This window comes from Opisthocomus hoazin, chromosome 10 (assembly GCF_030867145.1).
Source record: "Opisthocomus hoazin isolate bOpiHoa1 chromosome 10, bOpiHoa1.hap1, whole genome shotgun sequence".
Taxonomy (NCBI): Eukaryota; Metazoa; Chordata; class Aves; order Opisthocomiformes; family Opisthocomidae; genus Opisthocomus; species Opisthocomus hoazin.
The window spans coordinates 31,562,109-31,701,681 of record NC_134423.1 but is presented as its reverse complement, the minus strand read 5'-3'; the positions used below and the strand labels follow the sequence as shown (position 1 = coordinate 31,701,681).

The following is a 139,573-nucleotide window of genomic DNA, read 5'->3' as shown; positions in this document are numbered from 1 at the left end:
CAGCTCTACCCCAAAGAGCATGACGCAGACGACGCAGACGGAGCCCATACTGGAAACCCCAGGGGTGGCTTCTTCCACCAGCGACACCCCAAAACGAGCCCAGTGGGAGCGGTTTTGGGAAGTGGAGAAGGTGTGGGTGCAGGGAAGGGGCTGGTGCTGTGGGCTCGCCTTGCAGGATTCGTTGGGGTGGCGGATCCTCCTGTGGAGGGCAAGCCAGAAGCGAAGTGATGCGTGGGACTTTGCTGCAGGATTCAGGTGGAGTTCCACGGGCCATTTAGCAGGTAACTGTCACCCCAAACAGCACGGATTATTCAGACAACAGACGACAAGCCAGGGTAACGCTGCTCATAATCCCGTGTGTGTTCAAACACTTTGACGGCTAGATAAATAGACTATTTAATTAAACCAACAAGTCATCGTTTATTTTCACATCACAATAGGTTAAATGACTTTTTATTCCCATTTTCCATATCAACAGAGCAGACTTTTTGGTAATAAAAGCTAAACTCTAATTAACAGCTGGTGTGGTTGTACTTGGCAGCGTCGTGAGTAATTCAGCACAAAACAAACACATTTACCGTAAATGGCTTTTGATTGCAGAGACCAAGGCGATGGATGCTGTGCCAGTGGGCGCCAGCGACCGCCCGGTTACTGCTTTGGAGGCCTTGCGGCGGGACCGGGGGCGAGGTGAGAGCGGGCACCCGCCTGTCTGGGGACGGGGAAATTGGGAAATTATGTTATGTTCGCCAGGTTGGATGGAGCTCTGAGCACCCTGGGCTGGGGGAAGATGTCCCTGCTCATGGCAGGGGGGTTGGAACCAGATGAGCTTTAAGGTCCCTTCCAACCCAAACCATTCTATGATTTATTGTCTCAATGATTTATGGACAGAGCCCGGGATGGGGGCAGCACCCATGGGTGCTGCTGCAACGCTGCTGAAGGAAGGCAGCCAGGGCCCCCCCGACCACAGCGGGGTTACGGGAGGAGCACCATGGCAGAGGGGGGTCCTCCTGAGCAATGACAACACACAGGCAAGCGATCAGCCCTACCTGCCCACCGCCCAGCAGACAGGACCACAGCCCCCTGCCCCGGGATGCTCCCACCGCCGATGCACGGCCACGCCTGCTGCTGCAACCACCAAACGCTGCTCAGGGGTGGGAGATCAAGAATAGTGTGGCCAGCAGGATGAGGGAGGTTCTCCTTCCCCTCTACACTGCCCTGGTGAGGCCTCATCTGGAGTACTGTGTCCAGTTCTGGGCTCCCCAGTTCAAGAAAGAAGAGGAGCTACTGGAGAGAGTCCAGAGAGGGCTACGAGGATGGTGAGGGGACTGGAGCATCTCTCCTATGAGGAGAGGCTGAGGGAACTGGGCTTGTTCAGCCTGAAGAAGAGAAGGCTGTGAGGGGACCTTATAAATGCCTACAAATATCTGAAGGGTGGGTGTCAGGAGGATGGGGCCAAGCTCTTTTCAGTGGTGCCCAGTGACAGGACAAGGGGCAATGGGCACAAACTGAGGCACAGGAAGTTCCAGCTGAACCCGAGGAAGAACTTCTTCCCTCTGAGGGTGCCGGAGCACTGGCCCAGGCTGCCCAGGGAGGTTGTGGAGTCTCCTTCTCTGGAGATATTCAAGACCCGCCTGGACAAGATCCTGTGCAGCCTGCTGTAGGTGACCCTGCTTCGGCACAGGGTTGGACTAGATGACCCACAGAGGTCCCTTCCAACCCCTACTATTCTGTGATTCTGTGATTCTGTGAGATAAAATCTGCCCAGCTCATCATTTCCTATCATAACTTCTTTTTTTTTTGGTTCCCCCCCCTCCTTTTAAATCATCGCCGCTTCAATAAGCGCCTCGCTGCGGTCGTGCTGGCGAGGAAGGGGCTGATGCTGTCAACGTGGGGAAATAAATGGCAATTCCGTGGCTTGACGTGCCAGCAGCATGGCTTGCACGGCTCCCCACACCTCGCAGCCCCCCAGCCCCGAGGGCTGCCTCGGCACGCTGCCGGTCACGCCTGCCCCCTTCGCATCTTTTGCATTATTCATGCAGAAATATTGACAACAGCTTGAAGTCCCCGGCCACGAAAATTATTTAAAATCAGTCTCTCCTGCTTCACTTACTGATTTCCCATTTGAAGAGTTTCTCCGGTGATTTAAATCCCGCGTCCTCACCCAGGGCTCCGCATCGATCCGCTGCTGGGCTGGAGCGATCCCCGCGCCGGGCAGCGCGTGCCCCGGCAGACGCCGGCTGGCAGCAGAGGCACCGGGACCCCCGTGATTTGTCCCCCCCAAGCAGGCAGCTTCCCTATAATATGCGAGAGGATTTTTTCAAGTTAAAACAGAGGGAAGGTTTATTCGGAGATGCTCGAGCGGGGCTTTTTGCTCCGAACTGAGGTGTGGGTGCAGAGGAGAGAGGGGTGCTCCCCATGGACCCACTCGTGCTCTGCTGAGCGGGGCTTGGGTGCCCCCGGAGCAGCTGCTGCAGCCTTCAGGCTGGGGAACCGGTCTGGGAGCAGATTTACGACAGCGCTGGGGAGTCAGCGCCCGTGATTTCCCATCCCGCTTGCCCGAAAGCCCCTGCTCCGGTGCTGCCAGTGCGCTTGGCCAGCTCCCGTTGCCAGAAGGAAACTGGGAGCTGAGAAAACCGACAGCACCGGGTTAGCAGCTGGCTGGACGCAGAATTACGACCCAGCGGGAAGAGCCAGATGCTGCTTCCAAGCTGGTGGCCCCGTTCGCCTGGGAGAGGGGACGTGGGGACACGAAGCCCCTCCAGAACACAGCAGCAACCCCATGGAAGCAGCTCCCGAGGGGGTGAGAGGGATGTTCTCTATCTCCAGCAACGTTTCAGCACTGCACAAGGAGCAGGAGGGCTCAGACTGGAGCAGGGTCTCCCCCAGGGTCCGAGCCTGGGCCTGACCCCTCCTTGCCCGACTGCACCATGCTCATGCCACCATCGGCAGCCCGTCACCCCGGACCCCGACCACGGGCACCGAGGGGCTCAGGCAGCATCGCTCAGGACCTCCTGCCTGACAGGCTGCCATAGCTGGACGGCACCCAGCGTGCAGGGACGCTGCGTGTTCAGCAACTTCAGCATGAGCAAATCCTTTCCGTGAAAGCAAGAATACGTGCAGCATTTTCCCTTGTTTTTAAAGGGAAGGCAAAATCTCGTTATTTGGAGCGAAGCTGGTCACAGCAACCACGTAGAGCAAAACCCGCAGTCTCTAAACCCCAAAAATGCTCCCTCGTGCCATCGTGCCTACCCAAGCAAGCAGCCCAGACCCCCGAGGAACCCCCCCTTTCCCGCGCCAAGAGCCTCCGGTGTGTTCTGACCAGCGCTGGTTTTCCCGGAGGAAACCAGAAGGCTGAGCCCGCCTGCAGCAGCGGAGGGGCCGCATTCGGCTGGGATGCTGCGGCGCAACCCGACGGAAGCCCAGACCCCGTTCCCAGCGGCAGGAACGCTTTCCAGCCCCCACCACCCGCGCTGGCTTTGCTGAAGGCTGGAGGAGCAGCCAGGCAGGAGGGCAGCAAGAACCCTGCCGCAGACCCAGGCGCTCCTAGGGCTCGGCTGAGACCCCTCGCCTTACTCTCAAGCTCTTTCTCGCTGTTGGTGGTGCCTTAGGGACGTGTCCCACCCGCACCCTTCACCGTGGGCATCTCCCACCCGTGGCTTGGCTCGCTGCAGGGCTGCGGAGGGCCAGGGTGCCGTGTCCAGCTCCGGCTCCCAAGCGCTGCCTTCCCCAAAGCACTCCCTCCGCTCCCGCATCTCCGGCGAGACCCTCCCGGGCAGCCACCGCAGCCGGACAGCCCTGGCTGGGACCAGGGAGAGCCTGGGAGACGCAGCCCCCCGCTGAGAACCGAAAATTCACCTTGAAGTTAAACAGAAGCCCCGGGGGACTGCGGCACGGGGAAGCAGCTGCCTCGCATGCTCTCAGGTCACCTTTACAGGGAAAAAGGACAAAGAAGGCAAAACAAGCAAGCGTGCGACGCCGGCATTACCAGCCCCTCTTCCATGGAAAGCACAGGAATTGCAGGATCCTCACCTTGGTCTTCCTGGTGTTTAGGATGAACCTGGACAGCTTCATTAGGGTTATTTTAATTCCTGGCGTAGATCTGAGGGGAGAAGGGGGGCAGTTCCCCTGCACACGCAGTAATTACGGACATTGGCAGCCCTGGTACTCGCTCGTTTCGCGGTGGCAGGGGGTGCCCCTCGCCCAGCCACCCCCTCCCCACGCCAGCAGGACGCGGGGCCGGGCAGGGGGATTCACCTCTGCCGTCCCCCGCTATCGGCAGTGGTCAATCTGGACGCTGCCTTTGACCCCTTCCTGAACTCCTCCTGCACGTCTCCTACAGCCAAGGCGCTTCCGAGCGGAGCGTCTCCCACCCTGGAGTACTGTGTCCAGTTCTGGGCTCCCCAGTTCAAGAAAGATGAGGAGCTACTGGAGAGAGTCCAGCGGAGGGCTACAAGGATGGTGAGGGGACTGGAGCATCTCCCCTACGAGGAGAGGCTGAGGGAGCTGGGCTTGTTCAGCCTGAAGAAGAGAAGGCTGTGAGGGGACCTTAGAAATGCCTCTAAATATCTGCAGGGTGGGGGTCAGGAGGATGGGGCCAGACTCTTTCCAGTGGTGCCCAGCGACAGGACAAGGGGTATTGGGCACAAACTGAGCCACAGGAAGTTCCGTCTGAACATGAGGAAGAACTTCTTCCCTCTGAGGGTGACGGAGCCCTGGCCCAGGCTGCCCAGGGAGGTTGTGGAGTCTCCTTCTCTGGAGATATTCCAGCCCCGCCTGGACGCGGTGCTGTGCAGCCTGCTCTGGGTGACCCTGCTTGGGCAGGGGGTTGGGCTGGGGGACCCACAGAGGTCCCTTCCAACCCCTACTATTCTGTGATTCTGTGATTCTGTGATCCCCACCCCAGCAAGAGGTCAGCTCAGCAAAATAACCATTTGTGTGAATTTTGGGCCATGCACCCAGGCTGACAAGCCTGGCTCTGCGAGGGAGAACACCCGCCGGGCTCCAGGGCGATGGCAAGAGTCACGCTCCCGTGCTGACCACTTCTCCAGCTCACACAGGCTGCTTTCTATTGCCACCCCCGGCAAAACACGAGCTACGGGCGCACAGCACGACGTGGGACAGATTTTAGTCAAACCCCACGAGCTGCAAAGCCAGAGGAGATGTTACTTGACCAAAACCCCCAGTTTCCAACGCCGGCGCGGAAGCCGCTGGGCGCAGCGCAGAGCACGCAGGGGGATGCACAGCCGCCCGGCCCAGAATGCTTTTCCAGGGATGCAGCTCTATAATGGAGGTGTCCCCCCAGTCCAGGAATGCAGCTCAATAATGGAGGTGTCCCCCCAGTTCAGGGATGCAGCTCTATAACGGAGGTGTCCCCCCAATCCAGGGATGCAGCTCTAACGGAGGTGTCCCCCCAATCCAGGGATGCAGCTCAGTAACGGAGGTGTCCCCCCAATCCAGGGATGCAGCTCTAACGGAGGTGTGTCCCCCCCAGTCCAGGGATACAGTTCTAGAACAGAGGTGTGCCCCCCAATCCAGGGATGCAGCTCAATAATGGAGGTGTCCCCCCAGTTCAGGGATGCAGCTCTATAACGGAGGTGTCCCCCCAATCCAGGGATGCAGCTCTAACGGAGGTGTCCCCCCAATCCAGGGATGCAGCTCAATAACGGAGGTGTCCCCCCAATCCAGGGATGCAGCTCAGTAACGGAGGTGTCCCCCCAATCCAGGGATGCAGCTCTAACGGAGGTGTGTCCCCCCCAGTCCAGGGATACAGTTCTAGAACAGAGGTGTGCCCCCCAATCCAGGGATGCAGCTCAATAATGGAGGTGTCCCCCCAATCCAGGGATGCAGATCTACAACAGAGGTGTGCCCCCCAATCCAGAGATGCAGCTCAATAATGGAGGTGTCCCCCCAATCCAGGGATGCAGCTCTAACGGAGGTGTCCCCCCAATCCAGGGATGCAGCTCTGTAACAGAGGTGTCCCCCCAATCCAGGGATGCAGCTCTATAATGGAGGTGTCCCCCCAGTTCAGGGATGCAGCTCTAGAACAGAGGTGTGCCCCCCAAATCAGGGATGCAGCTCTAGAACAGAGGTGTGCCCCCCAAATCAGGGATGCAGCTCTACAACAGAGGGGTGCCCCCAATCCAGGGATGCAGCTCTATAACGGAGGTGTCCCCCCCATCCAGGGATGCAGCTCTAACGGAGGTGTCCCCCCAATCCAGGGATGCAGTTCTATAATGGAGATGTATCCCCCCAGTCCAGGGATGCAGCTCTAGAATAGAGGTGTGCCCCCCAATCCAGGGATGCAGCTCAATAATGGTGTCCCCCAAATCCAGGGATGCAGCTCTGTAATGGAGGTGTCCCCCCAATCCAGGGATGCAGCTCTAACGGAGGTGTCCCCCCAATCCAGGGATGCAGCTCTAACGGAGGTGTCCCCCCAATCCAGGGATGCAACTCTATAATGGAGATGTATCCCCCCAGTCCAGGGATGCAGCTCTAGAACAGAGGTGTGCCCCCCAATCCAGGGATGCATCTCAATAATGGAGGTGTCCCCCCAATCGAGGGATGCAGCTCTACAACAGAGGTGTGCCCCCAAATCAGGAATGCAGCTCTAATGGAGGTGTGCCCCCCCAGTCCAGGGAGGCAGCTCTAGAACAGAGGTGTGCCCCCCAATCCAGGGATGCATCTCAGTAATGGAGGTGTCCCCCCAATCCAGGGATGCAGATCTACAATAGAGGTGTCCCCCCCAATCCAGGGATGCAGCTCAATAATGGAGGTGTCCCCCCAGTCCAGGGATGCAGCTCTGTAACAGAGGTGTTCCCCCCAATCCAGGGATGCAGCTCTACAACAGAGGTGTGCCCCCTAAACCCAGGATGCAGCTCTAACGGAGGTGTCCCCCCAATCCAGGGATGCAGCTCTAACGGAGGTGCCCCCCCAATCCAGGGATGCAGCTCTAACGGAGGTGTCCCCCCAATCCAGGGATGCAGCTCTGTAACAGAGGTGTCCCCCAGATCCAGAGCAGTCACCAGAGAAGGGGGCCGTGCTCCCGTGAGGATAACTCACCCACTGCAGCTCTCCTACAGCCGTCCCTGTGGAACGGCCACGGCACGGCCGCAGCCCCGAAGGCGCAGGCTGCAGACACGTGGAGGTCAGAGAGCGGCTTCCAGCGAAGCGAGAAACCAACAGGCAGCAGCATCAACCCCCGGCTTCCCTGGGAAGAGACGGGGGGCCACGAAGGAAAGCTGCTGCCCCGGGCTGGGGCAGGGACGAGCATCCACCTGGTTCTTCTGTTTCACTCCCCAGCTTCTCACAAGCTACCGCTCCCAGCTTCTGCTGACGCTGGGGGCTGTAATTTGGTGTGGATTCCCCCTCTTCCTGCTAAAGAAGCTCTTCTTTCTCCTACCGCCCTTCATTTGCTCCGTTCGGTTTGGAGAACCTGCCAGGAGGGAAGGAGGAGCCACGTCCAGGGCGGATTACCCAAGCTCAGAAAACACGGCGACGCTTTCGGAGCCGCATCCACTCCGCCACCGGAGAAAGGCAAACTCAACCCCAAGAGTCAACCCTGGGAAAGAGGAAAAAAAAAAACCAAAAAACCAACCAACCCCACCACCTGCATTTACTTTGCGTGACCTCCAGCTCCGACCGTCGCTGGCGTAGAATTAATACGGAGGGGAGGGAAAAACACCGCGTCCTAAAGCAAACAGCAAGGACAAGCTCGGGGTGAGTATTTAAGCGGTTATTAGCGAGCGCTTGATTGCAAACCTTGCCGGAGCCCCGCGGAGCACGCGATGCTTGTTTTCCCAGCACTTAGCAACTGTCCTGTTAGGGAACGGAGCGTAGGTGTTGTAAAGTCAATATTGTTCCAAGGAGGCGTGTGACGAAGGGCTGGCGGGCTGCGGCGCGGCGGAATCGCTGCCTCGCTGGGGTTGGACAGCTTGGCTGCAGCGCGCGTGATTGCCCCTGAATTACTTTTCCAGATGGGTGTGACATAAAAGATGAAGATCGTAGACCCAACGTGATTATTTCCACTGAGGAGATGAGCGCGTGGGTTTGGGGTTGGTTTTGATTGAACCAAAAATGTATTTTCAAGTGGTTCCACGTCCCCGCTGCCCATTCACCCCCTCCCTCCCCTTTTTTCCCCAATTCTAAGAAACCATCCTTCAATCTGAAATTTATCCTGGTTGTCGTTGCCAAGAGGTGCGTTGGAAAGAAAGGCCACAAATCCCCTTAGCATCTTCTTCAACGGCCGGACTTCAAATAGCAACCCTCAGAAAAAGAATTAGAAAAGAAAAAAATCATACTTTGTTTGCACCTAGATCATCAGAGCGTGAAAGCTTTTAATTGCCGACGTACCCACCCCTGGGGCAGCCGCCTCTGAGCTGCCGGCCCATGGAGCGCTCGATCGGAACGCTTGCTTTTTGATGGCCAAATCTGCCAGAAATGTTGAATTGCAGTTAAAAAAAAAAATAAAAGCCATATCCACAGAAACACCCATGCAGATAAAATGGATATTTTCCATTATGGCAATAATTCCTTGCAGAATTGTGACCCAAATCACGTGGGAGACGCCTGTCCCCCCAGCTCAGATGTGTCCCCCCCGGGCAGGGCTCCTGCTCCGCACCCCCAGCCCTGTCAGGTCTCCCTGCCTTTGACCTGGAACCATCACCCAGCACCCCGAAAGCGAAGAGCCCGGGCCCCGGTCCCTGCTGCCCCACCGCGTTCGATGCGCTGGAGCTGCAATGGCTGCGATGCCGCAGCCCCAGAGCGGGGAGCCATTAACCTCTGCCCGCGAGGCCACCGGGGGGAAATCAGTAACTTCACTTCTTGAGTGACAAGAAAATAGACAACACTGTCGCCAGCGCAACCTGAGAAGCCATTTTCTTCCCACATGTGACAGAAAACACTTTTTTTTTTTCTAAATACACTGGATTATTTTTTTTTTTTTTTTTTAAAGGATCTTCCCAGTTTGCAAATCTTTCACATTTTTACTGGGCACGCACCTCCGCTCCAGATCCAGAGCTGCGTTTTTCTAATCCATCGCTTTTTTTTTCCTCTTTATAAAAGCGGAGGCGTCCAGCCCGGACCTTAAGAGGAAGGTGGAAGCCCAGGGGCGTCAAGCCCAGACCTTGAGGGGAAGGTGGAAACCCAGAGGCATCAAGCCCAGACCTTGAGAGGAAGGTGGAAACCCAGAAGCGTCCAGCCCGGACCTTGAGAGGAAGGTGGAAACCCAGAAGCGTCCAGCCAGGACCTTGAGAGGAAGGTGGAAACCCAGAGGCGTCCAGCCCGGACCTTGAGAGGAAGGTGGAAACCCAGAGGCGTCGAGCCCAGACCTTGAGAGGCAGGTGGAAGCCCAGAGGCATCAAACCCGGACCTTGAGAGGCAGGTGGAAGCCCAGAGGCATCAAGCCCAGACCTTGAGAGGAAGGTGGAAACCCAGAGGCGTCAAGCCCAGACCTTGAGAGGAAGGTGGAGCTCCAGGCTCAGATCCTAACGCCGCTGCTCGACCTCTTCATGCCTCTGGAATTACCATCAGCTAAACCCCTCTTTTCCGCTGAAACGTTGTCCAAAGACGAAACTGTCCGTAAGCGTCGCCCGGAATAAGACGAAGGCTTCTGCTCTACGGGAAGCATCCCACCCCTAGCCCCTCCGGCCGGCAGCGGGCGAGGAGCAGCCCCAGCCCCAGCCCCGGATCCTTCGCTCCCCTCCGGGTCTCGCTGCCTTTTCCTCCCGCGCCGGCCTCCCCCCGGCTCCGCAAAGAGCGGCGCTGCCTTGTTTGCAAAGGCGGCGTTGACATTTTATTATAAACGGTCATGTCAATTTGATAACGTTAATTACTTCTTATTTTGGAATCTGATTTGCGTGGGAGGTTGAGTTGGTTAAAGAGCAGGATCGGTGCTCGAAGGGGAGGCGGCGGGGGGAGCGGGCTGGGGGGGCGAGGGGCAGCTCCCCACCCTGCCGGGCTCCAGCCCCGCGGTCGGAGGGTTCATCAACCCAACAGCTGAGAGCATTAACGTACCAGAGCTCAGAATTCCCAAAGCAATAACGCATTCGGATAGCCCGAGCTCAAGTAAATATTTACTTTGTCTTATTTATCCACTGAATTTCTGGAAGCGGCGGCGGAGTTCTGCTTCCCAGCGCTGCTCCAGTTCCAAGTCCACGGCAGAACACCCTTCCTGCTCATACTAACTTTAATATCAGTGTTATGTTTAAAATACTTGCATTATTGCAGATTTATTTTTTCTTCCTTGCATTGCTTCATTCCAACGTCTAAACCTCGGCAACCCCGACCCTTGCAGAGGGCCCACCCTGCCAGCCACCTACCACCCCTCCACCCAACAGCCCCAAACATACTCACACCAGCTTGTTTTAGCACATCACATGCAGAAGAAGAAATGCCCAGCCCTGCCAGAGGAAGTTCCGTCTGAAGATGAGGAAGGAAAAAGAACTTCTTCCCTCTGAGGGTGACGGAGCCCTGGCCCAGGCTGCCCAGGGAGGCTGTGGAGTCTCCTTCTCTGGAGATATTCCAGCCCTGCCTGGCCACGGTGCTGTGCAGCCTGCTGTGGGTGACCCTGCTTGGGCAGGGGGTTGGGCTGGGTGACCCACAGCCGATGCCCGTCACCCTGGCCACCTTTGCTGTCACAGCTCTCACCAGGCGTGGGCATCAACCTGCAAGAGCTGTGCCCTTCCAGAAGCACCAGAAGACCCTTCCCGTGCCTGTCCTGGGGAATTCGTGTGTCGGGAGGACTGCCAGTAAGTGATGAAGCACAGCATGGGAGGTCTTCCTCCCTTCATCTCTCCCAGGCAGGGTGCTCCAGGCAGCTGCCCTTCTCCAGAGCGTCTCCAACGCCCTCGCTAGCCGCTCCCACTGTATTTATACCCCCGGGCACAGGGGTCCCGGAGGCGTTTGGGGGTCCTGCGCTCCCGACGCTGCACAAACACTGCCAGGACTCGGAGCAGACCAAGGGCAAGGTTCAGCCAAGCCCAAGAGGCTGACGGAGGGGTCAGAAACCCTCCCCAGGGCAGCAGCAGGGCTAGCTCACGTCGAAACGCAGCAGGACAGAAGATTTACTAGGCAGAGCTGAGCTTACTTACTCTGTGTGTTCTCCGTAAAGGTTAAAGCTCTGCGAGCCAACACGGGTTCGGGGGCTTCGCCGTGACCCGCTGCTCCACATGCTCATTTAATTTAATTTCTCTGGCTTTTGTCTGCAGAACACCTTCTACCCCTTTCAACAGTCAAGAGCCAAAAGCCCAGAGCTAATATTTATGCCTTAGATCTCCTTGATGATGCAATCTCGTAACAAATCACTACTTAAATAATCCAGCCATTTAATCATCCAGAAATGTGTAGAAATAAAAGGATTAGCCTCCTATCCTGGGGAATTCTATTTTACAGGCTCTAGTTTTTTCCCTAATAAAACAACAAGAGCAGCTCACGGTATCTGAAAAATAAACCCAGGTATCCAAAGCTCCAGAGCAGCCGAGCTGTGGGGCAGGAGGCAGCTTCTCCACTACCAGCTGCAACTCCTTGCTCACCAGTTCAGGAGTTCTCATCCCAGCCCTAGGTTAAATGAGGTGTTTAACTCTTGCCCGCCCAGTCTCGGGGAGCTCACGTGAATTCTTTGCTGGGGCAAACTGGGAATCAGCCCGCTGCCTTTCCCCGGCAGCTGACTCGGGGCGATCCAACCACGCCAACGCTGTCCCCCGACTGGTGGCTCTGGCCAAGGCAAAGGACAAACTTCTTCCCTACCACAAACAACTGTTGTTCCCCATCACCGCCCAGGCACCCTTTCACTCCCCCTTTTTACAGGCTTCATCCACGAAGCTGACTATAATCAGAGACAATATAATTTTAGCACGCGGGGGGATTATTTTTAACAGAGTCTGAACTCAACATCAATCAGGACAGACACTGGAGACAAACGCTATTTCTGGGAAGCACAGAGCAGCTCGTTGGGAGAGATCCTTAATTCTACGCTGTGGAGGCTGCCGGGGCAGGTCCTGCCCGAAGGAGGATGGCCACCAGCGCTGATGGGGACGTCTACACATAAACATCTGCCCTGTTTCTAGGGAAGGATGAAGCCCCGTCCTTGGGACGCGGACGCTGCCGAGCTGTCACAGACACCGGCCGTTCTTCACATCCCCTGCCCTCCCCAGCAAGGTGAACGCTTTTGCCTGAAGCAGAAAGGTTCAGGGTGGTTTTTGTCACCCTCAAAGCCCTCAGACGCTGCTCCCAGCCTTGTCCCCACGCACCAACCCCCCCTGCTCCGCCAGCACAGGCTTTGCCACGTGCCAGCGGTCCACCCGCTGCCATGGCGTCGTGAGGGATGCTCCTGCCTGCCAGGACTAGTGCTTGGAATTGCTCACACTGTGCCATGAATGCAGCCTCTCCAAGCACCAAAGACTCCTGTTTTAATTCCTTTGGGCAAGCTAAAGCTTATTTCTGCAAACTCTCAAGAGTCAGCCAGCCCCTCAGCACCACTCGCAGGCCGTCACCGCGGGCACGGCTGGGGGGGATGGAGCCATCGTGGACCACCCCCGGCCAGCACTGCCCACGCCACGCTGCCACAGAACATCCCATACACTCTGCAGTCACCAGGGTTGGCAGGAGAGAGGAGACCACGAAAGGGAGCGGGAAATAGAGAAGAGCTCCCTGTGAGAAAGGCCATTAGAAGCAAAAATAAGCACTAAAGCTGAGCCTATCCCAGGGATCCGGCAGCAGCCGTTCTCCGCTCCCAGCCCCATTTGTGGGCTGAATTCCCACCTCCCCGTTACACACTCAGCACCATCCGACGGGGACAGGGCAGCACCAGAACCCCAGGTTTGTCCATCCCAGGTCAGCGCCTGCCCCTGCAGCCCGTTCTGCCCCCCCATCGTACAGCCAGGACAGGGCAGCAGCACCGAGCCCCGCGCTCTGCCCTCGGCACCATTGCTTGGCAGAGATGTTCTGCCACAGCTTTGAAGCAGAAGCTGACCCCCACCTCAGCCAGCCTGCGCTGGCCCCCCGATAGCCAGGTTTTCTGGCCGGGCCTTTGATTCCTCTCTGCAAACGGCTTCCACCGGGCAGCACAGGGGGGTCTGGAGACTGACAGGCCCCAGCCGAGAAGCCGGGCTGAGAACAGCTGTAGCAGGTCGGAGCGTGTCAGCACGCAAGGGTGAAGCACGCACGGGAGCTGCCAGGTCCAAAAGCAAACAGGCTGCTCCGAACTGGCTTTTTCCTCCCCTGCTCCCTGGCAGCCTGCCCGGCGCGCAGCCTGGGGTCAGCCAGAACACTTCTCACAGCAGCAGAGTGCAGGCACCTTCGTGTTTTCTTTTTTTTGCAAAGCACTTGGCAAGCAGAGCGAGGCAGGCAGTAAAACCCCACTAACTTCACCAGGAAGAGTTCAGCTAATCCTGCAGGCTTCTGGTACTTATATCCTTAACAGTGATTGACTGCCGCAGGCACGGAGGGGCAGAACACGACCCGGGAGAAGATTGGGGTCCTGAACTTCTGCGCCTTATCTCGACCCACTTCAGACTGCTGGCTTTGGAACAGCCCCAGTTCAAGAACAGCTCTACTCCAGCTCGCTGTGTCTACGATTTCAGGGTTGAGCCTGCATATTATTCTTCTGCTTTTCATTACTCAGCAGAGGCTGCAGCCAATTAATGCCAAGAACATCCAAGCAACACAGGCAACAGAGTCCAGAGCCTTCACCTTTTGCCAGTAGGAAACTCTGACGATTCAGAGCTGGCAGGAAGATCGGGCAGCGTTAACTGCAGACTTCAGCCCACTGTGGTAGGAATTTGTTACCTCAAAAGGTAAACATGAATTTAGTTTGGTATTCCTGACAAATGCTGGCTTGCTACGGCACTAAGGGACACGCATGCTGACTGAGAGCCTCCCCTGACGCCAGGCTTGCTCACGGAGCGGGGCATCCACTGCTCACCAGCTCTTTTCCAGGGAGCAGCTGCTGACTGGAAGCGTTGAAATCCTGCCGGCTTCCAGCTCCGTGAACCAGAACTGGCAGAGACGAGCCTCAGAACGGAAGGACTGAAGAGCTGCTCTCACCAGCGGGCGACAAGCCCTCACAGAACAGCGTGATGCATCATGCTGGAGCAGGGTTTGATCCTGCCAGCCGACAGAAGGACTGGCAGGAACGAGAAGGACCTGAACCCTGTTTAAATGAAGAAAAGCCTTAATCACGCGAATTATCATGCCTTTGGTTACTTTGTTTCTGTGTATAACCGAGCTCTCCTCAGCACCAGGTTTGAGCATCCCAACCGTGAGGCGAGTGGGCAGCTCTGAGCACAGAGCAAACACTCCTGCTGCCGACAGCAAGAGCGAGACCTCGAGATGCCCTGGGGTTTAGAGCCCCTGCTTTCTAAATTGCTCTAGCTCAGTAAATTGCTCTATTACTGGGCAATAAAAAAAATTCAGGGCTAACCTCCCCCAAAAGCTTGCCTGCTAGAAGCTTGGAGTTACGCCACAGGGCTATTTCCTTACCCGCTCTCGGGAAACGTTAGCTGCAATCAGTGCAAAGCTCAAGGGAGACATAACACAAGTCATACATGCACGGCAAAGGAAAAAAAGCTGAATTTCCAAAGATGAAAATTTTTCCCCAAAGCCCACTTCCTTCAGAAAGGCTCCTCCATCCTCGCTGACAGCAGTCGGGTGGGAGCCGGCTCCGGCCGACATCGAGCAGGCGGCCTCGCTCAGCTTTCACGGAGGAGCCTTGGTTCAGGCGACTGCCTGCTGCTGTTTGCTTTAACGCTTCCCACAGAATGTCAGCGGAGACTGAAGAACGACAAGCACACAGAGATACCCACAATAAATGCCAGCCCTTGTTAGCCGAGTAAATTGCGTCCTTAGCTGAGTCTTAGGGGAATCTTTGCAGAGTAAACACTGCCGGTACTCTGTGCGAGAGTAAATATGTGAAGAAGACGCAGAGACCTGCAGAACAACTTCAGAGGAATGCGATTGAGTGGCACCCAGTGCAGCTCTGCGGGTGGAGAAGCACTGCTAGGCCTGGGCTGGGAAACGGAGCTGGACGGGCACGCTGAGCTGCTCCGCGGGCCCCCACGCTGCCCCCCCACCAAGCGAAGAGGCTGCAGGAGGTCAGCCCCAGCCCGCAGCCAGGCTCGCTTTCCTTCCAAGCGTGAACCCAGGGCAGCTCGCAGAGCTCATTCTCGCTCATTAGGTTTCAATCTTCAAAGCTATCTGTGGCGCCCATCAAAGGAGGTAATAATAGCATTTGAGTAATTAAAGATGTAGCTAATTAACACCGGAGAAGGTGCAGTACGGTTGTGTTGGCTGCACAGGGGTGATGACTAGTCAAGACTTCAAGCCAGGAGGAGCAGCACAGCCTTCACCCTGCCCTTGAATTCTGCTGGGAGGCACAAGGCAGCAGTCAGCTCAGCCAGCGACCTCGAGGGCAGCCAAGCCACACAAAAAAAACAAGTCACAGACTGGGGACGAGTCGTTACCACCCTGCCACCTTCCCACAGCACCGGCAAGGACAGATATCCTCCCTCGCAAAGTCTTTCTGCCCTTTTGATTGACCTTTGTAACAGGACAACGTGGCTGCAGCAACGGTTTTCTTTGTGCTTAACAGCTTTCTCCTCCAAAACAAGAAATTTCCGAGCAAAGCTCCCGCAAAATATTGTGTGTCAAAATACAGACCTTGGCAAGGACTGTGATAGAGGGGATTGTAAGAAATGTGAAACTATAATAAAAAGCCTTAATATTTTCTAGTTTTTAGTAGTCTTTAGTACTGTAACTTGTATTTCTGCATGCATAGTGATCTAACAATATAACTGTTACACTAATCCCTGTTTTCTCATTAAGGAATGTAGTGGAAGGACATGGGCACAAGCTATCACTTAGTCGTTAGACAAAATAATTAAGTGAAACAAAAGTGGTCTTGATTTTCAGCAAATAATTGGGATAATTGTGGGATAAAAGAGACTCCTAAATAACTCTACTCCAGACAGCTCAGCCTTGGGAGGGCAAATGCGCCAAGCTCCAGAGATCAGGAGGCACCAAGAGAGCAACAAGACTGGAGCAAAACAACCTGAAGGACATGATATACGTGATGCTAGAACTGAGTTTGCGCAGAAACAAATGTCAATCAGTGAACAGCGTGATGAAGAGGATGGGCCTTCATCTTGGGACCCCCGAAGACCACCCAAAGATACTAACAGACATGCGTGAAAGATATTTACATATGCTAATTAGTTCCTAGAAATATAATGAATAATTACCTGTGTGATTGTATTTAACCTGAAGCAACAGGGTGTCTGGCGCGCACGTTTGGAGGAGAGATCCCCTGTGTGCCCGGCGCCGCAATAAAGAATCCCTGCTGAGCAGTGTACATTGTACTGTTAGGTTTTTCTTACCGGATCTTCGAATCAACTGAGAAATAAAGTTTGGCCGTGCATCCTTTGCCACCAGCAGTATAAAACTCAGCGTTCCAAGAGCTGCTTCGGAACGCCTTTCGCATCGCTTTTGGAGCGACCCGAAAGCAGCCACGTTCCGTAGCTGAGAAGATTTCCCCGCACAAAGCTCCGAGCATCAGCCTCGCGCATCTCCCTCCCAGGTTTCCCCAGTAACACTTTCAACACCCCTTACGCTGCTGACAGGATGATTGAATCCAAATCGAACAGATCACGCATTTGACAGCTTGCTCGTTATTAATAGTAGATTAATTATTTTAGTGCATGCGAAGGAGCTAATGTCAACGCCAGAAATAGGAGTGTGGGCTGTATTTTAAGTTTCTTTCATCATTATCTCAGCTGGCCACCCCTCCTACCCCCATCTCCCACAGGGCAGCAGCAGGTAAGGCAGGAAGAAGGGACCCACTGCACAGGTGAGGGGTACCCCAAGACTCGGAGCGTGGAAGGGAGGGATCCCCCGCCCCACGGCCACGCAGGACCAGCCCCGGGCGGTCATTCCACCCCATCTAGTGGCATCTGCTCACCGTGCAGCCGTCCCCGGGCTGTGCCTGTCCAGCGCAAGGTGACAGCAGCCTCCTGCACCAGCCCACGCGTTCCTTCAGCTGGCACCTTGGTTTTCCTTCCATTTGCCACTTCGGAGCTTCCGAAACCAGTCAGCAGCAGCGCCTGCTCGAGACACCACCATAACAACGCTCTGCCTCCTGCTTGCCCAGGGCGGTTACAACCGAGCCTGCTCTGAACGTTCAGACTGCTGCAGAGGACAGCGTCAGCGTGAGCCGTTACTGCCGCTGCACGGCTCTCTGCGCCAGCCGCCGGCCTCGGAGACCTCTGGAAAAGATGGTGTTTCCTTAAAATACAAGCCTTTTCGTGGATCTTCGTGGATCCTGGGGTGCATCAAGAAGAGTGTGGTCAGCAGGACGAGGGAGGTTCTCCTGCCCCTCTGCTCTGCCCTGGTGAGGCCTCATCTGGAGTCCTGTGTCCAGTTCTGGGCTCCCCAGTTCAAGAAAGATGAAGAGCTACTGGAGAGAGTCCAGCGGAGGGTTATGAGGATGAGGAGGGGACTGGATCATCTGTCCTATGAGGAGAGGCTGAGGGAGCTGGGCTTGTTCAGCCTGGAGAAGAGAAGGCTGAGAGGGGACCTTAGAAATGCCTCTAAATATCTGCAGGTGGGGGTCAGGAGGACGGGGCCAGACTCTTTCCAGTGGTGCCCAGCGACAGGACAAGGGGCAACGGGTACAAACTGAAGCAGAAGAAGCTCCAGCTGAAGCCGAGGAAGAACTTCTTCCCTCTGAAGGTGCCGGAGCCCTGGCCCAGGCTGCCCAGGGAGGCTGTGGAGTCTCCTTCTCTGGAGATATTCCAGACCCACCTGGACAAGGTCCTGTGCAGCCTGCTGTAGGTGACCCTGCTTCGGCAGGAGGGTTGGACTAGATGACCCACAGAGGTCCCTTGCAACCCCTACTATTCTGTGATTCTGTGACCATCTGAAAAATAAATTTGTTTATACCAGCAACGAACAGGCACTCATCTTGGTCACTCCCTTAAAAAAAAAAAATTAAAAATACCCTAGTTTTTTAAACTGCTTAGTAACAAAAACTGTTTCTTACGCTGGAAAAAGCTTAAAGCTTCAATATCTTTTAACGAGGCAGGCAGTCACTCAAAACGTAACCAGCTGCCCTCAGCAGCTATCTGCAGACACGAAGATAAGCTTGGCCAAGGTGTATCTCGGGATCCAAGCAGGTTTAAATTTCAGAAGCATCCCAAAAGGTCCACTCATTCACAGCTCTTCGCACAAGACGCCGTCAAGACGCTGCAATGCTTACCTTCGTTTCCATAACTTCCCATACCCCTAAGCAAGAACAAGGTTTGTAAGAGTCATTGAATAAAAGTATTTATTTTAACATATTTGCAGAGCCATACATAGAAAGTTCTCACCATATCCGTGAGCAAATTACCCTTTTACCCCATATCTACAGATGTAAAACATTTAATTGTTTACTTGCACTACAAAATAAAGTAGGTCTGATGTCAAGTCACCACCACTCATCATCTCGATATTCTTGCTTCGTTACTATGAAGGTCTGAGCATTGAAATTGTTTTCACAAGCTAATTTGCATATTAAATAATCAAAGGTATTCTTCCAAGAAGAAATCCATATTGCCAAGCTGTTGTTAGTTATAATAAAATATGAAATGGCATAGAAACACTCTTAAAGTGCGTTACTGCATCTAAATAAAATAGCAGCATTTAAGCCTCTTCACAACAGAGGACCTGATGAGGAAGGGACAGTGACCAGAACAGAAGTACTTTGCACTATAAAAAGAAAAAGCTGAAAAAAAAGAAAAAAGCAAGGCAAAAGCCTTGTGTCATCAGTCTATAAAGATACAGCTTAACAACAAGGGCTTCATACATACAAGACGAAGGCGTTCTCCGGAAGTCCAGAGGACACAAGGACAGAACCCCCCTACACCTACAGAAAATCTACACCCCCCCACACACACTTCTTTGGGATCGAAAACAGCATCTCCCAGGTAACCGCTGCCTTGCACAGGCAGCTACAAAGGTACAAGCCTGGCGCGATAACGAAGCAGTTCAAGTTTATCACTGGCAGTGGATGTTACATCAGCCTGATAAAATCAAGGATTCCAGCACAGCAGTACATGAAGTTCATGGCTTTCTTCGCCTAAAAAAAAGAAAAGAAAAAAGCCACAGGCAACTGTCAGATTTCACAGAGCGTTTTCCCTAACAGAAGTCAAAAGCCTCTTTACCTGTTCTGCTATATGCATGTTTCTCATATGTCCTATGCTAAGAAACACTACAAGTAACACAAGAAAACTAAAGAGCTCATTTATCAAGAAACAGTTGGATTTTGCTCTTTTTTAAGCCACCATGAGCTTAAACCAAAGTTTTATTCTAATTAATAAGTTTAAAAAAATACAAGCTCCGACTCAACGCACGGGCAAACTAGCAGATTTACTACAATATTACAAGGCTGTAGCAAGGCTGCAAGTAGCAGCAGCCACCTTGAGCAGGTCCCAGTTTCTATTAAAAGATGTAATAAAGTGTATGGAAGGCACATATTTGTCACCTTATCTGAAAGAGGGGTTACTGATTTGAGATACTCTCCTAAATACCCTTCCACCAAGTTCTGAACGGTTTGGATTCCAAACACATTCAGTTTAGTTGATGTGGGCTTCACAGAAGCCTCTTTACCTCTCCAGCCCTCTCTCCTGCCTGCAAACGTCTTTCAGAACTGCAAGTTGTCCTCCCCTGAGCTGAACAGGTGACTTCCACAGCAGTGCCAGCACCTGTCTGCCAGAGGCCAAACCTGGACATCGGATCCCGTTCTGCAGCACCTAGCGTAACAGAACTCTTATCTGAAGCACACCTTTTATCGGTGTTTTGTTAGACGTGGGGGCTCAGGTGGTGGGTGCTAGCCTCAAACTGCGGGATCATTTGGACTTTTTGCTAGAAATTGGGACTTCTGATTTGGCAAGCTTGCGTTTACGTGTGCAACCACCACCGATCCCACCACGTTACAGAATGATGAGACAGCCCTGAAGAGCTCAGACTGTTGTCTATGCGCTCGAAACAGAGGAGAGTTTCTTCTAGCATGACTAGAGCCCATGTGTCCTTAGTAGGCACCCTGACAACTACACACAGGTAGCAGCTGGACTATTAGCTCTGTTCAAGTGCACCATTAGGGATATCCTTCGGTCGCCTCAGCTCCCTACGCCATATTGATATTGTAACCCTGTTTAATTTAAATTTATCTCAAGATACAAAAATGAGTATTCTTTACATCACCAGCCTCTGATCAAGGCCAGGGGCACAGGAGAGGGACACAGCTTAGTACTTGGTTACTGCCGCCCCTAACCCTATTCCACTCTGGGCCTGCCAGGCATCCTACAGTTCCCAGCTTTTTACAGTCAACAGAGCATGAGATCAGACTTCACATTCTGCTCGCTGCACTGAATGCCAGTGTTCCACCCAGAACAATTCTGCTCAGAGCCTCCTGCAGATCTATCCTGTCACCAGTTCCCAACACTGAATAAGCCTGTTTATCTTACAGCACTGAAGGGGTACGCGCCCCAGACTTGAAGCGGGAAGGGCAGCAAGGTCGGGGTGGGGGGAAGTTCTGTCTCTTTAGAGGTTCTCAGGAAAGAGAATGCAATAGCCCAGCTACAAAGGAGAACCGCACTTACTTGGGCGGAGCGTGATGTTCATACCCAGGTCCAAGAGTTGATCCTGCCTTCATCTCCACTGCCACGGAACACTGAGAAAAACAGAAAAAAAGTCAGCCTCTATCGCTAACCGCCCAACCAGCTAATCAGCATTACCCCAAATTCTCATTCACATCAAGCATGAGACGTGCCCCCTCCTTCTGTTTTAGCTTACTCTAGTTTCTACGTCAGTCCATTCAGAGTCTGCAGCATCCTCGGGTGAGTCAGGATCAGAAAGTGATGATCTTCGCTTTCGACTGAAAGAGGAGTACATGGGGAAAAAAAGTGACAAGCGTCATGTATTTTGGCAGTTTCCCATACACAAGAGAATACATTTTATACTTTCTAAATAAATACTATGCCCTCAGCAGCAGACCAGCCTTAAAAAGCAGCTACAGTGTCTGTAAGCCTCTTCAAATCACTTTCATGTGATTTCAAGTTAGATGCAACAATGTTTTGTTCAATCATTTGGACCCGAATCAGCTACTATTGGAGTTACTCATCACCCAACAGCAACACAGAACCTAAAATTAAGACAGCTCACCCAGTCGGAGATTCTTGCTTCAGAGTTTCAATCTCTGTGAACTGCACAGCCTGTCCACCTCCCCTGGTCTTGAAAACATCGCCCTGGGAACAAAAAGCAGTTAACAAGGTACAGTCACTAGGTCAGTATGATGGCTACAGTGACAGTTCTCACACAAAAACTGAAGTGCTTACAAATGTCATTTCTGCGTGGGTTAGTACCCAGCAAGCATACGTGCACAAATACTCCCTCCCCCACTATGTATCTTCTCTTACTATACACAGGACAATAAAGCGTGAACACCATCGACCCTGATGATCACGCAAGGTACTTGTAGAGCAGACACTACTGTGACGAAGATTTCTGTGTGATAATGATGACCAAGTAATACCACAGAAATCACGTCGTAGGCTTAGCTTCAACAGTTCCATTCCACAGCACGAATGGGTATGTTGTCAGCCAGGCAAGACTTTGCTTTGAAAACATCGCTGGAACCTAGCAGGTTACCTTACAGGAGTGAGAGCGCTTTTAAAACTCAAAATGAAAAAGAAAAAAGGCAATACTGGAAGGCCAGTAACTGTAGGAAAAAAATCAACCAACAGCTTCTTGCTACAAATTACAAAGAGCTCTCAGTTTGCCTTCGGTGAGTACAGCCAGTGTTTTGGGACACAGACACCGCAAGCATTCGAAGCCTGGGCTGTCTCACTAATTTGTTTGTCAGTTGACTACTAGAAATTATGTCCTGGAGCGTTCGAGCATCCGTCGCTGCAGCAAGCTTACTCATACCGCTAGTGGAAATCAAATAACATCACTCCAACAAGACTGACTCCACAAGATCAGCTGCAGCCACAAGCCTAAGAAACTTTCACTACAAATGGGATTATTGCATTTTACTAGAGGGAAAACAAAAATTACTTTCAAGAAAAATGGTGACTGAAATAAACAAGCTTGAAATGGTTTATATGAAGTAATGACAAAGTTCAAGGAAAGTATTTTCAGAGTCTAAAAGCTCCCTTGAATCCAACCGCAGAAAACTTGCGGATCAAATCTCTCAGCAGACGGAGCCAGACGCACCCTTTCGCAGCCAGTACGCCTGCAGCACACAGGCATCGCCAGAAATAGCTTCTGGCAGGCTTTATCACAAGTTTACGACGAAGGCTTTACCTTAATTAGCTTTGTTTCAATCTCCCCATCAGAGGCTAGCTCCTGGTGTGTCAGCATGTACTTGTCACACTTAGCTAGCGCCTTTTCGCTGGCAGCCGCCACCGTGATGGCATGAGGGACATGCGGCTGCATGACTGTTTCGGTGGGCAGATTGGAAGGTGGCTTATGATCCACCCATCTCTCCCCAGCTGAGCGCGACCGTCTGTGTCGGAGGCGAACCAGAGGTGCATTCTGATCAGAGCGGAAGAGAATCAGAAGAAATCAGCACACAGTAAATCTCTCGGAGGGTATCATTAGTAGAAGAGAACTTTGCAGGTCTGGTTAAGATGCGTTTGTATCGAGATCAAAGCTTCGTTCCTAGAGTGCTTTCAGAGTGCACCCTGAAAGGCACCATTACCAAGAGCTTGGCATAAAATTACTAACGATTATTTCCGTGCCAATTCCTATTTCTTGCAAATTTTAGCTAAGCGTTATCCAATTTATTGCATTCCACACCTAGGAAAGTTTCCTCAAATCCAATTTATTGCATTCCACACCTAGGAAAGTTCCCTCAAGGAGGACATCTTTCTGTTTAGTAACGCTCCTCCCAAGTTTCCAATTCAAAACTGATTGCTGTGAACATATTAACCAACCAGAAAAGAGAATTTTATATCTCCATGGATGCATTCATGGATCTAAATGTATTTTTGAAGTAGCAAAGCAAGCAGACTGAGTATGGATTTCCAACATCTCTAAAGGATGCAGGATCTCATAACTCATAACACTTCCAAGTAGAGCAGAGCAGAGGAAGTATCCCCTGTGCTAGTGCTATTGCTTCTGAACTCAGCTGTTGGAAATCCACAAGAAATGATTGAAGTTTATATATTTTTATTTTATGAACATCAACATTCCTGTCAGTTGCTCAGGAAAATCAAACCATTCTGGAAACTTGTTTAAAAACCTGTGCCCCTTCAAGATCTTTGAATGGGCTTCTGAAAGAGTATTTGTAGACTCCCTCTGTTCCATTTACTCACTAAATTTGAGAGACCTCTAAATCATGGTGAGGTCACATCACCCAAACCTATGAATGCAAATGCCATCCACTATATTTTCAGGTGATGAGCATCAATTAGGATTTCTTTGACCCAAAGACATGAGATTGGCTGTACCCTTTGCAGACAAACCTCTTACAAGTCTAAAGCAGCTCTTAAATAGATATAGGGAAAAGTGGCTTTCAGCAAAAATCTTCCATTAAAATAAAAAAAAATAATTTCAATACTTCTAGTGGGCAAGTACTTATTTTTGTTGATGGTTTTTTTGAAACAACTCTGCTGAGGTGCCTTAGAAGCTCTGTTCTAAGCACACAGCATACTACTGCTGATCACATTTTACTATGGCAGAGACCACATCCCTTCCTCTGCTGATGGTAGCTCGTGTATCAGTTCACTGGAATAGCTTAAAAACATGTCCCTGGCTTCACAGCGCCACAAAGTGACAGAAATTTTGAGAATGCTCTCAAAAGTGAACCATACCACGATAAACTTTCCTCCTCTCAAGGTCTCTCAAGAGGCTGGGGTTGTACAATTCTCTTCGATTTACCTGAGCCACTGCGACAGTGCTAGAAGGTGACAGACACCACCGATACAAACATTTGCACGCAGCAGTTTAATGAAAAAAACAAAGCCTCCCACCTGTAAGCAAAGCCCCCAGTTTTAACGCAGATGTGAAAATTAGGGAAGACTATTCTAAGAGTTAAAGTCAACGGCCAGACAAGCGAGATGTTTGTCCGAGCACTACTTCCAGTAGACATCTGCAGACATGGCTCGTAAGACCACCTTTTAAGCTGCCCAGACAGACTACAGTAAATTGCAGGCTGCAAGATAGATCTGAGGAGACAGACACAAGTTAAAACACAAGGACATTCATAGCTAGGAAAAGAACCTAGCTTGTTCAGAGTTCCTCACAAGTGCTATCTATGCGCCAGCAAGAAATACACGCACTGCTTTTAAGGAGTTTCTAAACACCAAGTGAAGAAGTCAAAAGAGAAGTAGGGAGACTCAATTTGGAAACAGTACTGCCCTACGAGAAATACATTTAGGGGAAAACTCCAATCCATGTTAGGTGTGCTCAATGTAAGAGAGCAGCTGTAAGGAGCTTTCGAGCCAGACTAAGCAACACTACATGTAGCTTTCGAGAGGAGCAGCACTAACCCTGCAGCATTGATCCTCTTCTACTTCTAGCTCATCTCTACTCCTGGGAACCTCAGTGACTCCAGTCCAGCACATCCCTCGCCTTCTGTCTGAGGTGTTATAGTCTCTACTTTGTTCTGGTTCTTGTTGTCTACTCCTTGCATTAGAAGTGCCACTGGTATGCTTGTGCGCAGGGGTTTTCTGCTCCCATTCCATAACACAGGATGCCACAGAAATGCTGCTATAAGAATTAGAACGTCTGTGCACCTGTGGGTTTCTCTCGAGCTGCTGGCTGTTAGGAACCTGAGTAATAAAGTTACAGGAAGGCTAGAGAGAACAGGAAAGAAGTTAATGAACATACAGGACTATCAACTTATAAGGCAAGAAAATAATGAATACTGACAATGTGCAGAGTGCCAATTCAGCTATTCAGGCTTATGGTTTTGGACAGGTATTGTGTTGCAGTGAGGCATTAAGAATCAGGTATTCTTGCAAGACTAGTAGCATTAGAAGGTAGGAACATGAATAAAGAGCACTGATAAATACAACAGGAGACAAAGAATTCAAAGCAAGTTTAAGTTATCCAAATTCTGTGCTTGGGAACTATTTTCTAGCACTGAAGGGAAGTGCCCCGCACTTCAGTTCATTCTTACAAAAACCCTTTTCCCTATATCAAGAAGTGTTTTGAAGGCAACTTACAGGTACTGGTGGTGGAGACACAGATCTCTGAACAGGCTTCTCCCGGTCTCTCTCCCGCGAAGGCCTCTCTGGCTTTTCATTTTTTGGTTCAGTAACAATGGCCTTCAGTTGCTTCAGTTTTTCATCTTTGACCCAGAGTTTGTTCTGCATCTCCAGCTGCTTTGCAGCTACACGACGCTCCTACAAAGACAAGCGAGGAAAAGCATGAAGTACCTTACACGAACACACAAGTAATTGTGCTGAAAATTTGAAGGGAACTACATAGTCCACATCAAACAAAGTTCTTCCCTGCTGAGATATAAGCTACTGGAAATAATGACATATCAGACTAAAGAAAGACTTAATAAAACAGTACCAGGTTTAATGCCATCATCGTTTTGCTTCCTAAATCATGACAAACAGGAACGTGTCTAGCTATAGTTCTGTCAGTGGTCCTGTAGCAGTAAGTAGTCCTGCAGTGTAAATTAATCCTAAGGATTTTCTTTCTTTATTGCTTGTCAAGTGCACCTCTAAGCAAGAGTTTACAGGAGGATAAAGGGGAAATGCTGACATTAGGCTTCTACTGACAATGGACAGAACAAAAGAATCAGTCCTCAGAGTGCCACAAACCCCAAAGAACAAGTGCCAGATACTGAAACAAAGTGACACCGTGCTTGAGAGCTGCTCTAACTGCACCAGCTGGCCTCAAGGACTTTATCTTATCATACCATATTTATAAAAGTTCAGTTCAAAGCGTCCGTTCAAGTCCACAATTAAAGCCAAACACATCTCCATTCTTAATGCTACTACTATACAAAAAACCCTCACAAAACCAAGCCGCCCAGCTCCCCCCAGCATTGCTCCATTCTGCATTTCTAATAGATATGGTAGTGCACTTACACACTCCTTCTCCCATTTCATGGTTGTTTCTGCCACCACGCCTTGCAAGCGTGCCTCCATCCTACGCTTGTCAGAAGCCTGCCGTTGCAGTTTCTGGCTCTTGCTTTCTAATTCTTGCTGAAGATTACGCTTGTCTTCTTCATAAATTGTTGCAGTTTTCTCTAAAATATCAATCTGGAGGAAGAGAGGAAGGACTTGGCATGCTTCTTAAAAGTGCAACTGTCTAAACCCCGAATTGCTAGTTATATTTGGCTGTTAACGTGTACTAGCATATATTAGCTGTTGTACAAATATACCCAGATAAATACTCCACATTCCGAAAGGTTTCAGAGATTTCAGAACTTTCTTACAAGTTGCCCATCTTAATGTATTAACAAAAGCCTCATCCCATAAGTAAGGAATAAGGTACAAGTGTTCAGTGAAGTTCCCCACAAAACACTTAATCTTGTTTCCAAAATCCATCTTGCAAGCCACTTCTGGTGTCAAGCAGCTTGACACATGGTACGCAGAGAACGCATTTTGTGCTTAGCTTTAGACAACGAAAAAACTGACCTTATATTCCAAAGTTTTAATTTTCTTCTCCAGTCGTTCTAGCTCCATTTTCTGTCCTGCTATTGTTTTCTCTTTTTCAGATAGTTTTCCTCGAATATAGTTTTCCTTGGACACAACGCTGGAGTCAAATTCTTGAAGCATTGTTTTAAATGCAAGCACTGCAAGAAAATCAGTGTATTTTACCTTCTCACCGTATCTCCAGAATATCAAATGCAGTTCTACCTTTCTCCTACCAATTTAATGCTACCAGTTATATCACTACCTAAAAAAAGGTCTTTCAAATGATCAACCCAGACAAGATACTTATTTCGTGTTGGTACAGAAGAGATCCCTTGAGTGGTAATAAGGGTGCCAAAAAAATCTAGCTCCACACTGATGTTTAAATTCTTACCGTTTTTGGCAAACTCCTCTGACAACATTTGTCGTAGTTTATGGCGTTTTTCCAGGACTTCAATAAGCTTTGGAAGTGTTTGATCATCATTAACATCCAATAGCTCACACGAAGGCAGTGGAGGAAAGTTCTGCAAAAACATTTCTGAAACAGATTGCTCTTCTGTTTCTGTAAGATTTAAAGCCAAGAAAGTCTGTCAGCAAGCTACAGAACAGAAAAATTCCTTTCGACAATGCACAGCCACAGATCGTTCATTGCACCAGTATCACGAAGCAGACAGAACTTAGAATAATTAATGAGAACTATGAGTCTTCAGCAGAGATGACAGTTTTGAGAAAAGATTAAATGCGACATCCTCGATTCATTACTCTACAATAGCTCCAGGCAACTCTTGATTTCTAAAGTAGGCCCTAAACATACAAAAACATCAAAGTATCACCTCAGCAGAGCTTCCTTTCAGGAGCTGCAATAATGGGACCATGAATTCAACTGATAGCCCATAACAAAGAATTATTTTGAGACTTACACAGTACCTGGTTTATACTACAAGTAGCACCACAGTATGAACCTATTGCAGGGAAGGCTCACAACTAACAGTTAAGCGAAGTTCCTTTTGCACTTTCAAGGCTCAAATAATTTGTTTTAAAACAGCTTTCAACTCCTAACACAAAAAACCCACTGTGCTGTAATCACCTAGCACTGGAGCATTTACCTCCATTGATCGGGCCACCCCGCATCTCCAGTTTCCGTGCGAGCTCCTCTCTGAAGGCCTGATTCCTAAAGCGCCGTCCCGGCGTTAAGCCACAGAGCGGTCTGTCCACAGGTCTTGCAACTTCAACTTCCTGGGTCATTTCCGCAAAGCGCATGACTTGCTGCAAAAGAACAAAAGTAAGCTTAAAAAAAACTACCAGCAGCAGCCCGATGTAAGTTCGAAAGTGATATCTGAGGCCAATTAAGGTATTAGAAGAGACATAATCAAGCTATAATCTCCAGTAGCTCCCAACTAGATAGCTTGTGATTCTGAAGCGGAGCATCCAGAAGCCTTCCCAGTGGCACCTCACAGAATCACAGAATAGTAGGGGTTGGAAGGGACCTCTGTGGGTCATCTAGTCCAACCCTCCTGCCCAAGCAGGGTCACCTACAGCAGGCTGCACAGGACCTTGTCCAGGCGGGTCTTGAATATCTCCAGAGAAGGAGACTCCACAACCTCCCTTGGCAGCCTGTTCCTCACAACCTCAGTGCCCAAGGAACCACGAAACCAACTGTGCAGACAGCCAAGGTTTTCACAAGTGCTGTCACAGTAGGGATTAAGGACCTAAACATGGCTATTTGGACTTCCGTAAATGAGAGAAACCTTTCCCATTTTACAAGCAAGTAGCAGTCATAATTTTTAAGAGGAAAAATATGACTTGGAGAGCATATTTGCCCTACAATATTATATTTGATTACCTGAAGTGCCCAAGCAACAAAAATTATCATTCCCCTCATCTACTAAACAAGTACAAGAATTCAGTGATAAACACTGAGTAGGACGGAATGAGCCAAGATCTGCAAGGAAGTTACCAAGCTTTCCTCGTAGTCCTCAGCTTTGGGATTAACGCACACAATCATACGCACTTTTCCTTCACCATCAAAATAGTTCTTGAAGAGATGAGTCAGTTTGGAATCTCTGTACGGAACCATCTTAAAACAAAGTACATGAAAGATGTAGTAAGCTTTCATTACACCAGATCTTCAATCAAATCAAAAGATGATTAGATAACGGGTTGCATACCTTATTTGTTCCATACATTTGGTTTTCCCGTAGAACTTCAATACACGTTCTTAATGTCATTAGTGACTGATTAATATTACCTTAATACAAGACAAGAGAAAAAACTCTGTAAGCAGCCATTTGACTCACGTTCCCAAATTATTTAGCAGTTTACTTAACAACAAATTGCCTGGACGCAAGTTATATTTGTTACAGACAACTGCTCTAACTGAAGTATCAGAGTAAGTGCTACTAAAAACTTCCGGTTTCCAAACTGGAGGATTTAAGGTCATGGAGTCAGACAACTGAACATGGTAACAAAACATTTCTTCCTATGGTGTCTTGACTGAGACAAGACTCGTATGAGCATCTGTTACCGCATAAAATTACCAGGCTGTCTCAAGGTGGTACATACCTGCTTCTCGCAGCCTGTTCCCTTCAGCTTTTGTTCTGTTAGTTCTTTCACTTCCAGCCAGATCAACTAAAGACAGCTGGCTTAAAGTGATCTGTTCTTTCTGCTGTTACAGAAAAACTCCGTTAGGCCAACAGTTAGGTCCATATTCCTTCCAACAGCGCCAGGGAAATGCCCCCTCCCGCCCCAAACCTAAACCAGCATGCAAATGTAAAAAGAGTACGTGTTGCGTCTTTATTTAAAGTCTGAGGATTCTTTTTTTATAGCCCTTAATGCAAGAAGCTGTGCACCACTAGCTTTTTCTGTAAGTTTAGCAGATCCCTTCTATCTTGTGGCCCAAGACAGAGATAACGGCTGCGCTCATTCAAATCCTCCAAGTTTTAGATTCTTGACAGTTTTTGCTCAAAAGAAGCAGAGGTAAAAACCAAAGGAATACACGGTAACTGTCTTGGCAGGCCATGCTGCAAGGTTCACCACCTTTTTTAACCTACACACGTGCCCACGCGTGCACAGCTCTGCCTTAACAGCCTGCCCCAGGACTCACCTGCAGCACGTTATCTCCATCTGCATCCAGGGGTGCCTGAGCCAACTTTATCATAAAAACACTGTGAGAGCGACTAGATTCTCGATTCAGCTGAGTGTTTGCAATGCGCCTCTTCTTTTGACCTGTTGAGAAGAAAAACCACCCCTCCAAAGAGCTGTTCCATTTAACAGGCTTGCCACCTGGCAAAGCCAACTCTGTTTTCAGCATGATCGTGTAAAGGATTACACATCTGTACTGAACTTAAGAAGTTATATTCTAAGATTTACCTCTCCAAAACACTTCAAAAGCTTCTTCTGTAGATTTCACCTCTACTTCTGTGCATCCTGTGACATACATGTTGTGATTCTGGTCCTCACGAAGCATTTTGGATTGTGGAGGTCTTAAGGACAGGGAGGGAATCAAACAGAAAAAAAAGCACACTAAAATTGAGTGGCGTTTTCTGTACAACAATGCACTGTCATGCAAATTTTCTTTTGTTTAAGTACAAAATTCAGACTGAATACGTCAATTATCCATACAGTAGATGGAAGAGGAAGTAGCAAGTACACGGACACACATTCAGTCAAGATTAGTTACACTTCAGCTACTGCTTTAATTTAGAAGCTATGCTTAACTGCAGTTCTTACTGGAAATCATGGTTTTGGATAGCAGCTATTGCTTTTCTACATGCATGCAGAAGCAAGGTGGCTTCAACAGCATTCTATATTCGCTAGTAAAGCAAGAAGAGATAGGGAGTCAGTCCAAGTTTGTTTTCTGCTTCTACTAAAAAAGAAATTTCGCTTTTCAGTATTCAGAATAATACGCTTATGCACATACATAAAGTCACCATTTCGCACAGGGGTGTTGCAATTGTTCCACCTACCAAAAAAACAGGGTTAAAAAATATTAAGTCATTCAGCTTGTGTCTAAAATCTTTTTATATATAACACACTGTAGCTTGCATAAATAGAAATCATCCAAGATTCTTCATAGGCTGAATTTGGACATAGGCATAATACTAAATTGGTAATTTTATTCTTCTTTAAAAAGCATTCACAGACATTCAAACTCCTTTCGTTAGTCTCTGTAAATCAGCCAACTCTGTTTAATTAACACATGTACTGATGGATACGTGTAGGGTTTTCTTTAACAGATCTGGAATTTTAAAAATATATTAAAAGTTTAATTTGCAGACTGTTTTTCTGACGGTCTCAAGACTTACCGATTTTAGACTTCAGCCAAGTACACACCTTTCCAAAAAACAGCCAGAATTTCATAAATGAGACAATTTCTGGTTTTATGGAAATTACTGACATCAAGTGAAACAATATACAAACTTGCATTAACTGTAAAGCAGCAAAAAAGTAGTAACTTTCGCCCAACACGCTGTTTCCAGGAGAAACATGTCAGCTATGGAATAGCTTACTCTTCAGGTTGAAGTCACCTGCTAGGAACAGTAGTCTGCAGAGCAGCACGAACAGACTTAGAAGTGGGATACAACACTCTGCCTAACAGATTAAATATTTGCTTATTAATCTCCCACTATAACGAGGAAGGGAGCACTAAGCCCTAGCAGCAACAGAAGAACCATCCGTACTTGGCACACTTAAACACTACTGCCTGGACTCCTTGGCTGTCCCCTTTCTCATGTGATTTTTGAAGCAATTTCCATGATTTGAGCCAGACTCGCCAAGACTACAGCCGCAAAGACATATTGTAGTGCCACAGAAAACATAACGGAAGCAGGAGTAATGGTATTTATAAAACTTACTTTGGTTTTATGGGCTCAAAGGGAGTTTCCTCCAGCAGGTCGTAAATGTAGTTGTTATAGATCTCAATATAGGAGACGAAGACACTGTAGACATTATCTTCATCAACTTCTTCCACTTTGCAGTGATCTTGCACGTTGATCATATCGGCAAATTCTGGGTCTATCTGTCGCCTGGTGAAGACACACAAAGCGATTGCAGTGGAGGGCCCACAGCCAGCTAGCACGACAGACAGTGACTCCACAGTCAAAAAGCAAGCCTACTGACAGACAGCACGACTCAAGTGTGGAAATGCTCACACTAGCAACTAATGACAACACATCCAGTCACGCCGTATTAAAAAAAGTGCTCTGAAAAGTTTAAGTAGATAAACTTTCATCCCACACTGCTGCATTTGGCTGCAATAAGAAATTCTGTGCAAAATTCCTGGATAGTCAGCATTTCCATCCTCCACTCGGCAACCTTGCTACTTCGCAAAATATCCCCAAGTTTAACTTCACAATATTCCTACTCGGCGAAGTCACAGCACTTTACTCATGGGTTAACAGGTACAAAAAAAAATAGACTTCTGTTGCCTGATTTGAAGTCTTCTAATCCAAAGACTTCATTATGCAATTGCTCCGACCACATGAAATATACAAACTTTCCACTAATACTTTTCTTTCATTTTTTCAAGGCAAGGATAAAGAGACCAAGGCAAGTTAAAACCACAATAACAGAATAACATTAACTACATTCCTTCTGCATGTTACAACAGTTACTTACTTGCCAGATGGAGTTTTTGGAACAGGCATGGCATCTCTCTTCTGGCGCTCTAATAAAGCGTCCACTTCACCCTGAACATCCACACCATTCTTGTCATCAAGCTTAAAAACCTGAGCAGTGAGAATGTTTAGACAATATCATGACAAACACTAGAGAACAGAAGGTGTTGGCCAGCAAAACAAATTATCCAATCAAGCTGTCTGGCAACCAGCAAATACCACGCCCCTCACTAACACTTGAGCTGCTGGCTAACACGAAGTAGGTCTGACAGAAAACAGATATTTCCAGGATAACAATATTTCATAAAAGCTCCCAAGAAAAAGACTTCCAGTATTATTTCAGATATATTTAGATACGAAAAATCCAGAGATGTTTGACCACGAGAAAAGCCTCACATCTCCTTTATTATTTTAGATATGGTTTCCTGTGGCTTTTGCATCTTGTGGCTAGATCTCATTCCGTAACTCAGAAAGCTTCCTCTTTTCTTTTTCTACTGTTTTTAAGAGAGTTAATTAAAGAATAAGAAACAATAAGGACAGCCAGACCATACATCTCCATGAAATGTTTGTCCTAGCTACCACACCAGCCTCCTTGGCCCTGCTCTCCAAATTTTAAGGGAGTGGGTTCTTTTTGGCTGGTTTTCTTTTTAGAGTGCTCCGGTCACATGACCGGACAGGGGAGAAACACCGAGCAGAACATTTTCGTGAGTGTTTTTAGGTTGTCACAAGCAACAGCTTGGGAGAATTCTGTGCAAAACTACTCACAAATCGCTTGGCCTGGAACGGTCCTATGCTGTTGAAGATCATATCCAAGCAGCGCGGGAGAAGGCCTCCATCACCAGGAGACCCCGTCATGGTGTGTGTTTTCCCGCTGCCTGTCACGCCGTATGTAAAGAGGAGACCTAGGAGGGACAGGAGAGTTATGGAATTGTGCTTGCCGTCTCAAGATACAGCTCAGTTACAATCACACATGCTGTATGGGTCAAATGTATTTGGAAAAACAACAACTTCTTTTGAACAGTTAACAGTAAACTACTCCAACCCATCAAAAGCCACCATCAACACCAGTGTTTGCATCTCTCATTGACAGCCAGTGCAACTACTACCAACCATACATGTCATCCTCTCTGGGGAGAGCGCATTTGGAAGCCAACACTGAAGGCAGTCACAAGCCCCAGGTGTAGAGGGCTGATTTGTAAGGACTGTTACTGAGGAGCCCGACATACACCAGATACTTCAAGGACCAGCACCATGACATCAAACCTTGCCTAGGAGATCAAGCCCTACAAACTGATTTCTGTAGTTGGTCTTTAGGTGGGTAAAGTCATCCCTTTCTGCAGAACAAAAACTTCTGCGGTTAATGGTGTTACAAAAGGTTTAGACCTTGACACAGCTAACACGCACGGCCTAACAAAAGTAACTAGGTCTAGAGGTAATGAAAGGCAAGAGCTTCCAAGGATGTTGTAGATGGGAGCTACTCTCTTTGCAAACAAGGTATACGTGTTTTTACCTATGCAGGCTAAGAAACCTTGAGACAAATGAAATCACAGCAATACAAGCAACTGCATGGCAATGGCAGACATACAGAAAAGTGGCAGAGAACAAGTACGTGCTTACCATTTTTCCCACGAATGAGATCTTCCACTAGAGGTTTAGCCACTACGTCAAAAAGCTCCTTCTGAACAACAAGGGTGCCAAACACTTCTTTAAACGAATACTGCGTCTGAAAAGAAGATACCCTGTCCTAAACCTTAAGTTCCCCTGTCTGGAAGTTGATTGCTTCAAAACACTCCATTGCTTCACACCTTAGGACTGCTTCCCATCAGCTTACCCAAATGATAAAGATCCTACTTTAGGATTATAGCAGTGTTTGAACAGGGGCAGTTGCTCCAATCGAGCTCTCCTGAGAACAGGACGTACACAACGAAGAGCAACTCTCTCGCTCACGCAGAGCGTAAGTCTGGAGATAGCCAGGGGATCACACAGCCTGACCTCCCGGCAGCTAGAGAATCTCTCAATTTACACCTTCGAGCTCAAATTTCTGTTTGAGCCCCAGCCATCACCCGTGCAAAGACGGAGCAAGGCAACACCCACAACGGCCAGCGCCGAGTTGTTCCAGCATTTAATCATTTTGGTTCAAGTTTGTGTCTTTGTCCAGTCTAGCCTCAGTTTCCAGTCACAGGTTTTCAATATACTCTTTTTTTTTTTAATGAATCTCGTCACTTTTCCATCCACACACCTGCGTATGTAAGTATTCGATTTTTGAGTTTTTGGGCAAAGGTTTCTTTACCAAACTTTTAATTAATCTTTATTTTATTTAAGCCTTTGCAGATCACTTTCTGTACTTCTGTAAGAATTGCCCATACTGAAACTGAAAACAAAGTATCCTACCTCCCACCTTTTTTTTTTCCAACTTAGAAACACCATGCCCGCCCTGGTCTCAGAGTTACAGCACCGTGTTGGGAGCCTGCCGTTAACTGTTTCACTACCAAATCCCACCCAGTGCTACAGCACTCCAGCTCCTCAAGCTGCATGCACGACCTACACCCTCCTTTTCGAGGCAACATTGCTGTTGACCAAGTCACAACATGAACTGCTCTGTGACAGGCTGCCTACTTTTCCTCACTTCACAACATTTCACCCCTTTGTGCATGTACCCTGCAGCTTTCCCCTCAGACACATTCTATAAATGGGGAAACGCTGCTTTCTGACCAACTTAAGTTTGGGATAAACCCATTTAGAATCGTTTTGGTTGGAAAATACCCTCAAGATCATCGAGTCCAACTGTAAACCTAACACTGCCAAATCCACCACTAAACCTTGTCCCTAAGCACCACGTCTACAGGGCTTTTAAATACTTCCAGGGATGGTGACTCCACAGCCTCCCTGGGCAGCCTGTTCCAGTTCACGGTAACCTATCCAGTGCAGAAATTTTTCCCAATATCCAATCTCAACCTCTCCTGGCACAACTTGAGACCATTTCCTCTCATCCTATCAGTTCAGAAGTTCAGAATACAGTTCCAAAAGCAGTCTGTAAAAGAAGCTAAGAAATTCAGTAGAACCAACAGGTCTAAAACTAAAGTTCTAACAGGCCTAAAATTTTGTCACTCTTACATCCCTATAAATATAATATCCCAAACACTTTAACTTATGACTTTAGATTTAACATCAATATAATAGCCCCCAATTTTTAATTAAAAAAGCAGAACAGGAAGGCTTTAAGTTTCTTACCTTACACTTCCACCAGCTTAGCATTTGTGCTAGTTTAAGAAGCCAAACATGACATTTGTGCCCGATTTAGCTTTGAGCTGGTTTCTTTCAATTAGTCCTTCATGAAAAAGTCCTTCAAGCAGCCTAAACCTTTGCCAGCTTTGCTGGTGTCCCTGTTACCCCCTTCCTCCCTCCTGCAGAAGAAGCCTTTTCATACATGCAGAAGCCTTTTCATACATGAAGAATGTATTGGATGGTGAAAGAAATTCGCCTTTCTGCTCTAGTGGTTTTCTGGTTTTGAAAGCCTGCTTCCCCAGCAGTGCAAACCGCTGACCCGCGCACTGCAAAGCCAGGGGAACACATCAAGAGCGGGGAAAAGGACCCCGAGCCCTGTCCCCAGGCAGCTCCTCCAGCCGAGCCCAGCTCCAGGGCGTTACCTCTCGGTACTCCCCGTTGCGGAATATCCGGTACCCTTCGGGCGGGTGGATCTGCACCGTGGTCTCGTTGATCACCTCGATGCAGGACTCCTGATCCAGGCGGCTGAGCGGCCGCACCCTGCAGTACACCTGCGGAAGAGGAGCGGGACCCGGGGCCCGCCGGACCTCATAGGGGTCCCGACGGGTGGCAGCAGGCCGGGACCCCGGGACGCCCCCCCCATCCCGGCCCGGCCCCCCCGGGACCCCCCCCCCCTCCATCCCCGCCCAGCCCTCCGCCGGCCCCCTCACCCCCACGGGGTCCTTCAGGCTGGCGTTCGGCGGCTTCTTCAGCGCCGGCCTCCGCGGCGTCCTGGCTCTACTGGGAGAAGGAGGGCGGCGTGAGGGGCGGCCCCGTCGGGCCGGGCCGGGCCGAAGCAGGCCCCGAGGCTGGGCCGGGCCAGGCCGGGCCGGGCCGGGCCGAACCAGGCCCCGCGGCTGGGCCGGGCCAGGCCGGGCCGGGCCGGGCCGGGCCGAACCAGGCCCCGCGGCTGGGCCGGGCCAGGCCGGGCCGGGTCGGGGGTGAGGGACCGACTTACGCTGCCTTCATGTCGCGACAAGCCGCGGCGACGCGGGTCCGAATATCGCCACCGAGGCGGACGCTGCCGGCCGGGCTCCGCACTGCCTGCAATAGGCCGCTCGCGCGCACGCCGCGATTCAAATCCGACCAATCAGCGAGCGAGCGTCCCCGCGCTGCGCGCGGCCACGCAGCGGCGACGCCGTCCAACCCCGCCCCCCCGCCGGGAGCGGGCCGCAAGCGTCGCCATGGCGACGGCGGCGGGCGCGGCGCGGAGGCGCGGGCGCCCCCTGCGGGCTCGGCGGACCCGTGGCGGGGAGGCGGCGGCGGGGGCCGAGCCCGGGGCTTGGAGCTGCGGGGCCGGGTGCGCCCTGGGACCCCCGGGGCCTAGTGGGGCCCGGGCCCGGAGGCAGCGCCGGCAGCCCCGCAGCGCACCCGGCAGCCGCTCCTCCGCACCCTCCTGTCCGCCCCGGGCCGCTTTCCCGCCGGCCAGCCCGCCCTGCGCTGCTGGAGCGGGGACAGAGACAAGATGTCGCCGGCGTTGGGGGCCCAGGCCTGAGGCTGGGCCTGGGGACCCTCCCCGGGACGGCTGCCCCGGCTCTGGCCTGTCTCGTATTTACTGTTTTACCGGCTTAGCTCCCGTACAGGCCGGGCCCAGGACCCGGTTGTGGAACCCCGGGTGATTCCTGGCCTGTGGGGATGCTCCATGGTGGAACAGCAAGCCTGAAGCGTGGCGTCAGGGCACGCGTGGAAAACCTGGCCAGGCGCGTCGCTGGAATTCCTGGCTTCGGGCGAGGAAACGCACTTCGACGGGGGAGGTGGGTGGAGGACGCAGCAAGTTGGGGTTTCACCCTGGGAAGGGGCTCCGAAGGCCGCTGGTGGGCTGAACTCCATCGCTGTAAACCACAGGCTCCGGTCAGTGCTCGGTTCTGGTGCAAACTGACTAAATCAAGTAAGCTTACCCGCAAATGGAATTAAAAAAAAGAATAATCCAAAGAAATCCCAACAAGCTGTCTTTCCTCTTACTGTGACTGCTATCAGCCAGTGTCCCCAGCCAACCGTCACTTCCCAGTGTTCCAAAACACCTGGAAACAGATGGATTTCTTCACGTCCTCACCACGCACGTCGAGGACACCGACGGTCACAGCTGAACCGACCTCCCGGGAGCGGAAGCGGAGCCCCCCGCGTGCCGTCCCACCGTCACGGAGCACCTCGCAAGCCACTGCCGTCCCTTTCACCTTAGCCCAAAGGAACTCGATGGACCTGAAAACCCTCTGTGTCTGCGTGGTTGGTCGGCGCAGCGAAGTCTCCTTGGCTGAGGAGCGGGCGGGTGGTGTTCTCTGGGATTTCGTTACGAAGTCAGTAGTTCTGTTTGGGATTTGCTCTGGACTGGGCACAGACACACAACAAAACGACACGTTCCAACAAATCAATACCCTGTGTTATTTACTCACAGCAATTTGACACAGATTTTTTATTTCTCGATGTGAAGAAAATTTAGAACATTGAACAGCTTTTTGAAGGCCCCTCGGCAGCTGCAGAAGAAATCTGGCTGACCTGTGCAGCTCCAAGGTCAAACACCCACTCGTTCAGTGTGTAAAGTACGCGCCAGACCACGCGTCCCTGCAAACGCTGCAGCACCCAGAGGGGTGAGGGTAATGTATAATACGGTGTCCCAGGTTTTAATGTACTCTTCCTACAAATAATTTCACCTGAAGAGGGTGAGAGGAATTCCCAAATTCAAAAGTTAAGCGACCATTTATTTACATGAATAATGATTCATGTAAATTTTACAGGGTCTTAAATCGTGTCTTGCACGCAGAGCCAGATTCCTTTCCGGTCACACGGCTACACGAGGTAAACAAGCTTTGCAATCATTAGCAGTTATCTCTGAAGTGATTCATTTTCACAGACGGTATTTTTATGAAACTATACAAATCAGGTCAGCATATATCAGTGCAATAGTTATATTAGTTTTCTCTTTTAATGAAATAAAACCGTTGAATAAACAATTATGTTCCAGTGCTTATAAATATTCATATAAATCTTGGTCAGCTTTCAAAAGAAAGCTATTTTTCAAAAGACTTATTTGTCCCATAACATATGTAACGAGCCGTTGTATTGTCACTCAAAAGTGCATCAATTATACCTTGACAGAGGTAATTATACACAAAAGAAATTATACACCCGTATGATTCTCAAGAAGCTTGATAATATTCCCTAGCAGTAACCTCTGCATCGCGTGTTCCTGTACCTGCTGCGCGGCGCCGGGTGAGCCCAACGTGACAGCCTCCGTCGCCGGAGCTCTCCCCGCCAGCTGCCAGCCCCCCGCCCGGGCTGAGCCCTCCCGGCTCTCTCCGGGGCTCTCGGCTTCTGCCTGTGAAATCCGGACGCGGCAGCGAAGGAAAGCAAGGAGCCAGAGCCGGAGCCCAGGGCTGGTGCTGCGTGAGCGGAGGTCTGGCGCTGGATGTGCTTTAAAATCTCAGGGTTTGGCCCCCCTGTGCCTTAGCCCCTGAGCTGTTCTGTCTCCTGCCTCTCACCCGACAGTGCCCACGTCTCTGCGCTGGGCAGAGCCCTGCTTCTCGCTCAGCTGCTGTTTTACTCTCCCCAGACACCCCCATCCTATTCACTCATGAGAAGAAAAAAACCTTCTGTGCGCGTGGGACCAGAAACTAGGGAGGTTCAGAGGTGGTGGCTCTACCATCAGCCCCACCCGCAGACCGAGGGTCCGTCTCGCCCCGCGTCCTGCCTCCAGGATCACCCGGGAGAGGAACCCTCGCCGTGAAGGTCGTGAATGCCTCAGCCATCGCCCTCAAGGAGGTGTCAGACAGCTCTTGGGGACAGCGCGGCTTCACACCTCTGTTAAACACTCGGCACAGAACTGTGCTCGCAGGGAAGCCCACGCCGTCACCTCGCAGGGATTTCTTCCTCCACTGATGTTTGATGCCTCAAAGGAGGTTCAAGAGGAGCCCAGCGGTGAGGACAGGATGGAGGTGCCCGCTGCAAGGAGGGGTCAGCCGCCGGCAGCCGCATCGCTCACACAGGCAGGAGCTCAGCTGGCCCATGGGTATTCATTTCCCAGGACTTACCTCTGCACCAGAACCGGACCCCCCAAAAAAAGCTATCCTGGAGAAACATCCCATGGAGAGCTCTTCCAGAGTAACTCTTTCTGGGTGATGATTGCACATAGCTGAATTTCAAACATAGGCAAACTCTGGTCTCTCCACTCCACATCTGTCAGGCACTTGGGTTTAGTGTAAGGCTGTGTAATACGGATATTTGAGGTTTTAATCTCCAAAATAATGCCACTTTCAAGGTGAAAACCTTAGTTAGGGAGCCCCTGGGAGACCCCTGGCTCGTGCCTTCACCAAGAAGTCTTGGCTATCGGTCTAAACGGATGGCAAGGACATCTCTGCCACCAGACAACCAGCGTTACCCACGTTCGCTTGCCCCCCTGGTTCCTCCGGAAGGCAGACCTGATGAATGCCTATTGCTTTGGGAAGTATTAGCACTCACCTCCCTTTTACAGAAAAAAGTTAAGATTGTTTTAAATATTTCTTGTGGTGAAATAGCAACTTGATTAAAAGCATTTCGTAATCTGTTCCCAGCTTTAAAGCTATATGTACAAAACCCAGTGCAGTAAGTTTTGCTCTTGAGAAAATGTAAAATAGACATTTTCTCAGAGAGCGCAGGCAAATAAGCTCCTCGTCCATACCACACACGTATTGTTTCGGGTCTCTCCTGGGGAGCAGCATAAATAGGATCTAGACCCGAAGCCTAATGCCCGTGTGGTTTGTCTCTCTGCAGAGGCTCTGGCATGAAGCGCAGGGACATCGAGCAGAGCCCGATGACAGCCAGGCTGACGGCCGCGCAGACGCCCATCGACCCGAGCGTCTGCAGGGAGGAGGGAAGCGGCGAGCCGGGCAGGAGGCGGTCATGGCGCTTGGCCATGTCCATCATGATGGCTTCCATCTGGAAGTGCGTGCCGATGATCCCACAGACGTGGAAAACTTGGTGGCTGTGCCCTGCAACAAAGGCAAAAGCACTCACCAAGGAACTCCTTGAGGGCTCAGCAGACCTTCTGCCTAGCATCCATTGCCTTTAAATATTTATTCTGCTAATTTCTGTGGCTTTTACTGCTGTGCCACCAGAGAACAGAGCTCTCCCTTTCCCAAACGCAGCTGGCTGTGACGGAACTGAGGGACGTGCGGCTGGCTGCCGCGGTCCCGGCACACGCGCCGTGCTGCTGAGCTCCGTGCTTGTGCGTGGAGAGAGCAGAGAAACCCCGACGTGGCCAGCACTGCCAGCCAGCCCCTTCGGTGGCTGCTCTGGTGATGCCCTGACACGGCACTGTGAAGCACCGCTGTGCCACGGGTGTGGTTTTTTCTGCATGAGGAAGGAGTGCTTGATGGTCATGAAAGCTCCTGTGAAATGTGTTGGAACCGCTGGTCCCAGAGCTGGTCCCACTTTACCCGGACAGGACTGCTGTAGCTCGTAGATAAAACTACATTTTGAATTCCCAGTAGGGAATATATTATAACCTCTGGGAGTCACTCGTGCATTAATGTGCTTTCTTCCTGAAAATAATGAGGAAGCAGTGCCACCTCACCCTTTTGGCACTCACCGATATAGTCGAAGTGTCCCGGCGCAAGCCTCTCTGGCAGGTGGCTGGCGAAGACGAAGCAGGTGAGGAAGGCAAAGACCGTGTGCTTGTAGTGGACCAGGACGGCAGGCTCCGTGCAGCTCTCCGCCGCGCACACGTAGAACTGCAGCAGCAGAGACGCGTCCGCGCAGGGGAACCATGGAAAGGGGAGAGGAGAACACATTTCTGAAGGAGGCAGCGCCGGTCCCTGAGCCAGCACCGTCCCTGGCTGCCCGTCACCCAACAACCGGGCACGTGGCGCAAGGACCCGGGGCTCCACACGAGAGCTGTCGCCTCCATCTCCTGCAAATCCCAGCCCCGCACCTCCCGTCCTTAGACCTCGCTGCAGCAAAATTCCCACCCCGCTCCAGTTTAGGAACTGGAAAACTTGCAGCTTTCAAAGGCAGTGATTTTCCAGCACGGGCAAAGTTTGAGCGCGGCGCTTTGAAGTGGAAGGAATCTGCCCGTCAATAGGTGCAGGAAAAAATAACCAAATCTCTTTTCCTGCCAGAGTTTGTTTTCCTTTTTTTTTTTCTTTTTAAAAAAGAAGAAAGTCTGGCATATTTTCCCAAATACTTTCAGAGTGAGATGAAGCAGCTGATATTCCCAGCCCTGCGGCAAGCAAACGCCTGGGTGCTGTGAATACGGGCCGTGAGAGGCGTACCCTGTAGAAGAGAGGGATGCTGTCGAAGAGGTACGGGTACACGAAGGCCAGCGTGCGGGAAGCCTTGCTGAACCGGGGCCGCTCCACCTCCAGAAACCTAGGGGAAAGCAGAGGAGGGGTTTCAGGGGGCACAGCACGGCGGATCGGCAGGCGGCACCCAGACCCTCCCGCGGGTGACTCTGCCTTCAGCCGGAGCAGCGCGGTTTTCCTGTGCTGGGAGCATCAAAGCTGCGACCGCCCGCAGCTCCGGCGGCTGAACCTGCCCTGGCTGAACCCTCAGCGGCGGGAGGAAGGATTTCGGGGCCGCCCTCCCCTGTTCTGTGCTCTGGCTCTCGCAGATCTGAAAACAACCTTTTTTCCACCATCCTGGCGTGGCTGATTTGCTGCTTCTACCGTTGCTCACTCACCGCTACCCATCACCAGCTGGGAACAGAGCTGCCCCTGCGGTGGTTTTTTAATGGGGTTTTCACCCTTGGTTTTGAATCCAGGCTTTCTGAGCACAGCCATCAGAAGGAGAACATCTGCCGTGGCGTGGAAGGCCTTGCAGGTAACGCAGCGTTCAGGCTCTGGCAGTCGCTGCTGGTTAATGGAGCTGTGCTGCAGCTGCAACGCACAGCACCCTGCTTTTCCACGTCCCCCCAAGGCTTGGCGATTGTCATTTCAGGGAATGCGTGGAGAGAGCTACTGAAATCACCGACTAAATTAATTAAACGAGTTACTTTTTAACGTCATCACCATTACAGAATCACGGAATCATGCCTGTTGGTCATAATCATGCCATATATGAGGAGGAAAGTGTATGTCTGGATGGGGAATAATGCTCTGCACTTTGCTCCGCAGGAAATCACGCTGCTGGAATGTAGGACATACTTCACAGCCGAAATCACAAATTAACTGACCACCCAGGTCCCCCCCAAAAACCACTGTAAAGCCCGGAGCTGGGTCGTGAGCCCCGTGCCAAGCCCCAGGCCTGCTCTTGCCGCAGGGGGAACAGAACCGAACCGAAACCTGGAGGTGGGGAGCCCAGAGCAGCCTCCGAGCAGCCCAGCAGCGCGGGCTGGCACGGCCGCCTGTCCCCCGGCTCCGTGCAGCGTCCCCAGCCGCCCGCAGCGAGCCCGGCACGGCCAACGCGCCCCGCACCCAGCCCTGCCCCTTGGCATAATACATGCTTACAAATATCTCAAAGGTGAGTGTCAGGAGAATGAGGCCAGACTCTTTCCAGTGGTGCCCAGCGACTGGACAAGGGGCAACGGGCACAAACTGGAGCAGAGGAAGCTCCAGCTGAACCCGAGGAAGAACTTCTTCCCTCTGAGGGTGACGGAGCCCTGGCCCAGGCTGCCCAGGGAGGCTGTGGAGTCTCCTTCTCTGGAGATATTCCAGCCCCGCCTGGACGCGGTGCTGTGCCCCCTGCTCTGGGTGACCCTGCTTGGGCAGGGTGTTGGGCTGGGTGACCCACAGAGGTCCCTGCCAACCCCTACTATTCTGGGATTCTGTGATTCTGTGGGGCAACTGGGTGGGCATCCAGATGCTCCCTACCACGGGAGGGCTCCAGCAGCCAGCCCATCACCCTGCCCTCGCGCCGCAGCCACGGGACCCCCAGACCAGGAAGAGAAACCCTGTCCCTCCAATGCCTCCCTGCTGGGACAGACCAGCTTTCATGGGGTTTTAGCCCAATGTGGAAGCAGAAAGAGTAACTGGAGCAGAACTACAACAGACCTACCCACAAAGCAGGAGGGGTCTATCAATATGACCCAAAATATGGGTTGAAACCCCCAAAATTCAACTTATGCTCAAGAGCCATTAACTGCATAAGGGCTTTCATCTCGCTCCTCCTCGGTCTGGCCTTCCACCATGCCTTGTGGCTTGCTCAAAAGACATCACGATGATGCCGATGATGCCTCCTACTCTATTTTCTCCTGGGTTTCTGCACGATTCCAGCTGTATTTTTGCTACTGTAGTTTCACCCACCCGAGGCTGTGCTCGCGTCTGGCTCACCGGCGGCTGCGCAGAGCTGCGCTCACGCATCTTCCCACCCCTTGGGCCATGTACTGACCCAGCCTGGCTCCTCTGCTGCCGAAACAGAGCCCCATATCATAACTGACCCAGCCTGGCTCCTCTGCTGCCCAAACAGAGCCCCATATCATAACTGACCCAGCCTGGCTCCTCCGCTGCCCAAACAGAGCCCCATATCATAACTGACCCAGCCTGGCTCCTCTGCTGCCGAAACACAGCCCCGTATTGCAGCCTGGGCGCGCGGCCGGGCGCACGGTGACCCCGGGGACAGTGCCCCAGCCCCTGAGGGCGGTGTGAGCCACGAGGCACGAGGCACGTTGAAGCGTGCTCTGTTCTCCTCGTGAAAAGCCCATACAGGTTTTGCTGCTTTCACGGGGAAGTCCGTAGGGAGATGCCAAGCCCTGCAGCATGAAGGAAACCTTTTGTGCGGCTGCTCGTCCTGCAGCGGGGAGGGATGCAGTCGGATGCGCTCTGTTTCACAGAATCCCAGAATCCCAGCATGGCGGGGGTTGGCAGGGCCCTCTGTGGGTCACCCAGCCCAACCCCCTGCCCAGGCAGGGTCACCCACAGCAGGCTGCACAGCACCGCGGCCAGGTGGGGCTGGAATATCTCCAGAGAAGGAGACTCCACAGCCTCCCTGGGCAGCCTGGGCCAGGGCTCCGTCACCCTCAGAGGGAAGAAGTTCTTCCTCGGGTTCAGCTGGAGCTTCCTCTGCTTCAGTTTGTGCCCGTTGCCCCTTGTCCTGTCGCTGGGCACCACTGAAAAGAGCTTGGCCCCATCCTCTTGACACCCACCTTTGAGATATTTCTAAGCATATATTAGGTCCCCTCTGAGCCTTCTCTTCTCCAGGCTGAACAAGCCCAGCTCCCTCAGCCTCTCCTCGTAGCAGAGATGCTCCAGTCCCCTCCTCATCCTCGTAGCCCTCCGCTGGACCCTCTCCAGTAGCTCCTCATCTTTCTGGAACTGGGGAGCCCAGCACTGGACACAGCACTGCAGATGGGGTCTCACCAGGGCAGGGCAGAGGGGGAGGAGAACCTCCCTCGCCCTGCTGCCCACACTCCTCTTGATGCACCCCAGGATCCCATTGGCCTTCTTGGCACCCAGGGCACGCTGCTGGCTCATGGTCACCCTGTCATCCACCAGGACACCCAGGTCCCTCTCCGCAGAGCTGCTCTCCAGCAGGTCAGCCCCAGCCTGTCCTGGTGCCTGGGGTTGTTCCTCCCCAGGTGCAGGACCCTGCACTTGCCCTTGTTGAACCTCATCAGGTTCCTCTCTGCCCAGCTTTCCAGCCTGTCCAGGTCTCGCTGAATGGCAGCACAGCCTGCTGGTGTATCTACCACTCCTCCCAGTTTGGTGTCATCAGCAAACTGGCTGAGGGTACACTCTAACTCTTCATCCAGGTCATCAATGAAGAAGTTGAACAAGGCTGGCCAGTACTGGCCCCTGAGGGACACCACTAGTTACAGGCCTCCAACCAGACTCAGCGCCGCTGATGACAACCCTCTGAGCTCTGCCATTCAGCCAGTTCTCAATCCACCTCAGTGTGACAGGGGCATCTAGTGTCACGTAAAGGGTGAACACCCTTGTTTCAACCCATCTGCACGTGTTTCCCCGTTGGGCGATTCAAAGTTCCTAAGCCAAAGGATGCACAAACCGATCAAACACAAACACCTTGCTGCTGACTCATCAACCAGCTGTCTAGGACCGGAAAATTCTCCTGAGAAGTTGGTAAACTTTGGTGCAGTGACTCAGTGAACACCTTCCTTCAGATGCTCCGCTGCAAGCCCCTGCCTTCATCAACGTCGCTGCATCAAGAGGAGAGTCCAGCGGAGGGCTACGAGGATGGTGAGGGGACTGGAGCATCTCCCCTACGAGGAGAGGTTGAGGGAACTGGGCTTGTTCAGCCTGGAGAAGAGAAGGCTGCGAGGGGACCTTATAAATGCCTACAAATATCTGCAGGGTGGGTGTCAGAAGGATGGAGCCAAGCTCTTTTCAGTGGTGCCCAGTGACAGGACAAGGGGCAACGGGCACAAACTGAGGCACAGGAAGTTCCGTCTGAACATGAGGAAGAACTTCTTCCCTCTGAGGGTGACGGAGCACTGGAACAGGCTGCCCAGGGAGGTTGTGGAGTCTCCTTCTCTGGAGATATTCAAGACCCGCCTGGACAAGGTCCTGTGCAGCCTGCTGTAGGTGACCCTGCTTGGGCAGGAGGGTTGGACTAGATGACCCACAGAGGTCCCTTCCAACCCCTACTATTCTATGATTCTGTGATTCTATGATCCTCCTCTGCCTCAACCCTAGCTCCCGATGACCTTCCCGGGGCACGTCGAGAGGCTGAGCACGCTCCGCCGCTGTCTTCAGCCCCGGGTTCGGGTAGCCCAGCACCGACAGTCTGAGCACGGACCGCCCCGACCCGGCCCGGCATGCCGCTCGCCTCTCCCCTCGAGTGACCCCAGTCCCGGCAGCCGCAGACCCTCCCGGCTCGTCGCGACAGCCCTGCCCAGGGCGCAGCTGCAGAGCAGCCCTGACAGCATTGCTGAGCTGCTGCCGAGCCCGCGGCGAGTGCCGGGGCCGGTTCCCTCCGAGCGCGGCCGGCTCAGGCCATCACCACCCGTTGCACAGTTCGGTCTCGGGTGCGTGGCTCAGGCACCCCGGGGTGCAAGCCCGGCACAAGCCGCTCACGTAAACCAGTGAAGCACCGTGGCAGGGCTGGCACGAACATGTGCACCCTCGTCCTCTGCAGCCCCTCCAGCCTCAGCCTGCGAGAGAAGGGAATTGCAGAATCACAGAATCATGAAGGTTGGAAGAGACCTCTGAGATCATCAAGTCCAACCGTCACCCCAACACCCCCACGCCTGCTACACCATGTCCCCAAGTGCCACATCCACACGGTGTTTGAACCCTTCCAGGGATGGGGACTCCCCCACTGCCCTGGGCAGCCTGTCCCAACCCCTGACCACTCTTGCAGGAAAGACATTTTCCCCAGTCTCCAACCTGAACCTCCCCTGACGCAGCCTGAGGCCATCGCCTCTCGTCCTGTCGCTGGTTCCTGGGGAGCAGAGACCAACCCCCCCTCCCTGCCCCTCCTGTCAGGGAGCTGCAGAGAGCGAGAAGGTCTCCCCTCAGCCTCCTCTTCTCCAGCCTGAGCAGCCCCAGCTCCCCCAGCCGCTCCCCATAGTTCTTGTTCTGCAGCCCCCTCCCCAGCCTCGCTGCCCTTCTCCGGACACGCTCCAGCCCCTCCGTGTCCTGCTTGGGGTGAGGGGCCCAAAGCTGAGCACAGCACTCGAGGTGTGGCCTCACCAGTGCTGAGCACAGGGGCCTGATCATGGCCACCCCATTCCTGATCCAAGCTAGGCTGCCGTTGGCCTTCTTGGCCACCTGGGCACACTGCTGGCTCCTGGTCAGCCGGCTGTCGACCAGCACCCCCAGGTCCTTTTCTGCCAGGCAGCTCTCCAGCCACTCCTCCCCAAGCCTGTAGCATTGCGTGGGGTTGTTGTGACCTAACGGCAGGACCTGGCACTTGACTTTGTTGAACCTCATATGGTTGGCCTTGGCCCATGGATCCAGCCTGTCCAGATCCCTCTGCAGAGCCTTCCTACCCTCAAACAGGTTGACACTCCCGCTCAGCTTGGCGTCCTCTGCAATCTTCCTGAGGGAGCACTCAATCCCCTCATCCAGATCATTGATAAAGATGTTAAATGTCTTGTTTAACCCCAAAACTGAGCCCTGGGGGACACCACTTGTGACCGGCCGCCTGGACAAGGTCCTGTGCAGCCTGCTGTAGGTGACCCTGCTTCGGCAGGAGGGTTGGACTGGGTGACCCACAGAGGTCCCTTCCAACCCCTACCATTCTGTGATTCTGTGACCACACGCCAAGGAGCAACCACTTGCCAAAGACACCCCGAAACACAGAGAGACCCCCAAAATAAGGCAGGAATGGTGCCAACCGATGCACACCGCTTGTGCAAGCAGGAGTGGTACGTTTTACAAAGCACGCTGCACGTCGTCGCAAGGACAGCCACGAGTGCTTCACAAGAACAGCCTTCAGGGCCATATCTATCTACCACAAACAAAACAAAAACTGGTCCAGCTGGAGAGCCAGCACGGCACGTATCGCTGGAAATCAGCCGAGTGGTTCAGGCGCTTGAGTTACTCCAAACAAACTGATGCGGTCCAGGAGCAAAATGCCACGCACGCAACGCTGCTCGTGCTTTACAAACGACGCAACCGGCTGCGGGAACGTGGAGGTTCCTCCTCTGCGAAGCTACGACGCGCTCACAGAAACACACGCGCGTGTACACGTGTCCTCACGCACGCAGCGCCGGGGCTGCGACCTGCCTTGGGCTGGGCCGGGCTGATGTTTACACCTGGGCACGTGCTTGAATGCTGGGGGCACAGGAGCCCACCCCTCTTTGCAGGTTACATCAGGAAAACAACAGCCCAAGCAAGGTGCTGGGGGGGGGATCTTCCTGCCAGGCCACACAGAGTTACCTGCTGAGCTTTCAAAAGTCACAGCGACTTCAGTTCTTTTGCATTTTTGAACATCAAACTCTCCCAGTGCCAACACGCAACACCATTCCCGAACCATGAATCCCCATCTCCCTCTTCCCGAGCTTAAGGTTCATATTCTTACAACACCGCCCGTAATTGAAAGCTTCATTAATAATACTAATTAATGATGACGCTGTAGCAATCATGACAGATGAAGCAGAAGCTTACCTGGAGTAGCAAGACAGACTGGTGCTAACGACGGTGTTGAAGACGGCGATGGGCACGTAGCAGTGGTGGAAGGTGCTGTTGACCCATTCTGCTGGGAAGATGTACGCCGAGTACGCCAGCGCGGACCCTGGAGGGGCAGGAGGTGCCCGGTGAGTGCCAGGGCCCGCCGGGACCTTCAGCATCCTCCCGTGACTTGGGGACCGGCGCTCGGCGTCGGGCACCCTCAGGGAAGGGAGATAGGAGCTAAGGTAGAGGACCAGCGACGGGGAGCATCGGGCGGATGCTGTGGTGGCCGGTTCCTGCAGACCCCACTCCGTGAGGAGCCGGAGGCAGGAGGAGACCTCAGCTGCTGCTCGCCCCAGGCTTGCCCCCTCAACGAGGTGCCACCGACTCCGCTGCCAGGATTTGTCTTTTCTGTGGGTTTTTCCCTTATTCTGTTCACTACAAAGACTGCAGAGCGTCACGCAGCCAGGCCTCCGTCCCAGGGCTGCCCAGTACAGAATCACAGAATCCCAGCATGGTCAGGGTTGGAAGGGACCTCTGTGGGTCACCCAGCCCAACCCCCTGCCCAAGCAGGGTCACCCAGAGCAGGGGGCACAGCACCGCGTCCAGGCGGGGCTGGAATATCTCCAGAGAAGGAGACTCCACAGCCTCCCTGGGCAGCCTGGGCCAGGGCTCCGTCACCCTCAGAGGGAAGAAGTTCTTCCTCGGGTTCAGCTGGAGCTTCCTCTGCTTCAGTTTGTGCCCGTTGCCCCTTGTCCTGTCGCTGGGCACCACTGGAAAGATTTTGGCCCCATCAACCCAGAACCCAGCCCCAAATTATTGCTGTTTGTGGTGGTGTCAGAGCTGCTTCACGGTCCCTCCCAAGCACCAGGCTGCAGGGAGGAGGAAGAGGAGGAGTGGGCACTACATGCAAGCAGCCGCTGTCTCTGCTTGTCCCGTGGATGCGAGCTGCCCGAGCACCCGGGGTTCAGCCCCATCCCTGACACCCTGCTGTTCTCCAGCCCCGGGGGAGGTGCTGGGGGCTGGCACCCCATGAAGACCCCTGCCCACTTGCCCGTCCATACCCAGGCTGTACATGCTGAGAGCCGCGTAATCGAAGAAGTAGCAGATGTGCCGGGCGCGGGTGGACATGGTGCTGAAGGTGTGGGCGCAGCTGGAGGCGAGGGGGTAGATGCAGCAGGTCAGCAGGTAGGCGAGGAGGGGCCAGGCGTGGGGGTCCTCCCGGCCCCCCGGCCCCCGCAGCCGCCCCACCAGGGTCCACACGAAGTACCTGTGGGGTGGGAGAAGGTGAGCGTCGCACCCTTGGGCGTCCCCCATCCCTTGCTCCCACCGCGGAGACCCACCACCTCCTCCCGTGGATGCTGAGGACCCGGAGCACGGTACCTACCAGGCAGGCACAAAATGCGTCCAGATGTTCAGGGTCTCGTTCGTCATTTGGAAGACGCTGAGGAGGCAGTCGGCTGCTGAGCTTCTCGGGGGGCGATACCCGAAGAGGATCCCCTGCTCCTGGTACCCCTGCAAGGCAAGGACTGGCACCGGTGGCACGAGGAGGAGGAGGGAGGATAAATCAGAAGAGGAGGAAGGACAAATCGGAGAAGGAAGGAAGGTTGCCAGAAGGAGGGTGCCCACGATTCAGCACCCAGGAGCCTGCTCCGAGGACAGAGCCGTGTCCCCCCCGTGGGAGGTGGCCCCGGAGAGGGGCTGAGCACTGCCCCGGGGGGCTGGGCCACCCCTGCACCCCGCTCCCGCTTCTCATCTCCCCAAACCCCACCGAGCATCGGGCTTAGGGAGGAAAAACTCCGCTCTGACCTGAGGCACTTGGTTGACGCTGAGCAGCCGGGGCAGCTTGAGGCTCAGCATCGTGCAGGTTGGGGCTCCAGCTCCGAGGGACGTTTTCAGCTCAGCTTCCCTGGGGACGAGCCCCGGCGACGCCTCACACCCCGCCTGGCCACATCCCACACCCCGCTGGGGAAGCGACGGGACGGGGCCGGGGCCGCCCCGTGATGGGGGAAGCGATGTTCCCCGGGCTCAGGACGGGTGGCCTGGGGGAGACGAGAACTCGTGGGGACGTGGCACGGTGTCCCCATGCAGGGTCCCAAACCCACACGTGGCAAACCCTTCCTGGGGGGCACCCGTAGCATGGGGAGGGGTGACGGCATCCATCCCTGCTCAGGATGTTGGGATCCCTCCCTACCGCCCGTGCTGAAAGGGGCAGGGGGAGAAGGATGGCATGTTCCTGTGCCCACCGCCCAGAGGGACTGAACCCCCCCGTTACCACCCCAAGAGAGCCAGGGGCGATGGGGCAACAGGAGCCAGGGGTGATGGGGGATCAGCACCCACATCCCTGAAGCACCTCAAGGTCACATAGAACGCCCTGGGCATGGGCTGGGGGGCTGCGGGGTGCAGCCGGGTCCCCTCAGGGAAGCGGCGAGGACACGGGGTCCCGGGCAGCGCGCGGGCTGGCTCCCTTCTGCCCACTCCCCATCGAACATCAAGGGGCAACGGGCACAAACTGAAGCAGAGGAAGCTCCAGCTGAACCCGAGGAAGAACTTCTTCCCTCTGAGGGTGACGGAGCCCTGGCCCAGGCTGCCCAGGGAGGCTGTGGAGTCTCCTTCTCTGGAGATATTCCAGCCCCGCCTGGCCGCGGTGCTGTGCCCCCTGCTCTGGGTGACCCTGCTTGGGCAGGGGGCTGGGCTGGGTGACCCACAGAGGTCCCTTCCCACCCCTGCCATGCTGGGATTCTGGGATTCTGTAACATCCCAGCGCCACAGCGCAGCCCCTCCAGCCCCGACGGCTCCATCTCTTACCTGCTGATGGCGGCGGCCTCCCCCTCTCCACCTCCACCTCCGCTCTGTGAAATAAAGGTGAAAAAAAAAATCATCATCTCCTGCACCTTCCTGCAAGGGGGGGTCCCGGGCGCGAAGGGAGCCCGAGGCTCGGCGTGGGAGATCGGCCACCCGAGAGCCGCTCCCGGGACGGGGTTTGAGCCTCCGCAGCCGTCCCGTAACTTCACCCCGGTGCGGCACGGAGACTTGGCAGTCCCAAAAAACCCCTTTGCTGCCTTTTCCCTGCCGCTGGCGTTGCCCCTTGTCTTCCCCTGCTCTTCCTCCTCGCCCATACTCTACCTCTCCGCCCGGCCAAGTAGCTCCGAGATGGGCAAAACGCCGTGGGCCACCGTGCCCGGGGAGCACCCGGGGAGAGGGAAGAGGCTGGGAGGTGGTTAACAGGAGGGAAAAAATTAACGAGGCAAGAGAGCAATAAACCCAACATAAAATAAAATGGAAATGCCTTTAGTTAAAGATTAGACTTCAATCAGGAGCTTATTTTTTTTTTGTTTTGGCTGTCGTGCTGCAGGCTCGCTGCCTCGAAGCTCCGTGGAGCCTGCAAGTCCCCCACGATCCCCCCGGTATTCCCGCTCCGCTCCGGGCTGGGAAGGGGATCCGAGCCCTGCGGTGGCCTCCGGAGCCCCGGGACGTGGCGGGAGGGCGGGGAGGGAGCAAGGGAGCGCTGCCCTTGGGTATTTGCATGCTCCAGAAATAAAGGGCAGCCTGGCACGGAGCTCTGCCTTCGCCTACCCCAGCCGCGCGGCCGACGCAAACACAAACGAGGGCGATGGTGGGACGGAACGAAAATAAAGTCTCTTATCTCGGTGGAGCCGAGGAAGCCGCCCGAGCTCCTCGCCAAGGCACGCCGTGGGATGCGGGAGCCCCGAGTTGCGAAGCGCCCTTGGACGGGAGCCCTGACCCGGCTGAGCTCGGGCGCAAGCCTGGCAAACCCCACCCGAAGCGGGGAGCCGGGCCCCTGCCCGCACCCCGCAGCGGGACGTGGGAAGCACCGGGCCCAGGCTTAGCGAGGAGTTTGTGTTTTTAAGAGCAAAATGAGTCAGCGGAGCCGCGGGGTGCAGCCCGGGCACACCCTGCGGTCCCGTGTTTTCCTCCTCCTTCGGCTGAGCTTTCCCGTGGCAGCGGCGTGGGACGCGGGACGGGGCAGATCGCAGCCCTGAACCTCAGCAAACTCTGCAGGGGCACCCGGCTGGCTGCAAACACAGCTCTTCCTCCTCCTCCTCCTCCTCCTCATCCCCCCACGGCCACGCGTGAAGCCCCGTGGGGACACCAGGCACCGCGGGCTGCAGGTCCAGCCCGGGAGCCGCTGGTTTCTGCCGGGTTCACGCCGGGATGCTCCTGCCCGGCACCAGCCTTGGCCATCCCGGCTGCGGTGCGGCCGTGGCGAGGGGAGCCCCGACACGGCCCCCGTCCCCGCATCCCAACCCGGCTCCAGCCAGCGGCGAGCGTGGCTGCAGGGAAAAATATTTTAGCTGTTAATTATTAACTCCTATGACTTTCCACCGGCGGCACAAGGAGAGAGCCGAGAGGAACTTCTGCGCGGGCTCCGTCGAGGGCTCAGCGCCGGGGTCGGCAGCGCGGGACACGCCGAGACCTCTTCCAGCAGCGCAGCGGAGGCTTTGCGGGAGGCTGCGGGCGGCTGCGGGCGGCTGCTCGGGCTCCGGGACGAGCGGGCAGCTCCAAGCACACGCAGAAGCTCAAGGCTTTCCAAAACCAGCGCGCCTCAGGCAGGTGCTTGAGCCCTTTGCCAGACCCAGCGCTTTCCTCCATCCTCGCCGCCTCGACGCCTCGTCCCGTTCCTCAAACCCCGCCGAGTCCGACTTCTGCAGACCCCGCGGGCGGTCCGCGCGGCCGCGAGCCGCTGCTGCCGTCGGAGGGGCAGGGAAAAGCAACGCGCTGCCAGCCTGGCACACCCAGCTCCTTCCCACCTTCACCTTCCGGCAAACCCCCGGCACGGACCCCGCCGGCGAGCTCACGCCGTGCGAATCCTCGGCGTCCCCGCGGCGGCGTGGAAAGCGGCCAGGAGCGACGATCCGGGGGGAGAAAGCCGAGCGGCCGGTACTTACGGCACGGCTCCCGGCAGCGGGGCTGGGTCGGATGCTGCGTTATCGCTGGCTCCGGGCAACCATGTTACTCATCTGTGTACAAACACAGCCCACATGGCCGAGGCGTTGGCAGCCAAGCGAGCGGGCCGGGGCGGGTTTGGCAAAGCCGGCAGGAAGGGCAGGGAGGCTGTGCCGAGAGCCCCGCGTGCTGCCGGCACCCGGCGGGATGCTCCGGGCTCGGGGGGGAAGGAGGCGGCCGAGGTCAGCCCCGCCGGCTGCTTTCCCAGATTAGGAGCAAACTCATTCTGGCTCGGTTGGTTTTTTTTTGTTGTTGTTTTTTTTTTTTTTGAGTGGAACAGGAAAAAGGCAAGAAAATAAAACCGGAAACAACTGCGGCCAAACGCTCGCAGACCGCGCTCGGGATGAGCTTCAGCCCGGCCGCGAGGAAGCGGAGCGAGGGCAGGAAAAAATATGAACTCACGGACCTCCCTGCGCATCTTCGGCTCCCGGGGCCTCTGCTCCAGCGCCGGAAAACTCCCGAAACTTGCTCAGCTGTCTCCAGAGAGACTGCGAAGTGAAAACCCTCCCGCGGATGAGGAGGGAGGTGCTGCCGAGCTGGGGAGGGTTCTCACCCCGAGCTGGGGAGGGTTCTCGCACCGCGCTGGAGAGGGTTCTCACCTCAAGCTGGAGAGGGTTTTCCAACTGAGCTGGAGAGGGTTCTCGCCCCGAGCTGGGGAGGGTTCTCACCCTGAGCTGGGGAGGGTTCTTGCCCCGAGCTGGGGAGGGTTCTTGCACTGAGCTGGGGAGGGTTCTCGCCCCGAGCTGCAGAGGGTTCTCACCCCAAGCTGCAGAGGGTTCTCTCACCAAGCTGGAGAAGGTTCATACACTGAGCTGGAGAGGGTTCTTACACCGAGCTGGGGAGGGTTCTCACCCCGAGCTGGAGAGGGTTTTCCAACTGAGCTGGAGAGGGTTCTCACCCCGAGCTGGAGAGGGTTCTCACCCCGAGCTGGAGAGGGTTCTCACCTCGAGCTGGGGAGGGTTCTTACACCGAGCTGGGGAGGGTTCTCGCCTCGAGCTGCAGAGGGTTCTCACCCCAAGCTGCAGAGGGTTCTCTCACCAAGCTGGAGAAGGTTCATACACTGAGCTGGAGAGGGTTCTTACACCGAGCTGGGGAGGGTTCTCACCCCGAGCTGGAGAGGGTTCTCACCCCGAGCTGGAGAGGGTTTTCCAACTGAGCTGGAGAGGGTTCTCACCCCGAGCTGGAGAGGGTTCTCACCCCGAGCTGGGGAGGGTTCTCACCTCGAGCTGGGGAGGGTTCTTACACCGAGCTGGGGAGGGTTCTCGCCCCGAGCTGCAGAGGGTTCTCACCCCAAGCTGCAGAGGGTTCTCTCACCAAGCTGGAGAAGGTTCATACACTGAGCTGGAGAGGGTTCTTACACCGAGCTGGGGAGGGTTCTCACCCCGAGCTGGAGAGGGTTCTCACCTCAAGCTGGAGAGGGTTTTCCAACTGAGCTGGAGAGGGTTCTCACCCCGAGCTGGGGAGGGTTCTCACCCCAAGCTGGGGAGGGTTCTCGCACCGCACTGGAGAGGGTTCTCACCTCAAGCTGGAGAGGGTTTTCCAACTGAGCTGGAGAGGGTTCTTACCTCAAGCTGGGGAGGGTTCTCACCCCGAGCTGCAGAGGGTTCTCTCACCAAGCTGGAGAAGGTTCATACACCGAGCTGGGGAGGGTTCTCACCCCGAGCTGGGGAGGGTTCTTACCCCGAGCTGGGGAGGGTTCTCACTCGTGGACAGAGGGGCACGGCCGGCCGGGCGATGGGCATCCCCTCGGGCACCGGCTCTCCCCACGCCTGCGCCGGCTGCCAGCCCGGCACGTTTGCCCTTCTCCTCCGGCCGAGCCTCTGCTGTCACCGCGGCCGTTGGCAGCGCGTTTCACAACGCTTGGCGAGCGCGGTGGGCTGAGGGCGGGAGGCACGGGCGTTGCTCCCGTATCATTCAGCAGCTGGAAGAACCGGAGCCAGGCGCAAGGCGCTGCTCACGGGGCGCGGGGAGAGGCAAGGAGGGTCATTTGGGATCGGGGCTGGTGAGCGTGCAGCACCATCCTGCGCCTTAATCGCAAGGGAGGGTCTCTCGGCGGCGGGTTCTGGGTGTGAGCGTGTTAACCCTCGGCTGCCGGCACCGCAGCTCGGCTTCCCCTCAGACGAGGGCTTCCCAGGGCTCTGCGGTCGCCCGTCCCCCCCGCGAGCGATGCCCCGGGGCTGAGGCAGCACCCGGTCCCCGATTCCGGAGCCCCCGGCGCGGGGCAGCTGCGGGGCGGGCGCGGGGGTTCGCAGCGGTGGGTTCAGCCGTGGGTCCCTTAATGAAACGAGCCCCGTGCGGAGGGCCCGATCCTGCCAGCACAACCCAAACCCCGTGGCTGTGACCCCTGCTGCCACGAAACTCCTCCCTGGCAGCAAAGCTTGGGGATGGCCTTGCCGGGGCGGGGACGAGCTGGGGACGCGGGGACGGACGCGTGCCAGGGGAAGCCGATGCCCACGCTCCGGAGCGAGCCCACGCTGGGCTGGGTTTGTAACCAGCCCTTTGGTTCGGGTGAAGGCAGTAAAGCCATCCCCAGGGAGGATGAGGAAGATGGCTTCGTCACTGCTCAGATGAGGAGCTGTGTTGTGGATAACGGGGTGCCTCTGGGTCACCCACAGCTCCCGCAGCGTTTTCCCCGCTCGATGGCAAACTGGCACCCAGTTAGGGTTTGCTTTGCGGGCACGGGGCGGGTGAAGCCACGGCCGGGCTGGGCCCACGCACGTCTGCGGGGCAGGGGACCGCTGGGCTCCTGGGGGAGATGTCACTGGCTGCACCCCCATCCCCATCCCCTCAGGGCTACAGGAGAGCAGCGAGCGGGGGGAACACGCTGCCTCGCTGCCCACCCCACAGTTCCAGCACTGAGCCAGTGTTCAAAACCATCTCCTGGGCTCCGTTCTCCTCCAAACCACCGCCCGCAGAGACCGAGACGCAGATTTACTCTACTTACCCTGCCCGGGTTTATGAGCTGCGGCCGGTCAAACGAGCTGGAAAGGCTGAAGCCTGCCGCTGCGCTGCAATAAACCCGCGGAAAGCTTGGAAACGCTTCCCGGTTGTTTTCACACTGACACGAGCCCATCAAACAACCCGTCCGCCTTTATTTGCGCTGGCAGCTCGCGGCAGCGGGGCAGAGATTGACGCCCGAGTACTTCGACCCCGCGTCGGGCACAGTCCCCGGCCCCAGGCAGGGCTTTATTCCCAGCGCCGTGGCCCTGTGCGAGCAGCCTGGGAAACCTCGTGCTGCCGAGCCGGCGTTTTCAGCGCTCGCAAAGGCTGCGCCGGCCCCGCGGTGCTGCCCGAGCTACTCCCGCGACGAGACTCGAACCGGTGGAAACTTCCCAGCGCTGAACGGCTCAACCCCAGCTTCGTATTTTTTTGTGGCAAAATAGGAACTGGGATGAGGTGGAGCCGCGCGAGCGGGACGTCGCGGGGGTCAGGAGGATGGGGCCAAGCTCTTTTCAGTGGTGCCCAGCGACAGGACAAGGGGCAATGGGCACAAACTGAGGCACAGGAAGTTCCAGCTGAACATGAGGAAGAACTTCTTCCCTCTGAGGGTGACGGAGCACTGGAACAGGCTGCCCAGGGAGGTTGTGGAGTCTCCTTCTCTGGAGATATTCAAGACCAGCCTGGACAAGGTCCTGTGCAGCCTGCTGTGGGTGACCCTGCTTCGGCAGGAGGGTTGGACTGGGTGACCCACAGAGGTCCCTTCCAACCCCTACCATTCTGTGATTCTGTGACCGCTCTCCCCGAGCCTCGCCGCCGGCACGCGTCTGCCGAGGGCTGGCCGGGACCCACCCCAGCACCACCAAGGACCCCCCCGGCACTCACCAGCCCAGCGCACTCGGGGTTTCATCACTCTCTGGTTTTTATTTGCCTTCTAACTGGGCAGCGGGAGCGCAAAGGTGACTTTCCCCAGCGCCGTCTGTTTGCTGAACTGCGGACGAACGCCCGCCCTTGGCAAAACGACGCGGTGGGAGCCGCGGGGTCCAACGTCGGCACCCGCAGCTGCCCCGCGAGCCCTGCCACGGCACGCTGCCATGCAGCCCCAGCGCTGGGACCTGCAGCCTGAGCCCAGCTTCCTGAGTAAGCCAGCTTCCAGCTAAGCCCAGCTTCCAGGCTGTACCCAGCTTCCCATATAAGCCCAGCTTCCCGGCTAAGCCCAGATTTCCAGCTAAACCCAGGTTTCTGGCAGTGTCCAGCGTCCAGGCCAAGCCCAGCTTCCAGGCTAATCCCAGTTTTCCAGCTAAGCCCAGTTTTCCAGCCATGCCCACCTTTCCAGCCAGCTCGGAGCAGCCGGGGTGGGCAGAATCCGGCCCTTGGAAGGCTGCTCTCCCACCGCCCAGCTCTGCCCGGCTCTGACGCGCGGGGGGTTGATGGCAGCGTGCTCCCAGCAAGTGTTTCTTCTGCTTTTTTTAATTCTTTAAATCAGCTGGAGAGCCTGGGCGCAGACTTACCCAAAATTCCTGTGGAGAGGTGAAGACCAAGCGTGGGAAGGGTTCTCCCCGCCCCAGACACATCCAAGCACGTGAAAGCTGCGGCGCGGGAGGAGCACGGAGCATCCCCGGCCCCGCTGGGATCTCAGCACGTTCCCCCACCGAGCCGGGCACCAGCGTGGGCAGAGGTGACCCTCCGGGGTCCCTCGCCCTGCCCGAACCCTGTTGCGTGGCCCCATCGGTCCCCAGCCACCCCAGGGTGTTGGGGCCAACGGTGCCCAGCATGGCAGCGGGTCCGCCCTCATCGAGGGGACCTCATCGAGGGGACCTCATCGAGGCAGCCCGGCTCGTCCCTTCCCTCCTGGGCGGGTTACCCATGGCCGGGGGACTCCCAAGCGGCCTCCGAACCCCACGGCATCGCAAAGGAAGAACCGGTTAATGTTTAATTTAGCCCTGTTTAATTACACATATTTAATTCTTCACGGCGTTATTCACGGTCTGCCGGCAGCGCCGCCTCTTCCGTGCAAACCCAGCACCCGCAGCCCTGCAGGGCCTGATCCTGCTGTGCCGGGAGCCAGCCAGAGCAAGGTGACAACAGCCGAGCAGGGGTCCGAGCTGCTTTTTCCCCATAAAACGGAATTAATTGTCCATAAAGTCAGTTATTGCGAGCTGGAGCTGTTCTAAGTGAAGCTGGTCAGCTCTTCCACACCTTCTGCTGGCTTAGACCGCAGCGGAGCTGAGCTCGTGCCTGACTCCCCGACTCGCAGAACGTCGTAGGTGACCGGGGCTGGGGCCGTCCCACGGTCCCCTCGCTGGTGGCCAGCAATGCCACGGGACTTGCGCACGTGAGCGGGTCCCCGAGCGCAGCCCCAGCCCCGCTGGCACCTCTGCTGCGGTCAGGGCAGCAAAAGGCTTGGCAAAAATCACTGCAGAGCCCAGGGCCAGGTAGGGAAAAGCCGGTGGCACTCGCCAGCCGAGCGGGATCCCTGCCGTACCCACGGGGAAAGCTGGGGCTGGGGGCTTTGCCACCGGGTGGGGTCACTCCGGGGACACTGCTGCACCAGCACTGAAAAAAAAAAAACCAAAACTTGAGAAAATTTTAGATTCATCCAAAATAAAAAAGAAAAAATCACCGGCGGCAGCAGCTCCATCATCGCTGTTGTGGGAGCAGAGGAGAAGCCGGGCTGCAGCCCCGTAACGCCCTCGGAGACCCCCCCATCCCCACCGCCCCGGCGTTCGCTCCCCTCCCGCTCCACCAGCACCTTCCCCACCTCCCGCATCCCGGCGGAGACCCCCACATCTGCAGAGCAACGGGGGGACCACCAAGTTGGCCAAGCCTGGATGGAAAAAGTGTGTGTGGGTGGGGTCCAGCCAAAGCCACCACCCCGGCACACCCCGGGCAGCGAGCGGGACCCCCTGCCCCCTCGGCCCCCGCACGCAGCCGTCCCCGGCTGCCAGCACAGCCCAGCTCATCCAACACATTCCTGGCCCCGGCCCGCCTCAATTAATATTTGTAATTACAAAATGGATATGCTGACGTGTTCTGCTCCCAGGGCGGGCGAGGTGGAGGAATGAGCCAGCGCTGACATGACTGTCACGTGTTTGGAGGACACGGGGGGATGGCTGCTCCAGCCGGGAGCAGGGATGCTCCGGGGAGCGGAGGGCACTGAGGAGGAGCCACATCGTGGGGGAGCGGCCAGACCCTGGGTCCTTCCTCACCATCTGCAGCGCAGGAACCTGGCCCCAAATGGAAACCTGCGCTTGGGAAGTGCTTCCTGGGGGACGACAGGGTGACCATGAGCCAGCAGCGTGCCCTGGGTGCCAAGAAGGTCAATGGGATCCTGGGGTGCATGAGGAGGAGTGTGGGCAGCAGGGCGAGGGAGGTTCTCCTACCCCTCTACACTGCCCTGGGGAGGCTCCATCTGCAGTGCTGGGTCCAGTGCTGGGCTCCCCAGTTCTAGGAAGATGAGGAGCTACTGGAGAGAGTCCAGCGGAGGGCTACAAGGATGAGGAGGGGACTGGAGCATCTCTCCTGTGAGGAGAGGCTGAGGGAGCTGGGCTTGTTCAGCCTGGAGAAGAGAAGGCTGAGAGGGGACCTTAGAAATGCCCATAAATATCTGCAGGGGGGGGTCAGGAGGATGGGGCCAGACTCTTTCCAGTGGTGCCCAGCAACAGGACAAGGGGCAACGGGCACAAACTGAAGCAGAGGAAGCTCCAGCTGAACCCGAGGAAGAACTTCTTCCCTCTGAGGGTGACGGAGCCCTGGCCCAGGCTGCCCAGGGAGGCTGTGGAGTCTCCTTCTCTGGAGATATTCCAGCCCCGCCTGGCCGCGGTGCTGTGCAGCCTGCTCTGGGTGACCCTGCTTGGGCAGGGGGTTGGGCTGGGGGATCCCCAGAAGCCCCTTCCAACCCCCACCATGTTGTGGGTCTGTGATTCCTCACTCCCTCATCACCATCACCATCGATTCCCCGGAGCTCCGGGCACTGCCCTGCCTGCCCGCGGGCCCCGCTCCGCACAAGCCAAGCCCGGTGCATTACAGAGACCAATACCCAGCATTAATATTTAATTCTCTCTAAGCAGCTCAGCCCTCGGCCCCGCGCCCAGCAGCCGGTCCCGCCGTCCCCGGACAGAGGGAAATGCCATTTACCACCAGCTGCTTCTGCCGACACTGGATTGCTCAAACAAGGCCCAGGGAAAACAAAAAGCTACAGTGGAAGACCGGAGCGTTTAATGAGATCCAGCCGAGCCCTGCGAGTGCTCGGGATGAAGATGGGATTTCAGTAAAAAGGCTTCTTTATCATCAAATTAATGGGCTGGGATTCCCCACCCTAGCGGTGCCATTTGGGTTTTCTGGGTTTTTTTTTTTCTTCCCTCCCAGTAATGGGCTTTGCAAGTCTGCGGAGATGGTTCCTGCACACGAGCGGCTGCAGGTGCCGCTCGGGGCCGGGGGGTGCTCGGGGCTGGGGGGCCCTGGCTGGTTGGGTGCCTCCGAGGACACCGTGCAAAGGGCGCTTCCATATCCCACCGGGAAAGCAGCAGGGAAGGGAGGGAACCGACGGCTCGGGGACAGCACCCGCAGAGTCCCGGGAGCAGAGCGGGGTCCCGGGGGAGCAGAGGGGGGTCCTGGGGGACCCACAGCCAGCCCCAAGCCCTCGCAGCACCCTCAGCGGGCACGGAAGCCGGCGCCCAGACAACCGAGCCTCTTCCCGAGCACCCTCAAAGCCCCTTTTCACACCCGGAGTGGCTCGGGCACGGAGATTTCACTTGGGAACGCGTGGGGACCCGGGAATCGCGCCCGCCCGGCGCTCACATCCCCGCTCCACCAGCACCTTCCCCACCTCCCGCATCCCGGCAGAGACCCCCGCATCTGCAGAGCAACGGGGGGACCACCAAGTTGGCCAAGCCTGGATGGAAAAAGGGGGGGGGGGGGTCCAGCCAAAGCCACCACCCCGGCACACCCCGGGCAGCGCGGGTGAATGCCGTGTGGCAGCACCGTCGCTCCCGTTTCCTCGTCAGAAAGCGGCTCAACCAGGGTGAATCCATGGGGAAGGGGGTGCCAGGAGGCGATGGCGTCGCGTCGGCTCCGGAGGGGAATCAGGCTGGGCTGGTGGACAGGGTGAAGTCTTCTGAGCAGCGTTTCTGCTGATGGGGGAGGGCGAGGGATGGAGCCACGGCGGGATGGTGCGGGAGGCTCCACATCGAGCATCCTCCTGGTAGCAAATGCTGTTTAATTTGGACTAATCTAGAAAAACAACAAAAAAAACCCCAACAGAGACACCTCACCATCAGCACCAGCGAGAGCACGACCTGGCACGAGCACCCGCGCTCGCCGAGGGCCAGAGCAGAACCCCCCAGCGCTCGAGGCTGGGCCAAAGCTCTCGTTTCTTCCCACCCTCCGCTCCAGAAGCCTGACCTTGCTGGAATCAGCCGTCAAACATCTCCTTAGCAGCAGCAGCCGGCTCTCTGCGGCCACCCAAGCCCGACGAGAAATAAAGCCTCCTCGTTAGTGGTTATTATACTGTGGTGCTCCGTCCTGCTAATCGTCAGCTCAGCCGGATGAGAGCTCCTCGGCACGTTGCTGAGATATCGATCCAACGAGGCTGAGCTCTTACAACGTTCACTGCCCCCAAGACCCACGCCGGGGAGCGCCAGGACGTCTTTCGACATTTGCACTTCACCGTCGCAAAACCCCGCTGTGTTTAAGAGGCTGAAACGCGGAGCGCTCGGCATTTCAATCACAGAACCACAGATTCCCAGCATGGTGGGGTTGGCAGGGACCTCTGTGGGTCACCCAGCCCAACCCCCTGCCCAAGCAGGGTCACCCAGAGCAGGCTGCACAGCACCGCGGCCAGGCGGGGCTGGAATATCTCCAGAGAAGGAGACTCCACAGCCTCCCTGGGCAGCCTGGGCCAGGGCTCCGTCACCCTCAGAGGGAAGAAGTTCTTCCTCATCTTCAGCTGGAGCTTCCTCGGCTTCAGTTTGTGCCCGTTGCCCCTTGTCCTGTTGCTGGGCACCACTGGAAAGAGTCTGGCCCCATCCTCCTGACCCCCACCCTGCAGATATTTAGAGGCATTTCGAAGGTCCCCTCTCAGCCTTCTCTTCTCCAGGCTGAACAAGCCCAGCTCCCTCAGCCTCTCCTCGCAGGAGAGATGCTCCAGTCCCCTCCTCATCCTCGCAGCCCTCCGCTGGACTCTCTCCAGCAGCTCCTCATCTTTCTGGAACTGGGGAGCCCAGCACTGCACACAGTGCTCCATTTTGGAAGAGATTAGTAAAGTATCGCCGCAGCTATTTAACATTCCCGAGGCGCAGCGCGTACGCGGGAGCCATCAGTCACTCCAGGTGCACGTGTCTCCTTCCACCACAAAACTGAGCAGCAAACATTCGAATTCATCACCAAGACAACATATTTAAATCCGCTTCTATTTTCAATCCGTTCGCCTTTAACAAACTGCGAAGTAACAAAAATCAATATTTTCACCCGAGCCGCTGGAGACGGCCCCGCGGCTGCGGAGGGTTTGCTCCGCGGGTCCCAGCCACGCAAAAATCCCGCACGACCAAGCCCTGGGCGCCGGTCACCTTCACAGCCAAGGAAAAGCCGGGAAAAGCCAGCTCCGACGTAACGGCGCGGCCGCGGCGAGGCGGGAAGCGTCCCGTCGGGGACGGAGGGGCTGGGGCAGAGGTGACCCCAGTCCCGGTTCGGGGTGGGGGATTTTGATCGGACTTGCAGATTTTCAGCTGAGAACAGGAGTTAGGAGCGTGGTGCGCTGCTTGCACGTCACCAGCCACCTCGGCAGCCCGCCTGTGTCTTTGTGAGGGTATTTTTTAGCGACCAGTTCGTTTAAAATTATTTAGCAATTATATGAACTCAAAGTGAGCTGCATTTAGCAGCAGTAACTCACATCGGGAACACACTGCGCGAGCTTTGCTTGAGCAGAGAACACACGTCCGTGGGTCTAATCCCAACTCAGCCAGCTCCTAACTGTGGAAAAAAAGAACTTTTTCTGTCTTTCTCAGTATAAAAACCTTCCAGAGCTCCCGAGGAGGAGCCATCTCGGAACCACGGAGACGATGCCCGTCAGCGCTCCCCCGCAACCCCGCGCAGGGCAGAAGGTACCGAGGGAAATAACGACAACGCCCCACGTTCGCCTTCCGATTAAAAAAAAAATTTATTTTACAGTCTTAGAAAGCAGCTTTCCATCAAGCACAAACGTTGATCCGTTTACTCTGTGTATAAACATAGTAGAACCTTTCCCTCTGCAAAAAGTCACGTCTCGCCGGGTATAAAACTAACGTGTGCACATTGTGCTTAAACTGCAAAGTCTGTACAGCTTTACAAAGGACTGCCCTTCACAAGAGCGTCCTGTAAACAATTTATTGCATATTTAACACATGGTGTAGACCCCACATGTGGAAAAAAAACAACACACACACACAAAAAAAAAGGTAGAAAAAATAAAGTACGATGACAAGGTGAATGGAAATAGCAGCTCTGAGTGAATGTCTCGCACGACGGCCCCGCGCGCGGAGGGTTGTGCTTGTGTCTCACGGGGTCACACTGCTCCCGGTGACACCTACGTGCCAGGAGCCTCACGGAAAGACGACACGGACCTTAGGGACTAAGACCTTTGTCAGTCTGAAGACAGAAAACAAACGAACAAAACCCAGCTGAAGTGAATTTGATGAAGTTTATGGGCACCGAGCTCCAAGGATCCTCCTCCACTGCACAACTCCAATAAATCAGCGGAGAAACCCCGCCGCGCCGCGCGCTCTCTGCGGTTCTCCAGCCCGAGGGTGGCTGGTTGGACTTCCACGTGCGCTAAGGCCAACGAAAACATGATGGAGATGCTAAGGATAAGGTGGTGATGGGACGGGTGGCGTTGGCACGGCCAACCTACGCTTCTGAGCTCGCCGATCCGCCAGCCGCCGGGCTGACTCTCACGAAGCACGGAAAGATCAGCCACGCTGCCGCTTCTCAACTGGCATTAATTCAGAAAAAAATAAAGAAGAGGAAATTGTGGCCTCCATAAGGCACCGATACCATCTCTTGAGCAGTACCCAAAGAGTCTCTCTAGGTTCTCCAAATCCAAAATGGGGAAAAGATGGAGGAAACACGCAGGAGAAAGACCTTTCTGTGTTTGCGGTAGGACCAGTCGTTCGGAAAGGAAGCACCTTTTTCTGGGTTGTGTGCGCGCGCGGGCGTGTGTATACACATGTACACAAAAACAAAAATTCACCTCTGCTACCTTTGGTATTGAAACTTCTCCCGTGACATCCGCTTCTCGCAGTGATTGATACGATCGCAGCATGCGTTTGCAAAGATCAAGTCATTACAAAGCTGTTTCAGATATCTGCAAGAAATAGCAAAAGCATCAAAAAATAAAGACAAAAAAAAAAGAATCACGATGCGTATTGTCCTTGTGCCCAGCCTTTTTGTGATTTGAATGAACTCTGCCCTCAGTATGAGCATCTTTGGGACATGGTTTAGCAGGCATGGTGGCTGGACTTGATCTTGGAGGTCTTTTCCAACCTCAACGATTCCATGATCTTACGCTTAACCCCCACCTACACGTCCAACACGTAGCAGGACCAGTGGAAAACCCCCGAAGCCAACAGATGCCCTTCCCACGCCGGCGTGCGGCAGGAGCTTTGGAGTCTGCGCCTCTTCCAGCCCTCAACGGAGCCGGCAGCCCGGCACTGCCGACGCTACCGACCCAACCACCCCGTCGTCCCGCTGCGGTCGCTTGGGTCTACGCTGCGGGCTGAGCCCGGATGCCCAGAAGGCAAACTAACGCTGGCTGCGAAGGAGGGAGAAACAGGAAAAGGAAACCGCCCGGCTTCTCCCGCGTTACAACAGCGCGGCAAACGCTCTTGGCTTCCGACGCGCGTGGTGGGCTACGGCACGGAGCCGTGGCGACCGCCCAAGGAGATGTAACAGCCCCGAGCCCGGCGAGCGGGACAGGAGGCAGAGGTGGAGCTTGGGATTAAAGCACAGGTGGAGCTGGAAAGCCCTCTGGGGCGATTTTAGTTTTTAAAATATACTCAAGCAGGTTCAAAATGGAAATCACCATAGGAAAGCTGTAATTAATTCCAACTGGATTTCCTGCACGCTACTCCAAACGAGCTCCACGTCACGCTCGGGAATTCAGGACAAGTCTCCCACAGAATGAAGCTGCCAAAGCTTAGAGAAACCTCTCCGCTGGCGTTAAAAAGCACCGTACAAAACACGGGGCTCGGGGACAAGGGATTCCGGCCGCAGGGAGGAGCGGACACCAGGAGCCCCACTGGGTGACGGCCCGTTTGGCTTCACGAGGGGGGGTGGCGTGGCTGCCGGCCCTGCGCCGCCCGCGAGCCCCACCGCGTTGTGCTTACGTGGCGCGACGGCGAAGCCTGCACGCTGCCTGCGGGTTTTCCGTCCAGGCGTCTGTGAAGAAACCATACAGCTACAGGCTCTCCAGACAGAGACTTGGAAAAAAAACCACCAACCCCAAATGTGTATTTTTCACCCCAAGAAAAGAACCCATATTAAAAAAATAAAACTTTAAGAAGATACACCGTCCGCTACCCCGGCTACAAGGAAATACACGTTTACGGCGTGACACCACATGAGCTCTTACGCTGTCCCAACACATAGACACAGAACTCCGTTTCAGAAGAGGCCACAGACTGACTTTTCAGGCAAGTGCTGGACTTTAGAGACCTGTATGGCTTCTGCAAATATTTTCCTACAAAAAGGAAAAAAAAAAAAAAAAATAAACCACAAAACCCATCCCCAAACTCTGGAGCACGAAGGGGTTTCGCCGTGGGGCACTGAGGGCAGGCGCAGTCCCCGACTCCCACCCACCAGCCCCAAGGACGTTCACACTGGAATGCAATGATTTCAGGAGATCAGTTCTTAAGGATCACTTCTTCGAAACGGTCCGTAAAAAAATTTCGGCTGCAACCTCCGAGGCCGCACCTCCGCGAGGCAGCGGGACCGGGGGGTTTGGTTGCAGGCTCTAGTTGTGCTTGGCCCGGCCGCCTCGCAGGTAGCTCTTCCACCTCTTGACGAACTCTTTGAAGATGGGGGACTCGTCGATGGTGCTGAGGAGCTGGAGCTGGTTGATGTGGGTGGTGTGATAGTCCCATCGCGCCAGGTTGGGAGCGGTGCCCAGCATGAAGTGCCGAAGGTCGTAGATGGTCCCTGAGCCGGTGTCGTAGAGGGGAAGCATGGCCTTCAGGGACTCCATGCCCCGCTCGTAGAGGACCCGCGCCTCCTTCCCCAGCTTCTCCCCGGCCGTTTCTTTTAAGTCGTACAGCCCGATTAAGGAGTACATGAAGCCGTTGAGCACGAAGGAGCTGGGTGAGGTCGGGTACTCCTCGTACCAGTCGTGCCGGTTCATGAAGACGGCTTTCACCCCGCGCTGCTCCGATGGCAGCTTGTACGGCGCCGTCGCCCGCAGAGCCGAGCTGAGGAACGCGTGGTCCTTCGTCAGCAGGTACGCCCGCACCAGCGTCGAGATGGCCTGGCCTTGCGCCATGGCCGAGTACCAGCCCGGGTCTAGGGACTTAAACCCTTCCCCCAGCTTCCTCGTCACCATGATGGGCCAGCCGCCCCTCTCGTCCTGGTTCCTCACCAGCCAGTTGCTGGCAGCAAAGAAAGCCGCCATGTGAGCGGTGGCCGAGATGGTGACGTTATCGAGGAAGCCTCTACCCTTCGCCACCAGCCTCACCACTCTCTTGGGCATGATTTTGGTCTGCTTGACGGCTTTCGTGTTCGAGAGGCCGACGCCTTTCCGCAGGTCGGTGACCAGGTCCCTGGTGAGGGTGCTCCAGCTAGTCCTGGGACCGATGCCGTAGTAGATGTCTCGGTCCCTGAAAGCGATGAGCTGGGTGTTGGAGACGTAGTGCACGGTGAAGAGCTGGTTCTTCTCCGTTGTCTCGAGAACCACGGAAACGCTCCCGTTCGTTACGAATTTGAGATCGAAAGAAATGATAAAATCTCGGGTGTTGCCAAGCTGCAGAGATACCCCCTCGGTATTTTCTGCAAAACAAACAAGAAAAGCCGTGTTCAGCGGTCAAGCACTCATTTCTCCAAAACATTTAAGCTACGAAGCGCAGCTTCCAGAGGCGAGCCCTCTCACCGGGCAGGATCCGAGAGCTTTTAGGGCAGCCCATCAATAATTCAACCATCCTTTCTGCGCGCTATCATATATTATTTAATTAAGGATAAAAGTAAATCGGCGAGCGAAGGCCGACTCCCGCAGCAGCGGGGAGAGCTCGTCTGCATCTCGCATTAACGCGCCGTGGAGCGGGAGTGCCAGGGGCTCGGTCGATGGCTTTGTCAGACGCTGCTGGCACCTGATGGATGGATGGATGGATGGATGGATGGATGGTTGGGTGGATGGTTGGGTGGATGGTTGGGTGGATGGATGGGTGGATGGACGGATGGATGGTTGGGTGGATGGATGGATGGGTGGGTGGGTGGATGGATGGGTGGATGGGTGGGTCGGTGGATGGATGGATGGGTGGGTGGGTGGATGGATGGATGGATGGAGGGATGGATGGATGGATGGATGGAGGGGTGGATGGATGGATGGATGGATGGATGGAGGGGTGGGTGGGTGGGTGGGTGGGTGGATGGATGGATGGATGGATGGATGGATGGATGGATGGATGGAGGGGTGGATGGATGGATGGATGGATGGATGGATGGGTGGATGGGTGGGTGGGTGGGTGGATGGATGGATGGATGGATGGATTGATGGATGGAAGGATGGATGGATGGATGGATGGATGGATGGATGGATGGATGGATGGATGGTTGGGTGGATGGATGGATGGATGGATGGATGGTTGGGTGGATGGATGGATGGTTGGGTGGATGGTTGGGTGGATGGTTGGGTGGATGGATGGGTGGATGGATGGATGGATGGTTGGGTGGATGGATGGATGGGTGGGTGGGTGGATGGATGGGTGGATGGGTGGGTGGGTGGGTCGGTGGATGGATGGATGGGTGGGTGGGTGGATGGATGGATGGATGGAGGGATGGATGGATGGATGGATGGAGGGATGGATGGATGGATGGATGGATGGATGGATGGATGGATGGATGGTTGGGTGGATGGATGGATGGATGGATGGATGGATGGAGGGGTGGATGGATGATGGATGGGTGGGTGGGTGGGTGGATGGATGGATGGATGGATGGATGGAGGGGTGGATGGATGGATGGATGGATGGATGGATGGATGGAGGGATGGATGGAGGGATGGATGGAAGGGTGGATGGATGATGGATGGGTGGGTGGGTGGGTGGATGGATGGATGGATGGAGGGGTGGATGGATGGATGGATGGATGGATGGGTGGGTGGGTGGGTGGATGGATGGATGGATGGATAGATGGAGGGAGGGATGGATGGATGGATGGATGGATGGATGGATGGGTGGGTGGGTGGATGGACGGGTGGGTGGGTGGGTGGACAGACGGATGGACAGATGGGTGGGTGGGTGGGTGGACAGACGGATGGATGGGTGGGTGGGTGGGTGGACAGATGGATGGATGGATGGATGGATGGATGGATGGCACCGGGAGGGTCGGGGTGAGAGGAAGGGCCACCGACACGGGGGCACAGCAGCCGAGCTGCGAGAGCGCAGATGCCGCCGGGTTTTCCCCCGCTGTAGTTCAAAACACAAACCAGCAGCCGCCCCTTTGTTCCAAACCACACGTTTCGCTCGGCAGAAAAGACCCCAAAAACGCGGCGCCGCTTGAGCGGTCGCGTTTCTGAACAAAGCTCTGCTTCCAGCAAAAAAAAAAAACCCAAAAGCTGGGAGTGGCGACCTGCAGGTAAACAGGCCTTTAGGATCCCCCTGGGACTAATCTTAAATCTGCAACTTTTTTCCTTCCCAGCCCGACAGTTCCAAAAACCAGCGCGCCGATTAGTTTAATGGGGGGAAAAACAAAAAGAACATAGAAAGACTAACACATGAAAGTATTTATTAACCTCTCCATTGGCAAAACTCAATTTAATTAAAGAAAAATATAAATAAAGCTCCGAGGCAATGCCATACAATAAAATCCAGTGTTCTCTCTCCGGCCAGATTTTAAAATGTAAAAATCAAACTTCTCCCCTAGAAGACCAAAGGGCTAATTAGTTTGTAAGGCTGCGTGCAAATCCTGCAGCTCTGAAGGCACGGAGGGATGAGAAACCCAACGCATTTTGCGATGTCCTGCGCTGGAAGGTGCTACCATACCGTCAGGGTCTCCCACCTTTCCCAGTAAGAGCTTCACTCCTTCGAGTCTGGGAGGTCAGCATCTGCTCCGGGAGAAGAAACCCAGCGCTCTGCCACACAACATTTTGCCCCTGTGAAAAATCTAATTAAAAAACCTCACTCACCATTCCCGTCAAGTAAGTTTTACGGCTCCTTGTAAATAAATGCTTGTGTGATAACGAAGGGAATTATAACAGAGGGGGAAAAAGGGAGTGCTAAGAAGCGCAGGAGAGCTAAGGGCTGCCCGTTTGCACTGCCTCAAGCACCCATAAATCCATTACTTAAGGCCATCTACGACGAGTGGCTGCGCAGCGCGGCCTCCGAGCCCCGCAGATTACTCTGCCATCAATACAGGGCGAGCAGAGAATACCTAACAGATCTTCCAGCCTTTCCTCTCCCTGTATTTATCTACTGCAAAGACACAAGAGCGTTTGACAATCTGTTCCCTAGAGACCCGGGCTTAAGGTGCCAACTGAAAATTACTCCATTGTCTTTTTAAGTAATGGACTCATTAATTCTAATGGGTATTGATTGAGGAAAAATACATTACGTCCTTATTAATGAGCCTGTCCTAGCACAAAGGAAACTCTTGCATGAAATAATGAATTTCCCTGCTAAGTACGAAACGGAACGCGGCAAATCGAAGAGACGGCAACAAGATGCCTCTGGCGGGTCTGCGGGTGGAGGACCCCAGCCCCCCACCGCCCTCCCCGGCCCCCCGCAAACGCCTGCGCAGCACAGGAGGGCGGCCGCTCCCCCCCGCTGCCCCGCGGAAGGCAGCTGGGGGGGGGACCCAGAACGAAGAGCCCCAGCTTTGCAAAAATAGTTGCGTCCCGGCGAAGAGAGACGCCGGGTCCAAGCGGCGAGCCGCACGCGCTTGCGCTGGCTCCAGGCTGAAAATAGAGCTCGTCTATCATCCGTCAACATCTGCTTATCACACGCCAGGGCTATTTCCCAGGCTTCACAGCTGCGCCCTATTTTTTATTTTTTTTTGTGTGTGCTTCTATTTTGAGACAGAAGCTGGAAGGCTGAGGAAACGCGACTGCAGCTTCTCTTTCATTAAAATAACGGTGAGAAGGCAGCGACGGAGAGAAAACGGAAGAGAAGAAAAACTCCAGAAATGAGATGACGCCCTCAGGTGAGATCTTCAGGATGGGAAGCGGCGCAGGATACGCAAAAACACGTTAATCCCAGCAAGCTGAAGCTGCCCTGATGCCACCTGCGCCAAGTAACGGGCATGGCGGCTAAGCCACGTAACCCACCTGGCGCGACAAACTGCTTGACGCTGGTGAACTTGGCTTTGTCGGACACTGTGGAGAGCGAGCAGCCTTTTGGCACCGTCCAGTCCATGGACCTGCCCGTTTTGTCCTTCTCTTCGGCCGTTTCGTACACCTCGACGTGAGGCGGTTTCTCCGTCAGGTTTTTACTGTAGTGGCTCAGCCCGTACTGGGCGATCTGGATGGGGTAGAAGTAGCCTTGAGGTCCCCACTGCGTGGAGAGCGGCACACCTATGAGAGAGGAAGAAAAGCAGTATTTGATCAGAATCTTTTCAAAAAAATCAGTGTCTGCAGCTCCGCACGTTGCTCCTCCACGCCCCGCCACGGCGTTACTCCTAGCAAAGGGCATTTCCAGGCTTCACCGTCTCCAGGCTCGAGGGAAGTCCTGTTCAGGGAGTGAACTGCTGCCATTCACACCGAGAGCCGTAACCAGTCAGAACTCGGCAGATCCGAGTGGCAGAGGAGTCCTGAGCATGGCCTTCCATACATTCTCATTTAATCAGTCACTGAAGCATCATACTTCTTTTAAAATAATATATTTAAAATGCCCAAACAGATTTCCCCCCCCACCCCAGAGACTGCTAAATCTCCAAACCACGTTATTTCTAACACAGTCCCTTTAATGCCGCATAAACCTTTGCAAATTAAGTGTATATAGTATTACTAGATTTTGGTAGGAGTTGTTTGGTGCTAAAGGAACAATTCACCCAGCAGCCACAAATCGGTGCCAATCACCTTGGCTCCCCTCAGAGCACAACGAGCGGAGTCTGAGGCCATGCCCGCAGAGACCAGGCAGCTTTCAGAGAATCACAGAATCACGAAGGTTGGCAAAGACCTCTAAGATCATCAAGTCCAACCGTCACCCCAACACCCCCATGCCTGCTAAACCGTGTCCCCAAGTGCCACATCCACACGTTGTTTGAACCCCTCCAGGGATGGGGACTCCCCCACCACCCTGGGCAGCCTGTCCCAACACCTGACCACTCTTGCAGGAAAGACATTTTTCCCAATCTCCAACCTGAACCCCCCCTGACGCAGCTTGAGGCCATCGCCTCTCGTCCTGTCGCTGGTTCCTGGGGAGCAGAGACCAACCCCCCCTCCCTGCCCCCTCCTGTCAGGGAGCTGCAGAGAGCGAGAAGGTCTCCCCTCAGCCTCCTCTTCTCCAGCCTGAGCAGCCCCAGCTCCCTCAGCCGCTCCCCACAGTTCTTGTTCTGCAGCCCCCTCCCCAGCCTCGCTGCCCTTCTCCGGACACGCTCCAGCCCCTCCATGTCCTGCTTGTGGTGAGGGGCCCAAAGCTGAGCACAGCACTCGAGGTGCGGCCTCACCAGTGCCAGCACAGGGGCCCGATCCCTGCCCTGAGCACCTCTTTAGAGGATTCAAATCCGGAAGACCTTGGGTGCATCTTCTGCAGCCCGACGCTTCGCATTTCACATGCAAAACCCGTCGTAGGAGCTCAGTGTCACGTAGCCCTGCCCGATGCACAACGTCCACCCTCCGTCAGGCTCGCTGGCAGAGGCGCGCCCGCAGAAGGCCCCGCCGCGCTGCCGGGCTCTCCTCCGCCTGCCCTTCACCAGCTCCCGGGAGCTGCAGCCTCCGCGGAAAAATCCCGCGGCAGAAGCTGCCCGTCACATCGCCGGCTGCGTGGGACGGGAAAGCAAACAGCGTGGAGCAGACTCAGCCACCGCCGTCAGCAAGCAGACACACGACACTGAAGACACAACAGAGGAGTGTGGGCAGCAGGGCGAGAGGTTCTCCTTCCCCTCTGCTCTGCCCTGGGGAGGCCCCATCTGCAGTGCTGTGTCCAGTGCTGGGCTCCCCAGTTCCAGAAAGATGAGGAGCTACTGGAGAGAGTCCAGCAGAGGGCTGCGAGGATGAGGAGGGGACTGGAGCATCTCCCCTACGAGGAGAGGCTGAGGGAGCTGGGCTTGTTCAGCCTGGAGAAGAGAAGGCTGAGAGGGGGCCTTAGAAATGCCTCTAAATATCTGCAGGGTGGGGGTCAGGAGGACGGGGCCAGACTCTTTCCAGTGGTGCCCAGCGACAGGACAAGGGGCAACGGGCACAAACTGAAGCCGAGGAAGCTCCAGCTGAACCCGAGGAAGAACTTCTTCCCTCTGAGGGTGACGGAGCCCTGGCCCAGGCTGCCCAGGGAGGCTGTGGAGTCTCCTTCTCTGGAGATATTCAAGACCCGCCTGGCCGCGGTGCTGTGCCCCCTGCTCTGGGTGACCCTGCTTGGGCAGGGGGCTGGGCTGGGTGACCCCCAGAGGGCCCTTCCAACCCCCACCATGCTGGGATTCTGTGACTGAAAGCAGGATTCTCCTCAAGTCTTGAGTTTTACTTGGAAAAAATTCCCAACCCCTAAACACGAATTCAAAGTGGGAATATACGATGCCTCTTGCAGGAAGCTAAGGACATTTAGCACCGTGTGCCTCTGTATGCACGTCAGGAAAGGAAAAGGAAGATGAAAATAAGCCAGTTGACACTCGCACCATTTTTCCCCTTAGCAATGTCAAGCTCAGAAACCAATTTCTTCTGAAATGTGGTACAATGAAAAGATTCCTTAACCTAAACGTAAAAAGATACATTTTCATACATATTTTGGTGCTTTGTGTTGCTAATAAATATTACTGATGGAGATGTGACGGCTTAGTGCTGCCTACAGAGAAAACCATCACGGGAAATATTTAAGCAGCACGTATCAGCCCAGCTCCTGGAAGCCAGCTGGCTTATTAATGCTAAGCATTTTCAGCGCAGGGTGCATTCACCGAGACTGAAAGATGCAAAAAAAAGAAATCCGCTGCAAGAGCTTTACTTGAAATTTATACAAGGTGACAAGATGAAATTCTGCAGGTCATGGGACATAACAACGCGTTAACCTTGCAGAAGGAGAGGAGGTGAAGATGTGACACGAGGGTTTTCTCATCACGCAGCCGCACGAGAATCTCCAGGGCTGGAGTGATGCAAGGCAAGAGCCTAAAGCATTAATATTAAAATCCCTTCCCTACAGACTACAACTATTTCTCTTCTCCGACCTGTTTGCTGGGGGCCAGTAACTCTACGGCCGTTACAAAACCCAGGCTCTGGCACCAGGTTTCACAGTGACAGCTCTTAAATCACGAAAAAGCAAGGTTGGCAGGTAAATAACCCCGGCGCCGAGCGCTGAACTCGCTGGTCTCTCGAGACGAGAGCAGCCACGCACGGCCCCTCGGGCAAATCCTGCCGAACCCCTCCGGGTTCTCTGCTCGTTCTTACTGAATTTCAGCTTCTGACTGAGAAACACCCCGAGAACCGCAGCGTCCCGCTGCTCCCCGCACCTTGCGCATCTTCCACGTCTCACACAGAAAGAGAGGGAAGCCACCTCCTCAGCTTCTCCCAGCGGAACGATGCCCACCCTTGGGAAAGGCTTTGGAGCCCGGTTTCCCTGCCTTGGCAGGCGTAACGAGGATGAGAGTTAAAAAAATAATAAAAATATGAGAGTGATGTGAAAAAAACCACCCCAACTGGCACACCCTATGGATTTGTTTACGCGAATCCTCTGCAGACAAATTCACTGCAGGGCACGCCAGCTTTCTGCAGGGACCGAGAGGGCGGAGAGGAACCTGATGAGGTTCAACAAGGGCAAGTGCAGGGTCCTGCACCTGGGGAGGAACAACCCCAGGCACCAGGACAGGCTGGGGGGGACCTGCTGGAGAGCAGCTCTGTGGAGAGGGACTGGGAGTGCTGGGGGACAACAGGGTGACCATGAGCCAGCAGTGTGCCCTGGCTGCCAAGAAGGCCAATGGGATCCTGGGGTGCATCAAGAAGAGTGTGGCCAGCAGGGCGAGGGAGGTTCTCCTTCCCCTCTGCTCTGTCCTGGTGAGGCCCCATCTGCAGTGCTGTGTCCAGTTCTGGGCTCCCCAGTTCCAGAAAGATGAGGAGCTACTGGAGAGAGTCCAGCGGAGGGCTGCGAGGATGAGGAGGGGACGGGAGCATCTCTCCTACGAGGAGAGGCTGAGGGAGCTGGGCTTGTTCAGCCTGGAGAAGAGAAGGCTGAGAGGGGACCTTATAAATGCCTACAAATATCTGCAGGGTGGGTGTCAGGAGGACAGGGCCAGACTCTTTCCAGTGGTGCCCAGCGACAGGACAAGGGACAACGGGCACAAACTGAAGCAGAGGAAGCTCCAGCTGAACCCGAGGAAGAACTTCTTCCCTCTGAGGGTGACGGAGCCCTGGCCCAGGCTGCCCAGGGAGGCTGTGGAGTCTCCTTCTCTGGAGATATTCCAGCCCCGCCTGGCCGCGGTGCTGTGCCCCCTGCTCTGGGTGACCCTGCTTGGGCAGGGGGTTGGGCTGGGTGACCCACAGAGGGCCCTGCCAACCCCTGCCATGCTGTGGGTCTCTGATTCTGTGATCGCACTGTGGGCAGAGCTCGTCCCGACACAGCTGAGCATCACCCATCACCGAGATGCACGAAAATGAAGGTATTTTATTCCTTAAGTGAAAGCTGGTCTCTAATTTATGAGGGGTCACAGTGCCACCTTCCGTAATAGTTTTCTAAAGTCATTAATTTTTTAATACGAAGCTCGACAAGAATTTTCTGCCATCAAATCTCTGCCGAGAAGCGGGAAGACCTCGCGTCCTAATCACTGATTGCACGGTTTAGCCAAAGTGCAAATTGGAAAGGTTTTACCATGTATGAATTTTGGAGCAGCCGAGCAGGGAAGGTTCGACCGCCGGATCTCCAGCGCTGCTCCAGCAATGCAAGGAGAGGGGACATTCACAGAATCACAGAATCCCAGCATGGTGGGGGTTGGCAGGGACCTCTGTGGGTCACCCAGCCCAACCCCCTGCCCAAGCAGGGTCACCCAGAGCAGGCTGCACAGCACCGCGGCCAGGCGGGGCTGGAATATCTCCAGAGAAGGAGACTCCACAGCCTCCCTGGGCAGCCTGGGCCAGGGCTCCGTCACCCTCAGAGGGAAGAAGTTCTTCCTTGGGTTCAGCTGGAGCTTCCTCGGCTTCAGTTTGTGCCCGTTGCCCCTTGTCCTGGCGCTGGGCACCACTGCAAAGAGTCTGGCCCCATCCTCCTGACCCCCACCCTGCAGATATTTAGAGGCATTTCGAAGGTCCCCTTGCAGCCTTCTCTTCTCCAGGCTGAACAAGCCCAGCTCCCTCAGCCTCTCCTCGCAGGAGAGATGCTCCAGTCCCCTCCTCATTCTCGCAGCCCTGCGCTGGACTCTCTCCAGCAGCTCCTCATCTTTCTGGAACTGGGGAGCCCAGCACTGGACACAGCACTGCAGATGGGGCCTCCCCAGGGCAGAGCAGAGGGGGAGAGAACCTCCCTCACCCTGCTGCCCACACTCCTCCTCATGCACCCCAGGATCCCATTGGCCTTCTTGGCACCCAGGGCATGCTGCTGGCTCACGGTCAAAACCCCGAACACGGAGCTGCCCGCGAGCCGGGCTGTTGCTCAGGCGCTGGCAGGGCTGTCTGGCTCCGGGCGTGGGGCTGTATCTCTGCCCGCAGCGAACCAGGAGCCTCCTCAGAGAGCAGGGCCAGGCTTTTTTGTTTAATTTTAGATTTTAAAATAATTGCGGCTCCCTGACAGATAAGACAAGCGTCAACAACAATGCCAAAACCTGACCGCAGCACCGTCAGAGAAGCCTCCTGGCACCTCTGGAGCTCGCTGCAACCAGTAAAACCAGAGATCAAAGAACCACAGAGCAGTCGGCGTGGGAAAGGACCTGTAAATGTCATCTGCTCCAACCCTAGGATGCAGGATGGAAGCTGGGAAAGCTTGGCACGAAGTGGAGACCGCGCACGATTTCGTCAAGCTTTTTTTATCGAGACTGTCACGACAAAATTCAGGTCGCTTCGCATCTCAAATGACGGCAGCAGGCTTTAAAGAAGCATTTCAACTGTTAAAAAAAAATACGAAATACTCGACACAAACCTTCAACACCGCTTATGCACTTCACTCTGTCTCGAACCTCCACGTTGTAGCCCTCGAATGACATGAAGACCCCGTCGGGGTGGTAAGGTGCTCGCTGTGTGTATACTTTGGAGTAGCTATGAGAGAATTCAAACCTGTCATAACCATCGTACTGAGCAATTTTCCCATAAACCTCAAAGTATTTCTCTACCCAGCTGAACGGCAGGAAGACCTCGTTGCCTTCCCTCCTCCCTTTCACGGTGTGCTCGTCATTGATCAGACAGTCAATCTCCTCGTACTTCGGCCCCGGGGCTTTGTTGCCGTTGAAGCCTCCGGCGACCGGAGGAGCCTTCTGCTGCTCCTGGGGCGATGCCTCCTCGCTCTGCTGCCGGGCCGGGTCGCTCTCGGCGGCGGCAGCTCGGCGTTCGGGGCCGGGCAGGCTGCGAGGGAACGGGCCGGCTCTGTCGGAGGAGCATCGGTTCCAGAGCAGCACCGTCACCAGGGTGAAGAGGGCGCAGATGACGATCAGAGTCTTGTAGTTGACCCGAGCTGCCAAGCAACGCATATTCACACCATACCTGCAAAAAACAGCGAGGGGAGAGGGGTTTAAGCAGCGGTGCTCACAGCTGGAGCCGTTGGCTTTGCCGATCCGGAGCCTGGGAGAGCCTTCCCGGTGGGAGCATCACCACGTGCCCACCATGACGGTGCTGGGTGGGGAGGCGACGGGCGGGGGGACACCTGGAAGAGAATTTGGGTTTTTCCAGAGATCGAACGTACCAAGCCATGATTCCCCTCCCGGCTGCGCCAACGGATTGCTTCACCGAACGCAAAGGACACAACGGCACAGCGGCCATCGCAGGGCAACCGCTTCGAAACACAAAGCTCGACGTTAACGAGATGCTCAGCAGCCACCGACCCAACTCTCACGGGCCTCGGCGCGCCGGGGAAGGAGAAATCCCCGGCGGAATACAGCCACCACCTACCCGGCACCGTGAACGGGGCAGTTCCAACAAAACAGCCCCATAGTCAAAACCCAAAGCTCAGAAACATTCCCAATTCACACAGCTGAGATCACTCACGATACCTATAAAAAGGGATGGCCGTTTTTGCTGCTTTCTTTTTAATTTTTTCCCTCCTGAAGCACAAGCTATAAACATTTTCGGAGAAGAAACTCGATGCTGAAGGCTGGATCGATTCGTGGCGTTACCGCACGTCAGATGTGATTTCACAGCGATGCTGTGGAGGAGAGGAGCAGGCGGGCTGGTAACGGAGGGCTTCCCAGCGAAGGAGGGACTGGGAAAGCAGGGACTGCCCCGGGGCTGGGACCTCCATGGACACGCTCGGGGACTCACGGGGCCTGGACCACCAGGAGAAGGCAGGAACGACATAAACCCTCCCTTGGCGTTTTATTTATTTTTTTTCCTTGCAAGATAAACCTCCTGCTGCACGAAGCATCCTCCGCCACCGCTACAGCCCCGACGAGGAGCAAGGCTGAGCAGGGTGAAAATCAATCCAGACGCCAGAGGGATTCCAGCACGTTTGCTCAGAAGACCCTGCTTCTGCTGAGGAGTGAAGTCCCCCAAACAAACAGGACGTGCGTTTTTCAAACGCGCAGGAATATTTAAGACACAGAATGGTCGGGTTGGCAGGGCCCTCTGTGGGTCACCCAGCCCAACCCCCTGCCCAAGCAGGGTCACCCAGAGCAGGCTGCACAGCACCGCGTCCAGGCGGGTCTGGAATATCTCCAGAGAAGGAGACTCCACAGCCTCCCTGGGCAGCCTGGGCCAGGGCTCCGTCACCCTCAGAGGGAAGAAGTTCTTCCTCGGGTTCAGCTGGAGCTTCCTCTGCTTCAGTTTGTGCCCGTTGCCCCTTGTCCTGTCACTGGGCACCACTGGAAAGAGTCTGGCCCCGTCCTCCTGACCCCCACCCTGCAGATATTTAGAGGCATTTCTAAGGTCCCCTCTCAGCCTTCTCTCCTCCAGGCTGAACAAGCCCAGCTCCCTCAGCCTCTCCTCGTAGCAGAGATGCTCCAGGCCCCTCCTCATCCTCATAGCCCTCCACTGGACTCTCTCCAGTAGCTCCTCATCTTTCTGGAACTGGGGAGCCCAGCACTGGACACAGCACTGCAGATGGGGCCTCACCAGGGCAGAGCAGAGGGGGAGGAGAACCTCCCTGGACCTGCTGGCCACACTCTTCTTGATGCACCCCAGGATCCCGTTACCTTTCTTGGCAGCCAGGGCACGCTGCTGGCTCATGGTCACCCTGTCGTCCCCCAGGACACCCAGATGAAGAATTTTGCCTCCCTAGCAAGCCGCAGTGTCAGAGCTGCTGAGCAAGGTTCGAAACCCACGGCTTCAGGGCACTCCCGGCCGGCGCTGGGACCGGCTGCTCCGGCAAGGGCTGCAGACGTTCCGCTGGTAGGCAGGAGTTAACCACCCGGCAACGAACAGGAGTTTCACCTCCAGTTCCACCCCCCGCTTTTTAAATGGAAATAATCAATTATCTCTCCCCAGTGTTATGCTTCCTTACTGTAAGCACCATCTGGTCATTTGAAACTGGACTTTAAAAGATAAGTGTCTTATTTTCTGAAAGCCCAGTTTACTACAAGCTTTTAGAGAACATAAATTTATATATAATTGTATTTTTATGGAAATGCTAGCATAAGAATAAATCCAATTTTCTGCATCAGCAGATAATTTTTAGTGATGATGCTCTCAGGATGACCTCAACAAATATGCTCCGCTCTTTTTGCACACAGGGATAATTCACTTTTAAATTGGGAACGACATTTCTGACACGCTTCACCTCTGCCTATAAAACTCCAAATTAATTAAGCCATCTGCATTACCAGCACTGGGGAAACGCCCTCACCCCACTTTCTACAGCCCCGTTCCCCCGTGCCCGTCACCCCACGGCTTTAAGCAGACGCCGTGGCTGGGAAAAGGTCCTGGCGATGCCACTGTGTCCAGCTCTGATTCGAGCGGGGTTCTGCTGCCGGGGACAGCGGTGGAGGGGAGCGGGGCGAAGCCTCTCCTGTGCTCACCCTGCAGCTCCAGGAAGAGCAGGAGATGCCGCAGGTCAGGTCCGGCCGCATTCGGGGCTTCCTGGCAAAGCCGCTAAAAGATTAAGTTTTTATGAACTATAAATGAACTGGAAAGGACTCGGAATTCTGGGCTCCCCAGTTCCAGAAAGATGAGGAGATACTGGAGAGAGTCCAGCGGAGGGCTGCGAGGATGAGGAGGGGACTGGAGCATCTCTGCTACGAGGAGAGGCTGAGGGAGCTGGGCTTGTTCAGCCTGGAGAAGAGAAGGCTGCGAGGGGACCTTCGAAATGCCTCTAAATATCTGCAGGGTGGGGGTCAGGAGGACGGGGCCAGACTCTTTCCAGTGGTGCCCAGCGACAGGACAAGGGGCAATGGGCACAAACTGAAGCAGAGGAAGCTCCAGCTGAACCCGAGGAAGAACTTCTTCCCTCTGAGGGTGACGGAGCCCTGGCCCAGGCTGCCCAGGGAGGCTGTGGAGTCTCCTTCTCTGGAGATATTCCAGCCCCGCCTGGCCGCGGTGCTGTGCAGCCTGCTCTGGGTGACCCTGCTTGGGCAGGGGGTTGGGCTGGGTGACCCACAGAGGGCCCTGCCAACCCCGACCATGCTGGGATCCTGTGATTTTCAGAGAACCATTGCATTAAGTCTCAGCAGTCATCAGAATAAAAAAACTAGAAATATCAGTGCAGGAGAGAGGCTTGTGACATGCTAAACAGATAGATGGATTTTTATTCAACTGCAGAAAAAAAAGAATTCAGAATTTCAACCGCAGAAAGAGGTAATTTAAACCCACACAGGGACTGTGTTCAATTGGTTTATTCCCTCGCTGCTCTGACGAAAAGGATTTCATCACACCCTACTGAAAAGATTTAAGAAACGCAGCAGGGGAAGGTACTTTTGAAGGTATGAAGTCACCACGTCTGGTCGCGCAGGATGACCTGCCTGGGCCCCCCCGAGGCTGCGCACCCCGACACCCCCCACCCGCAGCTGGAGGTGCAGGCTGTCAGCCATCAAAGTCCATCCTCACCCTCGAAGTCCATCCTCACCCTCACACAACCCTGGAGTTTCACAGGGCAAATCCTTCCCCGAAGGCTGGCTACAACTCCGTTAATTCCTCCGTGGAATGAGCGGGCTCCACGGGGCTGGGGCACAGCGCCGCGACGCTGTTCCTCACAGCCCAGACCACCCCCGCAGCAACAACAGAAATCATCTATCAATTAATTCTTCTGTTTTGCATCGTTTATGCTTACGCAGCTGCCCCACAAATCACTGTATAAATTCTAATCAAAAGGCACTGAAATAGCATTTCTCAGAGTGAACAACTACTTCCCAGTGTATCCCAAAACAGGGAGGCAACCAGAGAAACTGATTTTGCCAATTCAAGCGAGGTGTCAAGGCTTCTGAAACGCTGTTTATAATAAAAGGAACAAGCGAGTGAAATAAAAATAAAATCTTGCTGCCGCTGCTTTATGAATGACACCTGGAAAAAGGGCAAATCTCGGTATTCCACGCTGTGAGTGAGGACTCCACGTGGCTGGGAATGACAGAGCCAGTTCTGGAACTCAGCGCTTACATAAACCCAAGTTATTCACATTCCAGAAACAGAAATGTCTCTCTCTCTTAGCAAGGCCCTTGTAGGAAAGGGGTTTTTTGATCTGCAAAACTGTATTGAATATATTCAAAGTCAGAATTTCTCTGAAGCCCAGACTATTGCCAGGTTTCTGCGTACTCACGGGGAAAAGCAGAGTTGTCCCTGTTTGTGGACACACACACACACACAAACTTTTTCCAAGAACCCTTAAACCCGACCTGTTCCAATAAACCTCTCGGGTTCCCTGACGAGAGCTCAGCGGGAGCTGCACCGCAGCGTTAGTCTGGAAACGCTGAATTCCAGCAGACGCTGTAGCACACCCTCCTCTCTCAGAGAGAAATTTTCCACTGGGAAAAGGAGGAGACCGGTACCGGCACCCCTCCAGGCACCGGCGCGCCCGCCGAACCCTTCGGACGCTCTCCCTGCGTCTGCCGAGGGTCCGCAGCCAAACCTCGGCTCAGCGGAACGCCCGAGCCTTTTCTCGAACTCGGCTGACTGCTGACATCGCATCAACTTCTGTCCTGCAGCTTTATTTCTTAAAAGCTTTATGTTATCCACATTAACTCGCCCTTTGGCGTTATAAAATATGCGGTGTGTACATCGTCATGATTGTATTTACTGCCAGAAACCAGGGGGAGGACTCTTTCTAACTGAAAATCCAGAGATGACAGAGCAAAATTTCAAGCAGAGGAACACAGACACCTTTCCTCCACTGTCACTGTGCCCTACAGCAAAAAAAGAAAAAGAAAAAGCAAGAAGAAGAATAAAATCTAGAAACAGAATAGTCACTTCTCCAGTAAACCCTACAAAAAGGTGAAGCCAAGCAGCCGTGGTTCCTCGGCAAAGCCAGATCCCTGCTGCTCCTGGGGAACTGGTGAGGATTTTGCTGGCAGGCTGTCCCCCGACCGGTCAGCCGTGCCCCGCCGTCCGAACAGGTCTCGGCTCGCCTGGGGTCCTCCTGGCCCCGAAAAGCCGTGCTGCTGCTGGAGCCTCCTCGTTTCTAGCTGACTTCAGCAGGAGCAGGAAGAGGTTTGAGCCCCTGCGCTCCTTCACCAGCGCAGCGAAGATGGATGCGTGTAAGACAAATTCATTTTCATGCTGTATTTCCAAAACAGAGATAAAATAATTACAGAAGCACAGAATGTTTGGGGATCGAAGGGACTTCTGGGGATCCCCCAGCCCAGCCCCCTGCCCAAGCAGGGTCACCCAGAGCAGGCTGCACAGCACCGCGGCCAGGCGGGGCTGGAATATCTCCAGAGAAGGAGACTCCACAGCCTCCCTGGGCAGCCTGGGCCAGGGCTCCGTCACCCTCAGAGGGAAGAAGTTCTTCCTCGGGTTCAGCTGGAGCTTCCTCTGCTTCCGTTTGTGCCCGTTGCCCCTTGTCCTGTCGCTGGGCACCACTGGAAAGAGTCTGGCCCCATCCTCCTGACCCCCACCCTGCAGATATTTAGAGGCATTTCGAAGGTCCCCTCGCAGCCTTCTCTTCTCCAGGCTGAACAAGCCCAGCTCCCTCAGCCTCTCCTCGCAGGAGAGATGCTCCAGTCCCCTCCTCATCCTCGTAGCCCTCCGCTGGACTCTCTCCAGTAGCTCCTCATCTTTCTGGAACTGGGGAGCCCAGCACTGGACTCAGCACTGCAGATGGGGCCTCCCCAGGGCAGAGCAGAGGGGGAGGAGAACCTCCCTCGCCCTGCTGCCCACACTCCTCTTGATGCACCGCAGAAAAATAATTAACTTACAACTCCTGTTACGTAGCTTGCCTTTTCATGACCCTTACACAAGAGCAAAATGCGATTTATTTTTCCTGCTGGAAGCTCCTAAAACCAGCAGTGGACCGGCTGGACAAGCTTTGTGGGAGAGCGGGGCGCGACGGGCAGGTGGAGCAGAGCACGGGCACCAACGCTCGGCACGATCCCGCTGGGCCTTTGCTCGTTGTTGCTCAGCTTCGAAGCCCAGGATGAAGACGGGAGGCTTCTCTCTCGTCCATAACCACCCAGCCAGGCCATTTGTAAATCCAGCTGCCGCCGTTCCGCGCACGGCTGTGTCCGCAAGCGATGCTCTCCAGCTCAGGAAGACCTCGGGGTGATTTCCTAGGGGGGAAGACGCAGCTCCCCAGCGCAGGAAGCACCGCCTGCACCTCCCAGGATGGGGGAAAGGGAGGATGCACCCCGAAAAGCCCTTCTGCTCTCCCGCTCATCGACGGGATGCGGTGAAGCCATGTTAAAGCACACGGTGCGGCAGCAGGTCACCTGCAGCATCCCTCGGGCTGACCACCCCGACCCTGCATCAGCAGGGTCTCGGCAGCGGGGTGAGGTCTCCGTGCTGCTGCCCGTCTCCCCGGGGACAGCATCTCTGCTCTGGGGCTCGCACCCGTCTGGGCTTCCACGACCCGAACGTATTCCGAGCGGAGCGGGAAGGTGTGCTGCCGAGAGGAGCCCGAAGCAGCGACACGGTCCTGCTGCCCAGAGCCCATCTGAAAAATCCACACCGTTGGGCGTCTTGCAAGTCTGGCTGGCGTGCAGAGTTCAAACACCAAAGACTGTCAGAGCAGTGTCACACGCTGGTGCTGGACACAACGCCTCGCGCAAAGGCCGATGCGTTTCACCCAGGCGAGAGGCGAGAAGTCTTTCGAGCTCCCTCACAGCTCCCGAGGGTCCCATCCGTGCAGGTTAGCGGGGACACAGCGGTGCGGACAGGAACGCTGCTGCTGGCCACATGCTTTTGGTTATTTTTAACCTCTGTGCCCGTTTCCCCTGGGTGACACGGGCACAAACTGCGCCTTCACGTCAGCACGCGACCCGACCTGCCGGCGGCTACTTCAGCGCTGTCGTTTCTTTTTGCTCCCGTTGCATGGATCAGCTTTTAATAAACCAGATCAATGGTTCCCCCGCCAACAGCGATGAGTCACATTCACCTCGAATTAAAAGCCCCAGAGGATGCACCACGTGCGGCAGGAGCCCGACGCGGTCCTGCAGCCGCCCGACCCGCGCCAGCCAAGAGCACAAAGTGCTCAGCGCTGGTTAAAAACACGCGGTGTCCCCCGAACAAGTGATGAGGGGACTGGAACATCTCCCCTACGAGGAGAGGCTGAGGGAGCTGGGCTTGTTCAGCCTGGAGAAGAGAAGGCTGAGAGGGGACCTTATAAATGCTTATAAATATCTGCAGGGTGGGGGTCAGGAGGACGGGGCCAGACTCTTTCCAGTGGTGCCCAGCGACAGGACAAGGGGCAACGGGCACAAACTGGAGCAGAGGAAGCTCCAGCTGAACCCGAGGAAGAACTTCTTCCCTCTGAGGGTGACGGAGCACTGGCCAGGCTGCCCAGGGAGGCTGTGGAGTCTCCTTCTCTGGAGATATTCCAGCCCCGCCTGGCCGCGGTGCTGTGCAGCCTGCTCTGGGTGACCCTGCTTCGGCAGGGGGTTGGACTGGGTGACCCACAGAGGTCCCTTCCAGCCCCTACTATTCTGTGATTCTGTGATTCTGTGACTCCAGAAACCACGCCGCCGAGCTCCTTCCCCAGGCACGCGGCGGCTGGCAGCGTTCAACACTCGCTTTTAAATTCTCCCCATTTAAACACCAACCAGCAGCCGGCTGCCCGCTGAGTCCCGGAGGCCTCCGGCCAGCCCAGCACACCAGCTCCGCGTTTGCTCGCTGGGTGGGAAGAAAGGCAGCGTTTTTCCTGCAGCCCCGGGATTTCTGCCGAAGAGCGATAAGCCACCGATTTACTTTGAAGCCTCTATGCCAGACGAAGCTATTTAGTACAAGAGGACAAAAAAAACAAACCCTGAACAGTGACTGCCAATCCGAGATACGTTAAATTCAATATTTAAAGAAAAGATACACCATGCCATTTAACAAAATGAAGCAACGAGACCAGCACTTCCATATATCCCCAGCCCTAAAAGTTGTGCTCAGTTACACTCAAAGATCAGGCAGCATTTTCCCCCATTTCCCATTTATCACACACAGCAAAGGGCTGTTTAAGCCAGTCAGTACAATGTTATATAACAGCGAAACCCAAAGAACTCAGGAACTGTTTTCAATAACTGTGGAAAATTCTTTTTGATAACTGTAATGACATCAACATTTCAGATCCTTTGCCAAAGCTTACTTAGGTCTCAAAATGGGATATTTATGAACGCTCGAACTTCCCGACAGCCCCGCGTTTCCCAAACGCGTTTTACCTGCGTCCTCAGCCCGCTCCCTCTGCTTCCCCGCTGCGCGTACAAACTAGCACTGCCCTGCAAACCATGGACTGAGGGGTGTTATGCATTAAGGAAAACCATTAAAACTATTCTGGCAATGCTCATCAGTTTATCAGCCTGCTCACCCGGGCAAGCCGGTTCCAACCGACAAGCCGAGCTTCCAATATTTTATTTATACGTGATTTGCACAGAGCCTGTGTCCAGCGAGTGTTTTAACACAGAGTGCACTGTCAGGACTGCTTGTTTTTTCCTTAAGTGCTACGAAATTACAAGATTGCACAAGCAGCAGCAAATGCATCTCCCTCCAAGACCACCAGCCTCTCCACCGGCTCTGCGGCGCAGATTTACTGCCTGATCCTCCCTGCCTCCATGCTCCGTCTGTGGCTGATTAGACAGAGAGGATCTAAAGTGTAAGGCGAAGAAGCTGCATCCAGCAGCTTATCCTACAGTTTTCCAGTCCAGTTAGAGCCTAATACAGTGCTATTTGGATCAACAGATCTATTACTGAGCATCAGCAAAGTCTGTTGCTAGAGAATAGTTGATCCCCAAGTCAAAGCACTTTTCTATGGGTACTGATGTTACCATTCAGAAACCGAGATTTGCTTCTAAAATCAGCACTGGGTGCTGGCATCCTCGCAGCCACACCATTCCCAAGGTTTTCAAACAGGTTTGGCCGCTGCCTTGAGCCACGCAGGGAGCTACGAGGATGATGAGGGAGCCTACGAGGAGAGGCTGAGGGTGCTGGGCTTGTTCAGCCTGGAGAAGAGAAGGCTGAGAGGGGACCTTAGAAATGCCTCTAAATATCTGCAGGGTGGGGGTCAGGAGGACAGGGCCAGACTCTTTCCAGTGGTGCCCAGCGACAGGACGAGGGGCAACGGGCACAAACTGGAGCAGAGGAAGCTCCAGCTGAACCCGAGGAAGAACTTCTTCCCTCTGAGGGTGACAGAGCCCTGGCCCAGGCTGCCCAGGGAGGTTGTGGAGTCTCCTTCTCTGGAGATATTCCAGCCCCGCCTGGCCGCGGTGCTGTGCAGCCTGCTGTGGGTGACCCTGCTTGGGCAGGGGGTTGGGCTGGGGGACCCACAGAGGGCCCTGCCAACCCCCACCATGCTGGGATTCTGTGAAATGCATCGTTCCAACGACTTGTCCTCATAAAACCCAACACCAAACCAAGCAGCAGAAGCCCCTTCCTTACACCTTTACCATTACGGGGCTGTCAGGAAAGGTCCCGCTGTGGGCGCATCACTCCCAGCGATGGCAAACCCCCCCCGTCAGCCAAGCGCAGGCAGCGCTCGCCGCTTTGGGGACAGGGACACAGCACCTGCTCCGTCCCACCGCGCAGCCTGGCTGGCGAGAACAAGCCGTCGGATCGTTTTGTTCCGCTTGATCATTAGCGGCTTCCTCCTAACGAGGCATCTGGTCACAGCCCCAAAGGGGAAAAAGCAGACTGCACAGCGAGAACGTGAGAGCAAGCACACCTCCTCCTCCCGCTCCCTAAGCTCCCGACCCCCTCCCCGCAGCAGCTGGGGGTCCCCGGGAGCTGGGCACCCAGGGGGGATGCTTCGGCCCCCCACCCAAGCAGGGGAACGCAGCGGGGAGGGGGACAGCGAGCCAGCCCGCACACGAAGCCTTCCAACTCCTCAAATCCTCAGCCGCCATGAGGACAAGCGGGTTCCTAAGCGTGTAATTTGACCAGTTATTGACATTAATGAGCCACATGGTTTCACTGAAGTGAAATACTCTGATTAACACCATTTTTGTCCTTAAAACCAGCCTCCACGGTATCTCTGATTCCAGCTTCCCCAGCCCTGCAGCCTCCCCACAGGTCACGTTTCATCATTAGCGCTGGCAACCGTTGCACTATCGGGTCAGCTCCGATTTCTTACTGGCTTATTAAAAAAGAGCAGCGTTTTGTACCGATGATGGAGAGCGGCAAAATTTTCAACAACTACCCATCCCCGTCCGGGCTGAGCTCGGCAGCAGCTCTTGTGGGTTCTGGAAGCACAGCACCCGCTCTCACTGAGCACCATGATGGGTTTCTGCTGATGACACCAAACTGGGAGGAGTGGTAGATACACCAGAAGGCTGTGCTGCCATCCAGCGTGACCTGGACAGGCTGGAGAGTTGGGCAGAGAGGAACCTGATGAGGTTCAACAAAGGCAAGGGCAGGGTCCTGCACCTGGGGAGGAACAACCCCAGGCACCAGTACAGGCTGGGGCTGAGCTGCTGGAGAGCAGCTCTGCGGAGAGGGACTGGGAGTGCTGGGGGACGACAGGGTGACCATGAGCCAGCAGCGTGCCCTGGGTGCCAAGAAGGCCAATGGGATCCTGGGGTGCATCAAGAGGAGTGTGGGCAGCAGGGCGAGGGAGGTTCTCCTCCCCCTCTGCTCTGCCCTGGTGAGGCCTCATCTGGAGTGCTGTGTCCAGTGCTGGGCTCCCCAGTTCAAGAAAGATGAGGAGCTACTGGAGAGAGTCCAGCGGAGGGCTACGAGGATGAGGAGGGGACTGGAGCATCTCTCCTACGAGGAGAGGCTGAGGGAGCTGGGCTTGTTCAGCCTGGAGAAGAGAAGGCTGAGAGAGGACCTTAGAAATGCCGCTAAATATCTGCAGGGTGGGGGTCAGGAGGATGGGGCCAGACTCTTCCCAGTGGTGCCCAGCGACAGGACAAGGGGCAATGGGCACAAACTGAAGCAGAGGAAGCTCCAGCTGAACCCGAGGAAGAACTTCTTCCCTCTGAGGGTGACGGAGCCCTGGCCCAGGCTGCCCAGAGGGGCTGTGGAGTCTCCTTCTCTGGAGATATTCCAGCCCCGCCTGGCCGCGGTGCTGTGCAGCCTGCTCTGGGTGACCCTGCTTGGGCAGGGGGTTGGACTGGGTGACCCCCAGAGGGCCCTGCCAACCCCTACTATTCTCTGATTCTGTGATTTCTCCGCAGCTATCTGCCTTGCCCAAAATACGAGCATTTGAGCTCAGAAGTTATTTTTGTCCGACAGTTACTTTCGCTGCTTACTGGAAGGAGCGTGATCCAGAACATTTAACAGCTACGATTACAGCTGCGATCCACAACACAGCACGTCCCCAAACACCCACCCACCAGCCCTGGTCCGCAGAATAATGGTGAAAAAGCGCTAATATATAAAGAAGTGTGGTTTTGGCAGCGCCGTCTCTAACGGAGCGATATGCTGATTTCTGTCCTAAGACAGCCTCGCTGACAGAACGCCTGCAGTACCTGCCAGCTGGGGAAATCGTCACAGCCCTTATCTCCAAGGGGGGAAGGTATTTCACATTTAAGCCACAGCCAAGGAACAGCGAAATTATAAGGAGAAGGAAGATAAGGCGTTTAACCAGTAACAGAGCACACGCTTTCTCGATGGGTGCTGTCGAGCCCGGTGCTGAGCTGAAGGCGCGGGGGTCCTGGTGTAGGTGCCATGGGGATGGAGGGGACAGCCGGTGTCCCTGCCAGCCCAGCCGTCGGGACCCTCATCGCCCAGGTCCGAGCTTTCTGCTGGAGGCCGGTGAGTAAAGCCAGGTTCCTTCGATGCAAGGACTGAGCCAGTACAGCAGCAGTAATTTAAATTTTGATCATGCCACTGGAGAGAAGATAAGCCCCGTAACTCATGGCCTATTTAGCCCTAAAAAGTCAGAACATATCTACTTTGGAAATCCCTTCCTGCAGCTTGACATTACACACAAACATATTTAAGGTTGGTAAGATTTAAAAAAAAAACAAGCAGAGTTTTCCCTTGCTGCTTCCTTCTTCGTGGCACGGTGAACAGCTATCAAACCTACACACCTGGAGCAGAGCCTTGGAGGGGCTTTGAGAGAAAAGTCCCTGCTTTTCAAACCACAGATACAGGATTTCCAACCTAATTCTAGGCTAGATTTAGGAATCAGATAAAAAAAAAGGTGTTTAAGGTGTGCAGACCACAACAACGCAGGACAAAGCATCCAGCCATGCCTCACGAGGTTACGTATCTCAGCGTATTGGGGACTTACGGGAACGTGACTTCACTAATGGCATCAAGCAGGCTGAACAAAACAGAAGAGGCCACGGCTCCTTTTGCTCAGCCCGGTACCATGGCCTGCCCATCACGCACAGCCAACCCTACCTGGGCTGTGGGAAATCGCCCCGATCTCTTACTTGCTTACCTGAGGCCAGTGGGGTCCTGGGGTGCATGAGGAGGAGTGTGGGCAGCAGGTCAGGGAGGTTCTCCTCCCCCTCTGCTCTGCCCTGGGGAGGCCCTACCTGCAGTGCTGTGTCCAGTGCTGGGCTCCCCAGTTCCAGAAAGATGAGGAGCTGCTGGAGAGAGTCCAGCGCAGGGCTGCGAGGATGAGGAGGGGACTGGAGCATCTCTCCTACGAGGAGAGGCTGAGGGAGCTGGGCTTGTTCAGCCTGGAGAAGAGAAGGCTGCAAGGGGACCTTCGAAATGCCTCTAAATATCTGCAGGGTGGGGGTCAGGAGGACGGGGCCAGACTCTTTCCAGCGGTGCCCAGTGACAGGACAAAGGGCAACGGGCACAAACTGAAGCAGAGGAAGCTCCAGCTGAACCTGAGGAAGAACTTCTTCCCTCTGAGGGTGACGGAGCCCTGGCCCAGGCTGCCCAGGGAGGCTGTGGAGTCTCCTTCTCTGGAGATATTCCAGCCCCGCCTGGCCGCGGTGCTGTGCAGCCTGCTCTGGGTGACCCTGCTTGGGCAGGGGGTTGGGCTGGGTGACCCACAGAGGGCCCTGCCAACCCCCACCATGCTGGGATTCTGTGAGCTAAAACTCAGAGCCTGAAGCTCTGAGTTTCCCTCATTTTCAGAAAGAGATGAAAATACCAAAAATCCCCTTCCCCGCCAGAGCCGAGGAGCTGGCCGGCTGCCGGCGCAGAGCGTCGCTTCTCCCGATCTCGCAAGCAGTCGTGTTTTCCCTGGAGATTAATGGAAAGCGAACACACAACCTAGGATCAAAAAGAGACTTCTCGCTACCGCTTTACGTTTTACCGGCTTGTCAGAAATGCTCGAGAGCTGCCTCGTGCAGCTACGTACGCCTTAGCCACCGCGTTCTGCCACTGAGTTCTTCCCCCAGGCGACCCGACGCCGTCACCCGGGGATGGCACCGCGCCGGCTCGCAGCCCAGCTCTCGCTCTCCTTCGCTGTCCTAAAATCATGGCTGGAAGCACCGAGCAGCCAAAGCAGCACGAGATTCTGGAAAACCCGGGTTTATGTGTTCTGTGCTCAGCATACGCTCTGGGAGACCTCAGCAAGTTCGCTGACGACACCAAACTGGGAGGTGTGGTAGATACACCAGCAGGTTGTGCTGCCATTCAGCGTGACCTGGATAGGCTGGAAAGCTGGGCAGGGAGGAACCTGATGAGGTTCAACAAGGGCAAGTGCAGGGTCCTGCACCTGGGGAGGAACAACCTCATGCACCAGTACAGGCTTGGGGTGGACCTGCTGGAGAGCAGCTCTGCGGAGAGGGACCTGGGTGTCCTGGTGGACGACAGGTTAACCATGAGCCAGCAGTGTGCCCTGGCTGCCAAGAAAGACAATGGGATCCTGGGGTGCATCAAGAAGAGTGTGGCCAGCAGGACGAGGGAGGTTCTCCTTCCCCTCTACACTGCCCTGGTGAGGCCTCATCTGGAGTACTGTGTCCAGTGCTGGGCTCCCCAGTTCAAGAAGGATGAAGAGCTACTGGAGAGAGTCCAGCGGAGGGCTACGAGGATGATGAGGGGACTGGAACATCTCCCCTACGAGGAGAGGTTGAGGGAGCTGGGCTTGTTCAGCCTGAAGAAGAGAAGGCTGCAAGGGGACCTTATAAATGCCTACAAATATCTGCAGGGTGGGGGTCAGGAGGATGGGGCCAAGCTCTTTTCAGTGGTGCCCAGCGACAGGACAAGGGGCAACGGGCACAAACTGAGGCACAGGAAGTTCCAGCTGAACCCGAGGAAGAACTTCTTCGCTCTGAGGGTGACGGAGCCCTGGCCCAGGCTGCCCAGGGAGGCTGTGGAGTCTCCTTCTCTGGAGATATTCCAGACCCGCCTGGACAAGGTCCTGTGCAGCCTGCTGTAGGTGACCCTGCTTGGGCAGGGGGGTTGGACTGGGTGACCCACAGAGGTCCCTTCCAACCCCTACTCTCTGTGATTCTGTGATTCTGTGACCTCTTACACGAAGAGACAGGGACAATCCTTCACCCCCGTGCCAACAGAGGCAGCCCAGCCGCCCCGACGGGACTGCTGACTCTTCTTGCTGCCCAGAAAGCCCCCAGTTCGCTCTGTGCTTTTCGTTTCTTCCCTACCAGAGACGCAGGCACTTCTGCTGCCAGCTCATCACAACGCCTGCAAGAATCCCATACAAAGCGTGCTCCAAATCACAGCTCGGACAGCTGGCAAGCGTTTGGCGTGCCTGCTCGCATGCAGCCTTCAAATAAAAATAGCAGAACCCTTCTCGTTCGAACGTGGCCACCACTGAGCAGGCGCGGGCACGAGGCTTCGGGGAGCACACCTCAACCCTGCAAGTTACACACAGCTCCTCTCGAGCAGGTGGGCTCTGCAGGCATGGCCCAGCATCTTCACAAGAGCGTGGTTTTGTCTGGCAATCAAGCGAGCCCCACATAATCACAGATTCCCAGCATGGTAGGGGTTGGCAGGGACCTCTGTGGGTCACCCAGCCCAACCCCCTGCCCAAGCAGGGTCACCCAGAGCAGGCTGTAGAGGACCTTGTCCAGGCGGGGCTGGAATATCTCCAGAGAAGGAGACTCCACAGCCTCCCTGGGCAGCCTGGGCCAGGGCTCCGTCACCCTCAGAGGGAAGAAGTTCTTCCTCGGGTTCAGCTGGAGCTTCCTCTGCTCCAGTTTGTGCCCATTGCCCCTTGTCCTGTCGCTGGGCACCACTGCAAAGAGTCTGGCCCCATCCTCCTGACACCCACCCTGCAGATATTTATCAGCATTTCGAAGGTCCCCTCTCAGCCTTCTCTTCTCCAGGCTGAACAAGCCCAGCTCCCTCAGCCTCTCCTCGTAGGGAAGATGCTCCAGTCCCCTCCTCATCCTCGCAGCCCTCCGCTGGACTCTCTTCAGTAGCTCCTCATCTTTCTGGAACTGGGGAGCCCAGCACTGGACACAGCACTGCAGATGGGGCCTCACCAGGGCAGTGTAGAGGGGAAGGAGAACCTCCCTCGCCCTGCTGCCCACACTCCTCGTGATGCACCCCAGGATCCCATTGGCCTTCTTGGCAGCCAGGGCACACTGCTGGCTCATGGTTAACCTGTCGTCCACCAGGACACCCAGGCCCCTCTCCGCAGAGCTGCTCTCCAGCAGGTCCACCCCAAGCCTGTACTGGTGCCTGGGGTTGTTCCTCCCCAGGTGCAGGACCCTGCCCTTGCCCTTGTTGAACCTCATCAGGTTCCTCTCTGCCCAGCTTTCCAGCCTGTCCAGATCACGCTGAATGGCAGCACAGCCTTCTGGTGTATCTACCACACCTCCCAGTTTGGTGTCATCAGCAAACTTGCTGAGGGTACATTCTAACTCTTCATCCAGGTCGTTGATGAAGAAGTTAGTTCCCGCAGTTAACCCTGGCTGACCTTCCAGCGAGCGATGGAGATGTGGGACAGTGCTCGAGAGCCGGCGTCGCAGCAGCACCCGCATCCGCAGCTCCCTCCTGCGCTGCTCCCGAGCGCTCCCCCGCCAGCTCGCATCTCTGGGAAGCCCAAGACCCCGCCGTTTCGGTTCACTGATGTTTACAATTTATTATTGGCAAAAACCATGCACAACCGTACTCTTTCACATTTCTGAATGTGAAATTCTGAAATTTCACATTTCACTGGCTTATTCTTTCACTATGCAGAAAGCAGAGGTTAAGGAAGTAACACTGCTTATTGCAGAGAAATAAATAAAATCTGTTTTAAGTTAGAAGAACTGGCTAAAAATATCTAATTTTTCTTGCTGAGCAAACCCTGGCAATCCGTACAGATGGTCCTCCGGGAAGGAGTTACTGATGGTAGTTACTCAATTGCAGAATTAAAGCTTTCAGTGAAATTTTGCTGCTTCACCAACTAAATATTTCTAAACAGCATGACCTGGCCAACAGCAAGCAACGCCACGTCGTAACTTTTACGAAAGGGATTTTGCCAGGAGGTTTCGAAGCTTTGATTATAATTGCTTTCACGGGTATTTTAGGAAAAAAGCACCGAAAATACTTTTTCCTGGAAGTCCATGGAGCGATGGAGCAGCAGAGGCTGAGCCACACTGTGGGCAAACACCAGCTAAGCAGCAACACAAAGCAGAAAGCGATCCAAACGCGCCGGTTTGAACAGCAAACGGCGAGGGCAGAGCCTGGTGACGGCCACCTCCGGGTCCCCCAGCCCGGCTCGGACACGAGGGCTGCAGGCACCGCCGCGGCCGCGCACCAGGAGCGCCCAGTGCTGAAATCCAGCTGCGCCCGTGCGCGGCCCAATGCCCGCTTTGATGGATCTGTACCCAAAAACATAACAGACCAGGCAACGGCGTCCCAGCTGCAGCTCGGATATCGGGGAGCGGGGGGAGGCAGACGAGCAAGCGCCCGGCAGCGGGGTCTCCGATCCACGAGCCGCCTGTTTCTGCGCAGAGGTGCTGCCTTTCCTCCTCCTAATCCTTCAGATCGAGCTCTGTCTGGCACCTCATTCTCCAAATAACAGTCTGTCCCAGCAGAGCTGATGTTTAGACTCTGGCATTGACCCTGGCAAATGTGTTTGGAAACCTTTCGTTTCTAGATTTTTTTCATATTCAGCACGCCGGAGATCACTCGGAGGCAGCAGCGCTGGGTACTGGGGAGACCAAGATAACGCACAAATCCTGGTTTTATTGAAGCTCACCGCAAAGGCTGAGCTAGCTTTTACATCAGGCACAACGGTAACTGTAATTCTGTTTTTCACAATGCAGCCCATGAATGCACACGGGCATGTAATAAGGCGTAAGATAGAGATACCCTTTTATTTTACCTTTTTTCATCCTCCTTTTCAGCTCCTTAGAAGAGCTGATGAAAAAGGAGAGCAGAATAAAATTAGAAGCGATATAAAAACGTGCTGAAAGCTGCCTGATAGCAAACTGCTTTGGCCGTGAATTATTCTGTGTATCTATGACAGGGAGTTATTTAAGTACAGGAGGTGATTGCTATTAAACATCCAACAGACACACACACACACAGACAAAAAATTACCCGTGACTGGAAAGGTCAGAACGACTGCTGAGAAGAGATAAAGCGTTTTTAGAGCAGACTTCTCACTCCAGGAAGAGACGTGGGTCACTAAAGTGCAAAGGATTGTTGCGTGGGGAGAGTTGGAATATTTTTGGCCGTGGCCCCTGTGTGCTGCTGATGTCCGAGATCCCTTTGGCTCCTCGTTTGCAGCCAGCCTGGAATGCGCACCTGCAATTAGTAGAGACTGGGATGTCCAGCACCGAGCCTAACGAGGGCTGGGCAGGATTCACAGCTTTGAAATTCTGGCAAACAAAATCTAATTTGATCAGTCAGACAGCTCTTCTCTGTACGAATCAGAACTGCGAACGCTTCAGGCTTCTGCTCAGGGGGAGCAGAGCCACGGGGCAGGACCGGAGCCGGGACGCGGGGACGCGGCTGGGGGACACCATGTGCCTGTCCCCGCTCCGTCCGGGAAGGCCACGTCGCAGCTTAAACAGCTTTGCCAGTTGGAGCAAAGGCAGCAGGAAATACCAGACACGAACTGCAGGGCCAAATTCTGCATTTCTGGGACTTTTTACAGCCTATCCCTGCTGGAAAAATAAACTCACATTTTACAAGCATTCTACCCCAATATTTTAAACACCAGGATCTCAGTTCTTCTACTATTTGCAGACAGGAGGCTTTCATCCACGATTTAAAGTTCTGCTTTTCAAACCACACACAGACAAGCCTAAGCAGCAACTCCCCCCCCCCAGGACCAGGTCCCGACGGCGTGTGCTCCCCGACCAAGCCCAGCAACGCGGCGTTGGACCAACCCAGACCAAGACGCGGCGTTTTCACGGGCGAGGCGACGCTGGGTGCTGCGCCCGGGGTGCTGCTCCGGCCGGAGGGTGCAGAAGGGCCCAGGGACGCGGCCGCTCTGAGATCACCAGCCCAAGCCTAGCGTGGGGGGCACGGAGCACCGTCTGCTGGGCTTTCCTCCTTCTGTTCAATGTTTTCCACCAGCCATGATCATTCTCTCCGTCACCCGCTAAATCTGCACGGCTAGGAAAGTATTGCAAGTACAGCGGGAAACGGGATGCTTAACGAACGTGGTCTGGAAAAGAAAACTTTAGCAAACGCGAGTTAGTCAGACGGGACTCAAACTGCACAAGGAGAATCACAGAATCACAGAATAGTAGGGGTTGGAAGGGACCTCTGTGGGTCACCCAGTCCAACCCCCTGCTGAAGCAGGGTCACCCACAGCAGGCTGCACAGGACCTTGTCCAGGTGGGTCTTGAATATCTCCAGAGAAGGAGACTCCACAACCTCCCTGGGCAGCCTGGGCCAGGGCTCCGTCACCCTCAGAGGGAAGAAGTTCTTCCTCATGTTCAGACGGAGAAGACCGAAGTTGTCCCACTGAAGAGCTCTCACCCCCCCCCACCTCTGCAAACACACTCTGCTCCAGCGCTTGGGTCTCAAAACCAGTCGTTACAAACAGAGAAACTTTTTTTTCTTCTTTTAAAAGGAATATTCATCTCCTTTCCTGGAGCAGCTGATTTCATTTCACCCCAGTCTAAGGCACTTCAGCAGGTTTAAGTGGTTTGTCCTTAGGAGAGGCAGCTTTACAGGAGCGCAGCCGTGCATCCCCTACAGAAACTCCTTTTTCCACGTCATTCACTCGTAAGAAGGTAATAATTGTATTGAAATAAAGAAAAAGAAAATTTCACTGTGCTTAACAACATTTAGAAACAGTTAATGGAGGACAGATGTTACGATAATGGCTCTGTTCAGTCTGTCTCACAGCTTGTAAAGCATCTTTTTGTACCGTGGCAAACAACAGGTCTGCGTAGTTCTGGTGGCCACATCTCTCTAGTTTGTCTTTTAGATCTTAGGTTAACTCACACTTACCCCAACCAGAAAGTCCTAACGATCGATTAAACTCTCAAACTCTCTTCCGAATCGAGTTTCCCTTCTCTAGCTCAGCCTCCAGACGCGGTAATTCAATCCCGGAGGAGAAAGGAGCCTCAGCCTCTCAAGAAAAATAAAAAAATGGGGGAGGGAGGTCTGACTTCATCTGGAACGCGAGAAACGGAAATGAGCAAGCAGCTCCCAGAGTGTCAGATATTTTCTGCTGGTCTGGGTTCGGGTTTTGCTCTCCTCGGGGGTCCTGAAGACCCTCGCGAAGAGGAAGGGATGGTCCCTTCTTGGAGCAGAGCCCTCTGGGGCGTCCCGGGGCAGGAGGTCACCCACCAGACCTCCCCCCCTCGCAGGGAGCTGCGGGGCCAGCTGCACCGAACTGCTTCCCACAGGCTGGAAAACCAGCTGCAATCCCTCCAAACGCCTTGGATCCACACCGGATTCAGAAGACGAGGCTTGCGTCATTCCCCTTTGGACAGAAAAGGCTTTTGCTGGCGTTCACGTGCGGGAGGCAGCTCCCTGCCTACGTGCAAAGCGCTCGGCTCGCGGCGGGAGATGAGTCGTGTCCCCAGGGATTTGCACAGTCCCCCCCGTCACACCTCGTGCTCTCTGCAATGACTGCAATGAGTGCTGGACCAGGCGAGTCACAGCAATAAAATTACTTCTTAAACCCCAGAAATCAGAAACTCACACCAATATTCCGACTACAGACAACAGTGCTGCCTTGTGAGACTCTGATCCCCGTTAGCCTTTGTAACTAAGGCTCCTCCCTGCTTCCACCTCAGTTATCATGGGACAGAAGACATCTTTACTGCAGTTTCTTAAATTCAGGAAAGAAAAGAATTTACGAAGAGACAATGCTCGGCTCCAAATGCGGATTTACAGCCCCTGTTAATCCACAGGGAGTCTCTAATGATCTTCTTTGGCTCCCACTTCTCAGGATGGATTTTAGCTGTTCTTCCTGTTGCAATACAGAATCAGAATCACAGAATCCCAGCATGGTGGGGGCTGGAAGGGGCCTCTGGGGGTCACCCAGCCCAACCCCCTGCCCAAGCAGGGTCACCCAGAGCAGGCTGCACAGGACCTTGTCCAGGCGGGGCTGGAATATCTCCAGAGAAGGAGACTCCACAGCCTCCCTGGGCAGCCTGGGCCAGGGCTCCGTCACCCTCAGAGGGAAGAAGTTCTTCCTCGGGTTCAGCTGGAGCTTCCTCTGCTTCAGTTTGTGCCCGTTACCCCTTGTCCTGTCACTGGGCACCACTGGAAAGAGTCTGGCCCCGTCTTCCTGACACCCACCCTGCAGGTATTTAGAGGCATTTCGAAGGTCCCCTCGCAGCCTTCTCTTCTCCAGGCTGAACAAGCCCAGCTCCCTCAGCCTCTCCTCGTAGGGGAGATGCTCCAGTCCCCTCCTCATCCTCGTAGCCCTCCGCTGGACTCTCTCCAGTAGCTCCTCATCTTTCCTGAACTGGGGAGCCCAGCACTGGACACAGCACTGCAGATGGGGCCTCACCAGGGCAGAGCAGAGGGGGAGGAGAACCTCCCTCGCCCTGCTGGCCACTTTCCTCCTAATGCACCCCAGGATGCCATTGGCTTTCTTGGCACCCAGGGCACGCTGCTGGCTCATGGTCACCTTGTCACCCACCAGCACACCCAGGCCCCTCTCCGCAGCGCTGCTCTCCAGCAGGTCAGCCCCAGCCTGTACTGGTATTATAGTCTTCTAACAAAATATTCACTGTTCTTTAACAAGCGACACTCAAATTTCCTCAGCCTCTAAACGCTGAGCAGCCCACAGAATAGAAAGCGGCAGCCCGAACTTATTGCTCTTGACAACATAATCTTTCTTCTTTTCTGCTTGGGATCAGGCTCATGCAAAAAAAACCCCTCGAGTCAACCGTAGTGTCTAGCAATATCATTAAACCAAAGACACGGGCAACAGATAGTTCATGAGTTTCAGGGGAAATAACTGGCAGTGGGATAACTGCGCTCCTAACGAGCACAGACTGAGCTCGGTCCGCGGCTACACGGCCGTTTCGATTTCCTCTACGGGCTCTCAGTTTGATCGGATTAGCTCTAGCTGCAGGCCCTCCAGCAATACTCCCAGTTGGCTCTCCACATTAAAAAACGTGGGATGGGGCTTCCAGCGCGGCTGTTCAGCTGGGATTGTGGGGTTCAGCACCCTCAGAGCTCGGAGGACGGATTAAACAGCGCGCAGCCATCACGTCAAGGCTCTGCGCTCCAAGATGCCGCGGTGCCCTACAGCAACGACGTCGTCTTTAAACTATTCCAGCATCCAAGCAGCTGCTCTCAGTGAGTTCTCCTAACTAACTCTCCTCTCTGAATGCTTCTGAGCAGCCCAGCTCAGCGGAGCCCACGGCCTGGCTGCCTGGCACACCTGCACGCCACGCTCCTGCATTCCGTTTGCGCCCATCCGAGCCCTCGCACCTATCGCACCGTTGTCACCCAGCACCGCAGGGCTGGGAACCTGGCACTGCAACTCCTCCGCTTTTTAAAATACCAAATACTTCTCAAAAGTAAGTGCTGGGGGAGAAAATTACCGTCTCAGCCAAAAATACCATTTCAGTGGGAGCAGGATGGTGCTCAGCGACGCTCTGCCCCTTCTCCCAGGCAAGCAGGCAGTTTGTTTGAAGAAAAGCCGTATCACAGAACAAACCCTCACAGAAATCCGCACACATTTTTTAATCTTTTGGCTCTTCAGCCCCATTTATTGTAGACTTTGACCTGGCTTGGAGCTTGCCATGCAAGTCAATCAAAAGGCTGTGGGATTCTGGTGGAGACATGGCTAAGGGAAGAGAGCGGTTTCACCACCACCGATGTGCACAGCTCCAGCTGAGCATCTCTGCTTTCCTGACTTTGCTCTGCACCATCTCCCCAACCCCATTTTTTTTTTCTTCTACTCTCTTCTTGCACCTTATTTTCCACAAACTCACCTATGGGAGTTTTGCTACAGACTCCAGGAAGGACACAGTTTCACTTCTGGGTTGCAAACGTTGCCCAGGTGCCTGTAGGACAGCCGCTGCCCGAAGCCTGCGAGCAATTCCCCCGTCCCAGCGGGAATCGAGGTGTCGGCGGCTGTATCCACACGCCCGGAATTCCTGCCGAAAGCCAGGCCAGCCCAGCGCTGCTGCGGACAGAGCCCTCCCAGCTCCTCGGCAGCCAGGCACAAGAGTTCAGCTGGATGGCGATACTCACTCCAAACACTCCGAGCAGCCCCATTTAAATCAGGAAAGAAGCACTCGACATCCTCAGAAGACAGGGACATTGTTAGAAGGTACCCTCTGCAAGTTTGCTGATGACACCAAACTGGGAGGAGTGGTGGATACACCAGCAGGTTGTGCTGCCATTCAGCGTGACCTGGACAGGCTGGAAAGCTGGGCAGAGAGGAACCTGATGAGGTTCAACAAGGGCAAGGGCAGGGTCCTGCACCTGGGGAGGAACAACCCCAGGCACCAGTACAGGCTGGGGGGGACCTGCTGGAGAGCAGCTCTGTGGAGAGGGACTGGGAGTGCTGGGGGACGACAGGGTGACCATGAGCCAGCAGCGTGCCCTGGGTGCCAAGAAGGCCAATGGGACCCTGGGGTGCATTAGGAGGAGTGTGGGCAGCAGGGCGAGGGAGGTTCTCCTCCCCCTCTGCTCTGCCCTGGTGAGACCCCATCTGCAGTGCTGTGTCCAGTTCTGGACTCCCCAGTTCAAGAAAGATGAGGAGCTACTGGAGAGAGTCCAGCGGAGGGCTGCGAGGATGGTGAGGGGACTGGAGCATCTCTCCTACGAGGAGAGACTGAGGGAGCTGGGCTTGTTCAGCCTGGAGAAGAGAAGGCTGAGAGGGGACCTTAGAAATGCCTCCAAATATCTGCAGGGTGGGGGTCAGGAGGACGGGGCCAGACTCTTCCCAGTGGTGCCCAGCGACAGGACAAGGGGCAATGGGCACAAACTGAAGCACAGGAAGCTCCAGCTGAACCCGAGGAAGAACTTCTTCCCTCTGAGGGTGACGGAGCCCTGGCCCAGGCTGCCCAGGGAGGCTGTGGAGTCTCCTTCTCTGGAGATATTCCAGCCCCGCCTGGCTGCGGTGCTGTGCAGCCTGCTCTGGGTGACCCTGCTTGGGCAGGGGGTTGGGCTGGGTGACCCACAGAGGTCCCTTCCAACCCCCACCATGCTGGGATTCTGTGATTGTCACCGAAGCTGCACAACAGAAATCCTCAGAATCCCAAGGTTTTACCTACTACTTCTTACAGAAATCCATTTGGGAAAAACCAGCTATTAACGTGAAACAAGCAGGGTGGAGGCAGCTCTCTCACTCCGTTGTTTTCCTGCAAAAACAGGCCATAGTTCCCCCCGCCTCCCCCAGAGCTTCAGGTGAAAGGGACTGATTTGCGGTAGATGCGCGGTCTTTGATCACTACTCCGAGACTGAATCTAATGGACCACAAACGACCAGCCTCTCCCGTGTCAGTAAATAATGTATGAAGATGTATTCATGCAAACACACACATATAATGCATCGGGACAGCGAGCCAGAACCGGCAGGAAAATATTCTCTTTTTCCAAAACAGGTTAAACCATCACCACTTTGTGCATCCGCTCCTGCTGCTAAAAGAAACTCCGTTTTGTGGTTTACCTGTTTTTCCAACGCAAATTCTGCTCCGCAGCAGGAGTCATCGATTTTTCTATTTTAGATCAACTGCTGTGAAAGATCAGCAAGCCCAGTGCCTCCTCTCCCCCGCAAAGGTAGGCAGCATCACCACCACAAGCTGAATAGCAAAGAAGATTTCAGCATAGGGAGGAAGAAACAGGAAGGATGTGATCGAGTTAGCTATTCTGGGGAGAAGCAAAGCAAACTTCATGAAGCTTGAAGAACAGCCTAAAATTTAAGTAAGCCCAACAGAACTCAGAATTCCTTCATTACAAAGTATCTCCAAAATGATCAGCAAAAATTCCGTTTGCAAAAAAAAACCCCAACACAACCCCAAGCCAACCCGAAACGCTTTCACAATCATTCTGCAGCTGAACTCGGTTCCAGGGACGCTGCCGTGCTCAACCCCAGCCCAGCACGCGCGCCCTTCCCAGTGCCACCTGCAGCCAGTGAGGTGTCCAGCACTCAACTGATGCTTCCTTTTTCCAAACAGAATCACACGATCACAGCATGGTGGGGGTTGGCAGGGCCCTCTGTGGGTCACCCAGCCCAACCCCCTGCCCAAGCAGGGTCACCCAGAGCAGGGGGCACAGCACCGCGGCCAGGCGGGGCTGGAATATCTCCAGAGAAGGAGACTCCACAGCCTCCCTGGGCAGCCTGGGCCAGGGCTCCGTCACCCTCAGAGGGAAGAAGTTCTTCCTCGGGTTCAGCTGGAGCTTCCTCTGCTTTAGTTTGTGCCCGTTGCCCCTTGTCCTGTCGCTGGGCACCACTGGAAAGAGTCTGGCCCCGTCTTCCTGACCCCCACCCTGCAGATATTTATGGGCATTTCGAAGGTCCCCTCGCAGCCTTCTCTTCTCCAGGCTGAACAAGCCCAGCTCCCTCAGCCTCTCCTCGCAGGAGAGATGCTCCAGTCCCCTCCTCATCCTCGTAGCCCTCCGCTGGACTCTCTCCAGTAGCTCACCCCATGCTTTCCAACAGCACAAAGTGTTACGGAAGACACCGGCGCAGAGACCGAGGCCCACGCCGAGGATGTTCTCCCTGTTCTCCCAGTGACTCTCACTCGCTTCCTTCCACAGCAAAGACTCGAGTTACAAATACGTAAACCAAGGAGGAAGCTTCCCAAGCAATCCAGCTACACGACGAGCCCTGAGCCTCCCTCTCCTCTCCAAGCCATCTATTCTAAGCCACGAAACCTGCAACTCATGGACGGAGGAAGCAGGGAAGAAGAGGAGATGAGTCAATTAAATATTACCTCCTGACCTGAAATACTTTTATGTAGATTTCCTAGAAGATCTTTTCTTGTGCTCTTTCTCGCTTTAACATTTTTAAGCAGCGGTTCCTGAAGTGCTCATCTAAACGCAAACTACTTTTACCTATTTTTAAAGAACTAAACTAAAGATATTTTAGTATAAATATGTCTGTTTACTGCACATATTTCAGAAAAAGATATGGAATTTCCAGTTTCAAACTGGCAGTAGAATATTTGAATATCTCGGGGCAACCCTCTGATGATACAGTGTTTTCTGTTAACTCCCGTGATTCATAGCCAACAACCAGCATTATTTGCTACATCCCAAACCAGCAAGAATTACAGATGTGCCGGTCATCAGAAGACACTCCAGAGACCTGAAGTCTCTACTCTGCAAATAGTTAGAGAGGTTAAAATTTAAATGTTTTAAGTTTTGAATACCTTTGCCTCTTTGGAGGAAGGAGGAAAATATCTTTACCAAAAATATAAGAAAATACAGTTGTTTAACCTCAGCTAAATATATTCAGAATAAAGCCTCCAGCAGCGTTCAACAAGCTTAAGGAAATCTCCACTTGATGAAAATTCACTCAGCGGGTTCCCTGTTAGAGACATAGCGAACGTCTTCATAGTTCAGACACTCAGCTCAGTTACACAAATAGGAAATTTGGACGGGAGCGTTTGGAAACCCCACGAGCTGACCTCAAAGCCCTGCTCTCCACTGAAGGCAGAAAGGCAAGCTCCAACACTTGAGAGGAGTAAGGCAAGCTCCAACACTTGAGAGGAGTAAGGCAAGCTCCAATGCTTGAGAGGAGTAAGGGAAGCTCCAATGCTTGAGGAGGAGTAAGGCAAGCTCCAACACTTGAGAGGAGTAAGGCAAGCTCCAACGCTTGAGAGGAGTAAGGCAAGCTCCAACACTTGAGAGGAGTAAGGCAAGCTCCAACGCTTGAGAGGAGTAAGGCAAGCTCCAACGCTTGAGAGGAGTAAGGCAAGCTCCAGCGCTTGAGAGGAGTAAGGCAAGCTCCAGCGCTTGAGAGGAGTAAGGCAAGCTCCAGCGCTTGAGAGGAGTAAGGCAAGCTCCAACGCTTGAGAGGAGTAAGGCAAGCTCCAACGCTTGAGAGGAGTAAGGCGAGCTCCAACGCTTGAGGAGGAGTAAGGCAAGCTCCAACGCTTGCGAGGAGTAAGGCGAGCTCCAATGCTTGAGGAGGAGTAAGGCAAGCTCCAAAGCTCGAGAGGTGTAAGGTGAGCTCCAACGCTTGAGAGGAGCGGCCACGGTGCGAGCCAGCGCTGTCCCCGCTCCCTGCTCGCCAGCGTGCAGCGTGGTGAGCACACGAAACGCAGAGCTGGAAGAAGCTGAGCAACCGCGAAGGGAAGAGAGCTTTATCAATCTATCTATATACAAACACGACTACTTTATAGACAAGTTATGTCTATGCCGCAATGAGGTCATTAATCTAATGAAAATATATCAAGAAGAATGTGTTAAGACTGACAACGATACTACAGCTCATCATTAATCTTGAGCATAGAACATCGCTACAGGCACGAGAGTGATTAAGATGAAGACACTTAAATCACTCTGCAGATGGAACTCATCATGCCCCTGTGAAAAGTTTATTAGCAATACGCTTCAAAGCATTATCTGAAATTTTATAACAAGTTATTTAGCTGTATTTAATATTTGTTGTGGCTTTATTGTTGCATCTTCGTTATTGTAAAAAGTTTGTGCTATTAGTGACAGCTCCGCCACCGACAAATGTAGCGGTGCAAGCATAATTTACTCACAAGTGGGCTCTTCGTGGGCTTTTTCTTTTGAGCAACTGGCAACAGCATTGCCAAAAAATTCTGCAAACTTGCAGAGATCCCGTTAGTAATTAAGCAATAACAATAGTTTCGCTGATCATTCTGTTTACGCTGAACACATTCAGCAATGTGCACTGCGGCAAGAGGCTGCACAGCCAGGATAAAGCGACTCAAAGCGTTTCTGTGCTAGCAGCTTTACTGAAAATTGAAATAAAAAGAATTTTTAAAGTAAACACTTTAAGCAGAAATGTAAGCATTTAGTATTCTATGCACATACCAGCATTTCTATTTTATGCATTATAAGCATTTCTATTCTACACATGGTAAGCGTTGACTAATAATGTAAATAGAGCATTTTTGACTTTTTTCCTAGCGTCGCTGATAATTTTCAGAAAAGATGGTGCCTGGAAGTCACCAAGGAAAGGCAGGAAAAGCCAAAACTACGGGTCACGTCTGCCCTTTGCACTGCTGACACCACCGGCTGCCGGGCATGACCCAGAGCAGGTGGGTTCCTGCCACGGCAGAGGAGAAGACGTCGACGCAGCCTTCCCACCCCGTCGTACGGGCAGAGGCAGACAGGGCTGTGGGCTGCTGGGCCACCGCTCCACCATGGAAAAATACGTGGATTCATATCAAATTTATTAACTACAACCATCGAGACGTGTAGGCAGACCACAGAATCACAGGATCCCAGCATGGTGGGGGTTGGCAGGGACCTCTGGGGGTCACCCAGCCCAACCCCCTGCCCAAGCAGGGTCACCCAGAGCAGGGGGCACAGCACCGCGGCCAGGCGGGGCTGGAATATCTCCAGAGAAGGAGACTCCACAGCCTCCCTGGGCAGCCTGGGCCAGGGCTCCGTCACCCTCAGAGGGAAGAAGTTCTTCCTCGGGTTCAGCTGGAGCTTCCTCTGCTTCAGTTTGTGCCCGTTGCCCCTTGTCCTGTCGCTGGGCACCACTGGAAAGAGTCTGGCCCCATCCTCCTGACCCCCACCCTGCAGATATTTAGAGGCATTTCTAAGGTCCCCAGGTCCGTTAACGTAAGGTACTGCCGACCAGCGAGTTGGATCCAAAAGCCTTTCCATCTCAGCTGGGGCACAGGAAACGCGCTCGCAAGGCTTAGTGCTGTTAGATGGATGTCGAAGACAACGTATTTGCTTGCGAGCAAGACGTACAAAGTGCCATCAGCAAAGCTGCCAGAGAGAATGCTAATGCCATATTCATCTCGGAGAAACTGTTGGTGGCTGCATCTTCCTGTTGGAGTGGCTGCTAGTTCGCGAGAGTCACTTGCAGAAGACAGGGGAAACCCAATTACGGAAAACAGCAATATCTCTGTCAAAAAACAGCAAGCAATTAAATCTCCCCTACACATGGAAACATGTAGTAAAGCTAATTATTGGACATCGGTCAGTGTAATTGCAACCCAAATGCAACGTGGTCCAATAATTAGCTGGCACTAATGGAAACCTCATAATGCAACAAACGTACTGAAACACTCCGCGTCGAGAAGATTTCCTCGCGCTACCAGGAAGCTCTGCTGCTTCCCTTGCCAAATTAAGGAGCGCTTTGCCAGAGAGAAGACGGATGGCGATCCGGCCCCCCTTGCCCAAAACCAACACCTTGGGTTCCTGAGGTCACACCCCTGAAGGAACGTGTCCCCACGCGCCAGTCGCAGCCTGAGCACGCCCCAGCCCAGAGAAAGCTGCTGGGCTCCCCATCGAGCTGCCCAGGACCCGCTGGAGGCTGCAGCAAGAGCTACTCTCAGCAGCTTGATCTGGGCACAGCAGCTTACCAGCTCTGACAGCCTCCTTAACACAAAAATATTCCGTTTTCCCTTTTGCTCTGTTAGCTCAGCTTCCTCCTGTTCCGTTAGGGATCACCCTTGCCGTTGAGAAACTGGTTACACAACTCCAGGACGCTCTCGGAGACGGCACGGCAGCATTTCCCAGCCTTCAGCTGGGTACTGAGCCAGCTCCACTTCGATTTCTACCGCTCGGTGATGCTCAGGGACGCTCTGCCGAAGCGGGAACAGCAGGCAGATAAAGGCAGGTTTGCAGCTGCAGCGAGCTCCTCCCGTGGGGATGCCCAGAACGTTCTTAACTCCTCGGGCAACGAGAGCACAGCAGCGGGCCCAGCAGCATCTCTGCTGCACCTGGGGCCAGCAAAGCGCGAGCAGAACCACACGCTTCTGAGAGACCTCGCTTCACAAAGCCCAAAATGTCAGGCAGAAAACAAACACTGTTTTGTTGCAGGTTTCACAGAATTAGTAATTAGTGTTTGTTAACCAATTAAGTGGTTTTACCCCTTCTGCCAGGTATATTTCTCCAAGAACAAAAAAATCTAGTTTCACCTCCTGTGCAGGACATGGCTGGAAGGTCAGTTAGTGATGGCAACGGCAGATCTTTTTCTGATGGCAAAGGACTAATGCCAGGCTGGGTGCAGCACACAACCGTGCCCAGCTGGGCAGATAAAGGCCAGCATGCAACTGGTGCCATCTCAGCGCCCACCAGACGTGTGTTACCCCATGGGCCAAGTCTGCAAGCAAACAGCACAAGAGCGATTTTATAGCAGAAATGTCCAATCATAGAATCATGGAATGGCTTGGGTTGGAAGGGACCTTCAAGATCATCTGGTTCCAACCCCCCTGCCATGGGCAGGGACATCTTCCACCAGCCCAGGGTGCTCAGAGCTCCATCCAACCTGGCCTTGAGCCCTGCCAGGGAGGGGGCAGCCACAGCTTCTCTGGGCAGCCTGGGCCAGTGTTTTACCACCCTCCTGGTGAAGAATTCCTTCCTAATATCTCATCTAAATCTGCCCTCTTTTAGTTTAGAGCCGTTCCTCCTTGTCCTATCACTCCACACCCTTGTGCAAAGCCCCTCTCCATCCTTCCTGTAGCCCCCTCAGGCACTGGCAGCTGCTCTAAGGTCACCCTGGAGCCTTCTCTCCTCCAGGCTGAACAGCCCCAGCTCCCTCAGCCTGTCCAATCTACCAGAAAAATCCTTTAGGAGGCAAGTTTTTCTCAGAGGAGACAGCCATCGCTCTCCTTTGTACAGGCTGGTTATCTGCAGGCTCCAACAGCTGTAAACCAGTTTAACACCTTGTCTGGTTTTGGTTTAGCTGCACACACCTGCCCGGTTCCTCGCTGTTTTTGAGCTTCTAATCCAACATCACCATCATATGCTCTGGCCTAATAAATGAGTGGTTTAACGCACATTTAGTGGCTTATTTCAAGTAGGGACAAATTAACCAAACCACCTGATTGCCATCTGCTTGGCGAAACAAATTCCCACACTAGGGTAATAAAATATGGTGATGTGACATTTCCACAGGAGCTACAGCAAGGCGTGCTTGGGCACAGCCCCTGAAACACAGCCCGTCTCACCTCTGCGGGGAAACGGCACAAAATACCCCGAGCTGGTGGAAATTTCCAAAGAGAAGCTGGTTCTTTGGGGGGAAAAAAAAAAATGAAAACACAAAAAAACTCCCACCTTGCTAAGGAAGCGGCTCTGGATGTGCCAATCTAGATTCCACCACGCTAACGCACGGAGGAGGAAGGGAAAGCTTACGCATCTGTTTGCAGCAGGGGAACTAGGTCACGAGAGAAGCAATTACCAGGCTCGCTGAACGCCCTCCTTCTGCCCGGGCACCTGAGCCCCGCAGCGCCCGACGAGCTGGGAGGGGGCCACACGGCAGTGCCAGCGCCGGGACGGTCACCGGACTGAAACCCCCCCCTTGCCTGAGCAGAGCTCAGCACAACCTTCTGCAACGACAGTTGTGCAGATGCTGCTAGATAAAAGCTGGTCGAAGCCTTGATTCACACGAAGTAGAAATGCAAAATGAAAAGCTTACAGCTCCTCCGCAGGAAAAGGCCACCTGAGCTGTACCGGGGGGCTGATCAGGGGGTCTTCAACTTCAGCAGGCGCCCTACAGATGCACAGACCCAGTTATTTAAAATATATGACAGATCAAGCAACCTAGCAAGACTTCATCCTGGAACAGTTACCACCAAAGCACATGTAGAATAAGAGACCATCACAGAATTGCTACAGAAAAAGCTAATTTAACAGCCACCTCTGGAAATGTTAATTGAGGCCATCGAGAAGGCTTCACGGAAGGGCATCAGCCTCTGAAAATAAGGCAGAACGCCCTTGCTGCTTTGGAAAGGCAACATTGACCCGGAGGTGTTACATGACAGACAGACGGACACCGAAGTCAAAGACACGACCCGATATCCACGGGCATGTTTACCACGAGGGTGCGGCCAGCGGGCTGCTCCTGCCTGTAGTAACCTGATAGTAGAGAGTGAGACGAGTGAACACACAGGCAAAACATTCTGTTTTCACCAATGCTGTCAAAGTTTCTCGAAGAAGTTGTACCCGCACCCCCCCACACCGCCCACTGCCAGGAACCGAGCACCCTCCTAAAGCTCCTGGCCAACAGCTGCTCAAGGTTCCAGCGCAAAATTCATGCTAACCTGTTTTCTTCTGGATGCTACAGGCTCCCTTCCTCATCCAGAAATTCAATGCACTCACTCTTCATTCTCTTTCAACCCCACTGACAGCCTCTAAATTATTACTTTATCTTGCAGGGCATCCAGAGGCTCCAGCCAGGGTCAAGGCAACGTGCTCGGACAGAGACACTGGCTCCAGAAAGCTTCTCAGTCTCGGTCTATCAAAATAGCCTTTTAGTAGATGCTAAAATGCTCCCTGTTTGTGTAAAATAAACTGTTCAGCCTATGTCAACAGCTTCTCGGCTGCTGCTCCCCCTGGCAGATTAATTATCCGTCCACCCAGATCTTCTCCTTCACCATATTAACTGATGCAATGTCATTTAAAACATATTAAATACAGCAATATACCAATCTTGAACATCTGAATAATCCATTAAGGCAAAAAAAAAGGTCTACACAGAGCTAGGAAATTTTGCAAACATCATTCTTTCATGTACCACCCTCCCCTGTATGTTTTTAAACCAATACTGAACTTGAGGGCAATTAGTATCTGATACAGTTCTAACAGCAGCAAAAAGATTTTCAGCAGCTCCTTCAAACCACTGCTTCAAACCATCCGTCACTTAGAGGAAAACACGATCAAGACAGGAGTCTATGAATAACTCTGCTTTTTCCCCAGGATTCAATCTAGACTGCTTCTAAATATGTACAATGCCTAGACTACATTAACACATTAAAGCTTTGTAGATTGCCATCAGTGCTTCTGCAGCTTAATTTCATCTGTCCCTCACAATTCACATCTTCAGCTACTTTCATCCTAAAGGGAAAAAAAAAAAAAAAAATCACTCCTCTTTAAATACAAAAACTGATGACGCTCACATAAGCAGATTGCTAAGCACGTTTAAGAGGATATATATTTAAAACCTGGCAGCAAAACTTTATTCCCCTACTAAACAGGAGTATTCTCTCCGATTCTATTGCCTCGATGCTAATGAAAAGCATACTCTGTGATCAGTTAAGCTTGACAAAGTCCGGGAAGGACGAGGAGTTTGACAAGTCAAACAATTCTGGGGTAGGCTTGGAGAACACGGCGAGTGACAGCAGAGGGAACGTTTGAAGCACCTGATTAAAAACCCCGCCGCGAGGGATTCGGCGTGTTTGTTTTCCCCTCCAAAACCCGGGGGACAGAAACAGTGCAGCAACACAAAATGGATGCTTTATTCTTTGTTTTGCAAACACCACCTTCATTTCCAAACAGCTCGGTCCGTCCAGTTACAGACGCCTTTCCTGCGTCTGGCTGCAGACGTTCACGGCGAGCACAGATGCTCTCCTCTGCTCATCCAAAAGCAACAGGAGGATTTCAAACGCTCTGTGCCCGAGCCAGTCCTGCTGCACCGAGTCATTGGAAGTGACAGCTCACACACCAGTGCAGCCCTGACGTCTGGACATCCAGCTCTGCAACGGACCTCGGCAGACGCACACGACTACTCACCCCGAGCTGAACAAATTCAGCAGCAGGTCTGAAAAAGAAAACTTACTCGTTTCAGATTAATAGCAGAGGAGCAGCTTGTATTAATTACCAGGCAGAAGTTTAAAGTTTCCTTTAATCATTCTGAGCTGCTTTGAAATCACTTGTCGGGGACAGCAGCTCGGAAAGAGCTTTTATCTTTCAGCTGGAAGACGGGAGGCACGCTGGAAACCCCAGACAAGGTTTTCTGCCTCCCAGTTCTGGCATCTCCGCTTTTGAATTCGGTTTCCTCAAGTTGTGCACAGCACGATACACCACAACTAGTAAAGAAACTGTTTAGGTACAAAAATTAATCACTAAACTGAACACGAGGAGCAACTTCTACTTGAAAATCAGAGTTGCAGAAAGCCAAGCTTCAGTTTAATCAATTTGTGTATTTTATGTAGCATCCCAAAGCCTCTACGCACGTACAACAGGTTAAAAATCCTGCGTCTGCCGTGCTACCGAGCTCACGCTTGCCGCACGGATAATTACACACAACACAACAAAAGCAGGCAATTCACACACTTCTCACAGAAAAACAAACAGGCTAAGAGCACGCAGACCTGCTCTCACGCACCACCTTGCCCGGAATGATTCACCACCGATACCTCCACGCACTCACGCCGGAGTAACTGATGGGCACCATGGTAACAGAACTACAGCTCACCAAGCCTCACCTTTCAGCAAATCCACGCAACCGCCACCTCTCCCCAGCGAGATCTTCCACCGCCTCCACCCCATCTCCCCCGCCCCAGCATCCTTCAGAAGTTACCGAGCTTACTCACCGTCCGAGCGGGGAAAATAAAACCCTCGGAGCAGGAGGTTGGAGGCTGGAGAACCCTCCAGCAGCACCGCAACCCCCCCCAGCCCATCTCCGCCCCGGCAGCGGGAGATGCTGGTGGGATCCCCGCGCCCAGAGCCCGCGTCCCTTCCTCCGGGCAGGGTGAGCCTGGGGACAGCCAGAGCCCTCCTGCAAACCCACGGCCATCTGCCTTCTGCAGCTGCAAGTTCTTACTCCTGGCGAGCATTAACCGCTTCGGCAGCGGCAGCAGGCTCGGCATTTTCAACCCGTTGGAGGAACTCCAGCTCGAGGGTCAACCCGACACAGACATTGAGAAAGCAGGGAGCAGGGAGAATCCTCTCCGTTCTTACCTTAAGCAAAGGGACGTCTCTGAATTCTAATGCATCTCAGGTTTTTCAACTTCAAAAAAAATGTATCGGTTGGTGATTTAAAGTGATTTCCCTCTCCGATTTCCTACAGGGGAGATGTGGAGAGAAAAAAAAAAAAAAAAAAAGGAAAAATTGAAGTACTTAAGGATCTGCAACAGCCATCGGAGTTGAATTTTTCCCCCTCTATCTGTAAAAATCCTCTTACTCCGTCCTGCCTGCTCTTCAGACAGCGCAGCTGACGAATTCCCGGGCTCAGCGCTCGACATGCAGAATCACTGAAGGATCAAGAGCAGAAATGTCACTTCCTCCGGGCAGCACATCCGCGGCGAAGGAGCCTCATCTGCTCTCCCCACCCCAGCCCGACCCAGCTGAAGAGTGGGTCCTGACGTCTGCCTCCTGCAGAGCTCTCATGAAACCTTTCGGAGGAATCCCAGCTGAAAGCCCCCCCTCCAAAGGATCCCGGTTTTAGCTGAACCATTATGTAGTTTCCCTTCAGAAACGGCACAAGTGGAAGGATATAAACGGAAAAACTCATAAAGCAGGAGTCAAAGACTAACCTTGAAACAAACTGCAGCTGGCCACAGCTGAGCCGTAGCGGAGGCTCTGGAATTATTAAATGAGCTTCAGCAGAGATTTAACTAACCAAATGCCACTGCAACAGAGTCACAGAATGGTAGGGGTTGGAAGGGACCTCTGTGGGTCATCTAGTCCAATCCCCCTGCTGAAGCAGGGTCACCTACAGCAAGCAAACAACGCTTTATTGACGGTACGTGTGCCGGTCCCAAAATCTTTGCGAAGGTTTTTCCACCTCCGTTATTGCTTTTGCATATTTCCTAATCAAATCCAACAGGCACGAACCCTATGGAGACCGGAATGTTTTTTTTTTTTAAACAGTATTTCATAATGCAGGGGCCTAAAGTGCCTTAAAATAGAAATTAGATGTCATGAACACCACATCCCAAATACACGCTACATGTGGATTAAACCGAAATCGGGACACCGGCACCCACTTGGAACACTGTATAATTAACTCCTAAAACGGCATTTTAATGGTCTCTGCCCTTCCTCAGCTTGGCAATAGCGTGTATAATTACTCTCTTATTAGCTCTCTGCATCCTTCCCTCGCATTCCCAATCTAAAATGAAACAAAAACTCTTCTGTTGGAGCTTGCCTTGAAGAAGGCTTGTTTTAAAAGGATTACCCGACGCTAGAAGCAAACTGGATTCCAGAGAAGCAGGCTTATTCCTGCACTTCAAGTCTGTTGCTTTAGGTGTCTAATACACACCTGGATCTTTCCAAAATCAACTTGAATTTTTGTACTGAATTAGCTCAGTAAAGTAAATTTTATCACCCATTAAAATTTATGCCAAGGCAACTTGAGCCTGCACGGTATTTCTCCCTCTAATCCTCTTGCTGGAGGCTCAATTTAATAAACAAAGGCAGCACTAATAATTCAAATCTTACTTCCAAAGATGCGATGTGCCTGTCAGAAGCTTTCTGCGACGCAGTCAGTACATTTCTTCAGCCTCTCTCCAAGGCTTTGCATGCGCTTAAGCCCGGTTCTTGCCTTTTGAATGCTGATAACTACTGTGTTTCTTTTCTCTCCTTTAAAGGATTAAACGCTGCCCCACAGACGTTTTTATTAGTGCATCATGTGCTATTAAATTGTCAGCTTGTCTTCCACGATTCTCTTCAAAAAACAAAAAAACACCACATAAATACGTGGCCTTGAAAACATCTTCACAACAAAAAACTGATTTTCCTGGCACTTCTTTATAAACCGAAGCAAACAAAGCCAAAATCCGCCCGACAAAGCACCCCATCTATTTTCCTTGCAGCCAGCTGCAGAAGACGAGCACCGCTCTACACACAACATGTATTTTTAAAGACTGTGCAGAACGTTCTCAGAACATCTACCAGAAAGCCCTCCACTTGGCTCCCCCAAGAGATTTATTTTTATTATTTAAGAGTTCGCCCTCCTGCCTTCAAGTGGCAAGGCGAGAACTCAATGCAAACAACTCCTAGAGAAGAAATACAATTTTTCTGAGGAGAAAGCAGAGATATTCTCATCCAAGACAGTCCTCCATACAAGCAGGACGGTGCCAACGCGTGTGCTACGCGTCCCATCTCAAGGAGACGACTTCAGATTCTCCTAAGGGCGCTCTGGATTTTTGATACCCCCCTTATTTTTCATCAGTATTTCTCTCCGGGAGTGAATCAGCTCTTTTCATACACTGCAGCTTCCCTCTCTCCACCTCCAACCCATCGCCGAAGGTGCCCAAAATGTCCTTCCACGGGGCTGTCCCTCGGCACGGTTTTCATCCAGCCCTGCAGCCCTCACTTGAGAAGGAACGGCCAGCGCTGCGGAAATTCAGATCCTGCCCAAATCGCGCCCATTTAGAGGATTCAGCCCGTAAAAATCTTTAACCTTGTGTCTCACAACCAAGTTTTAAACGTAATCAACACGTTTGAGATGCCTGACTTGGAAGGCACAAGACCCACGGACTCTTTAGATTTGCACATTCCTTCTGCTTTTCAGCGCAGGCACCAGAAATCTCCCTGCACCTCTCCATCGAGAAGAACTCCCCTCTGAAATACCGGGAAAATTCCAGAAACCGCTGCCGCCCTGTCCAACGCTGACGCAGCGACCAGTGCTGGGCAAAGGTCCCCTTGCTGCCCGCTGTCCCCAGGACCGGGCTGGCTCGTTACAACAGGTCAGCAGAGGACAAGCAAGGAGCATCCCTGCAACAGCCTGGACACAGCCAGGAGGGTCAACCTGGCCAAGCTACGTTCCGCCCGCTCCCGGCTCGCAGAGCCTGGCAACGAGCCTGGGAATGAGCCCGAAGGCTGAGCACGAAGCAGCTCCGGCCAACAGCTGGAAGTGGATAGAGAACTGGCTGAATGGCAGAACTCAGAGGGTTGGCATCAGCGGCGCTGAGTCTGGTTGGAGGCTGGTGACAAGTGGTGTCCCTCAGGGGTCAGTACTGGGCCCAGTCTTGTTTAACTTCTTCATCAACGACCTGGATGAAGAGTTAGAATGTACCCTCAGCAAGTTTGCTGATGACACCAAACTGGGAGGAGTGGTAGATACACCAGCAGGCTGTGCTGTCATTCAGCGTGACCTCGACAGGCTGGAAAGCTGGGCAGAGAGGAACCTGATGAGGTTCAACAAAGCCAAATGCAGGGTCCTGCACCTGGGGAGGAACAACCTCATGCACCAGTACAGGCTTGGAGTGGACCTGCTGGAGAGCAGCTCTGCGGAGAGGGACCTGGGTGTCCTGGTGGACGACAGGTTAACCATGAGCCAGCAGTGTGCCCTGGCTGCCAAGAAAGCCAATGGGATCCTGGGGTGCATCAAGAACAGTGTGGCCAGCAGGACAAGGGAGGTTCTCCTTCCCCTCTGCACTGCCCTGGTGAGGCCTCATCTGCAGTACTGTGTCCAGTTCTGAGCTCCCCAGTTCCAGAAAGATGAAGAGCTACTGGAGAGAGTCCAGCAGAGGGCTACGAGGATGAGGAGGGGACTGGAGCATCTCTCCTACGAGGAGAGGCTGAGGGAGCTGGGCTTGTTCAGCCTGAAGAAGAGAAGGCTGAGAGGGCACCTTAGAAATGCTTACAAATATCTGAAGGGTGGGTGTCAGGAGGATGGGGCCAGACTCTTTCCAGTGGTGCCCAGCGACAGGACAAGGGGCAACGGGCACAAACTGAAGCAGAGGAAGCTCCAGCTGAACCCGAGGAAGAACTTCTTCCCTCTGAGGGTGACGGAGCCCTGGCCCAGGCTGCCCAGGGAGGCTGTGGAGTCTCCTTCTCTGGAGATATTCCAGCCCCACCTGGCCGCGGTGCTGTGCAGCCTGCTCTGGGTGACCCTGCTTGGGCAGGGGGTTGGGCTGGGTGACCCCAGAGGTCCCTTCCCACCCCTTCCATGCTGTGATTCCGTGATTCTGCCCGTGGCTCGGTGTCTCTGTCCCCTCGCAGCTGCACAGGACGGTGGTACGGACGCTCCGCAGAGCAGCACGGAAGCTGCCGCCCCACGCCTCGGGTGAGAGGCCAAAGGCCACAGACACTCACGGGTGAGGGTGATGCGTCAGCCTCTGAGACGTGGGCGGAGGAGAGAAGGCGCGGGCCCAGCACCCTGCTTTCAGTGCGCCGAACACACCGAGCTTCACACGGACGTTCGTCATTTCTTAAGAGCGCTTTTCAATTTAAATAAGGTGGTTAAAGTGATAGCACCCAATTAACTGCTCAGTAGGAGGACGGCATTAATATTCATGAAACATTCAAAGCAGACGTGGGATTCTCACTTGTCTGTACCCACACGTAACAAAGCTGCACTAACACTGTACCACCACCCCCAAAGTATTTAAAAAAAATAAATTCAGTATTCATTTCAGCAGCTGATTTGGGTTCCATTCTGATTTTTGCCCATTTAAACACCAGCATTCGGCTTTGCCCAGCTCCGTTCTTGGCGAGAGGGGAATTTTTGGTCCCACAGCAAGAGGAACCAGCCCGACTCAAGCCCAGGGGGTGAAGCCCACCTAACCCAGGCGCTGGCTGTCGCAGAAAAGCCCCTCGCTTCGAGCCACCGAGGCAGCGAAACCGCCCGTCCCAAGTGCTGCCCGTCCAGTGCTCCGTCCCAACGCGGCTGGTTTCCCTGACTGCAGTGCAGCACAAAGAGGATAGAGTAAAAATCAAAAAGTGCCCATTGAAGATTGATCTCTGTGTCCTACAAAGTGGGGGCTCTGCTGGGTCAGACTGGATTATTTCGGAGCCAGTTCTGGGCTGCGGGTGGAGGCTACCGGAGCCGAGCAGGAGCTCCCACAGCTCCCGAGCGGGCAGATGCCAGCCGCATGGTCGCAGCACAGAATCACAGAATCACAGAATAGTAGGGGTTGGAAGGGACCTCTGTGGGTCACCCAGTCCAACCCTCCTGCCCAAGCAGGGTCACCCAGAGCAGGGGGCACAGCACCGCGTCCAGGCGGGTCTGGAATATCTCCAGAGAAGGAGACTCCACAGCCTCCCTGGGCAGCCTGGGCCAGGGCTCCGTCACCCTCAGAGGGAAGAAGTTCTTCCTCGGGTTCAGCTGGAGCTTCCTCTGCTTCAGTTTGTGCCCGTTGCCCCTTGTCCTGTCGCTGGGCACCACTGAACAGAGTCTGGCCCCATCCTCCTGACCCCCACCCTGCAGATATTTAGAGGCATTTCTAAGGTCCCCTCGCAGCCTTCTCTTCTTCAGGCTGAACAAGCCCAGCTCCCTCAGCCTCTCCTCGTAGGAGAGATGCTCCGGTCCCCTCCTCATCCTCGTAGCCCTCCGCTGGACTCTCTCCAGTAGCTCTTCATCTTTCTTGAACTGGGGAGCTCAGCACTGGACACAGCACTGCAGATGGGGCCTCACCAGGGCAGTGTAGAGGGGAAGGAGAACCTCCCTCGTCCTGCTGGCCACACTCTTCTTGATGCACCCCAGGATCTTGGAGAAGTGGCCAACTTTACAGCAGCAAAATTTGAAATTCATGGCCAAGCAGGCAGGGAACTTGTTAACAATCCCGTGCGTATCAAAATGCAGCGTATCACAAGTCGCATCTCGGCAAGATCACCTCCACTCGCTCAAATGGAAACTCAGGGTAAGGACTGAACTGGTAGGACCAGTTTCACTGGAGTTACTGGGAGGGGAGGGGGGAGTTTTACTGGTCAATGGTCCTTCTGGAGCAAGAACCATTGTACCGCAGAGTATTACAGACGGTCATTTTATCGTCACCACAGCAAGGATGAAGCCTACAGCTGCAGCACCCACCTCCACGCAACCGCAGCGAGCTGTGCGCGGTATAAAATACGCGGGGCGAGAACTGCGCTACGCAGCCCTTGGCAGGGAAAATGCAAATGTTTACATGCACTATAAAAAGGGGGAAGACTGATAGTCGTATTCTTTTTTTTTCAGTTACATAGGTTTAAGAACTGGTATGTAAGACAGGATTTTAGGATCACACAGGTGAATTTGAGGCAAAACCAGAGCCCTGCGTGCTGCTCCGTGGCCACAAGATCACCCACCCTGCACGCTCTCCAGCCCTTGCAACGCTGAGGGAGCAAACCTGGCCGCTCCCGGGCCTGAACACCCAGGTTTGCCAGGCATGGAACAGATCAGGCTTTGACCTTCTGCTGCTGTGCCCTTTTTTTATAAACACCCAGGTCAGGAGACATTTATTTAGCAATTTAGTAAGTGTCAGAGAAACACAGCATCACCTTAAGTCTTCTGAAGATGAAAAATGGCCATCAAAGCATGGCAGTTCTGCAAATGACCTGTAAGCTTTCATTTTCCCAAGCCACCGATACCATAATATGTTAAAAAAAAACCAAACAACCAAGTATTTAGGTAAGAGACTTGAGAATTACATACTTAAAAACGCGAGGACCTGATAAATCTCACTCCTGCAAGAAGCCAATTTTTGCAAACAGCTAAAAAAACATGTCACAATTATGCATTACTATACAGCCTGCAGTGTTGTGGCAGCCCATTTGCATATCTATTACTCTATAAATTTTACAGTCCACAAATACCAAGAACACTTTACCGTTACTGAACACCGGTGCCAAGACTCGCCTTTCTAAGAACTCTCAGAACTGTGCAAAATCCTTTGTCTGCAGCAGAACGGCCGCTGCCATTCTCAGCTCCATGACCCACTCGGCTTCGAGCTCCAGCACAAATCCACCTTCTACCTACGTAATTCTTCTGTAAGGTAAGGGGCACCAAATAGTCACCTCTAGATGTAGTCCAATGATCAAATTTAAGGACTACACGTGTGTCGTGACCGACTTCTTCCACCTCACCCCAAGAGCGATACCCAACCTCCTGTCCGGAGCAGCGAGAAGCTACGTACTCAGGGATAAAAAAGCCCTTGATTAAGACACCTCATGGCAAGAAGACCCGTGACTACGGAGCAGGGCAGGTGGCAGACACGAAATCCAAGAGCACGGCTTCTCCCGCCTCTGGCTGCTCCCAGCAAGGCACCGATCCTGCTCCTGCCAACGGGTGCTCGAGGGGGTTGATGCTGCACGTCAGAAACGTGTCATGCACAGCTGATTCCGATCGCAGGCAGCTTCCCAACCAGGGGTAAGCAAACACACGCCTCCCAGTAACCACGGAGGCTGAAACGCCGCGGCACGAGTGCACCTCCCCTCTTCTTTTTTTTTTCCCCCCCAGTGTGATGTTATTTTGTATGTTATGCAAAGGAATCTAAATTTTGCATGAAGTTTTCCACATTTCTTCCCTTTTCATGATCACATAATAGAAACAGTTCTTTTAAAAGGTTTATTCCCAGCAGGCTTCGTATGAACATTCTCCGAGAGTGCTGCTCATGCTTAAAAACAGGCATTAAACAGCTAAAACATTTGATGTTTGGAAACAAAGTTACCCATCTGCCAAGGGTTTTGGAAGCACGACATACCACGGAAGATTTTCTGTTCTAAAACCATTTCATGTTAAAGAAAAATCTCCAGACATGCAAAGCTTAAAGCTTAAAAATAATCCCCTCCGCTTACTTCTAGCCCTGCCTTGTAAACGCGTTTGTTTTCTGTGAAGCGCCGGTTTCACAGAATCACAAAATAGTAGGGGTTGGAAGGGACCTCTGTGGGTCATCTAGGTTGCAAACAGCCACCCATCACACCAGACTGAGTATTTAGATCTGCCTTACCTCTACAAAATAATGGCATTTATCAATTAATCATACCACTTAAAAATAACTGACCTACTTTGCCTGGCCACCCAGCACTCGCTGCGCGCGAGCATCCAAGCTACGAGTTCCCAGCGCGCCAACGGAAGGGTGAAGGCACCGCACACCACGCCGAGACGTCACGGCGAGCGGCCACGCAACGGAGCTGCCTCCAGCAGGCTGCCGGGGGGCTCGCCGAGCAGATGGTCCGGCTATCTCCACCAGGCTACTGGAGAGAGTCCAGCGGAGGGCTGCGAGGATGAGGAGGGGACTGGAGCATCTCTCCTATGAGGAGAGGCTGAGGGAGCTGGGCTTGTTCAGCCTGGAGAAGAGAAGGCTGAGAGGGGACCTTAGAAATGCCTCTAAATATCTGCAGGGTGGGTGTCAGGAGGACGGGGCCAGACTCTGTTCAGTGGTGCCCAGCGACAGGACAAGGGGCAACGGGCACAAACTGAAGCAGAGGAAGCTCCAGCTGAACCCGAGGAAGAACTTCTTCCCTCTGAGGGTGACGGAGCCCTGGCCCAGGCTGCCCAGGGAGGCTGTGGAGTCTCCTTCTCTGGAGATATTCAAGACCCACCTGGACAAGGTCCTCTACAGCCTACTGTAGGTGACCCTGCTTCGGCAGCAGGGTTGGACTAGATGACCCACAGAGGTCCCTTCCAACCCCGACCATTCTGTGATTCTGTTTCCTCCAACAGAAGTCATCGGTGGCATGCTCTGACGCGCCCGAGGTACCTGAAGCTTCAGCTACGGGGCAGGGATTTGCAGAACACTCGTCGCCTGCTGAGGGAAGCACTGAAAACAGCTTAAAAGCAGACAAACACCACATCCCTCGGTGGCAACGCTCCCTGAAGCTAGGGACCAGCTTCCAAGCTGGGAGCTGAGCCCAAGAGCAGGTCACAGGGAGCACACGCAGCGGGCTCGGGGTGAGAAATAGCCCGGTGCGTGCGAGGCCGTGGGCATCAAGCAGGATTTGTGCAAGCTCAAGGGCAGCAGTACGTCTGTGGCACCACGCACCGAGTGCTGGGGGTGCTGGTCTGTCCGGGCTGTGGATGTGACTGGATTCTCACCCTTTTCTAATCCTAAAAGCCAGCTGGCTTTAAGTTACCGCTAACATATGGCTGAGCAGGATGAAGCTCTTCCTCCCACCCACCCACAAGGGAATAGCTTTCCTGACAGCTTAACTTCCTGGGAAATTCAGATTTTTCTGGAAGAATACCGAGTGCACCCAAAAATACAGCGCAGCCCACCAACATGTGGAGGAAGGTGGCTGTCGTACAACGCATGCAGATCTCCGACACCTCAGTTGTGGGACTGGCATATAATGGAGGTTTTATCTAATTTCATCTTCTGTACCACAGAGTCACAGAATGTCAGGGGTTGGAAGGGACCTCTGGGGTCACCCAGCCCAACCCCCTGCCCAAGCAGGGTCACCCAGAGCAGGGGGCACAGCACCGCGGCCAGGCGGGGCTGGAATATCTCCAGAGAAGGAGACTCCACAGCCTCCCTGGGCAGCCTGGGCCAGGGCTCCGTCACCCTCAGAGGGAAGAAGTTCTTCCTCGGGTTCAGCTGGAGCTTCCTCTGCTTCAGTTTGTGCCCATTGCCCCTTGTCCTGTCGCTGGGCACCACTGGAAAGAGTCTGGCCCCGTCCTCCTGACCGCCACCCTGCAGATATTTAGAGGCATTTCGAAGGTCCCCTCGCAGCCTTCCCTTCTCCAGGCTGAACAAGCCCAGCTCCCTCAGCCTCTCCTCGTAGGAGAGATGCTCCAGTCCCCTCATCATCCTTGTAGCCCTCCGCTGGACTCTCTCCAGTAGCTCCTCACCTTTCTGGAACTGGGGAGCCCAGAACTGGACACAGGACTCTAGATGAGGCCTCACCAGGGCAGAGCAGAGGGGAAGGAGAACCTCCCTCGTCCTGCTGGCCACACTCTTCTTGATGCACCCCAGGATCCCATTGGCTTTCTTGGCAGCCAGGACACACTGCTGGCTCATGGTTAACCTGTCGTCCACCAGGACCCCCAGGTCCCTCTCCGCAGAGCTGCTCTCCAGCAGGTCCACCCCAAGCCTGTACTGGTGCATGAGGTTGCCTTCTTTGCAGTGTGAAGTCTGCGACCTAGTTGGGTTTCTCAGCTACATGGAGAAAGAGTATTTATATAGATAAAAAAACCCACCACACTGAGAAAATTACTCCTCCCTGACTGCGGCAGAAGATGCTCTGATCTCGTTTGTTGACATTTGTCATTAGGCAGAGAGGCACGCGAGAGCCCTACGAGGAGAGGAAAGCTTCTTAGGGTGTTTAAGAAAGCCTACATTAAACAGCAGGGACAGCAAGAGCCGATTAGTCCTTCAGCTTGAGATACACAGCACAGTTAATGTGACGGAGCACTGGCCCAGGCTGCCCAGGGAGGTTGTGGAGTCTCCTTCTCTGGAGATATTCAAGACCCGCCTGGACAAGGTCCTGTGCAGCCTGCTCTGGGTGACCCTGCTTGGGCAGGCGGGTTGGAGTAGATGACCCACAGAGGTCCCTTCCAACCCCTACTATTCTGTGATTCTGTGATTCTGTTAACACAATTTTATTTTTTTTTTTTAAAAGAACTTCACAAGATCAGCTAGGACAACAGAACCAGCAGCCTTCTGCACTCAGCTTCACATTCAGGTACCTTTTCAACAGGAGAGCTTGATGAATAAATACGTCTTGAAGTCATAGCTCGACTTCCCAAAAACCAGAGTCAATGTTTTTAACAATCTATACTAAAGAGATTTTTTTCTGCTTATCAAAAAGAGGAAGCGTAAATCAAATGGGCACAGAAAGAAAAAAAAAGTATTTTCAAAGGCCCATCAAGGGCCCGTCCACTTCCAACCAGAAGCCAGGATCCTCTTGTCAGCGGAGTGCGCTGACTTGACAGAGGCTTCTGCAGACGTCCGCCGTCTCTCTCCGAAGCCTGGAGACGCTCCGCAGCCAAACACACCCCGGCCAGCTCACCGGCTCCGCTTCGCCCGCTTACAACAACTGGCTGCAAACGCGAACCACGCTCCGAAACAGCTCAATGAGCAATTCCACGATTAATCCTTCTACCTGTTCAAATGCTGCCTAAAACAAACCAGCAGAGAGGAAATCAGGCCAGCGGCCATCCGTTAGTTCTTACTCACTCAAACAGTACCTAGCCACCTCGTGCAACTTCAGACTACACCAGGCAATCCAGCAGCTTCTTGGGAAAAACAAATGGGGGGGGGGAAAAAAAAAGGAAAAATCAAATACTGTGTGAGGGTTCCCTGAGTGGATAACGCTCCGGGCCACTTCAACAACCCCACTCTACCTAGAAGCGTGGCAAATACCACCAGCATTCAAAACTCACAGAATCCCAGCATGGTGGGGGTTGGCAGGGCCCTCTGTGGGTCACCCAGTCCAACCCCCTGCCCAAGCAGGGTCACCCAGAGCAGGGGGCACAGCACCGCGTCCAGGCGGGGCTGGAATATCTCCAGAGAAGGAGACTCCACAGCCTCCCTGGGCAGCCTGGGCCAGGGCTCCGTCACCCTCAGAGGGAAGAAGTTCTTCCTCGGGTTCAGCTGGAGCTTCCTCTGCTTCAGTTTGTGCCCGTTGCCCCTTGTCCTGTCGCTGGGCACCACTGCAAAGAGTCTGGCCCCATCCTCCTGACCCCCACCCTGCAGATATTTAGAGGCATTTCGAAGGTCCCCTCTCAGCCTTCTCTTCTCCAGGCTGAACAAGCCCAGCTCCCTCAGCCTCTCCTCGTAGGAGAGATGCTCCAGTCCCCTCCTCATCCTCGCAGCCCTCCGCTGGACTCTCTCCAGTAGCTCCTCATCTTTCTTGAACTGGGGAGCCCAGCACTGGACACAGCACTGCAGATGGGGCCTCCCCAGGGCAGAGCAGAGGGGGAGGAGAACCTCTCTCACCTTGCTGCCCACACTCCTCCTCATGCACCCCAGGATCCCATTGGCCTTCTTGGCACCCAGGGCACGCTGCTGGCTCATGGTCACCCTGTCGTCCCCCAGCACTCCCAGTCCCTCTCCACAGAGCTGCTCTCCAGCAGCTCAGCCCCAGCCTGTCCTGGTGCCTGGGGTTGTTCCTCCCCAGAACTCAAACGGAGATGGCCAACCGCCCGCGTTCGGCAGCCTAGCACTTTGTTAGGCCTCAGGCACTTTGTGGGGACGTATCCCACCAAACGCCGTGAGAACTGCCCTTGTAGGCACGATCTTTAGAGGCGATTTTCTTGCCACAGCTGCCTTCGCAGCCTGGCTGGCACTGACGGCCCGCAGCCCAGCTAACGGGCTGTTAACGAAGCAGAGCAGCTTCATGGAAGTGGGGCTGACATTTGCTCATTTCAACTGACTGAGAGAAACAATTCTCTGTTTCTTCAAGCATTTCTTGCAGGAATTAATTGGCATATTTTTGCATTGTTGAGAAGATTTCTGTGAGAACTTCAAATACTCATTAAATCTAACAACTGGCAAAACAAGCTCATTCTGTCCAGGTTTAGACTTCCTTTTCTCTGTAAGAGCAGGAAACCAGCAAAAATCCTTCTTCAGGAAAACCACACCCAGACAGAAGCGGGGAAATAAATTCACTTTCAGCATGGAACCCAAAGTTTAAGAGGAAGCAGACTGCCTTTTCCAGCACCAGACACGCTCACTGAAGCTGAGGCCACTTTTGGTATCCCCAACACTGAGAAGCTCAAACAAAGACCCCGAGCTTTCCCCTCTACGGGAAGCCCCGCGGCCTCACCGGCTCTAGGAGCTCCTGATAAAACCACTTCCATTTCAAAATGTTCTGGAATTTCCTGCATACCTTAATGCAATTAAAAAGAGGAAAAGAAACGCACCGAGATCGCCGTTTCCCGTGCCAGACCAGCGCAGGGATGCTCCTAGCAGACTTGCTGTTCAGAAAGCTTCTCGCTGAAACCCACAGCCCAAACCAAACTCAGGAGCACCCTACACGGGACACAGAAAGGGTTTGAATACTCTGGAATAGACTTGGGTTTTCATGGCCAGAAGCAGGGCAGCAAACACCGAGCTTGAATGAAGCCACTTTCAAAACCAGACCAGGCGCTGACCTTCCTCGTTCACATGATGGAGATGAAGCACTCCGCCACCAAGTCCAGCTCATGTCACGCTCACTCACTTCAGCTCTGCTTCTCACACTGCTTTTTCATGGGTCTATGCACCAGCCCTAAAGCCCACCGAAGCGGGGCCACCACCACCGCTCCCGTTTGCGGAGCACGCGCAGGACGGCGGTGCCTCGCCAGCACCTTCTCCAGGGAAGGTCCTGAGCAGAAAGGAAGGACCTGGTCATGGAAACCCTTCGCTTGAGCCAGCTCTCCCGGGCAGGCTTCGCCCCTTGATCCAAATCACCTACACGTGTCTGGATTCAGATTACACCCACGCTTTCTGAACTCTAAAAATCTGCTATTTTACCTATTATTAAACTAATCTTGCTGTGGAAAGCCCATTTGAAAAGAAGCTTAATCAAACAGAAACCTTCTTGTTCTCAGCCTCACCAAGGTCAACAGGATATACATTTTAATGCTCAAGCTAAAAGAGTTTTGGGGTCGGGTTTTTTGAGCAGCTAACCTTACTGCTTAGCATTTGCAAGTTGCTTCAGAAAATTCTGTGTTGAGGTTTTTATTCTAATGAAACAGGGAATACAGCATTCCTGAAAGGGCTGCGATTCAGTGCTCCAAAGCCTCTGTCTACAGGGTAGACACTGCAGGGGCAGCAGCGCGGGTATTCCCTGAACGTCTTCATTTCCAAAAGTGCGACTTCAGACAACGCTAAATTCTAACGCCTGAAAACACAGCCAAGCCAATTTATTTTGCGATCAACAAGCTACACGTAATCAAGAGTCTGTAAATCAGATTTTATAAAATGACAGCAGCCAACTGGTTCCTGTATCAGGGGACACCGGCTGATCTTTAATAATATAAGCAATACAAATGAGGAAAAAGGAAAAGGTGGCATACTTGAGATAAGACACCAATTAAAAGCTCATTTCCTTTGGAATTAGCAGTGAGCTTTCTTTAGAAGGATCTCATTACCATGCGTTTTATCTGTCACCTCCGATATTTCAGATTCAATATTAACATTGAAACGCAGAAGCTGCGCGCGGTTTTCAAGCAAACTTTGTTAAATATCAGCTCGGCCATCACAAAGTCTTCCCATCCCGCCGCAGGTTTGTGCACAGCTTCTCCCAGGTCGAAAGCAAGCGCCCAGGCTCACCTGGGGCTCCGTCGGCACAAAGCTCGGCGGCAGGGAGGGAGCGAAAAGCCAGCAGCCCGCTCACCACGCGCAGAGGACGTGCCACCTTCCAGCGCCGTCAAGCCACCGGGAAGGAGCAGGAAGCAAAAAGGATGCCAAGAGGAGGAGGAAAGGTGAAAAAGCAGAAGCAAAAGCTGCAACTGTCGAGCACGGGGAGGGGGGGAGCCAAGGAAACAGCGAGCGCTGATAGGAAAGCAAATTTACATTTTGTTCTAGAAATGCCAAGTGACAATCCGGCGTAACTACAGAAAAGCTAAAGTTGCACTAGGCTTACTTGCACGAGCAAATAGTCCCCAAATACGAGCGTTTATTCCTCAAATTTTATTCAGGAGCATCAGAATTTAAGCATCAGGGGGGGAAAAAAGGAAAAAAAAATATAACAAAATGGCAATATCGTAAACAAGGGGAACATCTTCCGACATTTTAGGTCTGCAGCACAAGGCTAAACTGATGAGTCAACTCGCTTTGAAAACCAGCAGAAATGAGGTCTTCAAGTTTCGACGGCGGCTCCGAGATGAAAGCTACTTCATTAAAACCATACCCCAACCCTCAAGTCACCAGTTTCAGAAGCACCACAAGCAGATGCCTTTTAATCCCACGGCTCAATCCACATTCAGAGAAGGAGCTACTTTAAATCTAGCCTCCGTGAAATCCAGCTTATCCTTTCCCTTTCCTTACCAAAGGAGAAGAGATCCTGAAGAGAAAGAAAGCAGGAAAACACCAAAGACCGTGCAGAAACCAGCAGTTCTGCTCACCGCTCACTCACGTTACTGCGGTACCGCAAGTGACCATTGCCACTCCTGCCAAATATTATTTTGGGGTTCTTTCCTCACCGTTTTTACCGCTTTATTTCTCCGGAGCCGTGGCCCGAGGCCTCCCGCCGCCCGCAGCGTGCGCGCCAGCCGTCGCCCCGCGCACCTCTTGCCTCTCCTGCCGGAGCAGCGCTGTCGACTCCGCGTTACAAATGGGAGCACTGTTGTTAGCGAATCAATTGGACAATGAAGGAGCTAAGGACACTTGTCTTACAGAAAATTACTGTCAAATGCTGCCAGACCCAGCTTTCCCTCTTTCTGGGCCGCCAGCCAGAGACTAATCATTTCAGGTCCCTCCTAATTTTCAGCTGTGTAACACGCTGCGTGATACAAAAGGGGCAGCTTCGTCCAGGCGGTGCTTTAGGATACTTTTATTGATTATTTAAAAAAGAAATAGCCGCTGTCCCAAAGGCAGACGGCGACATTATTGCCTCGTGAAAAGCGAAGGGACTTCCCGAGGCACCACCCGCGGGGACACGCGCCAGCACCTCCCGATTAAAGCAAATCTTCCTACCTGATCAGAGCGCAATGTCAAAAGCCACCCCACGAGCCGGGTGGCCAAAACAGCCGTGGAAGTCACGCCGTGGCTTGGTGAGAAGGGATCTGTTCTTTTGAAAAGGTACAAAGAGCACCTGGATAATCGAGATGCCTTTGACCTCACTTGTATTTGCGCTCGCCAGCTGTATCGGAAAGGCGGGCGGGGAAAGCAATGCCTGTAAACAACTCTCGAGGGCAGAATCGCACCCGGATTTCACACTCACGCCGAAGAACATCCCAGGAGGGCAAGGTGCCCCTACAGATATCCTAAATATTATTAAGGCCTGTTACAGCTGGCCAAGTTCAGAGGCACGTAGCGTCCTTAAGAACCCTCCTCGCTTGGCCGGCTCTCGCTAGGAGAACGATTAACTACTGGCAGCCCCCGTGTCTCGAGGAACAAGCCAAAAGGCTCACAAAGCCAAAGTCACTCGTTGTGTCCGAGGTGCTGCGCTCCCCTGAAGCCAACGAGCACCGGTGGGAGGGGTCCCGCTCCTGCACGCACGCTGATCCTCTCCAGCTGCCTGGGAAGCTGTCAGGTATTTGCCACTGCAGCGTGAAAGTTTTGCTTTCAGGCAGAAAATAATTAGCTAAAACTTCGCATCATAACGCTACTGTCGAGCATCCCTCTTGCAGCTCCCAGCAGATGCACAACAGCCCACGGATGCTCAAACCCACCTGTACCTACAGCCTCAGCACATCTTACTTGCGTTCTCGTGACTCTGCCTCACAATAAAGTGCCCCAAAATCTCTTTCATCACCAGAGGTCTTCCACAACCTCACCTGCAGGGTCTGTAGCAGCTGATCCGCAGGCACAGTGCACACGGTCCTGGAACGTACTGACCTCGCTGCCCAAGACCTCACCTGCACTCCTGGCTCATACAAAAACCATGGAAATTATTTTAATTTCCCCCTTCTCAGAGAGTGTGTTGACGAGTTTTTCTCCTCTGCACGCCGGTCAAGTGGCTGCGAATTCCAGCAGGCAAACGCAGAGCATGCACAGGCCACGTCGCTCTGAATTAAGCCCTGCCGAGGAGGGCGACCGTTCCCGTACTAACGCGCCTTCAGCACAAAGCCCACTCCGCTGCAGCCTCCCCAACAAACCTGACTGATCTCGTGACACCGGTGACAGCGCTCGCTCGAAGCACGTAGAGACCCTGCGCTTCGGCGGGCTCACAGGCGGCTGCTCCTTCACCTGCTCCCACCGTTGGCCGGTAAGGAAGCAGCTCCAGAGCCTGCTTCGACAGAGTCTGACACACCTTAAGCTCCCAGTGAAAAAAATAAAGAATAAGAAAATATTCTGAGCTGTGTGCAGCTTTATGAACGCCTCACCAGGCACCTCAGCCTTCCTGCGAGTGCCTTCGCGTCGTTGTCACTCCTGATGACTCGGGTGCAGACACAAACGCACGCGGAACGCCTTGATGGAGCAGAAGAGCACCTGTGCTGCAGCAGGGACAACCGGGCACCCGACCGGGCCCCTCTGGCGTCATCCCCAGGCACGTGTTCCGAGCGGAGCCCCTCATCCTCCGAGGACACCCACGCCCCTCTCGCCGAGCAGAAGCAAGCTCGTACAACGTCATTAAACACAGCTCCAGACCATTCCCGAAGCCCACCTGGGTACAGAAACCTCCAAGATCATCAAGTCCAGCCATCACCCCAACACCCCCATGCCTGCTAAACCATGTCCCCAAGTGCCACATCCACACGGTGTTTGAACCCCTCCAGGGATGGGGACTCCCCCACCGCCCTGGGCAGCCTGTCCCAACCCCTGACCACTCTTGCAGGAAAGACATTTTCCCAATATCCAACCTGAACCCCCCCTGATGCAGCTTGAGGCCATCGCCTCTCGTCCTGCCGCTGGTTCCTGGGGAGCAGAGACCAACCCCCCCTCCCTGCCCCCTCCTGTCAGGGAGCTGCAGAGAGCGAGAAGGTCTCACCTCAGCCTCCTCTTCTCCAGCCTGAGCAGCCCCAGCTCCCTCAGCCGCTCCCCACAGTTCTTGTTCTGCAGCCCCCTCCCCAGCCTCGCTGCCCTTCTCCGGACACGCTCCAGCCCCTCCGTGTCCTTCTTGGGGTGAGGGGCCCAAAGCTGAGCACAGCACTCGAGGTGTGGCCTCACCAGTGCCAGCACAGGGGCCCGATCCCTGCCCCAGTCCTGGCCGCCCCATTCCCGATCCAAGCCAGGACGCCATCGGCCGCCTTGCCCGCGGCATGGCTCCAGGTAACGGCCCCGCCACGCTGCCGAGGAGGAGGAGGAGGCGCTGCCTCCCCTCGAAGGGACGCACCGGGCTGGCAAGGCCTCCATTAGCGCAATTCACCCTCCCAGAGCTGGGCTCACCCGGGACTGGGGGTGCTCCAGGCAGCGCTGGATCCCCCAGACCGAACACAACCGGCGATCCCGCAGCCCTCGGCCCGCCTCCCCCTCCCCGGGCTCCGGGGGAAACCCCGACGCTCCGGCCCCGGCCCTCCCGCGCAGCCCCGAGCCGCCGTCTGACCCCACCGGCCGCTCCGAGGGCCGCCCGCCACCGGCCGCCCGCTGAGGGAGGGGGCCGCGGGGGCCCGCACCGCGGCTGAGGCGGGGCCGGGGCTCCTCCGGAGGGGCCGGGAGAGGCCTCCCGGCGGGGAGCGGAGCGCTGCCGGGCTCCCCGCGGGCTGCGAGCGGCGGGAGGCCGGGCCGGTGCTCACCTGCGGGGGCGCGGGCCTCGCCGGCGGCGGAACCCCAGCGCCGGGGAGGCGGGGGCGCACGGAGGGGACCGCGCCGCCGCCCCTCCTCCTTCCCGTCGCAGCACCAATGGGAGCGCGGAGGGCGGGGCTCGCCGGAGGGTCTGGCCAATGGGCGCAAGGAGGGCGGGGCTCGCCGGAGGGCCTGGCCAATGGGAGTGCGCGGCGCCGGGGGCGCGCGGCGCGCCGTGACAGCGGCGCCGGCGGGGCGGGAGGGGCGGCTGCACCGGGGACACCCCCCCCTCCCATCCGCTCCGCTCCACCGCCCCGCCCCGCCCCTACCTGCGCGGTGCCGCCGACACGGGTGGCGGGCGGGGTCTCCGGGAGAACAGCGGCCGCGGCGAAACCCCAGCGCCGGGGAGGGGAGCGGGCGGCCCGGCCCCGCCCCTGCTTCCCGCGAGAACGGCGCCTGCGGGCGGGGCCTCCCGCCGGCCAATGGCGTGCGTGGCACCGGGAGGGGTGGGCCTACGGGGCGGAGAGCGCCGCTTATTGGCTGAGCGGTTATTGACACGTGGCGGCGGCGCGATGGCGGCGGGCCGCGCTGAGGCGGTGAGGCGCGATGGCGGCGGGCTCGGCCGAGGCCTTCGGCCTGCTGCGGGCCGTCCGGGGGTTTTATTTGTAATTAAAATAACCCGTGAGTGGGTTTTTGGTGCAAAAAGCCCCGTGGTTTTCTCGCGGTGCTGTAGAGAGGCGCCTGCCCGCGGCGGGGCCCGCACTGAGGGGCTGGCGGCCCGCGCTGAGGGGCTGGCGGCCCGCACCAGGCCCTGCTCCCGGGTGGGAGCTCGCTGTGTGAGCCCGGGGTCCAGGCCGGGCCTCCACCGCCCGAACAACCGCCAGCTGCCCCTGTGGAGGGGTTTGTTCCACTCTGTGCATCTGGTTCTCTCCTGAGGTAACGGTAACTGCGGATTACGTGAGCCGAGTTTTGCCTGTTCCCGCTCGGCCTGCCCAGATCCCGTCCTCGGGCCTTTGCTGGAGTGTGGGGTGACGCGGTGGCTCGTGGGGTGACGCGGTGGCTCGTGGGCCGCTGTGCCTTGGCCTCTCTGAGCCAGCGTGACCCTAGTGCCCCTCCAGAAATCAACCCCCCCGTCCCTGTGCAGGACGCGGGCGCCCGGTGTCCCTTGAGCTGCTCGTGGCGTTCCCCAGCAGCTGCTGTGAAGCTGGGTTCGCTGCGTGCGGGCAGCGCTGGGGCCGTCCGGAGGCTGGATCCTGCCCGCGGGGCTTTGCACAACCCCCCATGTGCCCTCTCCGCTCCCCTTCACCTGCACCCACGCTTCAGCCCAGTGGGCTGCTTTTCTCCTGAGCTCAGCCCTCAGCTCCAAAACCCTTTGCTCCGCACTGGGCAGCTCTCAGAGCAGGGAGGCAAAGCTGCTGCTGGCTGTATGGACTGGGTCAGCCCTCCCAGCCTGGTTTGTGTGTGGGTTACATGGAGGTGCCGGGCGCGGGGGTTCACCCTGCATCATCCCCACCTGCCTCGGGGTCTTCTGCACCACTGCCAGCTCCCCGTGCCGAAATCCCACGTTAGGGAGCTCCAGCTGGAAGTGCTGGATTGACCTTCTACTGATATTAAATTGACCGAATGAGAAGACACTCAGCGAGGATCTTAATTACAGCATTGTCTTCATTACTCAGTAGCAGGGAAGGTGTTTGCTAGAGGCGAGGACTCAACCTTGCCACGCCATCTTCACCGCTCCACCCTGTGGGTGCAAAGCACGGTCCTTCTGCCTTCATCTTCAGAGCGAGCACAGGAGAGCCCTGGCGCGGCGTGCGAGGTCGGGGAAACCCGCGGAAGGGGGGTGCGTGTGTCACTTGGCTCATTACCAGAGTGTGCTGAGGTGAGCAAAAAGCGTGTCTAAAAAGTGCAGAACTGGGTGCTGACCTGGGGCTGTGTTGCACGAGCTGGTGGAGGTCGTGTGCTGCAGGGCCCTCGCCAACGTTGGGGCTCTGGTGGCTTGGCAAAGCAGGAATCGTCTTAAAAGAGTTATTCTTTTAGCTGGGCCCCAAGATTGTTCCCATGGCAATAAACACACGTACACACCCCACTGCTTTGTCTAAGTTACTCATTCACGTTGTCACACGCCGTGGAAACAAAATCATAGGGTAAAACGCAAAGAGGTTTGAAGATAATGAAAGGTTGTTGCCTTCTGCCGTTCCTCAGTGTGTGCAGAGGGAGCGAGCGACCAGAGCCAGAGACATTTCCATTGCATTTCCTGAAGCAGAGGAAGCTCCAGCTGAACCCGAGGAAGAACTTCTTCCCTCTGAGGGTGACGGAGCCCTGGCCCAGGCTGCCCAGGGAGGCTGTGGAGTCTCCTTCTCTGGAGATATTCCAGCCCCGCCTGGCCGCGGTGCTGTGCCCCCTGCTCTGGGTGACCCTGCTTGGGCAGGGGGCTGGGCTGGGTGACCCACAGAGGTCCCTGCCAACCCTGACCATTCTGGGATTCTGTGAAATGAGTTCAGAATCCCACTGGTGCTTTTACGTACTGTGGCGGATGTGATGGGTCGAGCGTGCTTTCGCGACAGAAGTTCTTCAAGTGCCGTACAGGAGGTGTCAGGAAATGGAAAGAAAACTGACGGCTTCCTTGGTTAAAGTGCAGTAATAAAGATGAGGGGTCCGGGTGGAACTTGGAGGCCCCTTTCTGGCTGCCCCGTGCCCGTTGTCCTCTCCTGTTCCCGCGCTGTGAGGAGCCCACCCAAAAGCCAGCAGCGTCCTCCAAGTGTCTTGTAGAGAGAGATCGCAGGAGCGCTTGTTGCAGCACGGGGTAAAGGGTTTCAGCAGAGGCCCCTTCTGCCAGAACGCGTTTAAATAGAGCTTAAAAGATGCGTCTCGCGTGCTACCATAAAAAAATCTACATTGCAATTATTATCTGGTTCCAGATCAGCTGCTGCACCCTGTGAAAGCCTTTCCACCAGCCCGATACCGAGCTCAGTTGTTCTCCTTCCAGCTCCTCCTGCACTGGGCTCTAAGCTGATGATTCATGTATTAATATGTGGTTATTAGATGACTCCTCTACCTCCACTGCTGCTATCTGTCTCTGGCAATGGAAGGAGGAAATGAATTCTTAAAACCTCAGGAACGAATAGTCCGTGCATGGAGATCAATCCCGCTCCCGCTGACGTCAATGGAAGCGTTTCCATCGGCTGCAACGGGGGCAGAATTAGTCCTATAGATCAGATATTATCTTGATTTATAAGCTCACAAACCCCCGTGCAGCTGGAGGGGGAAAGCTGTGTCAGTTAAAAATAACTCGTGGGAATTAAGGGACCGTCAGTGGTATTTCTCTTCCGGGGTGGAAAATGACTGTCGGGGCCGCTGGCTGCGAATGAGGGCTGCCCATGATGGGGGGAGCACCGCAGCCCTGTCAGCCGCTGCCCGCAGCGAGACCCCCAGCTCTCCCAGTGCGGCTGTAACGAGTTACTGCTCTTTAATTAACTCCTCCGTCCATCTCCCCTCTGGGAAGCCGGGTGGGAGGGCGGCGGGGGAGAGCACGGCCGCTGGTGGCTGCGCAGAGCCTCCCGCTCCCCCTGCGCGTCCCCGACCCGCCTCTCTGCGGGGGTCACCCGCTCTCACAATACTTTTTACTCCCCCCAAAAGAAGAACTTCATTTCGTCCCGCACGCCTTGAAGCGTCGGCGCTGGGCGTTAGCCCTGCTGCGAGCCTCTGGGGATGAGGCCGGTGTCAGCCCCTCCAGCTGCGCCCCAGGAGGTGTCAAACATCTGGGGGCTGCTGCCACAATTTGCTGGACCCCCCCCATCCTCCTTAGGGTCATGGTCCTACGCCCCGTGGCCCTTCTCCTGTCTGTCCCTGGCTCCACCAGTTTGGGACCAGTTTGTGCCAAGGACAGGAGGGACAGGTCATGTCCCCTCCCTGTGCAAAACTTCACAGCCGAACTCCTGGCTCTGGAGCATCTCCACCCCGGTCCCGCCAGGCAGAGGGAACCAGAAGATCCAGAAGTCACCACCGGTCCTTCGTTTCCCTAATTAGAAGCCACCAACTAATGAGATATCATCCAAGCAAAATATTAGGAGTCGCATAATAATTATATCAATGAAATCAACAACAATTTAACAGCAAAGGTTAATTACATTTATTTAAAAATCAGATAGACAAAATGATGCTCCAACAGTTGGGCAGCCTAATTGAAAACTAATGTTGCTCCTAAATTGAATTTCAAATGAATTTTACATCCAGAGTTCATTTTGCTAATTTCTTTCCCCGTATCCTGTAATTTGTTGGCAGTGATTGATTACTTAAGTGAATAATATCTATGTACCAGGGCCATGCAGTAACAGGACACGCCAGATGTGATCATGCTGTTCCTAAACACAGTTTCTTCAAGGTTTCCCCTCTCTGCCGGATGTCGGAGGAGCAGGGCTGGGGGGCCGGGGCAGCGAAGGGCTCCCCGCACCGCACGCTCCTGCTTTAGTTCCTGCGCAAGAAGCAGCTGCCGAAGCCTTCCCGCGCCGCGCGGCACCGGCACGCGGCAGCGCTCCGTCGCCTCCCAAACCCTCATTTTTTGTTTGTTGGCGGACAAAAATTTCTATACGGAGGGTTTGGCGGGGAATACCCCAGCACGATGAGAGCCGCCGCAGCCCGGGGGCTCGCGCCCAGCCCTCTCGGACCTGGCAGAGCCCCGACACCCCGAGCCCTCATGGCCCGAGGCTCGGCCGTCGCTCGGGGCGGACGCCGCAGAGCCCCCGGAACACGCTGCTTGCCTCTTCTCCACAGCTTCCGCCGCTGCAAGATGGATGCAATTATATCTTAATAAAATTTTAATACAGGGAATTATGCACTTTGCATCCAACCAACAATTAGCTGTTGCTACGCTACAGCTGGAGGGTAATCACAGTAACGAAGCCAGCCAGGGGAAGGCATTAATCAGGAGGTGCAGCATTAGCCAGCCTCACCCCCTGCCTCCCCAGCTCCCGGATCGGAGCCTCCCGTTGCTCTAACGTGAAAAACAACCCCAAAACAAAAGCTGGAAAGCTGGGCAGAGAGGAACCTGATGAGGTTCAACAAGGGCAAGTGCAGGGTCCTGCACCTGGGGAGGAACAACCCCAGGCACCAGTACAGGCTGGGGCTGACCTGCTGGAGAGCAGCTCTGCGGAGAGGGACCTGGGTGTCCTGGTGGACGACAGGGTGACCATGAGCCAGCAGTGTGCCCTGGCTGCCAAGAAAGACAATGGGATCCTGGGGTGCATCAAGAGGAGGGTGGGCAGCAGGGCGAGGGAGGTTCTCCTCCCCCTCTGCTCTGCCCTGGTGAGGCCCCATCTGCAGTGCTGTGTCCAGTGCTGGGCTCCCCAGTTCCAGAAAGATGAGGAGCTACTGGAGAGAGTCCAGCGAAGGGCTGCGAGGATGAGGAGGGGACTGGAGCATCTCTCCTACGAGGAGAGGCTGAGGGAGCTGGGCTTGTTCAGCCTGGAGAAGAGAAGGCTGAGAGGGGACCTTCGAAATGCCTCTAAATATCTGCAGGGTGGGGGTCAGGAGGATGGGGCCAGACTCTTTCCAGTGGTGCCCAGCGACAGGACAAGGGGCAATGGGCACAAACTGAAGCAGAGGAAGCTCCAGCTGAACCCGAGGAAGAACTTCTTCCCTCTGAGGGTGACGGAGCCCTGGCCCAGGCTGCCCAGGGAGGCTGTGGAGTCTCCTTCTCTGGAGATATTCCAGCCCCGCCTGGACACGGTGCTGTGCAGCCTGCTCTGGGTGACCCTGCTTGGGCAGGGGGTTGGGCTGGGTGACCCACAGAGGGCCCTGCCAACCCCCACCATGCTGGGATTCTGTGAAACCCCCGCAATTCCGTGTGCAGGGTGGGTTTTTATCTCCCTGCCGGCCCCGGCTGCCCTGATTCCCCCTCGGCCATGGCAAGCAGGATCTTGCATCATCCCCTGATTGAAACAGCCCCCCCTTAATTGCGGCGCCTGGGCGGCCGTCGCAGCGATGCCGGCAGGCCCCGTGCCCCAGACGCTCAGCCCCTGGGTTGGGGGTCACACCCCGGCTCCGTTTCACCACGTGGATCCCCTGCAAAGCCCCCCGAGCGGGTTTGCTTTCCTTGGCTGAAGCTTGGAAGGGACACGGAGCCACGCCGGGGAGCGCGGAGCCGAGGGGACGCTTTGCAGAGTGAGCTGAAGCTCTGAAGATGGAGAAGACGTCGGCGGGGGGCTGCGGGGGGCTGACGGGGAGCCCGAGGAGCTCAGCTGCTGCCGCTGCCATCCCGCCGCTCGCCAAGGCGCCCGCGTTAGCCAGGGTCGAGAAAAATTGACGCTTGACTCCGGGATCTTCGCCTCGGGCTGCGTGTTCCCAGTGGACGGAGAGCACCGAGGGTCCCGGCTGTCCCCCCACTCCCCCAGCTCGCCTGCCCCACTGCCTTGTCCTGCAAGGAAACCACGTGTGGAAAGGCGAGTGGCCCGGGGCCGGGGGGTTTCTGCCCCGCTCGGGGCCGTATGAGCCGGCCGGGGAAGGGAGCCTGACGCCAGCGCTGATTTCGAGCAGCGATGGGTCCCTGTGAGCCACCTCCGCTCATGGGGACCGGGGCGGGCAGGGGGCTGGGGCAGGCCAGCCCCTGGGCAGGGGCTCAGGGGGGGTCCAGCCATGGCTGCCGAGGCTCCAGTGCCCTCCTGTGGGAGGACCTCCAGTGCAGGACCCTGTCCCCTCCATCCCAAAGCCCCACAAAGAGGTGCAGGACCCCATCCCCTCCATCCCAAAGCTCTGCAGTGGGATGCAGGACCCCATCCCCTCCATCCCAAAGCCCCACAAAGAGGTGCAGGACCCCATCCCCTCCATCCCAAAGCCCTGCAGTGGGATGCAGGACCCCATCCCCTCCATCCCAAAGCTCTGCAGTGGGATGCAGGACCCCATCCCCTCCATCCCAAAGCCCTGCAATGGGATGCAGGACCCCATCCCCTTCATCCCAAAGCCCTGCAGTGGGATGCAGGACCCCGTCCCCTCCATCCCAAAGCCCTGCAATGGGATGCAGGACCCCATCCCCTCCATCCCAAAGCCCCTCAAAGAGGTGCAGGACCCCATCCCCTCCATCCCAAAGCCCCACAAAGAGGTGTAGGACCCCATCCCCTCCATCCCAAAGCCCTGCAATGGGATGCAGGACCCCATCCCCTTCATCCCAAAGCCCTGCAGTGGGATGCAGGACCTCATCCCCTTCAACACAAAGCTCTGCAATGGGATGCAGGACCCCATCCCCCCCATCCCAAAGCCCCTCAAAGAGGTGCAGGACCCCATCCCCTCCATCCCAAAGCCCTGCAGTGGGATTCAGGACCCCGGTCCCCACCATCCCAAAGTGCTGTGGGACCCTGATCCTTTCCCTCCCAAAACCCCTGCACGGATGCTCCAGGACACCCTGAAAGGCTCCAAGACCCCGTCCCCTCCACCCCAAAGCCCCGCAGCCCAGCTCAGCCCCGTCCTGGCCGTGCATCCCACCCTCCCCAGCTCTGACCGAGCACGGGCGGTGCAGCAGGATCCGGCCTCTGGAGCCCATCAGCCTGCATCAGGGCTGGCAGGGGCGGGCAGCGAGGCAAGGGCCAGCAGTTAGAAGTTTTCTTTGAAGAAGCGGAAGCCGAAGTGCTCGCAGTGCGCCCTGATGACTTTGGCAAGCGCCGGCGAGCCGCAGAAGAAGACCTGGACTTTCCCTCTCTTCTCCTCCGCCACCTTCCCGAACACCTAGGGCACAGCGAAAGGAGGAGAGGAGGAGGAGGCACAGCTTGCTCCCGCCCCAGATATCCCAGTGCATCCTCCCGCTCCGGAACGGGACCCTCCCATGGTGTCCCCCGCAACGAGCGGGTCCGGGGGACACGGCTCCCTGCCCGTCGGCGTGGTTTTGGCAGCGGGGCAGGGCAGGGCCAGCCCTCACCTTGCTCCAGTCGGGGCGGCCGGGCTGGGTCCTGGTCCGCAGCCCGGTGATCGAGTCCCTCTGCTCCTTGGCGGCCAGCAGGTCCAGGGCCATCTGCAGCCCCACCGCCTTCACGTCGTTCTTGCCGAGGGCCGACGTCATGTACATGTGCATCTCCAGAAACCGCCCTGGGTGTCCGAGGGGAGCCCAGCTGTGGACTGGGGGGGGTCCAGCCCCGCACCGTGGCCCCTCGGGTCGGGCCGGGTTCTCCCGGGGGCGATGCCAAGCACGGGGCTGGGCACCCCGGCTCGGGGGGCTGCACCGGACAGCACCTTCCTCTCTCTCACCTCCCGGCTCCTGCTCAGCCTGCTCCATTTCCAGCTTGGTCAGCAGGCTGACGAACCACTCGAAGTGCTTCTGGTCCCGGTTGATCCAGATGAAGTCAACCTGGGAGGACACGGAGCTGGCGGGCAGCACGGGGGCCAAACCCAGCCACCTGCTGCCCCAGACCTCCCACACCGGGCAGCGATGCTCGTGGGCTCTCCGGCCCCGGGAGCCTGCGACCCTCCTGCCCCTGTCCCCAGGGCAAACCTTGGACGCGCCTGCTCCTACCTTCCTGAGCGCCATCTCCTCATCCCGCAGGTCCTCGCACCACGAGTGGTGGCAGCTGGGGCAGCTCTGCTTTCGCCGGCGGTACCTGCGCGGGCAGACGCAGCCCTGCCTGCCCCTGCCTGCCCCTGCCTGCCCCTGCCTGCCCCTGCCTGCCCCTGCCTGCCCCGCCACCCGCACCCCCACGCCCCAGCAGCCCTTTGCAGGGAGCCCCTGAGCCCCCGTTCCTCATGAGCTCCAGTGCACACCCAGGGCCAACCGCCCACAGCAGAAATCATGGAATCACAGAATGTTCGGGGTTGGCAGGGACCTCTGTGGGTCACCCAGCCCAACCCCCTGCCCAAGCAGGGTCACCCAGAGCAGGGGGCACAGCACCGCGTCCAGGCGGGGCTGGAATATCTCCAGAGAAGGAGACTCCACAGCCTCCCTGGGCAGCCTGGGCCAGGGCTCCGTCACCCTCAGAGGGAAGAAGTTCTTCCTCGGGTTCAGCTGGAGCTTCCTCTGCTTCAGTTTGTGCCCGTTGCCCCTTGTCCTGTCGCTGGGCACCACTGGAAAGAGTCTGGCCCCGTCCTCCTGACCCCCACCCTGCAGATATTTGTAAGCATTTCGAAGGTCCCCTCTCAGCCTTCTCTTCTCCAGGCTGAACAAGCCCAGCTCCCTCAGCCTCTCCTCGTAGGAGAGATGCTCCAGTCCCCTCATCATCCTCGCAGCCCTCCGCTGGACTCTCTCCAGTAGCTCTTCATCTTTCTGGAACTGGGGAGTCCAGCACTGGACACAGCACTGCAGATGGGGCCTCACCAGAGCAGAGCAGAGGGGGAGGAGAACCTCCCTCGCCCTGCTGCCCACACTCCTCCTCATGCACCCCAGGATCCCATTGGCCTTCTTGGCACCCAGGGCACGCTGCTGGCTCATGGTCACCCTGTCGTCCCCCAGCACTCCCAGTCCCTCTCCGCAGAGCTGCTCTCCAGCAGGTCCACCCCAGCCTGTACTGGTGCCTGGGGTTGTTCCTCCCCAGGGGCAGGACCCTGCCCTTGCCCTTGTAATCCCTGGGGGGAAGCCCCAGCTGCGGGGCTCATGGCCACGTGTTATGGGCCCCAAGGTCAGCAGCGAGGACAGCCAACGGAGGGGCGTTGGAGGACAGGTCTGCCATGGCGTGTGTCGCGCCTCGGGTCTCCTGACGCTGCATCAGGGCTCGTGTTGGGGACCGCAGAGCTCCACCAGCCCGAGCTGCTGCTGCGGCACCGACCTGTGCATGATGCTCTGCAGGATGGAGGCGAAGGGGGTGATGCCGATGCCCGCGCCGATGAGCACGGCGTGCTCCGAGGCGAAGATCCTCCGCGTCGGGGTCCCGTAGGGGCCGTCGATGTAGCACTGGGAGAGACGAGAAATGGGGAGAGATCCAGGAGCCCGCGGGCACTGGAACAACTCGGAGGCTGCAGACGGGAGCAGGGTTAGCAAGGTGCACGGCAGGTTATGGAGCCCAGGCAGAACTTGGGGTCTTTTATGGGAGATTCATGGAAGCAAAGGAAGAGGAGGACGGGGTGGGCAGGAGGATGAAGCCCTCCAGCAGCACGGGGGTGGCATCAGCCCCCGGCGGGACCACCCA

General features: G+C 54.7%; 4 protein-coding genes across 21 annotated transcripts in view; all 4 read right to left on the bottom strand.

The window, feature by feature from the left end:
- Window positions 1-18,338: 18,338 nt before the first annotated feature.
- Window positions 18,339-36,558, bottom strand: KIF23 (kinesin family member 23). Of its 8 annotated transcripts, none has more exons than XM_075432077.1 (24): window positions 36,465-36,558; window positions 36,178-36,247; window positions 35,890-36,018; window positions 33,860-33,965; window positions 33,008-33,144; window positions 32,244-32,353; window positions 31,481-31,651; window positions 30,547-30,588; window positions 29,997-30,109; window positions 29,731-29,852; window positions 29,190-29,292; window positions 28,796-28,875; window positions 28,585-28,704; window positions 27,734-27,893; window positions 27,022-27,189; window positions 26,631-26,788; window positions 26,079-26,252; window positions 25,200-25,379; window positions 24,522-24,827; window positions 22,333-22,563; window positions 21,190-21,272; window positions 20,821-20,902; window positions 20,628-20,698; window positions 18,339-19,105 (listed from the first exon to the last, which is right to left on the bottom strand). In XM_075432077.1, the coding sequence occupies exons 1-24, from the start codon at window positions 36,473-36,475 to the stop codon at window positions 19,090-19,092; spliced, it is 2,943 nt and encodes a 980-aa protein (XP_075288192.1). In that variant the 5' UTR covers window positions 36,476-36,558; the 3' UTR covers window positions 18,339-19,089. The 8 variants fall into 8 exon arrangements, with proteins under 8 accessions (XP_075288192.1, XP_075288196.1, XP_075288195.1 ...); XM_075432081.1 differs by having other exon boundaries at window positions 24,522-24,803; XM_075432080.1 differs by having other exon boundaries at window positions 29,190-29,289.
- Window positions 36,559-37,958: 1,400 nt separating this feature from the next.
- On the bottom strand, window positions 37,959-51,338 carry PAQR5 (progestin and adipoQ receptor family member 5). Its single transcript, XM_075431674.1, has 8 exons — window positions 51,292-51,338; window positions 50,293-50,525; window positions 49,871-49,998; window positions 49,548-49,753; window positions 48,481-48,607; window positions 41,749-41,845; window positions 41,067-41,208; window positions 37,959-40,467 (listed from the first exon to the last, which is right to left on the bottom strand). Exons 2-8 carry the CDS (start codon window positions 50,341-50,343, stop codon window positions 40,220-40,222), a joined length of 999 nt encoding a protein of 332 aa, XP_075287789.1. The 5' UTR covers window positions 50,344-50,525; window positions 51,292-51,338; the 3' UTR covers window positions 37,959-40,219.
- Window positions 51,339-63,525: 12,187 nt separating this feature from the next.
- Window positions 63,526-129,892, bottom strand: GLCE (glucuronic acid epimerase). 11 transcript variants are annotated; one of them, XM_075431930.1, is made up of 7 exons: window positions 129,488-129,516; window positions 112,960-113,185; window positions 111,701-111,770; window positions 111,478-111,580; window positions 76,827-77,383; window positions 70,889-71,134; window positions 63,526-67,398 (listed from the first exon to the last, which is right to left on the bottom strand). In XM_075431930.1, exons 5-7 carry the CDS (start codon window positions 77,368-77,370, stop codon window positions 66,374-66,376), a joined length of 1,815 nt encoding a protein of 604 aa, XP_075288045.1. In that variant the 5' UTR covers window positions 77,371-77,383; window positions 111,478-111,580; window positions 111,701-111,770; window positions 112,960-113,185; window positions 129,488-129,516; the 3' UTR covers window positions 63,526-66,373. The 11 variants fall into 11 exon arrangements, with proteins under 11 accessions (XP_075288045.1, XP_075288046.1, XP_075288050.1 ...); XM_075431931.1 differs by lacking the exon at window positions 129,488-129,516 and adding an exon at window positions 126,302-126,382; XM_075431935.1 differs by lacking the exon at window positions 111,701-111,770.
- A 7,103-nt stretch (window positions 129,893-136,995) lies between these two features.
- NOX5 (NADPH oxidase 5) overlaps window positions 136,996-139,573 on the bottom strand; it is a 15,473-nt gene continuing 12,895 nt past the window's right edge. The window contains exons 14-18 of the mRNA XM_075431307.1: window positions 139,214-139,338; window positions 137,971-138,055; window positions 137,706-137,805; window positions 137,380-137,546; window positions 136,996-137,189 (exon numbers count right to left, since the gene is read on the bottom strand). Coding sequence (XP_075287422.1) covers window positions 137,058-137,189; window positions 137,380-137,546; window positions 137,706-137,805; window positions 137,971-138,055; window positions 139,214-139,338 — 609 coding nt within the window. The 3' untranslated portion in view covers window positions 136,996-137,057. The remainder of the gene's footprint in view (window positions 137,190-137,379; window positions 137,547-137,705; window positions 137,806-137,970; window positions 138,056-139,213; window positions 139,339-139,573) is intronic.

Coding starts and splice junctions, on each gene's coding strand:
- GLCE (XM_075431936.1), bottom strand. CDS start 77,370: ATGCGTTGCTTGGCAGCTCGGGTCAACTACAAGACTCTGATCGTCATC. Junction 71,135..76,826: donor GTGCATAAGCGGTGTTGAAG/GTTTGTGTCGAG, acceptor CCTCTCTCATAG/GTGTGCCGCTCTCCACGCAG. Junction 67,399..70,888: donor CAAGCAGTTTGTCGCGCCAG/GTGGGTTACGTG, acceptor TTTGTTTTGCAG/AAAATACCGAGGGGGTATCT.
- PAQR5 (XM_075431674.1), bottom strand. CDS start 50,343: ATGCTGAGCCTCAAGCTGCCCCGGCTGCTCAGCGTCAACCAAGTGCCT. Junction 49,754..49,870: donor ACGCATTTTGTGCCTGCCTG/GTAGGTACCGTG, acceptor CCCACCCCACAG/GTACTTCGTGTGGACCCTGG. Junction 41,846..48,480: donor AGTCTGTCTTGCTACTCCAG/GTAAGCTTCTGC, acceptor GCTTTCCCCTAG/GTTTCTGGAGGTGGAGCGGC.
- KIF23 (XM_075432077.1), bottom strand. Junction 33,966..35,889: donor GCAACGGGGAGTACCGAGAG/GTAACGCCCTGG, acceptor TCTTCTTTTCAG/ACGCAGTATTCGTTTAAAGA. Junction 25,380..26,078: donor TGAAATGGGAGAAGGAGTGT/GTAAGTGCACTA, acceptor TTGTCTTTGTAG/GAGCGTCGTGTAGCTGCAAA.